General features: G+C 37.5%; 2 protein-coding genes and 1 non-coding gene across 3 annotated transcripts; 2 read left to right on the top strand and 1 right to left on the bottom strand.

The window, feature by feature from the left end:
- Window positions 1-8,191: 8,191 nt before the first annotated feature.
- Window positions 8,192-18,943, bottom strand: NUDT15 (nudix hydrolase 15). The gene is made up of 3 exons (XM_063103344.1): window positions 18,766-18,943; window positions 15,023-15,219; window positions 8,192-9,330 (listed from the first exon to the last, which is right to left on the bottom strand). The coding sequence occupies exons 1-3, from the start codon at window positions 18,921-18,923 to the stop codon at window positions 9,170-9,172; spliced, it is 516 nt and encodes a 171-aa protein (XP_062959414.1). The 5' UTR covers window positions 18,924-18,943; the 3' UTR covers window positions 8,192-9,169.
- A 47,796-nt stretch (window positions 18,944-66,739) lies between these two features.
- Window positions 66,740-121,084, top strand: SUCLA2 (succinate-CoA ligase ADP-forming subunit beta). The gene is made up of 11 exons (XM_063102566.1): window positions 66,740-66,877; window positions 72,458-72,638; window positions 78,582-78,681; window positions 78,844-79,006; window positions 91,562-91,690; window positions 93,987-94,125; window positions 109,205-109,366; window positions 109,462-109,604; window positions 114,825-114,945; window positions 115,407-115,495; window positions 120,302-121,084. Exons 1-11 carry the CDS (start codon window positions 66,788-66,790, stop codon window positions 120,374-120,376), a joined length of 1,392 nt encoding a protein of 463 aa, XP_062958636.1. The 5' UTR covers window positions 66,740-66,787; the 3' UTR covers window positions 120,377-121,084.
- Window positions 89,460-89,563, top strand: LOC134382846 (U6 spliceosomal RNA). The gene has a single exon (XR_010024112.1). It is a non-coding gene; the product is annotated as a U6 spliceosomal RNA (small nuclear RNA).
- Window positions 121,085-143,986: the final 22,902 nt, after the last annotated feature.

Genomic DNA, 143,986 nt, shown 5'->3' with positions numbered 1-143,986 from the left:
GGAGATATGATTCAGCTATGAAAAGGAACGAAGTACTGATACATGCTACAATGTGGATGAACTTTGAAAAAATTAAACTAAGTGAAAGAAGCCAGACACAAAAGGCTGCAGATTGTGTGACTCCATTTATAGAAAATGTACAGAATAGGCAAATTTTTAGACAGAAAGTAGATTAGTGGTTTCCAGGAGATGGGGAGGGTGGCATGGGAGTGACTGCTTCACTGGTATGGATTTCTTTTTGATGTAATAAAAATATTCTGAAATTAAATGGTAGTGCCTGAACAGCTTTCCACGAATATACTAAAAACCACTGAGTTGTACACTTTCAAAGGGTGAATTCTATGTCGTATGAATTATATCTCAGTGAAAAAGTATAATACAAATTTGAAAATTATGTCAATGTAGGGAAACAGCTTTGAAAAATATTTATCTTTCGACTTCTGCAATTTCCCAGAAACACCCTTGTTTCTCAAAAGGAGGTAAAAAAAAAATACCTCCCAAGGGTTGTGACAGAGACCAGAAAGGTATTCACAGACAAATAAATATATATGTGAGTGTTAAAGACATTATGATTAATTAAAGATATATTATAATAAAAAATTTTATAGTCAAACAAGTCTTTCATGGAGTGCAATCCAAAGTTTGCATACATTTTAAAACGAAAGCAAGAAATGTCATCCTTTTGGAGTGCTGCTTTTCCCACACTGAAAAGTTCATTCTTTGCTCCTGGAGCACTTAAAGGAAACATCTGAGACTCACTGCCATTGTACTTTTATCAAAGTGAGCACGCCTGACCCTGTCTTCGATGTTACTGTGTGCAGCAAGTCTGAGAACAGAAAGTCTATCTGAAAGAAAAAAAAGTGTCTAATAATATAGTTCACAGAAAGACTGCCTTTATTGTCTCACAACAAAATCATCCCTAAAGTCAACATTACTCATTCCCCTGTCATCGAAAACACAGTTGCTTCAGATTAATATGGAAATATCCCCAGGCATCTCTTTTAAGTGCTATAAGAATGGACTTTCTAAAAATTTCCTCTGTTCAATCTTTTTCTAACCTGGGTAGGCTTTCTGTACACAGAGTACCGTGCCCCTGTTACTGGGTAACAGCAGGTTTCATTTTGGCCAAACTTATTATACTTGGATTCCATTTAAAGAGTCCAAAGTTTCAAATACTGTGGTTTAGTAGCCGGCAGTTACCTTTAGGACGAGCACACTCCATATGAAGGATGCTAGGGCTGGGCTGGCCGGTCAGCTCAGCTGGTTAGAGCCTGGTACTGATTATACCAAGGGTACCGGTCAGCTGCCAAAAAAATAAATAAAACATGTAAGACTGTGGAAAGCACAATGACCATATTGGTTCAACTTCAGACTGTCTTGAAAGTGGTTCTTCTCAAAACATGGCCACAAGCCACAAGTATCAGAATCACCTGGGTGGTTGTTAGAAGACAGATTCAAGAGCCTGTTTCTTATCAGATGAACAGGAACCTCTGCGTGAGGCCTTAGGTCTTATTGCACATCCACGTTTGAGCACCGGTGTCCAGAGGCCTTTAAGGACCCTTTTTGGTGATGGCCATTCACTATTCAAGAATCTTTGTGTCTCTTCCCTCTAGGGGTTTTCATTTATAAACCAACACAGACAAGGAATACAACAAAGAAACCCAAACAGAAAAAATAGGTAGGACTAATAAACATATAATGTCTTCTAATGAGCATTAATGGAGCAGTGGATTGGAAAAATAAATGGGAACTTTACACATACCTCTAGGAAATCAAATTGCTGCATACATGTTCATTTTGCATTTATATATACAGCTCCAAAACCGCTCATTCCAAATCTTTGGATATAAATCTATTTCAGAATTTGGAATTTTCTTTTTTGTATTTTAGAAGGTTAATAGGATTTATATACCATATGTTATATAATACCCCCAGCAAAGTCTGTAGCAGGACCTCATAAATAAAGCATGTTAAAATTTATTTAGCAAAGATATGTATACTATATGACCCAGACTTTTTACTACTAGGTTTATATCTAACAGAAATAAGTACAAGTGTACCCCCCCAAAAAACCAAAAAACATGTACTCATGCTCACAGAAGCTTTATTTGTAATCACCCCAAACTGGAAACAACCCAAATGAACATTAGCATTAGATTAGATAATTTTGGTAATTTAAAACAATGGAATACTACACACAATGAAAATAAACTACAGCTCCGCTATATGGACAAATATCTCAAAAACAATGTTGATTGAAAGATGCCAGACACGAAAATGCACACTGTATGATTCCACTTTCATTAAATTCAAAAACAGATTAATCTATGAAGAGAGATGGTGGTAACAGTGATTATCTTTGGGAGGGGGCACTTTTGGGGTGCTGGTAAAATGTTCTATTCCTTGATCTAGGTGGTGGTTACATAGGTGTGTTAATTTTGTAATAATTCATTGAGATCCTATGTGCATGCTATGTTTCAATTTTAAAAGTTTTAAAAATGCTGTCATTTTTCTAAATTTGCTATCATATTGTTTCCATAATTTTATCTTTCAAATATATTCAAATACAGTATTTATGGAGCTCCATTAATATGCCAAGGCCTGTGCCAGGCATTAAGGATACCCAAAGAGCCTTATTTAGCACAGCAGACTGCTTAGTAAATACTTACTGGCTACATTGCTTGCCTGTTTTGTTAGATCTTACATAAAACAAACTCTTATGGGGTAGAATTGGCTACTGAACTCCTCGTGTTTCTATCATGGTTCTAACTATAGGTTCTCACAAGTACTGCTCCTGTCTGCTTCCTTTCTAGCCCTTTGGGCCAGTCAACAAGACTCTGCCCCCCCCACCCACCCACTTCACTGGGGATGGTCCATGGAGAAAAATCCATGCACAGTAGCTGGGGTGGGAGGGTAAGATCTCAGGACCTCACAACAGTCCTCTGTTCTGACCTGCTGACCCAGTCCTCTTTCCCTAGTTCCAAACTCCTTGTTCCATCTTCCACCCCTTTAATTACTCACTCTGGTCCTTGCCCAATGTGACATCCTTTATTACTAAACCTGTTGAGACCTATTCTTTCTCCTTCCATTTGAATCCAACTCTTTGGTGGTGACGTGGGCAGGGAGAATGACTAAGGCAATGGGCTGTCATAAGTACTTGTAAAGCCAGTCTACTCAAAAGCTATTAAGAAAATATAAACTCAACCCTATGCTGGCCAACCAAAAAAAAAAAAAAAAAAAAAAAGAAAGAAAGAAAGAAAGAGAAAAGAAAACTTTCCCAGCCCAGGATTCCTTCTGTGTACCAATGCTGATAAGACAGACGTTTTATTTTCACTGATGGCAACCATAGTGGTTATAGAAACAAAATGTAGGTGTGTGCTTTGCAGCTGTCAAACCTGCAGGCTTAATGCATCTCCTTTTGTGGGTAAGGTAAACCTTTTCTCATATAATCTTCAAGTCCACCCAGCTCTTTCCCCAAGGCCATGGCTCCTTTTGGCTGCACTTTCAACTGCACTTCTGATTTACCTCTCTTGTGGTTGCAAGAACATCTTACCTAAGCAGTCCCTGTCTCTGCATCCCAAGTATCTTGCTGATTGAAAATTCTTCTTACTGTATAAGTCAGGTTTATTTAATTCTATTGATTTGGTATATTTTTTTCCCACTAGTAAAACTGAAAAGTATTCTCAAATGTGTATGGCCATATAATTATATGCCTTTTAAAATACAGAACCCATTATAAGGTACATTTCACATACACGTTACTTAATAATTTCCTCTACAACATAATAACTCACCTTCCTCATTATTCCTCACCACTAGTAAACTGGCATTTGGATTTCAGCTTTCCCCCCTAGTTGTGGATTTCGTGCACATCTTTAGCCAAGGCATCTCCTTTGTTCCTATTTCAGACTCTAGGTCCTCCCTACACCTACAGAAACAGCTTTTCTAGGAGCTCCAGTGGCGCAATCGGTTAGCGCGCGGTACTTATACAGAAACAGCTTTTCTTCATGTCCCTGCAAATGGAATGCAGTATTTGCATTTCCTCTGAGTATCCTCAATCGTACTTGTCTCAATCTAGCCCAGGAAAAAAAATAAGGAGAAAGAAATACCAGACAGTAACTTTTTCATTCAACTAGTACATATTAGGCATTTAGTATTAACAGTCACCACTGAGGCTGCTAGGTATGTGATATAAAGACACAGTCTCTAGCCTAAAGGAGCTTACTTTCTACTGTGGGGAAAGCAATCAATAGAACACCAATAAACAGGGCATCAATCAACATGATACTCATTGTGACATGTATATGCCACAATAGACAGGGACTGCAGCCTTATCCTAAGATGAACTGAACCTAAGGCCTCAAATAATCAAAGGCTGTGCTTAGCCACAGGAAACATCCGCGGAGAGTCGCACTTTATCCCTGAGATGTCAACGTTTCCTCTTCATTCACACAAACAGTGTTTATATAAACTACTCAGTATAAATATGCACCTGTTTTCAGCCATTTTAAAGGAAGAGGCTGGTTTGGGGACATTTTACGTGCAGCATCTATTGCTTCACAAATGCATCAGAAATGAGTTCAACCCACTAGAATTCAAATCAAGCTATAAAAAAAAGACAAAAGTGTGACTTTGGAAAAATACAACCGTGTCACATGTCATTTAAGCCTAGAGCCTTACTAATTCAAAAGCCACCTCTGAAGTCAAGATACAGTAGAAATACCATAAGGTGACATATGTCAAAGTCCTCTTGGTTGAGTCCGGGTTTCACAGAGGAAGGAAGCTTGAACTAGGTATGAAAAACTGGGAAAGACATGTTAAAGCAGATGGACGGTGGGGGTTACATTCAGTTCAGAAAGAGCTGCAGGCACAGTGGCAAAGATGTGTGCCCGAGGAAGCACAAAGAAAGACACCTAGAGGATACGGTGTGAGAAAGGGATGAAGATACAATGGTAAAGCTAGTCTAGAGAAATTATGACAGACCTCATATGTCAGGTTCAGGATTTTATCCTCCAGGAGATGGAGAACTTCTAAAGAAGTTCAGGGAGACAAGAGACGTGACCAAATTAGTTTTTGAAAAGTCACTCCAAAAATAAATGTTCAAAATGAACTGGAGAGTTAAGATGGTAAATTTTATGTTATATGTATTTTACTACAATTAAAAAATCCAAATCCAAATCCAAATCCAAATCAATCACTTGATTGGAGAAGTAAAGCTGCAGGGACAGTCTCGGGGAAAGGTGACAAAGACCTGGACCATGAGAGAGGCAGTTGGGACAATGTGATAGGGCATGGATTCAAGAGACATGGAAGAAACAAAATGAACAAGACAGAGCGACTGCTGGATGAGAGGAAGGGGATCAAATCTGAGCAATACAGAAGATGGTGGAGCCATTCCCTGAGAGCAATGCAAGAGGAACTTCAGTTTGGAACCTATCAAACTAGAGAGATGGGGAAAGCCTCATGTAGAGATGCCTGGAGTGTGGCTGGGTCTGCGGCTTAGGGAAAGGTCTGGACTGTAGATAATATTGTTTTGGGAGTCATCAAAGAATAGGTAGAAAGTGAATCCATAAAGAAAAAAAAAAAAAAAGAATAGAGAACAGGAAGTATCAGGTCAAACCAGAGTTTGTGAAAAGTTTTACTTACTTACTGCCTTGTTCCTTTTGCCTGTAAGTTGTTCTGATAAATAACACGAAAAGTTGCATACAAAGCTATTAAGCAATATCATTATGCAAAAAGCCAAGTATTTAAACATTTTTAAACATAAAAATGGGAGAAAATCTGGAATGTGAAGTGTGGTAGATTTAATTTACAGAATACATATTAAGCCTCTGCCATAGTAGCTGGCACACTTAAATGTTTTGGAGTACCTTAGGTACAGACTTACACCTTCAATTTCTTGATGTACATCAAATGAAAGGCATGGTACACACCTCTCAATCAATGCATAGCGTTACCTTTAATTTGCATTTCTTATGAACTATTCAAGTGCAGCACTGACTTCCATATACAATATAGATAATGTGATTACTTAAAAAAAAGGGGAAGCTTCAATATGTGATATTATATCGGAAGATGACTTTGTAAGTCTTCTCCCACACGGATGACTTCCTGACCTTTCTTTCTCCACAATGCCCATTTCTTATGATCCTTGGTGTCTCAAAGGAGAGAATATTTCATCTAAAATTATTCGCTTCGTTTGGAAAGCTGGCAGTCAAGATAATATACAAGTGTCTCTTCCAAGTAGACCTAGGGGAGGCTGAATCCACATCACGTTCCACCGGGATGACTTTTGCTAAGATGTTGCCAGAGCCAGTATAGGAGCACTTGCCTATCTTGGTATAGATGACACATCAGGGCTTGATTTAGCAAATAAAGAGATATTTCAGACCCCCCAGCATTCTGGCAGAGTGAGGTGCACTTCAGGAACTCTAAGTGACATTGAGTTTTATGAGAACGTTGCTAGGAGTCAGCAGTAGTTTTTTCCTATTAAAGGCAATTCTCAAACCATCTAAGAACTAACTTACTTAAGAGTTCTAAATCCTGCTTAATTGACTTAGAAAAATGTTTACTGAGTGACTACTGGATGCCATCTGAGCATATTAGGTGCTGAGGTAAATGCAATCTTCTCCAACAATGGAACTCTTATCTTTTTACTTTTTGTTTGTTTGCAACTGACCAGTATGAGGATCCAAACCCGTGACCTTGTTGGGATAAGGCTGTGCTCTAACTAGCTAAGCCAACCTGCCAGCTCCTACTTTTTCTTATATATAAGAGCCCAGATTAGTTTTTTCTTTCCATTGGAATAAACCTTCGTGTCAAGTTGGTGAGTTAGAAAAGAAAAACCTCACAAACTCCTAATGAGTTTGTCTACTAAAAATTTAAAGTGACAGATATGGTAAAAACAGGTTTGTGACAAGTTTTTAAAGCTATAGAACAACTGTTTGGATAAGTACTAGCATAGAGAGATATCTCAACGCATTCCCAATAAATCAACTATATTCGAGGTAAACTTATGGAAGGGTGCTATGGTTTGAATGTCCCCCCAAGCTCATGTTGGAGCTTAATTCCCAGTATGGTATTTGAAGGGTGGGGTCTTTAAGAAGTGATTGGACCATGATAGCTATGTGTAGGAGTGGATTAATCCGTTCATGGATTAATGGGTGAATGGTTATCATGGGATTGGCACTATGGACTTTAAAAGGACGGCAAGTGAGCATATTGGCATACTGTCACTCAGCCCTCACCATGTGACACCTTGCATTGTCACACGACTTCCCAGCTCCAAAACTGTAAGAAATAAATTCCATTTATTATAAACTACCCAGTTTCAGGTATTCTGTTATCAGCAACAGAAAACAGATTAATACAAAGGGTTTCGTCCATAAGGCTAGACTGCTTTCTTCTTATCTAGCCTCACATGTCTACTACTTAGGAGAAGTCAGGGACAGGGATGAAGTCAACTCAGGAAGGAAGGAAAAGCAATGAGCAAGCAACGGTTGATGCAACAACTGATGTGGAATAATCAAATAGGAAGAGAAACAATTGTGTGAAATTCATCAGTAGCCAAAGTCCAAGTAATATACAATACACTTACACGTGAGCTCCTCAAACATTCTAATAGCAAAAATATGTAAAGATACAGGGCTGGCCGGTTAGCCCAGGTGCTTAGAGTGCAGCCTTATAACACCAAGGTCAGGGTTTGGGATCCCTGCCCCAGCCAGCTGCAAAAAAAAGTAAAGAGACAATTAATAGAAAATGAGATTTATGGATGTAAATTATACAATGTATACATATAATTTTGAAAAAGCAAACAATTAAGAAAATAACTTAAAAGTGATATTCATTCATTGGAAAAAGATTCATTTGTAGCAAGGATTACAATAATACTGGAATCTTTTGAAAGAGTAAAATCCAAATGTAATCAACTCTAAGAGAAATCTAGGAATTCACAGAAGTGGTCTCATAAAGCAAAGGATGTGAGTTTATGGTCTAATCCAGCAGTTCTCAAACTTTTTGGTTTTGAACCTCTTTACACTCCTAAAAATTACTAAAGACAACAAGAGATTTTGATTTTGTAGGGTTTTATCTAGCAATATTTATCATATTAGAAATTAAAACTAAGAAATCTTAAGAATTTTTTATTAATTTATTTACAAATAAAACCCAATACATGTTAATAAATAATTTTTACAAAAAATAACTATTTTCTAAAATAAACTCACATTTGTTAGTAAGAAGAGTAGCATGGTTTTACATTTTTGCAAATCTCTTTAATGTCTGACTTTTTTTTTTCCTTTGGCATCTGGCCAGTACAAGGATCCAAACCCTTGACCCTGGTGTTATAACACCGTGCTCCAACCAACTGAGCTAACCGGCCAGCCTTCAACGTGTGACTTAACAGAAGAAAGCTGGATTCTCATATTTGCTTTTGTATTCAGTCTGCTACATAACATATCAGGTAGCTGCTGTAAAATTCCTCTGTGCACTCATGAAAGAATGAGAACAAAAAAAAAATAAATAATGTCTTAGTCCTATAAAAATACTTTTGACCTTAAGTACCCTAGAAAGGATCTTGAGGACCCTCTAGACCACACTTGGAGAACCACTGCTCTAGTCTAATCTCCTCATTATACATATAAGGACACTGGACCTGAGACAGAGTAAGTGAGAAATCCAGTTACATAGCCTGTCCTGTTCTCTCTAGCTGCAAAGACTGTCATATTACCAAAACATTTTTTTTTTAATTAAAAGAGAAGAGGAAAATCAATAAACATGATAAATTCTGCAAGTCATACTGTATTTGAATTTGAATTACAAAATCTGAATTAGGATCTCTATTTGAATTGAAACACTAAGGTAAATTCTGTCGCACCCTACTCCATGCAAACTGGTAATGACAAACTGCACAGTAAATATCATAGATAAATATGGAAAGCAGATTAACCACAAAATCACTATTTATCATACATTCTGTGTCTAAAATACAATTCAATGACACATATCAAGAAAAATATGTTCAAGTACTGGCTGAAATGGTGGTGGGTATATTAAGAGACTACAAATAATTGGCAATCATATGAAACTTTTTAGATAAAATGGAGTTGATCTGAAATGTAGATACTTTTTATTCCCTAACCAGACTTTATTCTTGTCTTTTTCTAAAAAATCACGGAATCTTCTTGGTCACCTGGAGATGATTTCCTTTGTATCCCACCAGATGGTTTAAATCTTCTTTAAATGGATCATACCCTTGTTCCTTTAAACAACGTAGTGCCCAAAAAAGTTGGTCTAGTGGAGGAAATTCTTCCCAAGGAACCCACTCCCAACCTAAAAAAGAAAGATACCAGATCAATTAATTTAGCTGATAGGAAACAAAGGGTATTTATTTTGGTAAGCTAATCTACATTTAGAAAAAATTAATTGAATTTAAAAGTGATTTGTTATTAATAAACTCCAATAATGATGCTTTGCATCAGTTTGGCTATACAAACATAATTTGCATTTAGAATGAAGGTTTTAAGAAGAGAATTGTATTATTTGAACAAGAAGCCAAGTTTACAAAGGCCACACTATGCTAAAAACCAGATTTAGTATTATTCAATGTCTATTTAAACAGTTGTTGAAAAAATGCAAAGAACTTTATATACTATAGGTTATGCTACATTAAAATAAACCAGTTTTCTCACCTATAAAGTAAGGTAGATTACAAAATTTCTAAGTTATCCTCCATCTCTTAAAAAAGAAATTGAAGCTGTGCAGAGAAAAATTATATTGTACCGTGGTATATTTTAGATAGACAAACACAGAGAAAGCTGATCTTAAAAAAAATCCATTGAAACATGAAAGATTTAACAGTGTCTATCAATTGTAAAAGGCATAAAATCCTAGAAAAGGATTCTAGGTATTGGTATTTTCTTTGATGATTTAATAGTAAATAACATCAAAGAACATATCCTCATGATAGGTGGATATATAAACATTATTAAGATGTACACCCCATGTTCTAAGTAAGTTTCTTTACAATTACATGTTTTTAATCTAGTGTAAGTACTGTTTCTTCCACTAAGTATTTCTCTGCATATAAAATACAGGTCTCATATTTTCATTCTGGGTAGGTAGGAGACAGAGAATACATGAAATTGGAACAGGACATACAGGAAGAGAAGATCAGCAACTGTGACCACACATTAATGAGAGGGACACAGTCAGATGGACAGACAGACACAGAAAATGATCGAGTGCCCAACAGTGTGCTACAAGATGCTGAATTAACCGAGCTTCAAGAGAGCTGCCTGTTAAGAGTTTATCCCCCGTCTCCTAGAAAATGAAGCGTCTGGAAAATGATCTCCTAGAAAATGATCCTCCTAATTATAATTAGATGGTTGAAGAAAGGACGCAGTAAATAGTAAGCTGAAGCCAGCTTATCCAGCTCCAGCCCCTGAGGAACCTGGGACAGAGACTGTGTCTGTACTATAAATAAAACAAGACACGCAAGCCATGGCACCTTGGCCAGGCTGCAGCAGCTTATCAGTGAGGGTTCCAACTGAGAACAAAGTGAAAATGATTCTGGCTATATTTAAAGACTATAGAGAAACATATGTTTCTGATTAAATCTGATTTGATGCAGTAATCTTGCACCTCGTAAAATCATACTGCTTGATTTGAGATTACTAGCAAGGTTCGTGTCAAGGCGTCAACAAAATGAAAGGGACAAGCAAAAAAGTTACATAAATACATCCTAAAAATCTCAAAGCACGTAAAAACTACTCCTAACTACTATATCCTAGGAGGAATAAAACAATACATAAAATTACATAGTAACAAAACCTCTTGATATAGCACTTAATAAAGAATAATCTTTTAGAAGTTATTAAATACTAGGCCACTCTAGACACCATTTATATATGTACGTGATTTTTTTTTTTTTGCTTGTGTGTTCATTCACTTGCTCCCTCCTTCCTTTGGAATATTTTGAACACTGATTATGAACCAGTGTCAGGCATGGGACAAAGATCTATGAGACAAAATAACTGTTCTTTATAGATTCAAAGTTTCATAAAGGAAAAATAATGAGTATGATTTGAAGCTGAGTTGCTGAGTTGAATTTGGGATGCCTTCTGAACATCAAGGGAAGATATCTAAAAAGCAACTGGAAATACAAGCCTGCAGAGCTTGGGAGAGCAAAGCGAGAAGTTAACCATTTGTATCAGGGTTCACCAACTCAAACGCCCTCAGAGGCCAGACTGGGCAAGAGGAGGATGAAAAACTAGAAGGCGCCAGGGGGACAGGCTGGGTGAATGAGACCAGTGAGACAAAGCTATGGGACAGCCAGTGACCTTGGTGTTTTCTCCTCAGCACCTTGTCTACAAATGAATGCTTTCTATATCTGCTTCTTGTGAAAGATACTGACTATAAAAAATGTAACTATTTCATCATATCTGTCTCTTCTAGTCTTGGCTTGTTTTGCCCATAGAAAAGACAAAAATCAGGAAATGTTCAGTCCTTTCAAGTTTTGGGCTCTATTTTATTAAAAAAAATTTTTTTTTTCGGCAGCTGGCTGGTATTCAGGCTCTATTTTAAAATAATAATAACCTGTGCTTATTACCTGAATAAATTACACCTCAAAAGTAATTTAACAAAGAATTCAGTTATATGTAATATATTATGCTTCATAAAGAGAAAAGTTAACCAAGTTCTACAAAAAAAGTAAAAAGCAAATATGCATAATTAAATGTCAATTTAATGTTAAAATCCAAGTAATCAACTGCTCCTCCCCTTGGCTTCAGAATGTGAGGGTGTAGGGAAAATACAGGAAAATAGTCAGGGCCCCCCAGATGTTCAGAATCTTGCCGAGCATTTGATGTAACTTATGCATGTGCGCCCAGGAGTTCCTTGGTTATTGTCTAATTGTGCATGTGTGCCCAGGTGTCCTGGGTTATCAGACTTCAGAATAAAGGACAAGTAGCTCTGATACGCAGTGCTCCCTGCCCCCAGGATGTCCCAGGGGGATCACGGGGAGACTGCTACTGCTGCTGGAGGCCGTTGCTGCTGAGGAAGCTGAGGACTGAGCTCCTGTCGTCTACCAACTGCTCCTGGGATCTATCCCAATTACCTAGGGTGGACCTGTATATAATGGTCTGGTGAGGGGTCTGGTGACCTAGCCTGTGCAATAGGTTTGAAGGGTCTGTGGGCCCTAACCCAGCCATACAATTGGCTATGCTGACAGGAGTCCGACAATTGCACTAACATAGTATAGCAATACAGAAGGTGAGAATTACATGACTATGCCAGTTGTTGGGTTACAGCAATAGCTACGCTAATTGTATGGTTAGGCAATTCATAACTAAAGCCAAAACGTTTCATTATTATAGTTATAAACCCATTGTACAGAGTGGGTCACCAGACCCCTCACATGCCAGGCTGGGTCACAGACCCCCTCACACGCAGGTCCATGCTAGGTAATTGGGAGAGATCATGGGAGCCACTGGCAGATGACACAAACTCAGTCTTCAGCAGTAGCAGCAGTGGCAGTGGCTTCTCAGGGCATCCCGGGGGCCCTGGCAGCAATAACTTGTAGCAACAACCGCCAGCAGCAGTAGCGGCCTCTCCATGCAAAATCCCCCGCCCCCCGGGGGGAGTCCTGTGGACCAGAGCCATTTATCCTTTATACTTAAGTATGATAACCCAGGACACCTGGGCGCACATGCGCAATTATATTAGACAATAACCAAGGAACACCAGGGTGCACGTGCATATTTAAATCAAATGCTCGGCAAGATTCTGAACATCTGAGGGGTCCTGACCATTTTCCTCCATTTTCCCTACAGAGGGCTACTGATTTTTGTTTCCATTACCAATGTCCTGGGCTGTCCCTCTCCTACTCCTCATTTTATCGGGATAATTAGGAATGTGAGAAGTAGAACTGACTTCTAGAGAACTCCACTAACTAACCTGGTACATTTCTTACTGACCTCTCTGCCTTCTGCTTCTTTGGGCATGAATAATTTTAGTTGTACCCTAGGCCAACTGAAGGGCCCTGAAAACTTTTTAGATGTTACTTTGCTAGGAAATTTTAAATGATTTTGAGGGGTTACCTACTTTATAAAAAATCTTATGACTCAACAGGCCTTCAGGTAACCAAGATGCCCTTCTGTTGATTTCTGTTAATCAAATCTATCTGTGAAAAGATGATTTATCCATTCTACAAATGTCACAGACCTCTGCCTATATGTCCCTTTCTCAGAAGCTCTTCCTGAGCACCTATGTGATGCAGTCCCCATGCACTGCTAGCCTAACAATGCTGTTTTTCTTCTTAGTCCTTATCACTACTGTCATAAAATACCTGCCAATTTTGTGCTTCCCCCACTAAAATGTAAAGTCCAGGAGGGCAGGGACTTTGTTCTACACACCATTGTTTCTTCAGTGCCTAGAACAATGTCTGGCACATAGTATCCAATAAGTATTTGTTGAATTAAAAGATTCTTTCATATTAGAGAAGAAATTAAACGTTTAGTGGGGAGGTCACCTACATGAGACAGACACTCACACTTACTTGGTGGTGTCACACCTGGCTGTGGCAATTAGGCATTCATGCTGTGCCACGCTATGCTGTAACCAAGAGCCCCACCCAGCTACAGTGGCACCTTCAGTTTGTCTCACCCTGTGGTTACCACAGACTGCTAAAACAGAATTTTTCAGCATGCTTCTCACCCGCTGTACTTTTCCACCCTGAGACAAAATCATAACCACATAAGATCATAAGATCACTACTTTTGCTCCGTTACAAAAACCCAGAAATGATATAAAATAAAAACAACTGCCCCACTGTGTTGGGGGGCTCAGCCTTTGCAACTTGAGTCCTCTGAGACAAATGCTGGCATTTCAATAAACTCTGTCTTCCTGTTTTAAGCCTTGGTGTTTCCTGCCTCTTTCTGCAAGTTCACAGTAACTCACTGCAACAAGACCACATGGATAAAGTTTCATATGCCAAGGAATATATTCAAAATGTTTGATATTTTTCTCTTTAGTGATTTTTCTCACAAAGTTTTATAAGAATTTGAGTAGAGATGATACGTTAAAGCCCTTACTTAGCATAGAGTAAATAATAACTATCAGTTATTACTAAAGCTTTCAGAGCACTCAATTCAAAACAAAGGGTAACAGACAACTGTTTTGTCTGGATAATTGTTCTCTGTAAAAGGAAGGGATTCCTCTCCTGCCCAGATAAGGAAACTGAGAAAAGCACATGAAATGTTTTCCAAAAAATCACAGCCTGAAATAAAATTAAACCCAAACAATAAAACTAACATTTACTGAGTACTTACTGTGTTCACTAGGTTCTGTATATGTATTAACTCATTTAAACCTTACAACAACCCATCTGAGGTAGTTACTATTATCATAGATGAGAAAAGAGGGCTAGACATGAAATAACTTGCCCAAGGTCACAAAGCTCTAAGTGGAAGAACCAGGACACACGCTCAAGCAGTCTGGTTCCTCAGGATTTAAATATATTTATATACCTATAATATACAGCTATATTTACATATCTTATTTTGTTTGGGCTGCTATAACAGAATACCTTAGACTAGGTGGCTTATAGACAATAGAAATTTATTTCTCACAGCTTTGGAGGCTGAGAAGTCCAAGATCAAGACTCTAGCAGGTGTGCTGTCTGGTGAGGGCCCATTTCCTAGTTTACAGACAACTGACCATCTTATCTCTGTGTCCTCACACAGTGGAGGGAGAGGCAAGGCAGCTCTTTGGGGCCTCTTTTATAAGGGTACTAATCCCATTTGTGAGGGCAGAGCCCGCATGACTTAATAACCTCTCAAAGTCTCCACCTCCTAATTCCTTGGGAGTTAGGCTTTCAACATATCAATTTTACACGGACACGTGCATTTAGAGCATAGCATATGTGAAGAGAACCTAACTCTTCATATGGCAACATAATGTAATACTCCTTTAGACAACATGTTCTCCTCAAAGAAAAATGCATTATTATATATAATTATCTTACTTTCGTTTTTTTCAGGCTCTACATTCTTTGGTTCTGAATCATGAGTCACGTCCACCTCTCCTTTCATTAATATAGTAACGTAATGGTAATTCTCTTTCTCAATAAAAGAATTCACAACCGAGGCAAAGTGAACATTTTTCAGGTGAAGAGCGGCTTCTTCCAAGGTTTCCCTTTGAGCGCATTCTTCCCAGCTCTCACTGGAAAACAGGAACATACCACTGTATTCAATTCCATTTGCATAACTTTTTTTTTTTTTTTTTGCCATGAAATTCTTGGCTAGAAATTTCTAGGGTAAAGCAAAAAGAACTATAATTGGTTCATGCTTTAAAACAATAAAACAACCCCGCTTTTGACTATCTGTACATATTATATGTAGTTTTCTGAAGACCAAAAGGACTTCATATTGAACAAAGAAATTAACACTTGGCTAAGTCTGCAGTAATTCACTGCCTGGAAGCAGTATACAACCAGGAGGCAGTTTAGCATATTACTTAAAAGCACAGGTTTTGGAGTTAACTAGGCCTAGATTTGAGCTTTAAGTCCATCACCTTTTACTTTGGACAAGTAAAAGGAGAATATTGCTTTCTCATGGGGTTGTTGTAAGTGTGTTAAAAAGTACACTATGGGGCCGAGCCCGTGGCGCACTCGGGAGAGTGCAGCGCTGGGAGCGCAGTGACGCTCCGCCGCGGGTTCGGATCCTATATAGGAATGGCCAGTGCACTCACTGGCTGAGTACCGGTCACGAAAAAGACACACACACACACACACACACACACACACACACACACACACACACACACACACACAAAAATGTACACTATGTCTTTTCTGGTACTCTCAGAATTCCAGTTTAAGCCTCAAAATTGAAGACAATAAGCAATAAGACCCTCTAAATTCCAATGAGTACAGCAAAAGAGCAAACAGTTGTCACCTGAGTTCAAGGGTTTGCTAAAGAAGGCAGACTAGTACTTTGACCCTCACCCTACTCAAGCTACATAAGATCTTTGAGAAAGAAGACAGTTGTGAGTTCTCAGCCTAGTAGGAATGTTTCCCTTCTTCCCTATAAGAGGCCGACTGTGCCCCCCAACACAAATGAGGGGTGCTCCAAGAGAATCAGTCATAGAGATTGGGTGTGATTCCCAAGAAGGAGATACTCATGTGTCATTCCGCTGCTAAAGGCATACTGGCTGCAGAAACCCACAGACCCACCCCAGTGCATCAGGGCAGGGGGTTTGGAGGGTAAATCTAAAATGTGTACTCAGAGTTTTGGGATGCACGTGAATATAGAGGCTGATGCTTATTACCACCTTGGGAATTTGGAAGGCAGGAGATTGACTAGAGCAGCCCAGGATGGCTGAGTAAGGGAAAAAGGCAGCTGTGAAAGCATCATTCCCATTGTGTTTCCTCTGAGCCAAGGAGATGCCACCAGAGACTGCTGGGTAATACAATCAGGACCCCAGCAGAAAGAAAATGTAGGGCGGTGTGCTACAGGCAAGAACTGGGTGTGTGTGTCGGGGGGGGGGGGATTGTCACAAAAAGTCACCTATGTCAGGGAACTGCACAGTACAGAAATCTTTGTGGGTCTTCCAAACCACTGAGAAAGAGAGCACACATGCGCGGGGACTGAGACACCAACATGGCACTGAGACACCAGTGCATGGATTACAGCAGCACTTCTCACTCAAAGGGGCGGGTCCTGTCATTCCTGCTTCCCCAACACACTGGACACGGAAGGAAACTTAGAAACAGCAGAGTGAGAAGAGAGGTGGAGAAAGAGCAAGACAGTGGCCCACACCTCCTTTCCCAGCTACGGGAAAGAGATTAGAAACTGGAAGTGAGACTGAAGGTTTAAACGGAACTTTTAAATGCTTGCAAGTGAATCTTAATAACCAAAATATGATTTATTTTTATAACCAAGTGGCAGGAAAACAACAGAATTTGTAGGAAATATCACTGAGGAGCAGAGATGGGAAAAACAAACTATGTTTGAAGATAATGGAAGGAGGAAAAAAAGCCATTTTTTATTTTTTCCCCATCAAATTTAGCCCACTCAGTAGTATACTGCTTATACAAAGATCCAGTGAAAGAATACATGTTAAGAGTTCAGCAAACTATCTAGCACTCAGTAAAAATCACCTTAGGGTTCAGTGTTGGCTATGATCATTCAGTACCTGAGTCAAGACTCCAACACTTTCTGGTGTTATTAAAACAGCTATCTCTAGCCATTGCTTTGGTAATTATACATTCTAACTAGTGCTTAGTTCGTGACCTAAGTTTGGCTAGTTAGTGCCTACCAATAATCAGCAAAGTACAATATGTGTGGCTGTCTGAGCAATTTGGTTCTTAATCTAAAATTTTTACTATTTATTAACTGATAGTTTATCTTAGTTATCTGAAAATGATAAACTTACCAATACTTTTTATAAAAATTCTGAAGACCATCAAAAAAAATTCCACATGCTAAAAGATCATAAGGATTCCATATTTTATAAAGGACAAAGTCTGACTAAAAGGCACTAGGATCAACTCTACTTCTAACTACCACTTTGTAAAAAATAGGTGGGTCAGAAGAACATAGTCATGATGTTAGAAAATTGTCAGGATAAATGACCCATATTCTTCAACAAATATATGGCATGGGGAAAAAAGGAGATGGGGGAGGGTTACTGTTAAATTGAGACACTTAAAAATTTTATCAACCATATGTGAGTGCCCTTTGATTCCGATTGGCACAAAACAGTCAAAAGACATTTTCAAGACAACTGGGGAAAACGGCGCACGGACTGAGTATCAGATGATAGGAACTAATTTTGTTAGGTGTGAAAATGGTACTGTGGTTATGTTTTCTAAAAAAAAAAGTCTGCTAGAGATGCATACTGAACTATTTAGGGATGGTACAAAAGGATGTCGGAGATTTCCTCCAAGATAGTCTTAAAAACCAGGTGCCTGTGTGCTGTGTCTTGGGCGGGGAGAGGGGGCAGTGAAGATGGAGGAAGCCATGTGACGGGTACACGTGGATTCACTACTTTCTCCGCTTTTATGTACGTTTGAAATTTTTTATACCAAAGGAAAAACAAGAGCTGGGTCTGGATGCTTCAGATGCTGTTTATCTGTTGCGAATTTTAGCCTTATTCTCACCTCAGAATCCACTTTTCAGCACTATCCCAGGCTTCCTTCACTCTACAGTTGTGTAAAACTGACTCAAATCATAGAGCGCGAAGGCAAAAAGAAGTCTTAAAGGGCATTTCGTCCAACGTCCCCATTTTAAAGATGAAGAAACTGAGGCCCCGAGACTTTCGCCAGCCTATTTGCTTCGGGTGTAACTAAAATGACGCGGCCACTGGGTACTGAATATTATCTGCACACGGAAACCGTGCAGATGGCTTAACTGACAACACGGGACTGCTCGAGGTTTACAAGCACCCACTTTCCCTCTATAACGTGTAAGCACTAAGAAAACACAGCTCAGAAACCAACTCTCAGTTGCGGCCAAGCGCGGGCGGAGCCGAGTGTACTGAGCTGGGTGGCATTGCCTACTCGGGAGAGAAGAGGTCCTTCCCCACCCAGCACAGCGCCCCCTCCCGGCGGGAGCCTGCAGGGCCCAGCGGCCGAGGAGAGGAACCGAGGCAGCGCGCGAGAAGCGACGCAGCGTCGGCGTGGACGTGCGTATGCACGCAAGGCGTACTGACGTACGGACGCACGCGCGGCACCTCTCTCCCCGTGTTGACCGGTCGGGTGCTCACCCGAACTCCAAGTGGCCCCCAGGAAGTTGGAAACTGCCGGCTCCAAATGACCCTTTCCTCTTGCCGAGGAGGACACAACGAGGATGCCTGGAGCTGGTCACCACTACTCCTACTCCGACCCCGGGCCGCCGCTCCCGCGGCTCCGCGCTGGCGGTCATAGCGCTCGCTGGAGGATGCGCCCGGCCGCAGCGGGAAGTGACGTGGGCCCCGCCCCCGCGGCCACCACCAATCTCTCCCCGGAGCTGGCGCGGGCGCCCGAAATCAAAGGCCTTTGTGCGGGGTGTCTTCCTCATTTAGGGGTTTCAGCTGTGAAGCTTTGTGTTTCCTCTTGAAGACAGCATGCAAAGTTTTGTTTAACTATGTCACTTATTGATGCAACGGATGCACTTTGAGCATTCATCTGTCCACCCCTAGATTCCCCTAAACCATACATTTACCAGCCGCCTGCTTTTATAAACCTCTGTACCATTGCACGTTCTATTCTTTTTACCTTGAGTGAACCCCATCCACCAAAGTGAGCTCATTCTCAATATTGCTCAAGTTAGTATGGGAGCAGGGCAAGGACAGATCGTGTAGAAAAGTCCCAGTATAAATAACTATGTTAAAGATTATTCATAAATCATGGGAGCAAATAAAGACTAATCAATAAATTGTGCTGGGAAGAGTTAGTTACAAACAGTGGAGAAACAGTTCCAGATGTTTGCACACCATGCACATGCACGTGCACACACACAAACCCAGGGGACTCAGAGTTGTAACTAAAACTAAAAACGAATGACGGCCAGCCCGTGGCTCACTTGAGGGAGAGTGTGGTGCTGATAACACTAAGGCCACAGGTTCTGATCCCTATATAGGGATGGCCGGTTAGCTCACTTGTGAGAGGGGTGCTGACAACACCAAGTCAAGGGTTAAGATCCCCTTACCAGTCATCTTTTAAAACAAACACTGGATAGGGAGGAATTAATAAAAAAAAAAGTTAATTTTTACTTCTACCAAAATAATATGTGAACAAAATTAAAGTGAAATGGTACAAAACCTGCAACAAAACCTCCCTACCATCTAGTCCTGCTTCCAGAGACAATCACTTTTAACTCTTTGAACTGTTATTTCTGATATTTGCTCACGTATTTCTAAGTAATATGCTTATTCTTCATGTTATGGTAAATGAAAATTAAGCTTTTTACAGCATCTCTGTTCACCACCAACACATTCACATTCAATAGTGTCCTGTGTATCACAAAGGTACTCTATAATATTTTCCCAAATAAAAATCAGCAACATGTAAAAAGGATTATCACAATGGGGTTAATCTCAAAAAGGCAAGGTTGGCTTAATATTTGAAAACCAATCAATGTAATTCATCACATTTACAGAGAGAAAAAGGAAAGGCATAAAATTATCTTAATAGATGCAGGAAAAAGATTAACAAAATTCAATACTAATTTATGATTTAAAAAAACACAAATCTCTGAGAAAACTAGAAATAAAAGGGAATTTTAACACCCTTATATAAGACATCTAAGAAGGTCTACAGTTAACATTATATTTAACGGTTGTCATACTTGAATTGTGTCCCCCTGCAAATTCATATGTTGAAGTCCTAAATCCCAGTATCTCAGAAGGTGACTGTATTTGGAGATAGGGTCTTTAAAGAGGTAATTAAGTTAAAAAGAGGTCATTAAGGTGGACCTTAATATGACTGGTGTCCTTATAAGAAGAGAGACTAGAACACAGACACAGAGGGAAGACATATGAAGACAGAGAGAAGATGGCCATCTGCATGCTAAAGAGTGAGGCCTCAGAAGAAGAAAATCTTGGATTTGTAAACTCCAAAATTGTGAGAAATTGAATTCCTGGCTTTTCTTTCTTTCTTTTTCTGCAGCTGGCATGGAGATCCAAACCTGTGACCTTGGGGTTATGAGACTACTCTCTAACCAGCTGAACTACCTGGTCAGTACAATTTCTGTTGTTCAAACCACTTAGTCTGTGCTACTTTGTCAGGCTAGCCCTAGCCTTAGTCTTGTTGATTGGCTGGGATATCCATTCTCAGTACTTTTAGTCATCATATTGCTGGAGATTCCAGTTAATGCAGTCAATAAAGTCAAGAAAAATCAATAAAAGGTAGTTAAATTGTAAAGAAAGAAGTAACTGTCTTTTTTTCACAGACAATAAATCCATAAAAAAGCTACTAGAACCAATAAGCGAGTTTAGCGAGGTCGTAGGATTCAAGGTCAATATACAAAATCAGTTATATTTCTATACATTAGCAATTAGCAATCAGAAATCAAAATTAAAAAACAGTACCATTTACAATACCATGGAAGATATAAAATACTTAGGGATAAATTTAGCAAAGTGTGTTGAAAACCTGTACTGAAAACTATAAAACATTGCTGAAGAAAATTAAAGATTAAAAGAAAAGGAGAGAAATGTTAAGATCATGGATCAGAAGACTCATTATTGTTAAGATGTCAATTCTCTCTAAATTGATTTATATAGATTCCATGCAATTCAAGGCAAATACCAGAAGGCTTTATTATTTTTTCAGTAGAAATGTATAGGTTGACTCAAAATTTATATGCAAAGGAAATGCAAAGGTCTAGAATAATAAAAACAGTTTTGAAAAGGAAAAATTTGGAGGATTTACACCACCTGATTTGAAGACTTAGGATCAAGCCACAGTTATCAAAGGAGTGTGATATTGGTAAAAGCATATAGATCAATGGGACAGAATAGAAAAACCAGATATATCATAACATAACATATTTATGGTTAATTGATTTTTGAAAAATGTGCAAAGGTAATGCAATGAAGAAAAGATAGTCTTTTTAACAAATGGTGCTGGAACAATTTGAAATACATATGTTAAAAAAAAAAAGCCTTGATTCATGCTCTGCACCATATATAAAGATTAACTCAAAATTAATTGTGGGCCTAAATAAAAACATCTAAAAGTATAAAACTTCTAGAAGAAAATATAGGAGAAAATCTTTGTATCTTGGGTTAGGTAAAGATTTCTTAGATATGACACCAAAAGCATAATTCATAAAAGAAAAACTCATAATTTGGGCTTTATCAAAAATTTTTTTGAGAGTCTGTTAGGAACTGAATTGTGAACCCCCCATTCATATGTTGAAGCCCTAACCCTTAATATTATGATATTTGGAGATGCGACTTTGGGAGGTAGTTAGGTTTAGATGAGGTTATGAGGCTGGTGTCCTCATGACAGGATTATAAGAAGAGATCAGAGAGCCTGATCATTCTATCTCTGTGTGCCTTGTGAGGACACAGTGAGAAGGCAGCTATCTGCAAGCTGGAAGAAGGCCCTCACTAGGAATTGAATCTGCTGGCACCTTGATCTTAGACTTCCCAGCCTCCAGATCTGTGAGAAATAAATGTTTGTTGGTTAAGCCACCCTATCTATGGTGTTTTGTTATAGTGGCTTCAGCTGACTAAGACACTATTTGAGAAAATGAAAATGAAAAAGCAAGCTACAGCCAGGGAGAAAATATTGCAAAGCACATATCTTATGAAGGACTTGGATCTAGAATATGTTAAGAATCCTCAACAGTCAATAATAAAGCAAACAACCTGAGAAATGGGTAAAGAATTGAATAGACGTTTCACAAAAAGAGGTAAGATAGCAAGTGAACACAAGAAAAGATATTCAACATCATGAGTCATTAGGAAAATGAAAATTTAAACTACACTGAGATATTTCTACACATCTCTTAGAACGAATTAAAAAAAAAAAGAAAAGAAAAGAAAAACTACCCAAACTGGTAATACCTGCTGGTGAGGATACAGAAAAATTAGAACTCTCATAAATCATACAACTACTTTAGAAAACAATTTGCTGTTTCATATAATGCTAAGTATATACTTATAAAACCCAGCAATCTTCCTCCTAGATATTTACTCAAGAGAAATGAAGGCCAATATTCATACAAAGACTTTTTTTTTTTTTTTTTTTTTTGTCTTTTTCGTGACTGGCACTCAGCCATTGAGTGCACCGGCCATTCCTATATAGGATCCGAACCCGCGGCAGGAGCGTCGCCGCGCTCCCAGCGCCGCACTCTCCCGAGTGCGCCACGAGCTCGGCCCCATACAAAGACTTGTATGCCACTGCTGTGGCTTTATTTATAATCATCAAAAACTGTAAACAACTGAAATGATCTTCAGCTGGCGAATGGATTAATTAACAGTGGTTCATTCACATAATGGAAAACTACTCAGCAATATAAAGGAACAAACTTCTGATACACTCAGCAACATGAATGAATCTCAACTGCATCACGCTAAGTGAAAGAAATCAGATAGAAAAAATGTATGATTCCATTTATTTGACATTCTGGAATGGTAAAAACTCTGGACATGGAAAACAAGTTGATGTTTGCCTGAGGCTGAGGATGGGGGAGAGGTTGACTATAGAAGGATACAGGAGATTTTTGGGGGGTGGTGGGATGGTTCTTTATCTTGATTATGCTAGTGGTAACACAACTATATATTTGTCAAAACTTATAGAACTGTGTGCTAAGAGGGGTCAATTTTACCATATGTATATTAGACCTCAATAAATCTGACTTTAAAAAAGCCAGAAAAGAAAAATGCAATGTGGGCTTGCAGAAAGAAAAAGTCAAGATGCAATTCAGCAACGGAAATGGCCAGGGCAATGCAGGGCTAAACTGCTCTACTTAATAGCAACAGCTGTCATCCTTATGGGTGGAGCTGTTACTGGAGATTATATTTCTAGAGAAGCTAGCCTTAGGCTGGGGCCAGTAGGAATCAGGTTTCTCCTGTCATAGGGCCTTAGATAAGCACTTGGAGAGCCTGGGCTCTGGGGTGGTGGTGTTCGTGGTCCTGGGCATGCTTGTTAAGGCAAGTAGGCTGCTCTTAAAACCTAGTAGGAAGTTGGGGGCTAACAGGGGTGGGAAGGTTAGGAGGACAGCCTATGACATTCAGGAGAAGTCACATTTAGTAGTCAGTCTGAAGTTTTCCTTCAGTGCATTGTAATTCCATTTTAGTATCCCAACGCCTTCAGTAACATCTGATTATATTTTACAGCCTAGTCTTACCTATGCTTTGAAGAGTTGGAATGACCTAAGTGTACTCTCGCATAAAGGAATAACAAAAGAGGAGCATCAGTCTAGAGAAGCATTGAAGTCAAGGATGTCTTTGATATCAGTTTCCCAGTACCCAGAACAGTGACTGAAACCTAAGTGCCCTCCCTATAAATGAATACTGGAATGAGAGCTGCTCTCTTCTATATCAGTGTTAACAAAATAGTTTCAATGTATTTAAACAAACTAGAAAACAATTTTTACTGAAAACCTTATGGTGTACATAAAGAGGTGTGATTCGCATGAAGTAAAGAAAAAATGGTTATGAAAGAAAAAAGCATCAAGCTGATGCTTATGAATCGTATGAGAAGTGTAAATCAGCCCACTTAGATATTATTTACTCCAATTAGAGAATCCACATATCAAATTCCCTTCTGCAGGGTTTCCAACCGGTTGAACAGGGTATACCAGTAATTACTACAGTGTTAGAACCTGACAGAGCTTCTCATTGCTACATTTCCTTTTTAGTTTATCCAGATTTCCAGGTGAAGGGTAAGGGACCCAGGCACAGGGGCCCCTCCCCTGCCTGATTCTAGAACTTTACCAGGAGTGCACCCTTCTCTCCTCATCCCCCATTCACAAGAAACATTGTGCTCTCAGCCTGCAGGATGCTGGAATTCCCCTCAAACCACCTATTTTGTCCTGTTCCAGGACATCCTTATTTTAATGACAGGCTATCCGTTTAATTTATTTTCCATACTCTTCTATGTATCTATTATTACTGAGTCAGCTTTTTACTAGAAGGCAGTTTATACTAAGGCTGTGACTATTCCTAGCAATGCATTGTGAAGCAGGCCCTTTATTTTCCTGAGACGTATCTAGCTAACACAGTTAAGTTATAAGATGGAATGACGCGGTTAAGCTATTGCTGCTCAATTCCTCTTTCCTTCACCGATAACTCCTTCTCAGGAGACTGATGTGGAAGAAAAAAGCCACTGTAGCTGGATCCATGCCTTCACCCACCCCTCTGCCCTGGGCAACCCTGTGCTGATTGGATGTGCTGGATTTTTCTCCCACACTCAAGTCTCTAATTTGGACTCATCCAGTTTCTTTTTCTTTTTTCCTCCCAACCTGTTCCTGTGTTTGATATTTGAAGCTGCATGTAACTCAAGAATCCACCTTGTGGTTTTATGTAGTATCTTACAGTATGTATTGTAACCAAATCATAAATTTAACTCACACTGCAATTTAGATGTGCAAAGAAAATGAATTTCTTTCTTTCTTTCCTCTCTTTTTTAAAATAAGAAGTCTGGCCTTTCTCCCAAAACACCTTATCACTGGTTGGGATATGGGTCTGTGTAGAATTAATTAAATTTTTGATATGGTTCAGTTTGGTCTAGTTCGATAATGTAATTAGTTCCTTAAGGGCATATTCAGACTGTCTTTATTTATTTATTTATTTTTATTTTTATTTTTTTTCTTAATTTTATTTTGTCGATATACAATGTGGTTGATTATTGTGGCCCTTTACCAAAACCCCCCCTCCCTCTTCCCTCTCCCCCCTCCCACCCAACAATGTCCTTTCTGTTTGCTTGTCATATCAACTTCAAGGAATTGTAGTTGTTAAATCAACACACAAAAATCAGTAGCATTTCTATTCTCCAATAGTGAACACGCAGAAAGAGAAATCAAGAAAGCCTGCCCATTTACAATAGCCACCAAAAAAATAAAATACTTAGGAATTGAGTTAACCAAGGATGTGAAAAATCTCTATAATGAGAACTACAAACCACTGCTGAGAGAAATTAGAGAGGATACAAGAAGATGGAAAGATATCCCATGCTCTTGGATTGGAAGAATCAACAGAGTGAAAATGTCCATACTACCCAAAGTGATATACAAATTCAGTGCAATCCCCATCAAAATTCCAATGACATTTTTCTCAGAAATGGAAAGAACTACCCAGACATTTATATGGAATAACAAAAGACCATGCATAGCCAAAGCAACGATGAGCAAAAAAACATAAAGCTGGAGGCATAACACTACCTGACTTTAAACTATACTACAAAGCTATAAATAACCAAAACAATATGGTACTGGCATAAAAACAGACACACTGATCACTGGAATAGAATAGAGAATCCAGAAATCAACCCACACACCTACAGCCATCTGGTCTTTGACAAAGGCACCAAGCCTATACACTGGGGAAGAGACTGCCTCTTTAGCAAATGGTGCTGGGAGAACTGTATATCAATATGCAGGAGAATGAAACTAGACCCATACCTTTCACCAGACTGTCTTTATTTAAATGGGCTCTCAGTTTTCTCTTCTTTGGGCTTCTGTACTTAAGATGTCCAGGTTGTATGTATGAGGTTGATGTGTGTGGCTCATGCCACATTGCAACACTTTGAGAAGACAATGTTATTGCATCCATGTGGACTCAGCGTGGTGCCCACAGACAGTCAGGCCAGAGATCTGGAGTCCGCTCACAGGAACCAAGGGTGGCTATAGAGTCCCCCTCTTTATGGCTACCTGACCATACCATGTTACCAAGTTTGTTTTGGTACAAAAGGCTCTTCAAGATGACCTCCTCTCAGAGCCTCAGATGGAAAGCATGACAAGGCTGGAGCAGAACAGAAGACTCCTCCTTTGCTTTGAACATTGTCCTTATTTATCTAATGCAGATTCTTTCACCAGGTGGAAGATCACAGAAAAAAAAAAACAACTGACATTTCATTCGACTCTTTCCTCTCTATTTACTGCTATGCTTAAGGGACAGAAAGCAGAAGGCTGCCATCCTCCATTCTTTAAAATCCATAATTTATGGTCTAGCCCCAGTTTTTAAGGTCTGACTTGCAAGCATATTGCCTTACTTCATAACTCTAATTTGAATGTTAGAAATTGAATATTACATTGGTCTATCTCTTTGCATTCCTTCTATAACAAATGCTAATTTGTCCATCAAAAATGAACGTATTTGACGGATATCAGCCCATGGTAGATTAAAGGCAATAGTAGCCAAATTCTCTGCTACTCCTCTCATTGAGAATTGGAGTTTAATTTCCTTTCTCTTGAATCTAGGCTGCCCAACATGACTTTCTTGACCAATAGAAAGTGACAGACATGATATTATGTGATTTTCGAGGCTAGGACATAAGAATGCTTGCTCTTGTTCCCCTGGCTCTTAGACTACTCACTCTAGAGGAAACCAGGCACCATGTGAAAGGTCTGATTACCCCATAACTACCATGTTGTAAAGGAGGCCCAAGCTAGTCACATAGAGAGGCCATGCAGAGAGAGGGAGAATGATATTCAGCCATCCTCGGCTTTTCCAGCCCAGTAACAAATGAAAATACAGGGCCCCTTGTTTAAAAATTGTCCAGAACTTCAAGATGGCATCAACAGAGAATTAAGCCAGGAAGGGGTCCTTTTATTATTGAGTCAGCACAGGTCACACACCCATGAAGCCAGACCTGCTCCAGATATATAGCCTGTTTGAAGCCATCCCGGCAGTCCTAGCCTCTTGAGCCTCCCCAGTCATTGTAAACCAAGATGAGTTGTCCATGCTGTACTTTTGCTCAAATTCCTGACCCACAGTATCTCTATCTCCCCCCAATTTTAATCTTTAAATGTATTTAATTAATGAAATAAAAGGTATTATGAAACGAGTTTGTAGCTACCATTAAAATCTTAGTCTATGTTACAGTGTTGGAGTTAGTAGGACTGTAGCCATGCTGGGACCTAAAACTGCATGGGCTTTAAGAAAAAAAAAAAAAAAGTTTTATTTTTCTTAGCATGCATTTCTCTGAGTTTCCTCTTTTCCCATGGTTATTTGATACTTTGAACCTTGGTTATGGGGGAAGATGACATAATTTACATAAATGTAAAGTTGTTTTCCTGTCATCCTGGAGCTGTAGACTTGCTACAAGACATGTGCTATCCAGACTCATGTACTGAGAAGCCAAGGAAGACATCTACAAAACTAAGCTGATTCCACCCTGAAGCAAATGAAAATCCTTCAGGACCCTAAGTTAATGTCAAGGATAAGAACAGAAGCCAGAAGGAGCCTTGGCAACAATTTGCACCTGGTCCTTTACAAGTCCCCCTCCCTACTGCTTTTCACTTCCCAGGTTCCATTTGCTCAATCCTCTCTTTAAAAACCCCTCAGTAAATCTGAGTCTTTGAAATGGCTCCAGTCTGGCCGTTCTCCTTCATGTTTACTGGAGAGATGGGTGAGCCTAATGTCTCTCCTCAAGTCACTGGTTTTCCTGTTCCACCAACATTTTACTTTTGAGTTGTTGCTTTTTGTTTGGGGCAAGCAGCCAGCCTTGGATTTGGTAACAAGATTTTGGTGAGCCTTAGCCAGGAGCTGAATGCCCAGGGGTAACAGATTTTGGCGAGTCAAGCAGGCAGCTGGACTTGGGTTTGGTAACAACAATATTGGATGACCCTTGGAAACATTATGCTGAATGAAAGAAGCTAGACACAAAAGACCACATACTGATGATTCCATTTATATGAAATGTCCATAATAGGCAAATTCATAAAGACGTAAAGTAGAATACCAGTTGCCTAGGATCTGGAAGTGGGGTTTGGAGGGAAATAGAAAGTGACTGCTAGTGGGTAATGACTGCTTTCTGGGGTAATGAAAATGTTCTGAAATTTATGGTTGCACCATTCCATGAATGTACTAAAAATCATTAAGCTGTATTCTTTTAATGGGTGAAGTATGTAGTACATGAAGTATATTGCAATAAAGCTGTTATAACATATAAAATATTGTTATAACACCTAAAATATTGTGCTGAGGCATGTAAAGCCTGAGATAACAGAAAAGAACATTACTTTGCTTGCCCGAGACCACGGCCAAACATTTCCTGTTCAGGTCATATGCTCTTGTAGCATCCTTGAATGGCACCCAAGAATCAGTTCTAGTCCACATCCCCTGTAATACCTTCCTGATCTTACTCTCACTCAACACCATGATCAAAGTATGTTCAATTGTATGGACATATCATAATTTGTTTATCTATTCACCAGTTGGTGGACATTTGGGATGTTCCCAGTGGGAATAAAGCTACTATTAGCATTCATGTACATGTCTTTGTATGCTCATGTGTTTTCATTTCTCTTGGGTAATTATCTGGGGGTGGAATTTCTGGGTCATATGGTGAGAGTGTATTAAGTTTATAAAAAACTTCCATACTCATTTCTAAAGTGGCTGTACCATTTTGCATTCTTGCCAGCCATGTATGAAAGTTCCAGTTTGCACTACTTCACTGCCAACGCTTCATATCACCAGTCTTTTTAAATTTTAGTCATTCTAATGTGTGTGTAAGAGTAGCTTATCACTATTTTAACTTGCATTTTCCTAATGACTAATGATGTTGATCATTTTTTTGTGTGTTTTTATTTGCCATTTATTTATATTCTTTGTTAAAGTGCCTTTTCAAACCTTTTGTCCATTGTTAAAATGAGGCTATTTGTCTTATTTTAGAGTTCTTTATATGTTCCAGATACAAGTCCTTATCAGATACGTGTTTTGTAAGTATTCTGTCTCAGTCTCAGTGTGCACCTGCCTTTTCATTTTCTTACTAGTGTCTTTTGAAGAGCACAAGATCAGAGGGCCAGGCATTGGCTCACTGACAAGTTTAGTTTAACCAATATGGCATTTTCCAAAAACATGCATTAATTGCCAAAATTTTAAAATCCAGATTTCTGGCTTCTCTCTAAAAAAGTTAAAAATTGTGCTCATATTGAGGCTTTATTTTTACATGGCAGCTACTTCTGGGCAACATTTGTTTATCCAGGGCAGGCATTGTTTCCACTCACCTGTTTGACTCATTTACATTACCTGCTTGACCTCTGAGTATTTACGTATTTCTCCCTGTACTTGCCATGCTGCAGTCTTCCTCTGACCCCTTAACACATCATCTCTCTATAGATGTATTTAAAATGACAAGTATGAAGAACCTGTAAATATATGGAAACATTAATAAAGAACATGCTAACCAACAGCAATGAAAAGGACCAGAAGGCAAGCAAGCTGTTTGAGCAGGTATCTCAGACCTCCAAGTCACCAGTCTCCCTCCACTGGCTCACATCAGTGGCTTTATGGGGGTCCTGTATGACTAAGTGAAGGGGGAGGAGAAAACCCAAGCTTGGTTTATGAATGGTTTAGGTTGATATATGGGTACAAGCCGATAATGGATGGTGGCAACGTTATGGCCTCACTCAAAGGTGATCCATAAAGACAGTGGTAAGGAAAATCTTCCCAGTGGGCAGAGAGCTTTGGATGGTTTGTCTGGTCATCCGTTTTGTGTGGAAAAGAAGTAGTGCAAACGTAGAATGTAAGGTTAGAATATGTATCAAGATTTATGGGCAGTGGTAAATGGCCTGGCTCGCTGTTCAGGTGCCTAAAAAGAAAAAGACAGAAGGTTGGAGACAAGTAGATCCGAGGTATGTTGGGAGATAATTCTCCAATGACCTATCATGTTTCTTGGGAGAAGAGATTCTGACAGCCCTTGTGAGAGTGGGGGCACCATCCTCCATGACACAGTATACTCATTGAACCAGAAATCTTTATGTGATGCTATGTCCCCAGTAGGAAGTATATACAGGTCCAGAAACCAAGGGCTCCTCTTACTGTCACTGCCATTGACCTATGGGGGACTCTGTCCTTTCTGTCTCTAAAACTCTGGCTCTGCAGGGATGGAACTCCTGATCTCCAAAGGGAGTGTATTCTCACCTAGGGACACAGAAAGAGTTGCAATGAACTATAAAATAAAGCTGCCACTTGGGCACTTTGGTCTCTCTGTGTCTGGGGACCAGTAGGCAAGAAGATGAGTCATCATCTTATCAGGAGTGATTGACTCTGGCAAGCAGAAGGAAGAGGGGCTGATGTTATACAACATGGGCAGGGAGGAACATGTGTAGAACTCCTTTGACCTACGTTTGTGTCTCTTGGTACTCCCTTGTGCACTTGTGAATGGGCAAGTACAGCAACCCCAACCTGAGAAGGGAATGGTAATCAGATGCTCAGACTCCCAAAGAATAAAGGTTTGGCTCACACTCCAGGTAAGCCACCAAGACTACCTCAGGTGATAGCTTAAGGTGAGGAGAATTTAAAATGGATAGTGAGTAAAGGAAATGAGATCTAGTTGTGGTCCTGAGACCAATGACATTGACAGAGGCTGAAGTTCATCATACTACCCTCCTTCTTTTAAGGTTCCCCATAGGAAGAGAGACCCATTAGAGTCCTGGATGAGTTGCTCTCATACTTGTATGAAAAAATGGATCCACACAGAATGAGAGGTAGTCTACAAAAGAGATAGAAATCCCCTTTCAAGAAAGGATTCACTGTAAGGATGCCCCACTTTTGCCATTGGTATTCAGCAAAAAACTGGAAATCCTACCCAGAGCAATTAGGTGAAGAAGTAGTAGTACCAGTAGTACTACTAGTAGTAGTAGTGTTGGTAGTAGTGTTAGTAGTAGTGTTAGTAGTAGTAGTAGTAGTAGTAGTAGTAGTAGTAGTAGTAGAAGTAGAAGAAGAAATAAAGGCATTCAAATTAAAAAGGAAGAAGCAAAATTATCTCTGTTTGCAGATGACATAATCTTATTATAGAAAACCTTAAGAATTTCACAAAAAACCTGTTAGAACTAATAAATGAATTCAGCAAAGTTGCAGATACAAAACTGACATGCAAAAATCAGTTGCATATCTATACAATAATTATGAACAACGTGAAAAGGAAATTAAGAAAACAATTTCACTTGTAATACGATGAAAACCCACAGAATACTTAGGAATTAACTTAACCAAGGAGGGGAAATATTTGTACACTGAAAACTACAAGATGTTACTAAAAACAAATTAAAGAAGGCACAAATAAATGGAAAGACACTCTACGTTCATGGATTGGAAGACTTAATATTGATAAGATGTTGATATTTGCCCAAAGCTATCTACAGATTCAATGCAATCCTTATCAAAATCTCAATGATATTTTTTGCAGAAACAGAAAAATACACCTAAAATTCATACAGAATTTCAAAGGATCCCAAATAGCTAAAACAATCTTGAAAAAGATCAAAGTTAGAGGACCCACTTCCTGATTCCAAAACTTACTACAAAGCTATGGTAACAAAAACAGTGTGATACTGGCAAAAAGACAGACCAATAAAATAGAACAGAGCCACCCCTCCCCCAAATCAAATGATTTTCAGTAAGGGTGCCAAGACCATTCAATGAGGAAAAGGACAGTCTTTTCAACAAGGGTGTTGGGGAAACTAGATATACACATGCAGAAGAATTAAGTTGAACTCTTACTTAACACCATATATAAAACTTAACTCAAAATAGATTAAGACCTAAATGTAAGAACTGAAACTATAAAATTCCTAGAAGAAAACATGAAGGAAAAGCTTCATGGCATCGGATTTGGCAAGATTCCTTGAATATGACACCCAAAGCACAGGCAACAGAAGAAAAAAATAGATAAATTGGACTTCATCATAATTAAAAACTTTGTTCATCAAAGGAAACTATAAACAGAGTAAAAAGGCAACCCGTAGAATAGGATAAAATAGTTGCAAATCATATATTTGAGAAGGTATTAATATCCAGAATATATAAACAATTCCTATAACACAACACAACAGGAAACCAGATTAAAAAATGGACAAAGGACTTGAATAGGCATTTCTTCAAAGAAAATGTGCAAACAGCCAATGAGTACATGAAAAGATGAGATGCTCAGCATCACTAATTATTAGGGAAATACAAATCAAAATTACAATGAGATACCACTTCACACACATTAGAATGGCTATTCTAAAAAAACTCAACAACAATCAGAAAATAACAAGTGGTGGAGAGAATGTGGAGAAATAGAAACCCTTAGGCACTGTTTGTGGGAATGTAAATTGGTTCAGCCACTGCAGAAAACTGTGGTGGTTCCTCAAAAAATTAAACTTAGAATTACCATATAATACAGCAATTACACTTTTGGGCATATACACTGTTGGCATGCAAAAAGCTGTTACCCCAAAATATGGTGCTTTGATGTGCTGGAATAAAGAAGCAGCCTCAAGGTCTCTCTGACCTTTGTCTGCTTCCTGTCTCTTAATTCTCTCTCTCCAAAGCACGGGATGAAGCTCTTTCCTTATCTTACTTAAGTCCAGACCCATGAAAGAAGAGGACACTTACCTCTGATCCTTTCCCTCAGTTTTCATTTTTTTCCTTTGCTGCTTTTTTTGTTTTTGTTTTTGTAAAAATTGTAACATAATTTATTGTACATATCTGTGGGGTACAGAGTTGAATATCATTAACTGTGTAATACAGGATGCTCAAATCAGGATAATTAGTATATTCAACATTATATAATGTAATCATTTGTTGTTGCCCTTTACTTAATTCATGTCACAGGAAGGAAGACTAGAATCTGTCAACACACCTGGGCTAACTTGTCACAGACCATTGTCTTAGCATTTTGGTCTCATTCAGTATTTTGAAGAGAATCATTTATCAGTCATTGTCTGCTCTGTGGGCCACACAGACTTTGTCCCAGGTCATTGTATGTTCTCCAGGCCCATTGCATTCCCCTAACAATCATTTATTTAATCCTATACCCCTATCTCTCCTTTCCCTATGGAGATGGGTGTGAAACTCTGTACCCCAATGGAAAACTGGGACATTACTGTCTTGTGATTGCCCCATGCTTGCCTTCTCCTGGCATATTAAATGATAAAATTTGTTATGTCTTTTCTTCATGTTGACCTAGATTTGTTGCTGACTTTTATTAAGGAACTTTTAGGGATAAGAAGTTTTCCTTTGGCTCCTACAAAATGAAAGAATTAAGGGGCTGGCCCGTGGCTCACTTGGGAGAGTGTGGTGCTGATAACACCAAGGCCACGGGTTCGGATCCCTATATAGGGATGGCCCGTTAGCTCACTGGGTGAGCATGGTGCTGACAACACCAAGTCAAGGGTTAGGATCCCCTTACCGGTCATCTTTAAAAAAAAAAAAAGAAAGAATTAAAAGCAAGGACTGGAACAGATATTTGCCCACCCATGTTAAAAGCAGCATCATTTACAATAGCCAAAAGGTGAAAGCAACCCAAGTGTCCATTGACAGTTTGATAGAAAAACAAAATGTGGAGTTTGTATACAACATATTCAGACTTAAAAAGGAATGAAATTTTGACAGATGCTACAACATGGATGAAATTTGAGAACATTATGCTAAGTGAAATAATCCTGCCACAAAAGGATAAATATTTTATGATTTTCCACTTATAAGGTACCTACAGTAGGCAAATTCACAGAGACAGAAAGCAGAATGGTGATTTCCAAGAGCTAAGGGGAGAGAGGCATGGGGGAGTCTTTAATGAGTACAGAATTAAATTTTGCAATATGAAAAGAGTTCTGGAGGTGGATAGTGGCAATGGTTGGACAACAATGTGAATGTAGTTAATGTCAGAATTTTACACTTTAGAATGAATTCTATGTCATGTAAAATTTGCTACATTAAAAAAATAAGAAAGGATTTATTGCTCAGTTATGAGGGATGTGGTTAGTCAACAGCATCCAGCTGTTAGTTAATTCAGTGTTCCTGTGTATTTGACCTGAGGTCACAATCTTCTCTTGGTGTCACCCAGCCAATGACTGTGGTCATTGTACAAGTTGGTGGTACAAGCCATTTCCAACCAATGTAAAATTCCCTTAATGGAGGGCCGGCCCATGGCTCACTTGGGAGAGTGTGGTGCTAATAACACCAAGTCAAGGGTTAAGACCCTTTGCTGGTCATCTTTAAAAAAAAAAAAAATTCCCCTAATGGGCAGTCTTTGCTCCAGAGCTCCCTATTAAGCTAGCAGTCTTTGTGGCCTCTGGTCAGGTTACGGTTTAATAGTTTCCCTGTCCAATATTTCTTCCTCACTTTTTCTTAACAAATATTACTCTCCAATAAATCTTTTGCAGACTGAACTTCATTTCAACATCTGCTTCCTGAAAAAACCAACCAGCACAATCTCCTTAGAGATCCCCTTCCTTGCTCCCCTTACAACTCAACGTAAACTAGAGCTCTCCTTCTAACACCCTCTTTTTCTTCCATCCTACAAATTTATACTACATAATCATGTAGGTTTTCTTTGTTTGTTTATATATTTATTACTTGTTCTTTCCTCCTAGCCATAATACTGTAAGTTCTTTGATGACAGAGGCTATATTTTTCTTGTTCAATATAGTACTCCTAAACAGAGTAAAGTTTCTGACATATGCTAGGCTAGGCTCCCAGCAAATATTTGTTAAATGCATGTTGCATGAATGAATGGAATGTGTGACTTTTCAAGGTTCCTCTTCCATCCTAGAGAGAAAGTATGGTTTAGTAGAAATAACAAGGGCTTTGGAGCCAATAACCTTATGGCCATCTCAGCTGATCTCTGCTGGTCTCTGCTGGGCTCCCTCATGCATCGGTTGTCAGGTTGTGGGGTAGATGGTGACTGGATGATCTAGGATGGCCTCACTCACTTTCTGATGGGTGGCAGGCTGTTAGGACAATAGAGACAACAGAGCCATGTGTCACTCATTATTCAGAAAGGTAGTGTGGACTTTTTCTCATGGAAGCATGGTTCCAAGAGTAGCCAAAGGGCAAGCTCCAGAGCACAAATACTTTTTAAGCCTTTGCTTGTCCCATGGGTCAGATCAAGTCACATGGCCAACTCAGATTTTAGAGTAGAGAAATAGTCTCTAGTTCTTGATGGGAATATCGGCCATCCTACATTGCAAAGGTCTGAAACCAGGGAGAATTTTGATCATTTTTCCAATCTACCACAGAGACTTTGGGCCAATTAGCCAATCTCAGTTTTCTCTTAGATAAGAATAATGAGTACCTATAATACCTTATGGGGTTATTGAAAGGCTTAAAAGGGATATCATAAGAATAAGATCTAGTGTAGTATATGCCCATAGCAGGCATTTTATAGTAGCTGTCCACTAAACTCCTAAGAATATAAACAGTGATTTTTATCTTCACTGCATTTTTCTAGTGCTTGCCAGTATAGTAAATGATCAGCGAGTCAATGCATTTTGTGATAGATTGTATTATTATTCCCAAATATTCATTGCCCCTTTCCCTATAAAAGGATTTCACATCCCTGCCCATGGCCATGTGACTTGTAGTGCATCATCAGCCTTAGCCACATGACTTCCTTTGACCAATAAAATGAGATTGCATATACCAGTTCTTGGCAGAAGCTTCAAGAGTCTTTGCCGTTTCCCACTATTTCACTTACTATTTAACTCTGACTTGAAAATGGCATGTCCAGATAGAGACTGTTTCTTTAGCCTGGGTCCTAGTATCAGAAGAAATATTGGGTGAAGCCACATGCAACCTGCAGCTCCTAACATGTAACAGAGTGAGAAATAAACTGTTGTTGTAAATCATGGAGATTTTGGGGACTCTTAGTGCAGCATAATCTAGCTAACACAGATTAATACACATTTCTAGTTCTTGGCTATATTGAAATAGAGGATATATCCTTGTAGATACTTTAAATAAAGGAAAATTCAGTTTAATGAAAAAATTTCTCACCTAGTTTCAAACTAGTATCACTCTGAGACTATTTGAAAATAATAGATATTTAGTTATTTCTGCTTTAGTAGCTTGTCACGTTCATTTCCTAAAATGTGTGTCTTTCTCCCACTTTAGGCAGCAAGCTTTCTTGCAGCCCTGAATTTTCCCTTTTATATGCTGTAGATGGTCTTTTGTAATAAGAATCAATATTAAGTCACACAGCTGGTATTTCCCATGTTGTTTGCTTTCCTCACAACTTTCATTTTATTAAATTTACTATGTATTGATTTTTCACAATTACTGAATTACTGCTGAAATTATTAGAGATAATTTCTTTTGAAGCTTTATCATCCCTTTAGCTTGGAGCAATTTTACCCTAAAAATAGCTATTCTGGACTTGTGGGGAATTTAAAAGAGGCATAAATATTTTTCTATAGTTTTTCTAAAAATCGAAGTCATACATGTTTAATATAGAAAATGCAGACGTGAAGATAAGCACAAAGAAGAAAAATGTCTGCCAGCCAGAGATAACTACTGTTAACATTATACTGTATTTTTTTTCCAGTCCTTCTCCTAAGAATATCTTATCTAGCCACTGTGGTTTCTTACATATGAAACAGAATAAAAAATAAACTAAAATTAATTGAGAGCTGAATTTCCACCTCTGAATTCAGGTGAATTTTAAGTTATACCCTCTTGCAACAGGTCTCTCTCTCTCTCTCTTTCTCTCTCTCTTCTATTTCTCCTTCCCTCTCTTTCTCTTCCCTAGTTCAGCTGCTGCTCAGCCTCTGCTGTAGTACTTGATAACTCACCTGGGGAGGGGGCATCCCAGGGTACATGGCATTTCTGAAACAATTACTCTGGAAGTCAAGGAAGAAGGGCACGTTGCAAAGTTTCTCTTGTGGGTATAGACTTTCCATTTACTTCATGCTCTATATCCAACGTATTTCCATTGGTGGAAGTTTAAAGTGTGATTTTTTTTCCACCCATTTCCCATTCATATTAGATTTAGAGCAACAGGAAATTCATTCCCACTTTTAAAAAATATATTTAAAAGACCTGCGTTCTGCTAGGGATCGTATCAGGCCCCAGGGATACAATGGTGAACAAGATACCTCCTCCTTTCCTTAGCTCAGCTTTCAGCCACAACCTCAGAGGCAACTAATCTCAGTTTTCTCTTCAATGAATGAATATTCATTTATTCATTTATTTGTTCTACCATTCCCTTGGCTAATCCATAATCAGCCTTTTCCCTCCATCCCTTCTTTCCTTGTCTTAACTGACATCTGACTTCTTGAGTCAAGGTTCCAGCTAGCCCAGGGGGTGCATGTGACAAATTTGAAAGGCATATATTTTGGGCTGACACAGTCCATAGGGGCACAGTTTAGGGTTCGTTCTTCTTATGTGTCGCTTTCTCTAGGTTAAGAGTTGGCTGTTTATGCTCTTACAGCCCACTTGTCCCAGGACCACATTAGGTTTTGTGTCTGCCTTGCTCTGCACTGCTTCTTCCAGACCATTACTCCCTTACTTTCCCTGCAGAAAAATTTTAAGAAGGGTCATGCCCTTTTGGCCAGCTGTGCTCTCCTGCTGGTCCTTGTCATACGCCCTCCTTCAGGCGACACTCCATGATTCAGTGAAGACTTGGATGCTTGGCTCACAGCCTTCTCTGTCAAGTGTGCCAGCACCCTCCGTGCATACTCGTCTCCAGCAGCCTCCTCTCTACTTCTGCCACCCACTCCCATGGTGATCTTGTCATCACCTGAAACCATCCATCTCCAAAATAACAAATTTAAGCATTTTGATCTGTAACTGTGCCCTCCCCACCCTACAGACCTAGCCAAGTTCCCACACTGGGGAGATGGAACCTCGGTGTTAGCAGGGTGTGGGTTGGGGTCTGGGACCTGTGCTAACGGCTGATGGGGGCTCCTGTTCATCCACTCCCACTGAGCTGTCCTTCAGTCTCCTTGGGACCTCCAGTCTACTGACACCCTCACCTCTTTATGCCTTCCAATCCATCAGGCTTCTCTTCTTGGATGCCATCGTCCTTTATGTCAATAACATTCTTACCAAATACCCTAAACTCGCTTGATCTACTTCCTCCTCACAATTTGGCAAAACCCCAAGCGTGAATGCACACAACGGTATGCTTTCCCTGCCGTTGTCCCTGAGCCTCCAAGCCTGCTGGAGAAAATTACACAACAAGCAGGCTGTTCTCAGTATATATATAGTTACCATCACCAACCTCAGATAGATTCTTTATTTTTTGGGTGGCTGGCCCTTGACCTTGGTGTTACAATTCTGGGCTGTAGCCCTCTTTTTTTAAAAAAATAAATTTTATTGTGTATATTTGAAGTTTACAACATGATGTTATCAGATACATATAGATATATATAGATAGTGCAGTGGTTACTATAGTGATGCAGATTAACATATCTATCATCTCAAATAGATACATTTTTGTGACAAAAGCAGCTAAAATATACTAATTTAACAAAAATCCTTAGTACAATATAATTTTATTAACTTTAGTCTTCATGTTATGCATTAGATCTCTAGATCTGTACCAGCTATTTTATATCCTTTGGCCTACATATCCGCATTTCCTCCTCCCCCCAAACTGTGGTAGCCACTGTGTCATTCTCTATTTCTGTATTTAAGCTCTTTTTTTTTGTAAAAAAATTTCATGTATAAGTGAGATCATGCAATATTTTCCTTTCTGTCTCTGGTTTATTTTACTTAGCATAATGTCCTCCAGGTCTATCCATGTTGTGGCAAGTGGTAGGATCTCCTTTTTTAAGGTTGAATGACATTTTATTTTATATATATATATGCCACAACGAACATGGGGGTGCAGATATTTTTGTGAGGTGGTGATTTCATCTCCTCTGTGTCATATCATATGGTAGTTCCATTGCCAATTTCTTTAAGGACCTCCATACTGTTTTCCATAATGGCTATACCAGTCCACATTCTGATGGGTTCTTAACACAGCCCAACAATCCTGCCACATCCTCTGCTAACTTGCTTTCCTGTATTCTATAATGAAAACTTCAAACCCTCTCCATCCCTTCAAATCTATGACTCTCTCACCTTTCATCTAATTTCTGGTAGCTGTGACTCTTCTCCCTCATAGAAAATTCAAGCCTCTGAACAGGGCCTCATTTAATTTACTGTTAAAAAACCTACCAACTGCCTATTTCTGTGTCTACTCTCTCAATTTTCCCTCTTGTGGCCTTGGAAGAGGTTTTTCTTCTCTCATCTAAGGCTAGTGCCTCCATGAGGGTGGTAGGATTGTTTCTATCCTCTCAAGAAGTGTACTCTATTATTTAATCCTTTTCTGTTCTCTTATTATTATTATTTAGCCTCTCCCGCTCATCTGAATTGTTCCATCAAGTCGTGATCATACTCAGATCTCTTCCATCTAAAAACTAAACACATAAACAAATAAAAACAGAACATAAAAGGAATAAAAACAATCTAGATCAGGATCCTTTTTAACTACTCTTATCGAACTGTGCTCCTCATCTGCAAAACAGACATTTTAGTTTTATTTATTTATTCATCAGTGTGGGTATTTAACTCATGTCTGCCCCCCAAACAGAGTGTAAGCCATGGAGCTATGTTGATTCTTGCTTGCCATTGGGTCCCCAGCTGCCTGGATTCACAGCTCCGAGAACAGAGTTGGCATTCAATCAACAGTTATTTTGTGTTGAATTTCTTCATTCATTCTACACTTAATTTCCTACCAGCTGCCAGGCACTGAATTAAGCACCAAAGATCAAGAGCATAGAACTTGCCTTCGAGGAGCTGAAGTCCAGAGAGGAAAAGAGGTCTGGACTTTTTATTCACACTATGAAAAGTGATTTCAATGTAGTGTGATATGTGCTGAGAAGAGGCACACACAGCACAGCAGCTTCTGCCTCAGCCGGGTTGAGAGTGGGGAGTGATGCGAGGCACGCAGAAGCAGTTGGGAAAGGGGGCCAAGAAGAGTTGTCCCTTGCACTGAGTCCTAAAAGTCAAGCAGGAGACAGTCACTAAGTGAGTGATGGGGAACAGGGGGAACAGCATATATGCTGGCCCAGTGCCTTGACCTTTAACTGCTTCATACTTTTAAATACAAATGGTTCAGTGAGTCTCCAGAGCAGGGAAGGATCGTGCCACTCTTCTGCACATTAGTCAGGGTAACAGCTAAAGTTTTTCAAAGCCTGCAAGGCCACGGGTATAGACTTAGTAATTAATATAACTTCATCTCCTATTACTCCCCCTTACTCATTCCACTCCAAGGACACTGGCCTGTATGTTACTTCTGGAAAACACCAGGCATGTTTCTGCCTCAGCTTTCTGTAATTGCTCTTCCTTCTGCCTAGAATGCTCTTCCTCAATACATTGCCTGATGCACTCTCTCATCTTTCCAAGTCTTTATTCAGATGTCATCTCTGTGAATCTCCTCTGGTCTATCTAAAATCGCATCCTCCAGCCACTGTGGAAACAGTATGGAGGTTCCTCAGAGAACTAAAAATAGATCTACCTTATGACACAGCTATCCCACTACTGGATATATAACCAAAGGAGATGAAATCAATATATCAAAAAGATACCTGCACTCCCATGTTCATCACAGCACTATTCACAATAGCCAAGAGATGGAACAAACCTCAGTGTCCATCAATGGATGAATGGATAAAAAAACTGTGGTATATATACACAATGGAATACTACTCCATTATATATAAATATATATATATACCACTATACAACATATATACTTTACTTATATATCTTGTTTATTATCTGTCTCCTTGCATCAGAATGTAAGCTCTAAGAGATCGGGTATTTTGTCTGTTTTCTTCAGTGGATTATTTGTAAAACTGTTTAAGCCAGGTATATGTTTCATGGTACGATATACATAACACAAAATTTACCATTTTAACCAGTTTTAAGTGCACAATTCGATGGCATTAAGTACATTCACAATGTCGTGCAGTCATCGCCACTAATCATCTGCAGAACTTTTTCATCATTCCAACTGAAACTTCATACCCATTGAAAAAACCCCTCCTCATTGCCCCCTCCCTCAAGTCCCTGGTATCCTTTATTTTACTTTTTGTCTCTATGAATTTGTCTGCTCTAGGTACCTCATATTAGTAGAATCATAAAATATTTGTACTTCTGTATCTGGCTTATTTCACTTAAATAATGTTTTCAAGGTTCATCCATGTTGTAGTATGTATCAAAGTTTCAATCTTTTTAACGGTTGAATGATATTCATTATATGTATGAGGGTATTTCAAAAAGTTAATGGAAAGATTTGTATTATCTTTTAATTCCATTGTCCACCAACCTTTTGAAGCACCCTCATATATACCACATTTTGTTTATCCACTCATTTATTGATGGACATTTGAGTGGTTTCTACCTTTTGACTATTGGGAATAATGCTGCTATGAACATTAGTGTACAAGTATTTTAGTACCTGCTTTCAATTCTTTTGGATATATAACTAAGAGTGGAACTGCTGGATCATATGAGCTTACAGGGGCACGTGTGCACACACACACACATGCATCAAAGTAGCATGACTTTAAGCCAAAATACAAGAAAAGAGAAAAATGAGGTGAGAACACATGGTCAGGAATAGCACTGAAAGTACATTGGCAACAATCATCCATAGCAACAGTGGGCCACAAACTGGGTCCTTGAGCTTTTTTCTAGGCAACTGGTTAGTTACATAATTTGTTGTTAAGATATATAACCAGGACATTGCTCAAGGCCTTTATTCTTGATACTAAGATCAGGTAAGAATTTCTTCCAGAGGTCTTTATAAGGACACTGTGTGACACATTAAAAAACATTTTTTTGGCAGCTAGCCCATATAGGGATTCAAATCCTTGACCTTGGTGTTACCAACACCGTGCTCTAATCAACGGAGCTAATCTGCCAGCCCTTAAAAAGTGTTTTTGACAATACCCTTATGGTAAGCATAGCATTAATATTCCCATAGAGTTTTTTTCTTATAACTCTCAGTTCAAAGGTCAATTCCATTTAAAAAATAGAACAAAAATAAAGTTTGGGGAGTTAGGGAGAATAACACATAAATAATTTAATTACCCAGTCCAATGGGGATATATTTTGTAATCTGGATTAGCAGTTGAACTAAACATAGATCTTTTGATCTATTGTCTGGAACATCATTTATTTCTCTTTTGAGCTTTTGACAAAAATCTGAGAGACAGCAAAATCTGTCCTGGAGAGAAGCTGTTCTTTTTTTAAAAATTAATTAATTAATTAATTATTATTATTATTTTACATTCTAAGATGTTGTTGCAGAGCAGTTGGGGAGTAGAGGGAGAGGGGAAAGGGGAGGGTGATAGGTTTGGAAGAGGAGGAAGGAGGGAGGGGGTCATGGCCAAGACCTGAGGCATTCCCTTCATTTCAGCAGGGGAGCCCAGGGGGCTTCTGGCAGCGATTTGGTTGTAGCTGGGCTAGATGCAGACTTCAGGGGGGCGTGGCTGAGGCCCTTGGGATGTTCCCCATCCTGGGAGCCCTGTTTCTGGCATTTGCTCAGTGGTCATCACTGGGCTTGATTCAGACTTTGGAAGGGCATGGCAGAGGCCCTCAGCCTCCCACCAGCCCTTCTTGGGAAACCAGGGCACTTCCAGTGGTGGCTCAGTGGTTGTTGCTGGGCTGGATGCAGACATTGGGGGCCATGTGGCTGAGGCTCTCGGCCTCTCACTGCCCAGGCTTGGGAGCCCAGGATGCTGAAAGAAGCTATTCTAATGTTGCCAGTTAAGTATCAACTTGATCTGCAGACCTCAAGTAGACTCTCTGTGCCTAAATAGGCCATTTCATCCACATTCTGGAGATGCCTAGTTTTTCCTTACAACACTGTTTCAATCTGCTCTCTAAAATAGAGAAGTGGGAATGTCGTGTCTGAGATAAAAAAATAAAGCTAGGGTCAAAATTCCACAAAGGCCGTTAGTGTTTGTAAGACTGTGTAGGACAGTAGCGAGAAGTGTAGTCACCCCACATGGGCCCCTGGTCTGACCCCTCCATTCCAAAGGTATGCAAAGGAAACATTTAAGTGAACCCAAAGAGTTGTCACCAGACTCAGCCACCCTTTAGTCCATTCCCCACAGTGTGACCAGAGCTACAACTGTAAATGCTGATTACAGAAGCTTCAGAGGTACAGTTGTGTTTCTAAGTATAAAGACCTTCAGTGGTTCCTCAGCATTTAAGACTTCTTCATCTCCCAGCACCCTCCACATCTTTATATCCTTCCCTTAGTAGGACCACTTTAGCTGCTAGGAGCGAGGGTGGAGCAGGGAGGCCAGTTAGGAGGCTGTTGCAATAATTCAGGTGAGCAGTGATGGTGGCTTGGACAACAGTGGCATTAATGTGAGTACTGAAAAGTGGTTGGATTCCAGATAGAAAATCCAGTAGAATTTGGTGATGGATTGGATGTGCAAGAAAGTATGGGATGTGAGCAGCTGGAGAAATACAGTTGATATTTACTTTCAGGAGGAGCAGATTTGAGAAGGAAAATCAGGCTTGGGCATAGTAGGCTTGAAACGCCTATTGGACATGTAAATGGAGATGTTGAATGGGTGGTGAGTAGCTGCTCAATATCTGAGTTTAGATTTCTGGGGGAAGAAAGATCTGAGTTGGGGACATAAATGTGGACATCATGAGCATATGGATGGTATTTAAAACTAAGAAGCTGGACAGGATCACCAAGGGCATGAGTGCATTTAGAAAAGGGAAGTGATCCAAAGATTGAGTTTGGGTTGGAGAGTTGTGGAGAATAAAAGGGAACTAATGAATGGTGAGAAAGGCAGAAGGAAAACCAGGGGAGTGGAGTGTTCCAGAAACCAAGTGCAATAAGTGTTTCAAGGAAACTAATCATTTGTGTTAAATACTGCCAAAAGGTTCAGTACAATGAGGATAGAGAAGTGACCATTCAATTTAACACTGTGGACATCTAAGGTGACCTTGATAAAAGCAGTTCAATGAAATGAAGGGGAGTTGGAAGGATCATACTTGTGGGTATTAGAATCATGAAGAATTATGACTGGATTAGTACCAGAGAGAGAAACAGAGGACCTAAAGTGGAGCTAAAATCTTCAAGGAATGAGGGCATACCAATCAGGGTAAAAGTAAGCAGTTGTAACAAAACCAGTGAAGAGGCTTGCAGAACAAAGAAATTTGTTTCTTTCACATAACAGTCCCACTGTGAAAGATCTGGTTGGTAGGGTAGCTCTGATGCCTGGGGTCTTCTAGGGACACAGTGTGCATACGAGTAGTTGCTCCATCAGCTCCTAGGGTGTCATTGTGGTCTCTCTAGAATAGCACTGAGCAGTCTGCTGCGATGTCCCCTGTTTACTATCCACTGTTTTTACGGTGGCAATGTTTGCTATGTGCTTCACCTGGTTTGGAGAACATCTCCCAAACTTTCAACAACATACCAACACCATTTACGGGCCAGTTCCTGAAATTTCTTATCCTGCCCACTCTGCTAAGTTTCCTGTTAAACTATCACAAGGTGGGGTTGGGGGAGAGAATCAACAGATGACAGGCTACAGACGTATTAAGGAGGAAAGAGAAGCAGATCTTTCTCTATTCCATGGCAGGGTAGAGGAAATGTAGTATTGTGAGAACAATTCTGCACTTGGAATCAGAAAGTCTGGTTTTGAATGCCAGCTCCATTATTTATAAGCAAAACCCATGAGCGAGTTATTTCAGGTAGCTCAAAGAATGTTTCCTTATATGTGTGAAAAATAATACCAGCATTACTTACCATCTTGAGGGACTGTCATGAGAATCAAATGAGGTAGTGCACAAGAAATTATGTTGTAAGTTGCTACAGGAAAACAAATTATTTTTGTTGTTGTTGTTAACAATTATTTATGGCTTTACTAATTTACTTCTTTCTAAAGTGTTTAGTCTAGCAATTCTCAAACTGTGGTCCACAGACCATTGTGGGCCCTGAGACCCTTTGAAAGGGTCTGTGAGGCCAAAATTATTTTTATGATAATACAGAGACATTCTGTTATGTTTGTTTTTACCCTATGTTGATATTTGCACTGATGATCAAAAGCAACGGTGGATAAAACTGCTAGAACTTAGCAAAGATCAAGGGCCTGGCACAAAACCACAGTGATAGTCATTGAATTCTTTACCACAATGCACAAGCAATCAAAAGAAGAAAAAGGATGCTAGTTTTACTGAAGAAGTAAGAATTATTAACTTCATTAAAACTCAACCCATGAGCATACAACCTTTTAATATTCTGTGTGATGAAATGGGAAGTGTTCATTAATGCATGTTTTGCTGTAATGCAACGACAATGGTCGTCTTTAGGAAAAGCAATCATGATGAGCTGCAAGCTGAACTAGCTGTTTTTTTCTCAGAACACCATTTTTGCTTCAAAGGGCTGACAAACTGTGATTTTCAGACTTAGGTATTTGCTAAACACTGTCTCAAAAATGAACCAAGGGAGCCTGTTTCTTCGAGGTAAACTGACACTGCTTGTTACAATTTGGGCTTACAAGTGAAAATTGGAATTTTGGAAAACTTCTTGTTTGCCACCCTGGGCTTGACAGCTTCTCAATATTTAATGGCTTTTCTGATGAGATAAGTTTTGATATTAATAAATGCTGTGGATTGATTGAATTGTGTCCTCCAAAATCCATATGTCAGAAGCTTAATTCCCACTGTAACTGTTGAGGGTGGGAGTCCTATTACGGTAATTGAAAGGTGGTACCTTGAAGAGGTGATTTGATTGTAGGACCATGTTGTAGTGAATGGACTAATAATGGTGGCTTGGGTTGTGATTCTGAAGGCTTTAAAAAGAAGAGCACATGAGAAATTAGTCTCTTTCTACTCCTCCATTTTCTGTCATGTGAGACCCCTGGGTCACTGTCGCCACCTCCAAGACCTAACTAGATGTGTTCCTTGGACTTTGGACTTCCTAACCTCAGAAACGGTAAGCAATAAATTTCATTTTCTTACAAATTACCCAGTTCTATGCATTTTGTTATAAGCAATAGAAACAGACTAATACAATGAATGTCATTTAAAAAATATTTCATAATGGAATGGTGTCACATTGTGATGAGTTACATAACTCAGTGAACCAATGTTTTTTCCAAATGATCAATACATGCTGGTACAAAATCATACAGGGGTAAAGATTCATTCAACATTCAGGATAGACGAGTGTGTTTTAAAGTAACAGAGGATGAGAAGTTCATTAATATGTTTTCAGATTCTACAATGCGGCAAATCTTTAAGAAACTACTACTTATCAAGTTTTGGTATCAAAGGAAAATATCTATAATTATCTAAAAAGGTTAATAAAATATTCCCCTTTTTCCTGACTACATATCTGTACATATTTTCTTTATATACTTCAACCAAAACACATATTGCAACAGACTGAATGCAGAAGATTAAATGCGAATCTAGCTGTCTTCTATTAAGCCAGACATTGAAGGGATTTGCAAAAATATAAAACAATGCCACTCTTCTCACTAATGTTTTTTGTTTTAGAAATAATTATTTTTCATAAAAACATGTTATCTATGTTAACATGTAATGGCTTATTATTGTGAAGTTTTGTTTGTTTGTTTGCTGGCCAGGACAGGGATCAAACCCCAGATGTCGGTGTTATCAGCACCATGCTCTAACCAACTGAGCTAACCGGCCAGCCCCTATCATTAGTTTTAAAGTAAATAAATACATTTTAAATTTTTGACGAAAGTTAAAATTAAGATGGTAAATATTAATAGGTAAAGCTATATACATTTTTTAAAATTATAAGCTTTTTATAATAACCTCTTTATAATAAGTTCTTTGGAGCCTTTAATTATTGTAAGAGTTGTAAAAGGATCTGAAGACCAAAAAATTTGAGAAATTGATGATTTAGGAGCTTTTGCATTTCTATTGTAGATACATACAATGATTGTAACCTTTCCTCATTTTCTATTCTAGATACATATGATGATTTTAACCTTTCCTCATTTGGAATTCTTAATGCTTACCAGGATCCGGGCCAGAGTTGTGGCTTACACCAGCTGGCACTGTTACTATTCATAGAAGATAAATGGACACTGGAGCCTTTTCCTTCACTTTCATATTCCTCGCTGTGAGTGCCAATGAGCCAAGGAGTGAAACAGCTGGTCGACATCAGCCGGTAGCCAAAGGGAAGCCGTCCCCCACTTTAATGAGGTTTATTCCAACCAGCTGGAACTGTCTTAGGAAGACTTTTTTGATAAACTTTCCTAAGTAAAGAAGAATTGAAAGGTTCACTTAGAATAGGATTTAGGTACAGTTTTGATATCCCGCACTCCAGTGAAAGTTAAACCTCATTTGTTCATTTTTAAGAATTGAGTTGTCTTTTTTTATATTTTGCTGCATTAATTGCCTATAATATAAAGCACATTTATAGTTTATTATATAAACGTGTTAGAGTTCTACAGGTCAATCTACACTAATTGAAATCAAATTTATAGTCTGAATAGGTTTATTTTCAAATCTCTACTCATATTAACAGTTCAGTAAACAAATTAATATTTCTTAAGTAAGATACAACTTCAGAAAGAGAGTACAGGCGATGCCTGATTAATTCAGGCACATACTATCCTCTATGGATTTTGTTATAGCAATGATACTTCTGCTTCATTTGATGCGTAAATTCTATAACAATTCCTGACCAATATTTAGGATGGCTATTAACAAATTCTTGAAAAATTTTGCAATGCTTGGATCACACACAAACACTTTGGTTATAATGTGTACATACAAGGTTTTGTAATACCATGATGAAATGTTCTGATATTTATCAGAAATAAGTTTTCAAAGCTTTTGCTTAGATAATTAAAAGACAAGAAATAAAAATAACAAGTTACCTCCACTGATTAGTTCCAAAATAACATTTTTTAAGGCAAAAATTGATATTTACATTCAAACCCACAATCTTAATTATCCATGTGCCTGGCTAACTTGCTAATTATATTTAATTTCATTAATTAATTTGTTCAGTTATTCATTGAATATTTATTAAGTATCTTATTGGGGCTCAGAATACCATACCCCAAAGTATGGTGCTTTGGTATGCTGAGTGCTTTGATCTAAAGGAGAATCAAGGTCTCTCTGACCTTCTCCTGCTCTCCTATCTCTCACTCATCTTTCTCCCCGGCAGCACAAGGCCTTTCTGTGAAGTTTCCTTTTCCGCCTAAAGGTAGATCCTCCAGAAAGGAACTCAATTGTCATGAACCCCCTCCCAGAAATCTCATCAATCAGGGAAGATTAACTTACAGGAGTGGAGATACCATGCCCAGACAGACTTTGTCACAGACTATCACTTATTCTTCTTTTTTATTTTGGTGGCTGGCTGGTATGGGGATCTAAACCTTTGACCTTGATGTTAGCAACACTATGCTCTGAGTGAAATAACCGGCCAGCCATATCACCTATTCTCATCCAAGACAACTTGTATTACCTGGGAAACTTCTTATCTGCATAACAAGACAAACATTTTTTGCAGTTCGTCTCCTTCCCTCATCATAACTGGTGTCACCACCATGCCCTATGGGCCCCAGGCCCCTGTTCTTTTCTGTGGCTCAGGATGCTATGTAAACTTTAGTCATCTGGCCCTTCTTTGAGTCTCATATTTTGTGGGACTCCCATGAACATCATGGAATTAAAATGTTTTTTCTCTTGTGAATCTGTGTATTGTCATTTTATTTCATAGACTCAATTATTAAACCTTCAGAGGGTAGACAGAAAATATTTCTCTCCCCTTCAGACCCAAATATGTGATTGACTGTTAAAGGCCCTAGGGAGATTGATAGAGATTGAATTGTGTCCCCCAAGTTTTATGTATTAGAAGCTTAATCCCCAGTGACTGTGTTAAGAGGGTGGGAAATCCTATCATGGTAATTGAGGGGTGGGGCCTTGGAGAGGTGATTAGATTGTGAGGACCATGCCACAGAGAATGAATTAACCCATTTGATGGTTTAATAGTCATCATGGGTGTGGTTCTGTTGGCTTTAAAAGGAGAGCACACGAGAAGCTCTCTCTCTGCTCTGCCCTCTCACTGTGTGACACAGTGCATTACTGTAGAGTTGCCTCACCAGTCATGTTGCCTGGACTTTGGACTTTGCAGCCTCTAAAACTGTAGATATTAATACTATATATATGTTGTTTCTTATAAATTACCAAGCTTCAGTTATTTTTTTTATAAGCAACAGTGATTAAAAAGCCAAAATCCCTCTGCTCATCTTCTATATTCTAATCATAATCATGTAATTCCTAAGTAGCTTATTTATGTGGAAACTTAGTACCTAGTAAATAATAATAAGAACAATAATAAGTAATATATTTTGAGAGATATGTGCCAGGCACTATTCTAAATGCTAAATATATGTCATGTGTCTCTTAATGACAGGAATATGTTCTGAGAAATGTGTCATTAGGTGATTTCAGCATTATGCAAACATCACAGAGCACACTTACACAAGCCTAGATGGTATAGCCTCCTACACACTTAGGCTATATGGTATAACCTATTGCTCCTAGCTAGCATCACCACAAGAATGTGAGTAATGCACTGTGCTACAACTTTATGATGTCACTAGGTGATAGGAATTTTTCAGCTCTATTATAATCTTATGGGATCACTGTCATATATGTGGTTTGCCATTGACCAAAACGTCATTATGCAGCACATGACTATATTTATTAACTCATTCCATCCTCAAAACAGTCTTGGGAAGTAGGTTATCTTGCAATCATTCTCATGTTACCAATGAAGACACTGAGGCACAGGGAGGTTAAGTAACTTACCTGAGTCACATGGATTTTAAGTGGTAGAGCTTGAATTTTAGCCCAAGGTGTCTGGCTTCAAGCCCATGTTCTTGACTACTACATTACACTGCTTTGGTGAGCACTGAGTGAGTGGATAAATGTCTAGTACAGCCCTGATCTGTGGCTATGAACCAGGTAAACATGGTTTGTATACTTAAACCTGACCAGCCATCTCGCAAATGCACACCCCAGCTAATAAGGGCCTCAGGGTGTCACAGAGACTAGCATCACTGCTAGAGGATGGACAGTATATTTCAATAGACACCATCATGTTTGCATAGCAAGGAGAATTCATTTTCTATACGCAACACCTACCTCCACTTAAATATGCCATTGCCTCTGGACAATGTCTCTGACATATGGGGCTATTTTTTTCTTTGCCAGATCACAGGGCAGGTGTCAAAGAAAAATCAGAGCTAGATGGTAGTTTAAGTGTTGTCAACCTAAAATGAGTGACAGAGAGAGTGATTCTCTAAAGCAAAGAGTTTATTCAGGAATAGGGGAGGATTGCAATCCAGGATATGCATGCTATGATGGGTCATAGGTGCATCCAAGGGGACAGGGGCAAGGGAGAAGCTTTTAAAGGCAAAGAAAAGTCCATACAAGCTATTTTGACACAAAGACCATTGGTTATAGGGGATTTTTCCAGGAGTTGGCATTTGCTCATTGGTGGAGACAGCCATTGTTAGCAAAGTGTCCTTGGACAAGTGGCTTATCTAGAATGCTGCAAGAACTTATCTAGGATACTGCATTTTTGAGGAATTTTTTGTTCCTGTTATAGGTATACATGTGTGAGGGCCCCTCCTTCATGGCCTCCTGGCTCTATTTTGTAAGGCTTTGATATTAGTGACTCCATTTTGACACTGATAACTCTCACAATGGTAAAAACAGATTTTATTCTGTACTATTGCAGTAGAGGAAATCTCAGTATAGAACTGGGCTCGATTCCAAATACAGCATGGGCAAGTGGGAATTTATAGCCAAGAAGCAAGATGAGGGTCAAAGGATAGAAAATTATTAGGAGAAAACATCAGGGATAAGGGTGGATTCTGTCTAACCCAACCTAATAGGATTCTTGCTGAACACAGGCCAGGTGACCAGAGATCACCTGGGGATGGTGGAAGATGAGGAACTCAATTAGATATGGAGGGTGACCAGATGTGGAGAATGGGGTGGGGGTGGGGGAATTCTTGCTAAATTGACTTAGGAGGGTCCTTGCTAAAACTGGATTTTGCAGAAAGTACACAGATGGGCCTAGGAGTTGGTTCAGGAGCCTGACTAAAGTTCGGTCAAGCAAGGAACCTTTGGCACAGGCTAGTCATAAAAAAAATGAATTGTAACATGTAATACTTCAATATAACTTTTCTGAATTTGTTAAACAAATGAGAGCTAGGGGAGTTCAGAGAAAGTCGGATTTGAGAAAACAGTTTTAGTTTGTCCTGTATTGCTTGTTGGGGGGATAAGGAATAATTTATGTGGGTTTATAGAGTGACAGAACTTTAGCGATGGAAGGGACCCCAGAGGATCTCTGCTCCATTCTCTCTTATTACAGAGAAGAATCTGTGGCATCAAGTGGTTATTTGACTGGCCTAAGGTCACATTGCCAGGTAGTGGAAAAACTCTGCTTCCAGCGGGTAAGATTGAGGGGAGGTCCTCCCCTCCCCTGCACCTTAAAAAAGTACATTTGGTCTTTGGAATCCTGGGATAATCTAACAGAAGACAAAGATCAATGTGACACTTGGAGGATTGTATTATTTTCCTACATCTGAAGAACCACATGAGAAATGGCCATTTTGGCGAGATAAGCAGGTCTCAAAACTGTGCATTTTGGACAATGACATTCAGCTCCCAATGAACGCCTTCCCCAACACATCGGCATATACTCTTCTAATTTCAGCCTCTTCCCAATGCCACACCCTCAGTTATATCAGAGCGGTAATGCAGGAAGGACAGTTACCCTTCTTGCTCTTGCAACTTCTTTCCTTTACCCTGTGCATGGTGGCGGGGAGGGGAAGTTAGGGTGGGAAGGTGGAGGAAACGAAGGGCATTCCCCTTCTCTCCTTGGGAACTCTTGGCATTTCCACTCTTCATTAACTCACATTTCTGGTTTTACTAGTTATCTTGCTACTTGGCTGATGTGGTTTGGATATATTTGTCTCCCCAAAACTCATGTTGAAATCAGATCCCAATGTGGCAGTGTTGGGAAGTGGGGCCTAGTGGGAGGTATTTGGGTTATGAATAGATCAATGCCCTCCCTGGGGGGGGGGGGGAAAGGAGGGCGAGTGAGTTCTCCCTATATTAGTTTCCCTGAGAGGGTTGTCAAAAAGAGCCTGGCACCTGGTCCGATGCAGCTATTCCAGAATCTTGAGCCGAATAAACTTTTCATTGTACATTACCCAGTCTCAAGTATTCTGTTATAGCAACACAAAAAGGGGTTAATATATTGAGTTCTATACTACGTCTCTGACCAGGAGAAGGGCAAAGACCAGTAAGACAATAGAAGAGAGATGGAGATAGAGATAGAGATAGAGATAGGTAGAGGTAGAGGTAGAGGTAGAGACAGAGACAGAGACAGAGACAGAGACAGAGACAGAGATAGAGTTAGAGATAGAGATAGCCCCTCAATGTGCTCTCCTTTTAAAGCCCTCAGAACCATACCCACGACCACCATCATTAATCCATTCACTACAGCATGGTCCTACAGTCTAATCACCTCTTCAAGGCTCCACCTTTCAATTACTGTAATAGGATTTCCCACCCACCCTCAATAGTTAACCGAGAGGATTAAGCCTCAGTGAGTGTGGGGGTGGGGGGAGGGGGGCATCCAGTCTACTGTAGTCACTGCCAAATAATTTTACATGTGTTTACTTATTTCATTTGCGTAATGACTTTAGGGTAGGCATTGATATATATCTGTTTTGAAGGCAGAGAAACTGAAGCATGAGAAGTTTAAGAAACTTTACCAAAGGCAGAGAACAAGTAAGTGGTAGAGCCAGGATATGAATCCAGGCAGTCAACTCTAAATCCCACACTCTTATCTCCATGCTCTACTTACTGCATAATTGTGTCTCTTTCCTTATATCACATACGAGTAATTAGTGCATTGATAAGAAGTTCATGTACTAAAAAACAAAGACGTGGTTGATTCCTGATTATACGTATTATTTTGATACTTTTACATTTGTCAACTTGATTTCTTTTCTTTTTCTTTTGAGATAAGGTCAAATTTATGGAAAAGTTGCCATAACGTACAAAGAACTTTTTATTTTGAACCATCCAAGGCAAAGAAAGCTATAGATATGATTTCCAACCACCCCCAAATATTTCAGTATACATTTTCACAAACAAGGACATTCTCTTACATAGCCACAGGTATTAGGGATGAATTATGCCCTCCCAGAATTCATTTGTTGAAGTTTCAACCTACAGTACCTTGGAGATAAAGCCTTTAAAGACACGATTAAATTAAAACAAAACTGTTAGGGTGGGGCCCTAGTCTATATGACTCGTGTTCTTATAAGTAGAGGAAGAGACAACAGGGCTGTGGGTACACAGAGGAGCAACCATGTGAGGACAAAGTAGTGAGAAGGTGGCCATCTACAAGCCGATGAGAGAGGCCTCATAGAGATCCTTCGTTTATGGCCTCATGCAGCAACCCTGCTGGCATCTTTTTTTAAAAGTTTATTTATTTATTAATACTATGTTTTTCACATTCTGCGATGTTGTGGAGCAGTTGTGGGGGAGGGTGAGAGGGGAAAGGGGAAGGAAATATGGTGGGAGAAGGAGAAAGGAGACCAGGGGGCTTCCTGTGGTGGCTTGGTCATTGCTGAGCTGGGTGTAGATGTCAGAGGGGTGTGGCTGAAGCTCTCGCCCCCACACTGCCCAAGCTCGGGAGCCAGGGGAGCTTCCTGCAGCAGCTCAGTGGTCATCACTGGGCTGGTTGGGGGTGTTGGGGGGGCCATGGCTGGGGCCCTTGTTCCCCCACCCTCAGGACTGGTTGCAGGTGTCAGGGAGCATGGCTGAGGCCCCCAGCCCTCCCCCTCCTTGGCTTGGTAGCCCAGGGGACTTCTTGTTTTTCTAGGTTTTATAGGTGTTCTTTGGTGGTGTTAGACCTTTACTAGTTAATATCAAACTTTGTCTCTGATCTGTGGATGTTTTGTTTTTTCTTTCAGTTCTATTTTGGATTATTTACTGTTCCCACTGCTTAAACTCTGCATGGAACTAAAATGTTGTCCTCTGCTTACTTCTAAAATGGGGGAGCTTCCTGTGGGAACCCACACTTGAGCCCTGTAGTTGAGCTAAATTGCTGCTTTGCTCCTGATTCCCTGGGGAAGGCGTTTTGTGCAGCTCAGGTTTTAATTTTTTTCTTATAGGCCCTTCTGGGTGTTGTGAGGTCTGATACACCTGTGTTGTGTGGAAACGCTGGTCTGGGCCTGCGTCTTTTCAGCAAACTGCACCCCCTGCAGTTCTATATTCCTGACCATTCTCCACTAAGTTGTCCTGCACTGATTGGGGGACAGATAGCTGTCCTTGCTGTACCCCAGTGTTTTCCCAGTGGGCCCATCTCTCCCACTACCTGCACTCCAAACACTGCCCACACTCCAAACACTTCCCATGGGACAGGCCATGCACCTGTCCCTTGTGATGACTCACCAGTCTCTGAGTGGCTCCTTGCTCTGATGTGTGTTTACGGGAACCCTATTAGTGGTCTTGATGGCCTGGTGGCCACCAAGACCGTCTTCTCCCCTGCAGCCTCCAAGCAACTTCATCCAAAGGACACACCTGTGGCTTTTGCCAGCTCCTGCTCCATGTGCTCACCAGCTCCAGCCTTGAAGCAGCCAGGGCTCAAAATGGTCGGAGTGGTTTTTTCTTTCTCTCGTCACGGCTTCTCCCGCTTTCATGCACTCTGTAGGACTCTCCTCCTCTTCCTCTGATCCCTAGTGGCCTCAGCTTGGCTGTCATGGCTTTTTAATAGTTGTAAGTTGGTTGATTTGTGGGAGAGAGCGACACTGGGGACGGTCTATTCTGTCATCTTGACTGGAAGCCCCCTGCTGGCATCTTGATCTTGGACTTTCAGCCTACCAAATTGAGAAAACAAATTTCTGTTGTTTAAGCCTCCAGGTCTGTGATATTTTGTTATGGCAGCCCTAGCAAACAAATGCACCAGCACAACCATCTACATCAGGAAATTAACATTTACATGTTATCACCAATCAATTCACATACCCCATTCAAGAGTTCTCAATTGTCCCAACCATGTCCTTCATAGCAAAAGGATCTGATTCAATTATCATGTCTCTCCAGTCAGAACAGTTTCTCAGTTTTTGCTTGACTTCTGTCTGTACCTTTCTCTCTAAAGGTACCACAGTTCAATGACTTGCACCTCTTTTGAAGATAACAGGCTGAACATTTTGCAGAGTGTTCCCCAATCTGTGTCTAACTGATGTTTCCTCATGACTGGGTTGTGTTTATGAATCTTTGGCGGGAATATCACTGAAATGCCATGCTCTTTGCATTGTATCCTATTGAGTGACACATGATTACTTCTTGTCCTGATGTTGGTAGTGTTAATGTTGATCACTTAATTAAGGTGGTATCCACTAGATCTTCTCCCTTCAGTTATTTTTTCCTTCTCTTTATTCAATGAGTAGTTTGTGGGTAGATACATTGAGACCAGGTAAACATCCCACTCCTCATCAAACCACCCACTAGTCTTGGTATCCAGTGATGCTTCCTAATTATTTATTTCTGTGATGATTACTAAATTCCACCATTCCTTTTACATTTATTTGTTGGCATCCTGCTTGCATAAGGAAGAGCTTACTTTTTCCTCCATTTATTTATTCAAGTATCAAATTATATTATTATGGGCTCATGGATTTTTATTTTATTTATTGGTTATAATGCAATAAAACTGTTTAAAAATTATATTAAATTAAACTTTTGAGGTACCTGATGATTCACATGCAGTTAGTACTGAAAGATGCCTTGTACTCTTTGCCCAATTTCCAACAATGGTGACATCACAACCAGGATATTGACACAGACTAGGTATAAAACATTTCCATCACTACAAGGATCCCTCACATTGCCCTTTTATAGCCATATCCACTTCTCTCCTACCCCACCTCCTCACTCTGGCAACCACTCACTGTTTTAGATTTTGTCATTTCAAGAACGATATATAAATGGAATCACAATTTTTAGCCGTCTGGGATTGGCTTTTGCTATTGTTTGAATGTGTCCCCCAAAGTTCATGGGTTGGAAATGTAATTCCCAATGCAGCAGTGTTGAGAGGTGGGATTAGGTCATGAGGGCTTTGCCCTCCTGAATGGATTAATGCTGTTATCACGAGAATGGGTTATTTATTGTGGGAGTGGGTTCTTGACCAAAGGATGAGTTTGGTTCTCTTTCTTGCACACGCACCCTCTTGTGGCTCCCATATGGGATGATGTAGCAAGAAGGCCCCTCACCAGATGCCAGCACCTTGATCTTAGACTTCCTAGTCTCCAGAACAGTGAGAAATAATTTTTTTAAAAAATAAATTATCCGTCTGTGGTATTCTGTTATAGGAGTAAAAAAACGGACTAAGGCAGCTTTTTAAACTCAGTATAATTCTGAGTGTATTAATAGTTTGTATCTTTTCACTGTTAAGTAGTATTCTCCCATATGAATGTATCACCATTTGTTTAGCCATTCATCCACTGAAGGACATCTGATTGTTTCCAGTTTTTGACTATGATAAACAAAGCTGCTATAAAAGTTGGTGTACAGGTTTTTGTGTAAACTCTGGGATAAATGCCCAGGAGTGCAATTGCTAGGTCATATGGTAGTTGCATGTTTAATTTCTCTAAGAAATTGCCAAACTCTTTCCCAGAGTGGCTGTACCATTTTACATTTCCACCAGCAATGCAGGAGTGACCCACATCCTTGTTAGCATTTGTATCAGGCTACTTTTAATTTTATCAAATCTTATAGGTGTGTCGTGATACCTCATTGTTGTTTTAATTTGTTTTCCCTAATGATGCCGAATATCTTTTTATGTGTTTATTTGCCATCTGTATGTTCTTTTTAGTGAAATGTCTGTTCATGTCTTTCACCTATTTTCTAATTTGACCATTTGCTTTTTTACTGTTGTGTTTGAGAATACTCTATATATTCTGGATGTTATCCCTTTGCTGAATATGTGGTTTGCAGGTATTTTTCCTTAGTGTGTAGCTTATCTTCTTATCCTTTTAACAGGATTTTTTGCAGAGCCAAAGCTTTTAATCTTGATGAGATCCAAATGATCAATTTTTATTTTATGGATAATGCTTTTGGTGTCAATTCTAAGAACTGTTTGCCTAGTTTTAGATACTGAAGATTTTCCCCCATGTTTTTTTCTGAAACTTTAGTTTTATGTTTCACATTTAAGTACGTAAACCACTTTGGGTTAATTTTTTTGTGTGTGAGACTTTGGTCAAGGTTGTTTTTGTTTGTCTGTTTGTTTGCCTTTCGATGTCCAAGTTCTCTAGCATCATTTGTTTAAAAGACTAAATTTCCACTGTTGAATTGCTTTTCCACCTTTGTCAAAAATCAGCTGAGAATATTCTTATTTCCATCAATCTATGTATGTCTCTCTCCACCAATACTACAAACTGTTTCCTCTCACTTTATTCTGTTCTAAAATTGTTTTAGCTATTCTAATTTCTTTGCCTATCCATACAAATTTTAGAATACTATCATATATATCTGCAAACAACTTGCTTGGATTTTGATAGAAGATATGTTAAATCTATATGTGAGTTTGGGAATAGTTGACATGTTTACTATAGTGAGTCTTTCAATCAATGAACTGGTATATCTCTCCACTTACCGTCTTTGATTTCTTTCATCAGTATTGTGCGGTTTTCAGCACACAGGTACTGTATGTGTTTTATTAGATTTACACCAAAGTATTTCATTTTTCTGAGCAATTGTACGTGGTATTGTATTTTTAATTTGTGTCCATATGTTCATTGCTAGTACATAGAAATACAACTAATTTTTGCATAATTATCTTGTATCCTGGGACCTTGCTGAATTCACTTATTAATTCAGAGCTTTTTGGTAGAATCCTTGGGATTTTTTATGTGGGCAGTTGTGTCACCTGTCTGTCTGGTTTTTAGTTGCTTTTCTTGTCTATTGCATTGACCAGAACTTCCAGCAGTATGTTGGATAAAAGTGGTGAGAGTGAATATCCCTCCCTTGTTCCCAATCTTAGGGAGAAAGCATTCAGTCTTTCACCAGTAAGCATAATGTTAACTGTAGGTTTCTTTATGTGCTCTTTATCACTTTGAGGAAGTTCCCCTCTGTCCCTATCTATCTGAGATATTTGATCATCAATGAGTGTTGAAATATGAAAAATGTGTCTTCTGCTTTGATTGATATAATTATGTGATTCTTCTTCTTTATCCTGTTAATATGGTTATGTATTTCAAATATTAAAGCAGACTTACATCTTTAAAATAAACCCCACTTAGTCATGTTGTATGATTCTTTTTACATATTACTAAATTACATTTGCTAATATATTTTGTTATAGCTTTTTTGGGCATTTAGATATTGTTTTTTATCTTTTTTTTTACTGTAGTTTTATGGTTTGGTATCAGAGTAATACTAGCTTTGTAAAATTAATTAGGAAGTATTCCTTTCTTTTCTTTCTTCTGTAAAAAATTTGTATGGAATTGGCGTTAATTCTTATTTAAATGCTTAATAGAATTCTCCAGTGAAACCATCTGGGCTTGGATATATCTTTTTTGGGAGTTTAAAATTACACAAATAATTTCCTTAATGGTTGTAGAACTATTCAAATTATCTTTTACAGATTAGGTGAGTTGCAGTAATTTGTGCTTTCTGGGAAAGCAGTCGATTTAGTTGAAGTTCTCAAATTTGTGTGTGTGTGTACTGTAATTTGTGGTGTTTCCTTACTCTTATTTATTTATTTGGCAGCTGGCCAATATGGGGGTCCACTTCCTTGACCTTGGTGTTACAACACCAAGCTCTAACTGAGCTAACTGGCCAGCCCTCTTTATTTTCCTTTTGATATCTGCAGGGTCTGCAACAATATCTGCAGATATATTCCTCACTTCAGTAATTTGTCTTCTTTCTCTTTTTTTCTTTGTCAGTCTTGGTAGAGATGTCCTAATTTTATTGATCTTTGCAAGGAAACAGTTCCTCATTTCTTTAATTTTCTCTATTGTTTCACTGTTTTCAATTTCATTTATTTCTATTTTTATCTTTATCTGCTTCCTTCTGCTTGCTTTGGGTTTATTTTGCTCTTCCTTTTCTAAGTTCATGAGATGGGAACTTAGATTATTTAAAATTTTTTCATGTTTCTAATGTAAGCATTTGTACTATTAATTTCCCTCACAGCACTACTTTAGCTATATCCTATGAATCTGGCCCTCACATCATGGGCACAGGGGGGTGACAATCAGCTTTGTATCTCATGAATATTCATAACCAATAAAAAAAATTCCCTCATAGCACTACTTTAGCTATGTTCCAGAAATTTTGAAATGTTATATTTTCACTTTTATCAGTTCAATGTACTTTAAAAAGAATTTCTCTTGAAAGTTTCTCTTTGACCCATGGGTTATTCAGAAGTGTGTTTTATAGTTTCCAAGTGTTTGGAGATTCTTTTGTTATCTTTCTGTTATTGTTTTCTAGTTTGATTCCATTGTAGTCAGAGAACATACTCGGTATAATTTCAATTTTTTCACATTTGTTGAGTTTTATTTTTTTGCCAGGATATGATCTATCTTGGTATATGTTCCATTTGAAATTAATATATATTCTGCTGCTGTTGGGTGGAGTGCTAAATGAATGTTGATTAGAGGCTGTTGGTTGATGATGTTGTTAGAGTTCTTTTACATCCTTGCTGGCTTTTTGTTTAGTTTTTTGTCAATTATTGAGAGATTAGTATTGATGTCTACAACTATAATTGTTGGTTTGTCTATTCTTTCACTTTTATAATTTTTTTTTTTTTTAAAGATGACTGGTAAGGGGATCTTAACCCTTGACATGGTATTGTCAGCACCATGCTCTCCCAAGTGAGCTAATTGGCCATCCCTATATAGGGATCCGAATCCGTGGCCTTGGTGTTATCAGCACCACACTCTCCCAAGTGAGCCATGGGCTGGCCCTCACTTTTCTAATTTTTTGTTTTACATGTTTTGCTATCTATTGTTTGGTTCATACACATTTAGAATTTCTATGTCTTGGTGGATTGATGCTTTTATCATTATATAATGTCCCTCTCAGTCTCTGGTAATTTTATTTGCTGTAAATTACTTTTTCTGATACTTAATGTAGGCACTTCTGCTTTCTTTTGATTAATATTTGCATAACGTACACTCTTTATCTTTTTACTTTCAACCTGCCTACATCATTATATTTGAAGTGAGTTTCTTGTAGACAGCATATAGTTGGATCATGTGTTTTCAATTAACCCTGTCAATCTCTGTATTTTAGTCGTTGTATTTAGACCATTTATATTTAATGCAATTATTGATATACTAGGATTTAAGTCTGTCATTTTATTTTTTGATTTCTGTATGTTCTCTGTGTTTTTTTTCCTTCTCTGTTTTCTTTTTCTTTTCTTTCTGTAGGTTATTTGAACATCTTTTCAGAATTTCATTTTGATTTATTTATAGCATTTTAAAGTATATCTGTCTTTATAGCTCTTTAAGTGGTTGCTCTAGGTATTATATTATACACACCTCACTTGTCACAGACTACTGGTTTTTTTTCAGGTTGTGTGAAATATAGAAACCTTATGTTCCTTTATGTCCCTTTACTCTTCTTTGTTTATAATATAATTGTCTTAAATATTTTATCTGTACACTTGGACCTATATTTGGACAGTGTTATAATTTTGCTTTAACCACCAAACAATTTAGAAAACTCAAGACAAAAAAGAAAGCCTGTTGTATTTACTCATATTTTTGCTTATCATTTGTTTTTTTTCTACCTGTTGTTCCAAGGTTTCTTCTTTGATCTTTTTCCTTCTGTTTGTAGAACTTCCTTCAGACCTTCTTTTAGGGTAGGTCTCCTGGTGGCAAGTTCTCTCCATTTTCCTTCATTTGAAAATATCTTTATTTTCCTTCATTCCTGAAAGATTTTTTCACAAGGTATAGGATTCTGGGTTGATAGTCCTTTTCTTTCTGCACTTAAAAACTATTGTGTCCTTTCCTACCGGCTTCAAAGATCACTGATAGAAATATGCTGTCATTTAAACAGTTTTTCTCCCACAGGTAAGGGTCATTTTGCTCTGGCTGCTGTCATGATTTTTCTCTTTGTCTTAGTTTTCAGAAATTTAATTATCATGTGTACTGTGTTGATTTCTTGGGTTTATTCTGTTTGGAGTTTCTCAATTTTTTTAATCTGTAGGTTTAATCTCTTGCCAAATTTGGGAATTTTTCTGCCATTATTTCTTTGAGTACATTTTTGGTACTACCCTATTTCTTCTCTCCTTCTGGGATTTTGATGATGTAAATATTCAAAAAAGATTGAATATTTATGTCATCAAAATCCTACCGGTTCCTGAGTTTCTCTCTCTTTATTATTATTGTTTTTTTGGTGGCTGGCTAGTATGGGGATTTGAACCCTTGACCTTGGTGTTACCAATACCACACTCTAAACAACTGAGCTAACCACCTGGCTCATCTTAGGTTCTTTTTATTTATTTATTTATTTATTTCAGTTTATTTCCTCTCTATTGCTCAAATTGAGTAATTTCTATTGTTCTATCTTCCAGTTCATTGATTCTTTGCTGTGTTTTCATTCTACTGTTGAGTTCATCACTGAGCTTCTTATTTCAGTTATTGCATTTTTCATTTCTAAAATTTCTATTTGGTTCTTCTTTATGTTTTTGCTGAGGCTTTCAATTTTTCCATCTGCTTTAATTATGCTTATAATTTCCCATTAAAGAATTTTTATCATGGCTGCTTTAAAATCTATGTCAGATAATTCTAAGATCTGCCTCATTTCAATGTTGGCATCTGTTGATTGTCTTGTTCATTCAGCTTGAGATCTTTCTAGTTCTTGGTATGATGAGTGATTTTCTGTTCAAATCTGACATTTTTGTTTTATGGTACGAGATACTGGATCTTATGTAGACCTTCTGTTTTATCTGGCTTCTTCTGACACTGCTCCAGCAAGAAAAGGCAGAAATGCTGCTAGGAAGTGCCAGGTAGAGGTAGAAGTCCAGATTCACCCTTGGCCTTTATTCACCCCCAAGCTGTGTGTGTGTCTCCACATTACTTCTGTGTGAGGGTGGGAGTTCCACTGTCCACTGACACCACAGTGGGGGTGATTTTGCTATTGCTCCACTATGGTGAAAATCTAGGCCTCCTCTGACACCCCCCCAGCAGGGAAGGGGAGAAGTGCCTTATTACTGATGGGTTGGAACAGAAGTGCAGGCTCTCCCTGTGGTCTCCAATGACACCACAGAAGGAGGGGGACTCATTATCAGTTCCTTACCAGGCTCATTATCCTTACTGACTAGTAAGGATAAGATTCTAAGTGTCCTTCTCTGACACTATTTTTAGTGGGATGTTGGAGTACCTTGTTACAGCCTTGTGGGGGTGGAATTCTTAGCTTCCCACTTGGACTTTGCTGGCAATGAGTAGCAGTGGGGGCTATAGTTTATCTGTGGTGTTTGGCCAGAACAGAGCAGTTATTTTCTGAAAGTTTTCTGTTTTGCTAGGCTGCACTTTTCCTAGTCCTTCAGCTAAAGAGAGCAGGCTTTCTTGGGAGTTCCTTTTGGTCAGCACTTGATGGTATTTCCAGTTTGCTGGCTTCCTCAGCACCACATTGGGATATACAAGGCAAAAGAAAATCCAGGGAACTCACCACAATGCTGTTCCTTGGTTTCAGAGGTCCCTAGCTGGTCTGCTTTCTTCCCTCTTTCTATCAGAATCTTCTTACGTTCATTTTATATGTAATGCTCAGAGTTTTTAATTATACTAAGCAATGGGAATAGGAAAAAGTACATCTACTCCATATTTCCCACTATTATTTATTTTGTTGCTCAAATTTTCTCATAATTGGCCAATGGGAGCCTCTTAAAGCTATCTTCTCTGTGCTTTTGACATGTCCCTATCATTTTTTGAGCACATGCTTACATGTTGGCTCAACAAACTATTCCAGGCTTACCTTGTACTTTTCCTGACCAATCCTTAATCAGCCATTTCCCCAAGTAGATATCTTTTAGAAGATATCTCCAATATCTTTTAGTGGAGAATGGTAATTAGAATGCAAGATCTGGGCATTATGTGTGCTTATTGTTATTGGTGGTTTCTGCTGTTAGGTCTTTTCAGTGGACAGAGCACACAAACACATTTTTTTGTTTTAATTTTTTTTTCATTGTACATGCTTATGGAGTACCGTTTGTTGTTTCAATACATGCATATATTGAATAATGATCTAATCAGATGTAGTTAGCATATCTATCACCTAAACATTTATCATTTCTTTGTGATTATAACATTCAAGATCCTCTTTTCTGGCTACCTTGAAATATACAATACAGTATTATTAGCTATTGTCACACTAGGGCACAAGAAGTTAACCTTCCTAAGTAACTTTGTAACTTTGTACCGTCTACCAACTTTTCCCCTGCCCCCTGTCCCTTCCTTTCCTTGCCTCTGGTAACCACTACTCTACTCTCTATTTCCCTCTTTTTTTTTCTCTTCTCTTTTTACTTTTCTTAATTGATGAATTATAATTGTATATATTTATGGAGTACAATGAGATATTTGGGTACATTCATACTGTATGCAACGATCACATCAGGGTGCTTAGTATATCCATCACTTCAAACGTTTGTCACTTCTTTGTGTTAGGAACATTCAACATCATCTTGATGAGCTATTCAAAGATACACAATACTTCATTGTTAACTGTAGTCTCCCTATATTACTGTAGAAAACTAGATCCCATTCTTACTATCTCTCTAATATTTTGTATTCACTGACCACCCTCTCCTCATTTCCCCTCTCTCCTTCCCCCAACAAATCTCTAGTAACCACTATTCCACTATCTCCTTCTTTGAGATCAGCTTTTTTAGCTTCTAAATATGAATGAGAACATGTGGTATTTCTCTCTCTGTGCCTGGTTTATTTAATTTTCTCTAAGCTCATCCATGTTGTGGCAAAAGGCAGAATTTCATTACTTTTCATGGCTGAGTAATATTCCATTGTGTATATATACCATCTTTTCTTTATCCAATCATCTGTGGAAGGACATTTAGGTTGATTACAACTCTTGGGTATTGTCAAAAGAGCCATGATAAACATGGAAGTGCAGGTGTCCCTTTGACTTGTTGATTTCCATTCTTTTGGGTATATACCCAGGATTGTATGGTAGTTCTATCTGTAGTTGTTTGAGAAATTTCAAACAACTGTTTGTAGTGACTGTACTGTTTTCTGTAGTGACTGTATTAATATGCATTCCCACCAACAGTGTTTGAGTTCTCCTTTCTCCACATCCTTGTCGGCATTTGTTATTTTCTGTCTTTTTGATACCAGCCACCATTCCCACTTTTACTCTCCTGGAGTAAAGGAATTACATTGTACTAGGACAACAGTTCTTTCTTTCCCTTCTTCCTCACATATTACTCCTCCTCAGAACCTCAGTATCTATCCTGCATATCACATTCTGCTATCTTTTACTGCGCCCTACTAGTTTCCAAGGTCCTTGTAAAGACTGCAAAAGTTTCTGCTGTGAAAAAAGTAGTTTCTGGGTAAAGCAATTTCACTTTTTAAGGCTGATTGCCTCAAGACAGAAGGTTAGCAGGTAGGAGACCCATTATCACTTTACCTTACTAAATTCTTTTAATGAAGTATCAAGAGGTATGGAGCTCTGAAACAATCTGGGAGAGCCTAGGGAGGAGTGAGCTTTTGTCCCTTTCTTTAAAGGCTTCCAAAGGAGCCAGGACTCAGGGATCTGCCCTTTCTTTCTATCACTGGTGCTCCTATTCCATATTTCTGTGGCTGCTGCTGTGTTTTTAAAACCAGTACAACAATGGACATAGCAGTAGAGATGTTTTCTTTAATGGATCACCTGTGACCAAGGACTTGAAGAGTGTGAATGAAAGATAACCCAATTAAGCTCCTAAGAGGGCTTTAGTCTTACATCTTATTCTAGTACATTGACTTATTCTGGGATTATCCACATGTCCTTTAAATACCTGGTCTTGGGCTCAGACGGTGGGTTGTTCATGGTAGCTCAACTACTGTCTTTATTATCGGTTAAAAAAGAGAGCTGGCTTGACAATCAATATATCCTGTTCATATCTGACAGGATATGTGATCCTAAACCAAACCGGTAGGTCTGGCCTCTGCTTTTTAGCCAGATCTTATCTGATAGGCTATGATGGGCAGTAGGAGGGCGGAGCAAGAGACATCTGAACTACTGATGTCAGTTTCCCTTTCTCTCTGTTTCTAACTGCACAGAATATTTATTAGTGATGAAAGGACCCTTGAGGTCAGTCTTCCACTAGTGCTAATGGAACTATAAAGTCCAGATAGGTCCTGCCTTTAAGTACCTCAAGAACTCACAGATTTTGGGAACTGCAAAAAGCCCCTTCCCATTCCCTAAATCGATAGGATGCTTTTCCTAGATTCACTTTTCCTTTACACAGTGCTGTTCCCTGGATCGTGCCACTGTGCATCAGAAATAGGTGCCAGGGCCTGGCTAATGCTGGTCGGCCACGCCCACCTATTCCTAGGTTAAGATCCTGCTCGCTGAAATCACTTCCACACGTTTAAAAGCTTGATGCTCAGAGCAGAACAGGCGCCCAGTCATTTGTCCAGCGGTCAATTCTATTACGGGACACTCGTCATCTCAGGATTTTTAATGCTCACTGTATGCATCCGATTCACGTAGAGAGCTCTAAGAAATACGGACGTTCTGACTCCACCCCTGAGACGGGGCCTGGGTACAGTATTTTAAAAAAGCTTCCCTGGTGTTTCCAGTGTGCCATCAGCTTTGGTAATTAGCGGTCGACCGTCCTCTCTTTGGGCGTTGGAAGTGCTGTTTTACTCGCTGTTGTATCCTAAGGTACAATGCAGTGTTTGGCACAAAGCTGACGCTGAATAATCATTTCCTGAATTAACCGCATTTTACAGATGAGGCAACCGTGGCTCGGAGAAGTTCAAGATCACACAGGTGGAGGCGCTGGTCGTCTTTTCGATGCAATTCGCTAGAAGCGTTCAGGTTGTCTTCTGGCAGCAGGTCGGATGTTGAGTCTGCAGCGCCCAGTTCCAAAGGTCAGAGTTTGCTCTGTGCCCGCCAACTCTAGCTTTGAGTCAGGTGGGCAGTTCCCGCTTTTGCCCTCCAGGGAGTCCGACCGGCGGCGGCAGAGTTAACCCCAGGCCCCGCCCCCGACGGGTGGGGCGAGGGGCAGCGAGCGCGTCCAGAGCAGCTGAGCCGCCGGCCGCGTCGGGTTTCTGCGCCTGCGCGCGGCGCCGAGGGGACGGGGTCGGCCTCAGACATGGCGGCCTCCGCGTTGTACAGTCGGCTGCTAGTCGCGGCCACCCTTAGGAGCCACCGGCCCCGGACTGCCCTGCGGGCCGCCGCCCAGGTATTGCCGTCTAGCCCGCTCTCACCTCGAGGGTCGGCAGAAGGAAGGGCGAGGTGGGAGAACTGGTTTTTGTGGGCGAGGTGTGAGGGGACTCGCGGCCCGGCTCGGGGTCACTTGACTGGCAGTGACATTTTCCGGGTGGCCTGCGGGGCCCGCGGCCAGCTTGCCTTGGAGCGCTGCCTGCCGGGACCGCGAGCGGGCCCATACTTGCGCCGTTCTGCTCGGCCCTCGGTCTGCGGGGAGGCCCGGTCGCGGCTGCCCTCTTCAGACCCTGCGGGGAGCGGGTGGGCTCTAGGTGGACGTGAGGGGGTCAGGACAGTTGGTGCTGCCAGTCGCGCGTCCGGCACAGTGGGCCGAGGCTTGCGCGGCCCCTCTTTGGGCAGGGGAAATGCCCTTCAAATGTACGTTTGTGTTCCTGGGGAGCTGTCATAGGCGGGAATGATTTCAGGTCTGACTCGCCTTTTCTGGGGCGAGGCGGGGAGGTTTCCACCCTCTCCCAGGTAGTTGTGTTGTGTCCTGCTTGTTAATAGTGGGGATAAGGTGATGTTTTTCAGCGAACCGTTTGGGGAAGTAAGAAAATCATCTTTGTTTGGATCATTTCATTTCTGGATAGGCGATAACCAGTTTTGCTTTTGTTTATTACATGTAATCAGTCTTCCATTAGGCTTTTCAGCAACACAGTGAGGGAATCATTAATAGGCACATCAGTAATGGAGATACTGTGGCTAAGAGAGCAAGTAATTTGGGCTAGGTCAGGTCAGGTCAGAGCTGACGTTTAATTACAGCACTGTTCTCTTCCAAAGCCTGTGTGCTTGAGTCTGCTCTACGACTTGAAGAACATAAGAATTGGCCTGTTCTTTCCAAAGTTGATACCAAGAAACTGGAAGGGCGTCATTTGCCTCCTAGGTCAGTTCCTGAGTTGTAGGTTATTTTCCGAAGTAACTCCTCAGTCATGCCATATATGAATTGATTTAGGCATTTTTTTCTTTTTCTTTTTTTAAAGCTATTCATACTTTCAGCCTAGGGGTAGTGAGTTTCATGAGTTTGCTTCCTTATGGGAGAAGTTACTTTTTGGCCTTGAACGTTATGAGTCTTAAAGGGTGCTGTCTAGTTTTTAGAAAATGAGGATTTGGTGAATAAATATGTTTTCATTCTAATCATAATCTTTATTTATCCTTTTGGAAATTCCGTGAAAAGCCTTTGTTTCTCCATATGGAAATGCCTAATAGATTGTCTTTATAACAACTTCTCCCCTCTTCCACCTTGGCATTAAGAATTAAAGCTTTAGAGTTTGGAAGGACCTTAGTCTAACCCCTCACTTTTGAAGATGAGGACGCAGAGGTGCAGAGTCGTACGTAGGAAGCTTGTCAAGGTCACACATTGAAGTTAGCAAATTCTCTTCAAGACTACATTTAGTTCTCTTACTCGCTTCCAATTTCGTGGTGTCTTCTGTTACTGTAGCTTTGATGAAAACAGTTTAGGTTATGAGTAGATTAAATAATTAAGATATTTTCTTGGTTGTTGCAAATCACATTCCTCAGTGACTACATTTTTCCACTTTTGAATAACTATTATTTAAACTAGGTGTATGGTTGGGTGGGTGGAGGTGGTAAGATTTGGCTAGGAATTGGTAGCCGGTTGGCAGTAGGAATCATCTAAGTGACAGTATCAAGATAAATACTTAAATGTGGGAGTCCTTATAATTGTGCAGGAATTTGTATTACCAGCATAATTCAAAGCTGATATTTTAAGTTACAACTTCTAGTGGTGCGAGGAAAGAATTATCAAAGTGCTAAAGTAGCATAAAAGCTGTCAGCAATCCCTTATGAGTATTAATTCACTGTAAGTAGAGACATTGGAAAGAAACCATAAAAATATACGTAAGAGTTTTGCATCATGGGTTTATCGTCAACTATATTTTTTTCATCGTACATCCTTATGGGTTACAGTTTGTTGTTCCCGATACATGCATATATTATGTAATGATCCAGTCAGAATAGTTAGCATATCTATCATCAAAACATTTATCATTTCTTTGTAGTTATAACATTCAAGATTATCTTTTCTGGCTATCTTGAAATATACAATACAATGTTATTAGCTATTGTTACCCTAGAGTACCAGAATTTATTTTTCCTATTTAACTGTAACTTTGTAAATTTGTACTGTTCTCCCATCCTGTTCCTGTCCTTACCTTTCCTTGCATCTTATAACCACTATTCTACTCTCTATATCTTTCTCTCTTTTTAAAAAAATTTATATTTTCAACTTTTTTGAAAAATCCCAAACTGATAAAAATGTTCTAATAATAGTACAACGAGCACCTGTATTACCTTCACCTAAATTTAACATTTTGCCACATTTGCTTTATCTTAAAAAAATTATATGCATATGCACATATACATTTGAATGTATGTATTGAAATCACACACATTTATTTTTGCTGAACCATTTGAGAGTGAGTTGAAGGCATTGTGGCACTTCACCCCTAGATATTTCAGCGTATGTCTTTAAGAATAGGATATTCTCCAAAATAACCACAATATTATTATGTCATATTTAGGATATCTAACACTGATATAAAATGGATATCTAATATATAGTTCAGATTCAAATTTCCCCGGTCATCTTCAAAGTGTCCTTTTTCATTGTTAGGTTTTTTTTAAAAGAATGGAATTGGGCCTCTATAGTATTTTTTCTGATCCATCCAGCTAATTAGGATTCACCTAGTGACTGATATGCTATTGACCTAGTGCTCACATATGTATTGCAGTTGTTTATTACATGTCTGTGAACTCTGTGGCTGTGACCAAGTTCGCTTTATTCTTTTAGTGTCCCTTGCATACTGTTTAGTGTATGACTATGTTTGCCAGGCTTATGCTAGGTAGTTTCCCTCCTTTTTATTATTTTGAGATGTAATTTAAGTACAGTAAAGTGCACAACTTAAGTGGATAGCTAGATTAATTTTTATGTATGTATATACCTGTGTAATCACCATCCAGATCAAGATATGCAATTTTCAGCTCTCAGAAGTTTCCCATGTCTTTATTGATATTCCCTGTTAGAAGGTAACCACTAGTTCTGATTTCTATCACCATAGGATAATTTTGACTGGTTTTGAACTATATAAAAAGAAATCATATAAGTATGTATTGTTGTGTCTGGCTTCTTTCCTTCGACATTATGTTTGTGAGATTAATCCATTCATGTGTGAGCAATAGTTTTTTTGTTTGTTTGTTCGTTTTTTGTTTTTTATTGCTCTGTAGTATCCTATTATATGAACATACCACAATTTATCCATTCTCCTGTTGATATGCAGTTGGGTCATTTCCATTTTTTGTCTGTTATGAATAAGCCGGCTATGGACATTCTTATGTATGCCTTCTTGTAAGGATTCATTTTTGTTGATATATACCCAGGAATGGGATATGGTAGGTGTATACCAAACAGTTTGGGAGGTTTGCTGGCTTTCAATATTGAAGTGACACTAAGTCAAGGAATTGATCTCCCCAGGTGAGATGTTATCTAGGATTTTAGCTTACTACATCAATCAGAAATAAGTTGCTATTATATTTGATTGACTTGTTAGACTAGTAGTTCTCAAACTGTAAGGTCCTTGAGAATTAACTGAGTGACTTGTTACAAATGCAGATTTCATTGGTCCCAGTCCAGAGACTGAATTTGTAGATGAGAATAGGGCCCAGGAATCTGCCTTTTTAGAAGAATACCAGGTAATTTTGATGCAAAAGCTCATTAACCCACTTTAAGGAACAAATCATTTATATAGGACCCCTTTAAACTCAATTCTTACATTATGTGTTTCATATAAACCATGTTTCACTATACTGCATTCTGTGTGCAGATAATAGATAATGCTAAAGTGTGTAATTCCAATGCAGTTTTCCAAGACTTTCATAGCACTTAATTTGTTCTTCATATTGTCTTGTAAACTTGATAGGATTGAGGAGTTTGAAAAAGGGAGGCAGGCATTTCTACATGTTATGATGGATTGTGACAAGGCTCTGACTTTAGTGGTGGAGGCTTTGGGATCAGTAGATGCTAGAGATTTTACTGAATATGCACCCTTTTTAAATTCTTCTCATTGTTGTGGCCCTGCTGAAGGAAGCTAAAAGGCAGCCCTATACTCTTTTCTTTTTCAACAATGAGTTATAAGCTGGCAGAGGTATATCTTATTTCTGTTTCTTATTTATTTCTTTTAGAAAGAGTAATTCTGACTCAGCTCTACTCAGGGACATTTTAGTTTTCTGTTCTACTGTATAAAATAGCAATCTCATCCTTTTCTATCTTTTACTGTTTCTTACCATCATCTGGAATGTTATGTTTACTTATTGTCTTTCCCCCACTTCTGTTCCCATACAAATGCATACTAGAATGTGAGCTTTAGGTGGTAGGGTTATTTTGTTGGGCTCACTGCCATATTTCCAGTGCCTAGCTGCTCAATAAATATTTGATTGATTGAATGAATGTTCTATATAGATTGGAAAGAAGAGTTTGTAGTTGGCAGTGGTTTCTTGGAAGCTTTTGCAGTCCAGTTGTGAAGGACAAGCCCTTGGACTGGGTTTGTAAAGGAGGTACCAGTTAAGGGAATCATTTAGAAGGAATGTATTAAAAATGATGTTGCAAGTCAGTTCTCTGAGATGAGATTTGCAGACTGTGATATGGAGAGTTATGTGGAAGAAATTTACTGGAAAGTGATCTCTGGGTCAATGCCTGTGAGAGTGAGGAAGAGTGAATGGAGTGGAGGCAGGAAAATTGAGTGGAGGCAAAAGACCTGTGATGTGGTTGCAACAGAGACTTGCAATTTGAATGAGATCTGGAACTAGGATGGCCCTTCTGAATTGTCCTAAATTGGAGTGAGGTGCCAAGTCTTTATATCCCTTCACCTATCCCCACTGACCAGTCATTTGGGTGCAGGCTGCCAACAGGAAGGTGGTGTGACTTTGGGCAAGGAGGCTCCAGTAAGGGAACTCAGCTGAGAGCCGTCGGCAGCTAGCACTACCAGCAGCTGGGGCTGTGAATGCCTTGGTCCTGAAGAAGGGATCTGGGCACCACACTGCAACATTCACTACAGATGAAGCCAGGGTTTTGAGTCTTGAGTGTATGAAAGAGTACCTAAATCATTTGATTATCACATATCTAATGACAGGCGATTTGTTAGGTACTGGAAGAATAGTAGAGATGAGAAGGTTGGGAAGGATTTTTGGCGGGGAAGATGAGATTGGTTTTAAATCTGCTGAATTTGGCATTAAAGTAGAAATGGCCTGTGAGTCATTGGAGATATGGTAGTAGAGCTCAAATGTAAGATAAGGGCTAGAGATGATTAGGAAATAGTTAAAACTACAACAGTAACATTTGATATTTAGCTAGTAAATTAGCTTTTAGTTTTATGCTGTAATTCAGGTACTCTGAATATTACACTTTGATGATTTAACAGAACAGTTTTGTTATAGTTTTGAAGAACCAAGTACTCTATATAAACAAAGTATTTTGAGAAGGTGTTTTTAACAGGAATAACTGGCAAGGCACTGTCATATATAAATATGTCCCCGATTTCTCTAGGTTCTGGGAAGTTCTGGATTGTTTAATAGCCACGGACTCCAAGTACAGCAACAACAGCAAAGGAATCTCTCACTGCATGAATACATGAGTATGGACTTGTTGCAAGAAGCTGGCGTCTCTATTCCCAAAGGATACGTGGCAAGGTCACCAGATGAAGCTTATGCAATTGCCAAAAAATTAGGTACTAAATTAAGAAAAACTTATGCCACTTTGACTTGGGAGCTCTGATAAGATGTGAACTTTACTTTTGGTTTGATGACAACTTTTAGCTTTTTTTTTTTGTTTTTTTTTGTTTTTGGAGGCACCTGACCAGCACAGCAATTAAACCCTGGACCCCCAGTATTATCAGTACCACCTTCTAACCAACTGAGCTAAGTGGCCAGCCCTAGCTGTTATTTTTTCAAAAATAAATTTTATTTGCTTAAATGAGAAGGCAGAACTTGATGATTATTGAAATTCTAAAGTTTTTAATGAGTTGATTATGAGCTCCCATAGTGCTAGTGACTTAGGGATTACTTATATTGCCATTAGGAAGCTGAAGTCCTGTTTTTAGTTGGAATATAATTATGAGGAAGGAAATTCTATTTACTACTATGTAGTTTAAAGGATGGTGGTTGTGATGATTCTTCAGGGACATGGTGAAGGAAAATCTTAACACTTTATATGGTTGTAAAGAGAAATCCAATCGTTCTCCCCCTCTTTTTTTTTTCTTGACATGAAAAATATGGAACCAAAGAGGAAAGAAAAGAAGTTGTGCACTAGAATGTAAGCTCCATGAGAGCAGGGTTTGTCTTATTTATTCACTGAAATATCCCAAAATCTAAGAGTGCCTGACACTTAGGTAATAAATATTAATATTTGTTAAATGAAGTAAGTAGTTGCCCATGTTTATTGGTAGATTATTTTATTGATAGCAGAAGCCTTAATCGTTTTTATTAATTTGAATTTATATTAATCTCTTAATTAAAAAAATAATTTTTGATTTTAGAAAATATGTGTACATTTTTAAAGATTTAACCTGAGAACATAATAATGAGATAATGTACTAGCTATACAGTGGATTTTCTTTTTAGCAGTATTTTAAATCTCACCAATTTTACATAGATCAGCACAATTAATCCTCTCTTGTATGTACTTTTGATTAGTATGGCTTTACATATACTTTGAAGACTTTGCTTTTATTAGTTTTTCAAGAACGATATGGCATGTTCAAAAAATGTTTAAATTTTAAAAGTTTTTATCTTGTGTTTTACTTAGATGTTTCTAGAATGGATCGTTTTTCTTTTGGAAGTAAGGTTATGTACAATTTCAGAAAATTGTCATATAAGCTATATTTTTGAATGAGATGGCCGTGATTTTCTTGACTGGAAGCATGGTTTTTCGTTTATAGATTTTTTTTGTTTTTGTTGTTAATCAAAAAAAATTATTTTTATTCACATTCTTTTTATTCAGCAAATGCCTTATGTAAGTTCATACTAATTTCAGTGAAATTTTTGTTAATTAATGGTGACCTGTAGTTTGAATTTGTGCATGGTTAATGTTAAAAGGGCTTGATATATATGTAATGAAGTTAGTGGAAATTTTCTTTTCCCTGTTTTGAAATTATTATAGTTGGTTTTCTTCAACTAGTTTTTCATATATTTTTTCATTTAATCAAGTTTTATGTTTTGTCAGGAAACATAATTTGTGTAGAAACTTTTTCATAAAATGAATGAAATTTATTCTGATGCCAATCTCTTTTGATTTCTTCACTCCCTATAAAAACCTTTAATGTAATGATTTTTAGGAACAGAAGAAAGAACAGTTGATATATGCAGGATAAAACTATGCGAATTTCTGGCAAGTTCTCTGGGACCAGGGCTTACAAGTAGTAAGGAGCAGGTAGGCTGATTTTGAGCCCCTTGGAAAAGAGGATATCTTGTTCATCCAGAAAGTGTGTTCTTGTCAAAGAATACTGCAAGTTATGAGTGTAGTTTAGAAGTGGGATTAGTAAGTAAAAAGTACCTTTAAATCTAGAGGAGCAGAGATGCTAATTTAAAAAAAAATATGTAGTAACTACAGTGAAGACTTCGAGGGCAATTTTGTGTTTTTGGTGATCATTAGTATCCAGAGATACTGATTATGAGATCTAATTACACAAAGTGTGGTATGAAGTGCTTTCGAAATACACCTGCTAGCAATTCCCAGTACTGATTTTTGACTGCTTCAGGGTGCTTCTTGCTTCTTGAGTTACTGCAAAATTCACAAGATGCTAATTCCCATTTCTTAAAAATTCTTACCGCTCTGCTAACCAAATGATATGGTAGGATGTAAATGTATTACAGGGGTGCCAAACTATTGCTTACCCTTCGTCCTGTGGGTGGCAGGAAAAGCTGAATTAGCATGGGATCTGGGGCCACTGACCCCTACAGCTGGTGACTCCTCCTGAAATAGCCCTGACCTCTTTCCCCAGTATTCCCTACAGATGCTATCATTTTTTATGTGTGTTATAATGTGAAAAAAAGTTGTGGAGTATTGTCCAGGAGGCAAGTGTTACCTGTTGCAGATAATTGAGGTTAGTAATGAAAGAATGGTTGGAAAGAAATCTAATTCTATTATTTTTAAAGACTGTGTGGGTCTGCAAAATGATGGTTGATGAGCTTGAAAATCTTGGAGAAGTTTCTGGAATGGATAATCAAAGGGACGATTAAGCACAGAGAAATGAAGTAGTTATAATTTGGGGTCAGTTCTCAGTGCAAATTACCATCTCTTTCTTACAGTTACTAGTTCAAGAGAGTACAAGTGTGCTTCAAAAAGTTCATGGAAAAATAGAATTAAAAGATAATACTAGGGGCTGGCTGGTTAGCCCAGTTGGTTAGAGCATGGTGTTGATAATACCAAGGTCAAGGGTTCAGATCCCTCTACCAGCCAGTTGCCAAAAAAAGAGACAATATGAATCTTTCCATGAACTTTTCAAAGTACCCTTACATGATTTCAGTAAAACACTTGGCAGTTTTTATGATTTACGTATTGACTGTAGAAAGATAGTTTGGATTCTAGTGTAATTAAGGTGAACTCCCTATCTGCTTAAATAAACGTATGCAAAGGATGCTGATTAATGAGTGTCAGTCTGGAGGGAGATTTCTAATGGTGTCCAACAGGACTTTTCTTTCTTTTTTCTTTTTAATATTTTATTAGTTAGTTGAATATAAACAAGGAATACTTAAATCATTCGTGAGGGATAATGGATATATTTTAAAGACAATGTTGGGATCCAAAAACGATCTTGTCTAGCCAAAGAAAGTGTCAAATCTAATCAGACTGTAAGCTCTATGGTCTATAGGTCTCTTTTGCTCATTGTTATATCTATAGCTCCAGCACAGTGTCTGGTGTATAGATGAATCTATTAAATGAGTTAATGGAATTGAATAAAATATTTGTTTCAATCAGTTGTTCTCAGACTTATCTTTTAATCCTTCTCCCCTTCTTGATAGTTGATGATACTTATATTCCTAAAGAAAGGAAATTGACACTTTGGGGAAAGAGCCTTCTTTTTTTTTTTTGGTGGCTGGCTGATATGGGATCTGAACCCTTGACCTTAGTGTTACAACACCACATTCTAACCAACTGAGCTAACTGGCCAGAGGAAGAGACTTCTGTCTTGTAAAATGTTTTTGGAAAAAGAGCTTTATTATTACTCTTTCTTAATAAGTCACTATGTTAAGTTCCTAGTTTAATGAATAGGAATGGTTGAATTTAGCCCAGAAAAGCACCAGTTTAACTCTTGACTGTTTTTAACATTACATTTGCAGTGCTTGTATTATAGTTATCTTCTTTGGATATAATTGAATATTTCTAAAGTACTAGAAAAACAAGACTTGGCCGGTAACCAGAAACAGAATAGATAGTGGCTGATTCTTTTAGTCTGGGAATGAACTTTCAAATTTGCCATAGTCTCTCAGACTACCTGTTGTCTTCTCAATAGGAAAGTTATTATTGATTTTAAGGAAATGTCTAAGTTGTCTCTAATCTTCACCTAATATTAGTTGTGGTACACTTGTGAATGGTGTAGACTGGCAAATTGAAAAGGGTCTATCTTGTCTAAACAAGACACTTCTAATTAGCTCTCGTCATAGAACTGTGAGCCCAATATTTACAGTTCTGAGTTTTTTCAGGAGCAGCGGAAAATCTAGATTTAATAAGAATTCTGTCCTTTTTAAAATGTTCCTTTTTTCAATATTGAGCCAAATAATGGGCTAGGAACCCTCCCAGGAGCTTATAAACATCAATGAATACAAGAAAAATGTTGTCTTCCTGGAGCCTATATTCTAGTGGGGAAGAAAAAAACCAAATGATTATACGTGAGATAATTATATATTATGTCAGAAGGTGATGAATTCAATGGGGAAAAAATGTACAACAGGGAAGGGGGATTGGTTACAGGTAGACAGGGTGTAATATTAAGTAGGGTGGTTTAAAGAGAAACTTGGTGGGGGTGAGGGCCTTTCCGAAGTGGATACCTGGATGAAGAGATTCCAGCCACATCCCGAAGGCAGGAATGTGTCCAGGGGCAGTGAGGAGACTAGTGTAGCTGAAGTGGAGTGGGCAATGAGGAGGGCATAGGAAGTAAGAGTTAGTATTATTTTGGGCCTTGTAGGCCATTGTAAGGACTTTGGCTTTTAGTCTGAATGAAATGGGCATTCAGTACAAGGTTTTAATTAGAGGAGTGATATGCTCACTTTGGCTGCTGCATTGAGAGAATTCCGTGGGGGACAAGGGTAATCTCGGTGATAGGTAATGATGGCAGGGACCACGGTCCAAACTGGAGGTGATAGGAGTGGTCAAGATTCCGGAAAAATTTTGAAGATAGAACCAGTGTGATTTTCTGACTGAATGGATGTAGGGTATGAGAGAGCAGTTTTTAAAAAAAAGATGACCTTGACTGACTCATAGGATCAATCTCCTAACTTAAGTGGTAAGCATTTATGATGTAGGCTAATTTACAACATTCATTTTATAAACATTCTTTTGTGATAATAGTTTAAGTGTAGACTTTAGGTTGTTTCTTATTTGTTGGATCACAGACTGCATTTGTTACCTCATTATTTGGTTGTTCCTCTGATTAGGTGGGAGTCCCCTCTCATTTTGCTTGGTCTGTGGATTAGGCAATGGCTTTTCCCCATTGTAAGCCTGTTCAGATACATGTTTATGGAGTAGTTATTATGCCCCAGAGACTGCTTTGTGCTTGGGATATAATAAATAAGACAAGGCCCTTAACTGTGACGTCAGAGGTTAATTATTTTGTTGTAATTGGTGCTGTATTAACAGAATGGGGAAAATGCTATGAGAAGCAAAATGAGGAAGCTCTGAAATTCTGCCTTTCTGGGAGACAGAATGCCTTTTGAAGATGTATTGCCTTGATCATGAACGATGAGAAGAATCTAGGCTACACAGCCAGTTTGCTGGTTTTCTACAGCAAATTAGAAAGGGGAGGAAAAGAGATAGTGGTCAGTCTACCTGTTAAAGAAGAAAAATTTAGACTGCTTATTTAAAAGATATGCATAAGACTTATAAACATAGTATCCTGGAATCTGTTTATACACATACCTTAATAACCCCTGATAATACTCCTTAGTACTGCTCAATGATGTATATTAACAGGACTTTCTGTTAGTGGGATACATAAGTCATATCAATGCTGGTATTGGTAGTATCTCCCAAGCCAAGTCATGTTCCTGCTCCAAGTAGCATTTATAATTCAAGTTTTCACAGGATAGCAAGTTTACATGCGAATAGAGAGGGAGGGAAGTGTGAGGAAGACATTTGAGTCTCAATTTTGTACATTAAATACCTTCCAAAGTGCTCAATATTTAAAGTGTCAAGGAGTAGTTAAATTATTTTCAGTATACTTTAAGAAATGGATTAATATGAGTGGCTAATTTTTTTAAGTTCTGGATCTTAGGTGATGAATGTTCTATTGTTTTAATTGAGAAAATCTCATACATGGAATGCTGTATTTTTTCACATTGTGAATAAAACGAGACTTTATTTAATAACACTTCTTAGTGTGTATGCTAAATAACAAAATATTGTGTATTGCATGCTGCTCCATGTTTCATGTCTAATAGAAATGTTTTTCTTCTAGGTTCAAAAGATGTTGTGATAAAGGCACAGGTTTTAGCTGGTGGTAGAGGAAAAGGGACATTTGAAAGTGGCCTCAAAGGAGGAGTGAAGATAGTTTTCTCGTAAGTCATTTTTTTTAAAGAAAAATCATCATTATTAAAGATTTATTGAATTGATGAAAATACTGAGATTTAATATTGGAAGAGGTAAGATTTTGGCTGTCATGTGGATTTGTTTTTCTTAATTGGAGGAGAGAAGAATTTGAGTTCTTTTTATTATTTTAGTCCAGAAGAAGCAAAAGCTGTTTCCTCACAAATGATTGGGAAAAAGTTGTTTACCAAGCAAACGGGAGAAAAGGGCAGAATATGCAATCAAGTATTGGTCTGTGAGCGAAAATATCCCAGGAGAGAATACTACTTTGCAATAACAATGGAAAGGTCATTTCAAGTGAGTAATTGTAGATATGATACAATTTAAGAATTTATGACATTCAGTTTCAAAAGTTGGTTATTATTTCTATTTATAAGGGAAAGATTAAAAAAGTATGATCCATAATCTGTTTGTATATATCATGAACACAATATTTCTGTCATTTTTTTAAAAACAGCATGATTAATGCCGTAAAATTTGAATCATAATATTGTGATTAAAAAGCTATAGGAAAAACCTTGCTGTAATAAATATCAGAGGATTTCCGAATTGTTAATTCACTAGGAGCAGCTTAAATCATCTTGATCATCTCTAGATTCCATAGACTGAGAAGATAATTTTAGCATAGTAAAATATTCTAAGGGAATTTATTTCCATTGCTTCATCTTTTTCTTTTTCAACCTCATGGTATTTTTTATACTTTGGGTTTTATTTCGCTACATGATTTGGTACTTGGTATGTTGAAGGATAACATTAGATAGCAAACAATATGGTTTTAAGGAGAAGGACGCTAGCCCTACTCTCCTCTCTTTATGGGACCTAAAATGCTAGCATGGAACATAAGGCATCAGGTAAAGAGAAAATTCTTTTTAGACCTGTTGCTTAGAGAGAGCACTGATAATCATTTTATACTAATTATCTTGCTTTTTGAGTGTATTAGTTACATTTAGAAACTGAGTCTGTGTCAACGAGCTTGGTTTTTGAAGCAAGCTGGGTGCATATTTGGAAGCCGTGGTAAGGATTTGATGTAGAATATTATTGTATAGAATTTAGAGTAACAAAAATTTTAAGAGTCATGAAAACAATTTTCTTATATAGAACAACTTTTTAAAAAAATAACAATTTTCTGTATTGTGATTTTTTCTTTGCAATTAAATTTTCTAGTAATGTTTGAGTGATATAAAGTGTCTTTTGCAGCTTTTAATTTTTATAAGAAAGTATTTCTTAAGGTATAACACTAGGTGGTAGTAAAAGCCCACTCAAAATATAAAATAAAAAGCATTGTTATTAAGTGATATCTTTACCTCTATAGAGTTTTCTCTGTTATAGAATTTAGTTTTTAAAATTATTTTAGAAATCTCATGATGATAACATTACATATTATACAAATTTGCAGAAATTGCATTTTTACACATTTATTTATTTTCACTACATTTTCTTTTCCTTTTTGTTGACGTTATATATCAGCATCTATCATTTTGTTAGTTATGTTTTTACTTTTTGTTGTAAACAGAAACAAGGTGTAAGTGCTTTGACAAATTAAGATAGGAGTCCCATCCAGAGTAACTCATTTTGATTTTAGTAAATGTACCAAACTGAATCTTGTTATTGAACATATGTTAAAGCATTAGTAAAGAGGATCAAATTTTGAGTTCATTTCAAGAGTTTGAATTTACAGAGAACTATTTGAGTCTTACTGAGGAAAAAATTTTTATTTCAATTCAAAAATAGTACGTGGTTGTAATAATTTAGACTGAAAGTACTATAATACTAGTAAAGCCATTTGGCCAATGACATAACATTCTTTGACGTTATCACATTAACCAATGTAGAGTTGGTTGGTGTTACTTTTTGGGGTATAGCTCACTTTTTTGGGGGGAATTCCTGTGGACATATCTGTGTTAAACAACGAAAATCAGTCAACTACTTAAACTAAAAATAAAAGAGCATTTTTGATTGAATTAAAGCCTTATGCGTAGGAATTAGCTGATCATTAAATATTGTTTTTGTTACTTGTCTGTTTTTAGGAGAGAGATCATAGGCCCTACTGGTCTTCTTTAGTACTTATCACATCAAGATATATGGTCACATATCTATCGTAGGGTTGGTGTGCCAAAAAATCAATTTAAGTGCCTAATCTGTGTTTGGCACTTTTGTTAAATCAGATTTCTTAAAATTTGCCTAGTGCCTGTTGGGTACTTTTAGGCTGAGATAAATCTAATTTAGCAAATCACATTTACTACTTTAATTTATTTTTCTAGTAAAACATTGCAATCTGCTGAAAGTGAATGGTACATTTAACTGTGTCAATTTTTTTTTTGTTGTTGTTGTATAGTTCATTATATTTACATTATAACAATGTAATATTGGGTTTATAACATTTACTGGTGTGATATGTATAACAATATAATAAGGAGAAAAGGAAATAGGAGTAACATTTCTGTATCTCAGTAGAATTGTTAGAATAAATTTGCAGCTGATTCTGATAAATTAAGTTGTATATGGTAAGACTTAAAGCAACCACTAAGGAGTAACTAAAAACATATAATGAAAGAAATCATTAAAGAAATAAAAGGGCTACATTAGAAAATATCACTTAATACAAATAAAACTGTAAAAGAGGAATATAAGAACAAAAAAAATGAGGCATATACAAAACAAACAGTAAAATGGCAGACATAAATCCAACTGTATCAACAATAACATTAAATGTTATTATTATTATTATTATTTTGGTCCAGAATGTATTTATTTATTTTTATTTTATTTTATTTTTTAAAATTTATTTTATTTATTGAATCAAAATCGATTATACATATTTTTGGGGTTGAACATTGAGATATGTTGATTAAATCAATATTACTGGCATATATATTATTACAAATCGTAATTATTCTTTATGCCCCTTGTCCAATCTCTCCCCTTCCCCCATTCTCTCCCCCTCCCCCTTCTAATTGCCCTAGTTTTCTTCTCTCCTTCTGAAAGAATAATTGTTACTCTGTTAATTTGTTGCTTAGATGATCTGTCCAATGCTGAGGGCTGTGATCAGGTCCCCCAATATTATCATAAAGCAGATGCTTCTTCTGTCACTGAAATGGGTTTTGTGGAAAGAGACATCCTTTTCTTTTCTTTGTCTCTGCTGGTGACTCTTCTTGTGTGAATGCACTCCAGTGGTTGGCGGACGATCTGCGTGGTGGCTGTGGCATCTATCTGCTTTTGTGGCAGCTGTGGTTATTGTGGTGGCTGTGGTGGGCCATCCACATGGAGGTTCTGTTTTTGGTATGCTCCTTGGCACTGGCAGTATGCCTGATTCTGGGGTGTATCTGGTCCCCTTCTCCATGCCTCTGGTCCCTGGGCAGGCCCCAAGGCACTGGTGCCATGTGCCTGGTTGTGGGAGTGGTGGCCAGTCCCCTTCTCCATGCCTCGGGTCACTGGGTGAGACCCAAGGAGCTGGCTTGGTGTGCCTGGTTGTAGGAGAGCGATCCGGTCCCCTTCTGCATGCCCTTGGTCCCTGGGTGGGCTCCGAGGTGCTGGCATGTTGTGCCTGGTTGTGGGAGGGTGGTCCAGTCCCCTTTTCCGTGCCTCAGGTCGCCAGGCTGGCCCCGAGGCACTGGGGCAGTTTTCCTGGAAGTGGGCATGGGGTCTGGTCCCTGGATCCAAGCCTCCAGTTCCCAGGCAGGCCCCAAGGTGCTGGTGGTGTGCCTGGGCTGGAACTAATTTTTTGTCCTTTGCTTCTTCTTTTTTTTTTTTTTTAAAGATGACCGGTAAGGGGATCTTAACCCTTGACTTGGTGTTGTCAGCACCACACTCACCCAGTGAGCAACCGGCCATCCCTATATGGGATCCGAACCTGTGGCCTTGGTGTTATCAGCACCACACTCTCCCGAGTGAGCCACAGGCCAGCCCTGTTCTTTGCTTCTAACACGGGGCCTCTTCCTGTGGGAACTAGTACTTGAGCTGTGTGGTTAAATTGGTACTTTGCAGCTGTTTCCCTAGGGAAGGCTTTTTGTGCAGCTCAGGGCTTAATGGTCAATCTTATAGGTACTTCCTGCTCTCCAGAGACCCCATCGATCTGTGTTCTGTAGAATCTCTGATCTGGGCCTGAGTTTTTTCATTAAACTGTACCCCATGCAATTCTGCATTCCTGACCATTCTCCTCTGAGTGGTCCTATGCTGATTGGGGGGCAGGTCGGCTGTCCTTGCTGAGTCCCAGTATTCTCCCGGTGTTCCCATCTCACCCACTGCCCATGCTCCAAACACTTGCAGTGGGACGGGCCCCGTGCTGGTCCCTTGCTATGACTCACCAGCCTCTGAATGCCTCCCTTTTTTCAGCTGTTCTGGCTCCTCGCTCCTGTGTGGGTCCATGGGAACCCTTTTAGTGGTTGTGCTTTCCTGGGGCCACCAAGACCCTCTTCTCCCCTTCCACCTCCATGTAACTCCATCTGAACGGCACAGCTGTGGCTTCTGCCGGCTTCTACTCCATGTGTTCAGCAGCTCAAGCCTTAAAGCAGCCGTGGCCCAAAAGGCTGAGAGCAGCTTTTTCTTTCTCTCATCATAGTTTCTCCCACCTTCATGAACTCTGTAGGTCTCTCCTCCTCTTCGCCTGAGCTCCAGCGGCCCCAGCTTGGCTGATGTTACATTTTTATAGTTGTAAATTTGGTTGATTTGTGGGAGAGAGTGATGCTGGGAACCGTCTATTCTGCCATCTTCCCTAACTGTGTCAATTTTTGACTTTGTCTGAAATAGATATAAAATGTGCTGCAAGAATTCCAAAAACAGATCTTTGTTATATTAAGTGGCTGCTTTGTCATAAACTTTTAAATTTAAACCAATTTTAAGGCAAAATTTTTTGCAAAACCAACAAGAGAAGAGGAATTTAGGTTAAAAAAGTGAAAATAGTATTAGTAATTTATTTGAAATTATAGCTATTTGCTAGAGAATAAATTATTTTGAAAGTTTACCACTGAGATTTAAAAGTTAATCCAAATAATTTGAATAAGAAATAGCTATTCATTCTGCAGTGATGACCAAATGTAAAACTAGTTATTGTTTTAACTGACCCATGCAAGTTGGCTCTTCTCTAATTGGTTGTGGAATTAGTATAATAGAGGCTCTTTACTTCCTTTTCTGTGTAATTATATCATATGTATTTTTTCCCCAACTTTCAGCTTACCTGTTGGAGACTTAGTTATTACTTTAGTGAGACTATAATATTAACTCTCCCAACCCTCCCAGTAGTGTTGCCTTCTCTGTGGCTCTTCATTTCTTTTTTCAGTTAATATAAAAAGAAAAGGAAAGTAAAACTAAAATAAGATGTTAAAAATTTTTAGAAGTTTGTTGGTTTCTGCTTCTTCTGTTAAATAAAATTATGTTTCGTGTTTATCTGTGGATTTAACTTATATATATTCCACTTCAATAGTGTGGCCATAATGGCACAGGCTCTTATTAAATCTGAGTTTTTTCCTGCTCTTTAGACCTTTGTAAAAGCTTATGATTATGAACTGCCTTACTGGAGAAGAAATTAATACTCTTTCATTTGAAATTTGTAGAGGAACTTAAAATTAGACTATAATTTCTAACATTTCTCTTTACTTAGACTTGCTAGTATTCTCTCCTATAGTCTCAGAAGGTTTAATGATTTTTTTTTATTAAAAAAAACTTATTTTTGTATTGAAATGATTTCTAACACCAAGTACCTGGAATCAGGTCAAACTTCAGAGGTTAAGGGCACAGTCCTATGTATGAGTGCCCTCACCTCAACCACCAACCTCAAGTTTGGGAGTTCCCAGGTTACCCTCACTTCTGACCAGCTGGCTACAAATTTAGGGGTTCCCACTGCCCCTTCAGGTTTGATGATTCCGTAGGACAGTTCACAGAACTCAGGAAAATGCTGTGCTTATGATTACGATTTTATTATAGCCAGAAGATAAAAACCAGAACCAGCCAAATGGACAGACATAGGGGCAAGGTCTGTGAGAGTCCATTGTTCTCAGGGTTGTGTTAACTTCTTGGCATCTTGATGTGTGATGATATGCAGAATATTGCCAACCAGAAGCTCATTAAGAGTTAAAAAAATTTTTTTTATTGTAGTCAAAATACATAACAAAATTTACTGTAAAATTCATTTTTGATTGTACGGCACAATTAGTGTTAACTATATTCACATTTTCTGCAACAGATCTCTAGAACTTTTTTATCTTGCAAAACTGAAATTGTATAACTATTGAACAACTTCCCTTCTTCCCCTCCCCTCCAGCTCCTGGTAACTATCATTCTGCTTTCTGTTTCTAACAGTTTGATGATTTTATATACCTCATATAAGTGGGATCATACAGTATTTGTCTTTTTATGACTGGCTTGTTTCACTTAGCATAATGTCCGCAATGTTCATTCATGATGTAGCGTATGACAGGATTTCCTTTTTTAAGGCTGAGTAATATTCCTGTGTGTGTGTGTGTGTGTGTGTGTGTGTGTGTGTGTATACAAATCCATATATGTATATATACAGGACTTTTTTTTATCTGTTCATCTTTTGATGCACGCTCAGGTAACTTCTACCTCTTGGCTTTTGTGAATAATGCTGTAATGAACAAGGTGTGCAAATATCACTTTGAGGTCCTATTTTCAATTCTTTTGGATATATACTGTGGTATTGCTGGATCATATGGCAATTCTACTTTTAATTTTTTGAGGAAGCTCAATAGTGTTTTTCATAGTGACTGTACCATTTTACATTTCAACCAGCAGTGCACAAGGGTTTCAATTTCTCCACATCCTCATCAACACTTTTTTTTTTTTGATAATGGCCATCCTAAAGGCTGTGAGGTGATATCTAATTGTGGTTTTGATTTGTGTATCCCTGATGATTAGTGATATTGAGTATCTTTTCATGTGCTTATTGGCCATTTGTATATCTTCTTTGGAGAAATGCCTATTCATGTCCTTTGCTCATTAATTGTTTGGGATTTTTTTTTTCCCTAATTGAGCTGGAGAAGTTCTTTGTATATTCTGGGTATTAACTCCCTATCAGATATTTGGTTTGCAGATATTTTCTCCCATTCTGTAGTTTGCCCTTTCACGTTGTTGATCATTTACTTTGCTGTGTAAAAACTGTGCAAAAGTTTTTAAGTTTGATGTAGTTCCATTTGTTTATTTTTCCTTTTGTTGCTTGTATTTTTGATCCATATGCAAGAAATCATTGCCAAATCCAGTGTCATGATCTTTTACCCTATGCTTTCTTCTAGGAGTTTTATAGTTTTGAGTTTTATGTGTAGGTCTTTAATCCATTTTGGGTTAATTTTTGTATGTGGTGTAAAGTAAGCGTTCAACTTCATTCTTTTGCATGTGGATATCCATTTTTCCCAGCACCATTTGTTGAAGAGGCTATCCTTTTCCCATTGTGTAGCCTTGGCACCTTTGTTAACATCATTTAACTATATATGTGAGGGATTTGAGTTCTCTATTGTATTCCATTGGTCTGTATGTCTGTCTTTATGCTGGTATCATGCTGTTTTGATTACTGTAGCTTTGTAATATGTTTAGAAACCAGGAAATGTGAGACCTCCAGCTTTTTTTTCTCAAGATTGTTTTGGCTATTCTGGGTGCTTTGAGATTATATATGAATTTTATGGGTTTTTTTCTAATAATTCTGCAAAAAATGCCATTGGGATGTAGATAGGGATTGCATTGAATCTGTCGATTGCTTACTGTAGAATACAAATTTTAACAATATTAAGTCTTCCAGTCCATGAGCACAGGATGCGTTTCCACTTGTTTGTGTCTTCTTTAATTTCTTTCAGCCATGTTTTGTAGTTTTCAGTGCATAAGTATTTTGACTCATTGGTTAAGTTTATTTTATTTTATTGTAAATGAGATTGTTTCCTTAATTTTCTTTTCAGATTGTTTATTGTTGGTGTTTTGAAATGCAACTGATTTTTGTTTGTACATTTTGTATCCTGCAACCTTGTTGAACTTGCTTATTAGTTCTAATAGTTTTTTTTCTGTGGAATCTTTAGGGTTTTCTACATACAAGGTCATCTCATCTGCAAACACAGATAATTTTACTTTTTCCTTTCCTCTCTGGATGTGTTTATTTCTTTTTCTTGCCTGATTGCTCTGACTGGGACTTCTAGTGCTATGTTGAATAGAAGTGGCAAGAGTGGGCATCCTTGCTTTGTTTCTGATGTTAGAGAAAAAGCTTTCATTTTTTTAATAGTATGATGTTGGCCGTGGGCTTTTCATATATGGCCTTTAATATGTTGAAGTAAATTTTAGTTTGTTGAGTGTTTTTTATCACGAAAGGGTGTTAAATTTTGTCAAATACCTTTTCCACGTCAATGGAGATGATTGTTGCTTTTGTCCTTCATTCCGTTAATGTGGTATATTACATTGATTAATCTTCGTATGTTGAATCATGCTTGCATTCCAGAAGTTAATTACACATGGTCATGGTATATATTTCTTTTAATGTTTTGTTGAACTTGGTTTGCTAGTATTCCGTTAAGGATTTTTGCATCAGTATTCTTCAGGGATGATTGGCCCATGGTTTTCTTGTATGAAGGTACTTCAAAAAGTTACTACCTTTGTCTGATTTTGGTATCAAGGAAATCCTGACTTCGTAAAATGAGTTTGAAAGTTTTCCACCTGCTCAGTTTTTCGAAGAGTTTGAGAAGGATTGGTTTTAATTTTTCTTTAAATGTTTGGTTGAATTCTCCAGTGAAGCCATCTGGTGCTGTGCTTTTCTTTCCTGGGAGGTTTTTGATTACTGATTCAGGTTCATTACTATTTATAGGTCTGCTCAGATTTTTTTTTTATCCCTTCATCATTCAGTCTTGGTAGGTTGTATGTTTCTGGGAATTTATTCATTTCGTCTAGGTTGTCCAATTTGTTGGCATATAATTGTTCATATTATAGTCAGCCCTCCATATCCATGGTTTCTGCATCTGCAGATTTAACCAACCGCGGGTCAAAAATATTTGGAAAAAAAGCAATACATGAAATAAAGTAAAAACTATACAGTATAACAGCTGTTTACATAGTGCTTACATTATAGTAGTTATTATAAGTAATCTAGACATGATTTAAAGTTTATGGGAGGATGTGTGTAGTTTATATGTGTATTAGTCCGTTTTGAGTTGCTGTAACAGAACTACCTGAAACTGGGTAATCTATAAAGAAGAGAGGGTTATTTGGCTTACGATTCTGGGACAGCTGCATCTGGCATGGGCCTCAGACTCTTTGTACTCATGGCAGAAAGTGGCAGGCAGCCGGTGGGTACAAGCAGATCACATGGCGAGAGGAAGCAAGAGAGAGAAGCAAGAGAGAGAGACAAGGTGCCAGAGTCTTTTTAAGCAACAAGCTCTTGCGGGAAATAATAGAGGGAGAACTCACTCATTAATTCCCCCCCCCAGGAGAGCATTAATCCATTCATGAGGGATCCGCCCAGATGACTCAATCAGTTTCCAACACTGCCACATTGGAGATCAAATTTCCACATGAGTTTTGGAGGGTACAACACATCCAAACTCCATCAATATGCAAATACTACACTGTTTTATATAAGGGACTTGAGCATCTGTGGATTTTGGTATATGCAGGGGGACCTGGAACCAATCCCCCTTGGATACTGAGAGATGACAATAGTTTGTTAGGATCCTTCTATTTCTGTGGCATCAGTTGTAATGTCTCTCTTCCATTTCCGATTTTTGTTATTTGAGTCTTTGTTGATCTTTTGAAAGAGCCAACTCTTCATTTTGTTGATATTTTTCTATTCTCTGTTTCTGTTATTTGTGATCTAATCTTTATGATCTTCCTTCTCCTAACTTTGGGTTTAGTTGTTATTTTTCTAGTTCCTTGTGGTAGAAATAAAACTTCATGAGGTAGGTGCTTTTTCTCAATTGCAGTGAGATGTGCCAACTTCTGTCTGGAGTGTTACAAGTTTTTTGGCTGCCATAAGCTTCTGTGTTCTCTTATTTTCAATGGCTGCAGGCGTCTGTGGTATGCTGGTTCCCTATAAGCACTTGGTGAGACAGAAACAAGTCCCTTGGACAGCCTTCAAAAAGCTGGAATGTTGTACATACGTTTCACTCTTCTCTTTCCCTGCCAAAGGAGAAGCCTCATGTTTTCTTCTTAATCCCAAACTGTGTCAGTTTGGTGTGGGGAGAGGTGCTAATGTGGATGAAATGAAATGGCTTTTCTTAATGGTTTCAATACAGGTGTTCTTGTGTTTGAGCTTGCCTGGGGTACTGCGACTCCCTAATTGGTTTCTGGCATTGTCATAAGGGCTTTTTGGTCCATGTATTGTTGTTAAGTTGGTGTTTTTGTCAGAGAGCAAGGTCCTGTGTTTCCTGTTTTGCTGCCTTGCTGCTGTTGGTGTCCAGAGTTTTCATTGGGGTTTTATGATGTAGGCATGATTGACTGAATTGTCTAAGCAGTTGACTCAATCTTCAGGCCCCTTCCCACTCTACAGGGTGGACTGATATCACATCTCAAAACCCCAGCCCTCTAATCACATGATTAGTCTCTTTCTGACATGGTCATTGCACACCTGAGTCATCTCCTTAGCATAAACTATCTAGGAGCCCACCGTAAGTCTTCTTGTTGGCATAAACTGTCCAGTGTCGTTGGAGGGTTTGGAAGTTATTTCCCAGATCAGCCAAATTCTTTATTACACTTGTATATTGAAATCTCATCACATGGTACAAATTTTTTTCTCCCTAAATAACAGTTAATTCTCTTAAAAAGTAATAGAGTGCTTGCTTCGGTAGCACATATACTAAAATTAGAATAATATAGAGATTGGTATGGCCCCTGTGCTAGGATTACATGTGAATTCATGAAGCATTCCATATTTACCCATTATAGGAAACAGTATGGAGGTTTTTCAAACAACTACAGATAGAACTACCATAAGATCCAGCTGTCCCACTACTGGGTTTATACCCAAAGGAATGGAAATCATCATGTCGAAGGGATACCTGCACTCCCATGTTGATCGCAGCAGCTTTATTTACAATGGCCAAGATACGGAACCAGCCTAGATGCCCATCGATAGACAATTGGATAAGGCAAATGTGGTATATATACATAATGGATTGCTACTCAGCCATAAAAAAGAATGAAATTCTGCCATTTGCAGCAACATGGATGAGCTTGAAGAAAATTACAAGTGAAATAAGCCAGGCACAGAAAGAGACATACCACATTTTCTCACTTATAAGTGGGAGCTAAAAAATAAAAAAGAAAGAAAGTAAGAAGCAACAATCATAATACATTGAAGTTTCAGAAGGAGAGAACAGAATCGTGGTTACTAGAGGTGGGAAAGGGGGAGATGGAAGAGGTATAATGGGAAATTGGTTAATGGACACAAAACAGCTAGTTAGGAAAAATAAGTTCTATTGATGTACAGTGAACTAGGCATCTGTAATTAATGTTAATTTACTACATGTTATCACATGGCTAGAAGAAAGGAGATTTGAATGTCTTCAACACAAAGAAATGATTATGTTATGTTATGATAAATATGCTAATCTGATTTGATCATCACATATTGTACACAGATATTGATATTCAACTTTATACCCCACAATATGTATAATCAATTACATTCCAATAAAAAAAAATAAAACTAGTAAATGGGATTTTTTTTTAAATCGGTTGTTTTTTGTTTTTCTTTGGTTATTGCCAAAGACAATAGATTGTTTTTTGATTTTCTTTGATTATTGCCAAAAAAAGTTGCCAAATATTTGAAGGACTATTCTGTTCTCCAAATAGTAATGAATGCAACATTATTCCTTTGAATAATACCTTAAATGAGCATATTTCTGAAACACTATATGCTTGGATAAAAAAGTGAAATTAATGTTTAGATTTTTTAAATGATAGTCATATTCTTTTTTTCTGAGTGTAAGAATACTTTTAGCTTGTTCATTGTAAACATGTTTTTGGAAAATAGTCACAAAAGTCTTATCTTTTAATGTTTTATTTTCTATCTTTTTTTTTGTGTGTCACTTTAGGTTAAAAAAATAACACAGTTGAGAATACAGTCTAGGGTTTTGTATCATTTGTTTTCTGCAAATCGCCTCATATATATAACCTACTATACACTGCATAACCCACTATAGATCATTATTTTCCTGATCTATGTATGTTATTAAGTAATCTAATAATGTGGTTTTACCATTTCCCCGTTTTTGCTTGTTAAGATATTTCCTGTTTTATGCATAAATTGGCAAATCTGTTAGATAATTTGGTTTAAGATTTCTTGATTGATTTTTAGAGGACTTAAGTTATCAATTTAATTGTTAGTATTTACATCTTACCTTCTTACATTTTTCATAATAGCCAGTGCTATTTTTTCAAGGTAGTGAGCTTTCTTTTTTATTGACTTGCCATAGGGCTAGAGCTTGTAAAATCTGGGATTTTTTCCTTAGACTTTCCCTTTCAAATATTAATAATCTGTTCTCATGATTTTCTAATATTTATGCTGTAGCAATACTTTAATGACACTTTCAGTTCTTACAAAAAATGAATAGGTTGTATTTTATTTATATATATATGGGTTTATATTTGCTTACTTTGGTATAAATTTTTGTGTTTATTTTTTATCTTTTTCCCTTGCTAGAAAGCCATCATTTTTCTCTTCTTTTTAACTTGTTTTCCATTGTTTTAAATTGAACATTTATAAGGAGGCACTGTGCTGGAGATAGGAGGATAAATTCATAAGGACATTTTAAAATAGGGGTGGGGAGTAATAGATGCTTAATTCTGATATTATGCACAGACATGTTTTAAAATTTTATTGGTGAGTCTAAAATAAAATCTAGATGTTTTGTCTGTTTCCTCTCTTTCTAGGGTCCTGTGTTAATAGGAAGTTCACAAGGTGGTGTCAACATTGAAGATGTTGCTGCTGAGACTCCCGATGCAATAGTCAAAGAACCTATTGATATTGTAGAAGGCATCAGAAAGGAACAAGCTGTTCGGGTATGTTGTATTCTGAAAAATTTCCAGTTGGTGATTAGAAAATTATAATACTGAAAGATAGTTAACTTTTTGTGTAAGTGAAGTGATTGTCCAAACTTTAAAAAATTTTTGAGTGTCAAGGCAAGTTAATATCTTGTTTAGGATTGCAATTTTTGGAAGTAACTACAATATTTTCTTCATATCTTTCATAAATATTTCAGTATATATTTTTAAAACATAGATTTTTTTTTTAAAACAGCCACTATACAATTACCATATCTAGTAAAATTAGTAATTCCTTAATATCATCAGTCATTCAAATTTCTCTAATTGTCTCAAATTGTTTTTTCTTTTGCTATTTGTTTGAGTTAGGATCCATGTAAAGTCCTTCATTGCTAGTGGTTAATATGTCTCATAGGTCTTTTTCTAACTTATAGGTTTTTCTTTTCTTGCTTTCTCCATCTTTTCTTATTTCTTTTTCAATTTATTTGTTGAAGAAACTGGGGTGATTATCATTCATTGTTTCTCATAGTCAGGATTTTGCATCCCTATGGTGTCATTTAAAATGGTCCTTTGCCTCCTGTGTTTCCTCTAAATTGTATGGAATGGTAGGGACACTGTCTTACACATCTCTATGATAGATCAGTGATTTTGCCTTTTGGGGATTTATGTACACTTATAAGAATCCACTGAGTGCTGTTGTCTTTCTTTTAATGTCTGCACATACACAGTAAATTTTGCCTACAATTTTGCTGGTTCTCTGTACTGTCTTTGTTTGCTTCTTCTGCCCCCCCACCCCCCAAAGGAGTTTAATACTATGGCTTATGTGAGTTGCTTGATAATATTTGTAATGCTGCTATTGAATTAAATTATTTGGTTTGTATATAAAAGTAAGTGACTTATCCTAAAAGAAAATTTTAAATATTAAACTTTGAGTGAAATTAAAAATGTGTTCATGAGAAAACTATGTCAGAATAAACTTATGGTATTAAAGTAGTATAAGAACAAGAATTTTGACTGGCACAAAAGTTTAAAGGAGATAGAGAAATTTCCCTGACGAATAGGGAAACAAATAATTTAGGCAAGTAAGTGGTATAAATGGCTAAAAGGGATAGAGATTTGATTCATTAGGAAGTTATGTGAAAGTGATGACTGGAGAGTGAAATTTAGATGAGGAAGAAAATACTTAATTTACGAGAATACTTGAGGGAATAATCTAAGATTATAGCGTTTTGAGTGAAAAGAAATGGTGCCTAGTACCATTTGGCTAATGAATGTCATACTGGATTGATTAGAATTATGTTCTAATTCTCAATGTTTAAGCCTAAAAGTAGTGAATTGTGACCTAGTGAAAATCTTTCGTAATGGTACTGTATTTTTTATTATTTTTTATTTGAAATAGGTCTTAACCAAAACTTACAGTCTTTAGCTTGATTATTCACTTTATTTATTGGCATCTGACGCTTTGCAAAAATCATATTCACGCTCAAACAGTTTAGGATTTTATATTTTTGAAAATCAATAAAATTTGTTACAGCCTTAGATAGCAGCACTGTTAGAATAAACATATAAACATGTATCCTCTGTACCAGTGGTTCAAAATTATCTATGGAACTTTAAAAATGATAGATGCTTGGTACTTGTAGAACTTGTGAACCAGAATTTCTGGGTTGGGACCTTGATACTGTATTGTTTAAAAAGCTCTACAGGTATCTCTAATTAGGAATCTGCTGAAGGATATAAACTCCTCTACTAGAGTAGAAGCTTAAATGCCTGTATCTTTTGGGCCTGGCACAGTGCCTGGATATTTTAGGTATCAGTAGATTTTTGAATGAATGTGATAATACTTGTCTCACTTGGTAGACACTCTTCATAAATTACCTAAAAGGTAAAAGAGGGTGATTAAATATTTTGGCCACTGTTTGGACCATTGAAATTGTCAATTCACCTTTTATTTATAGTTTTAATAAAATGTAAGCCTCTTCTTTCAGTTTAGATTGGTCATAAGGCTTAGAGGCAGTATGGAGGCTATGGAATAAACACTGGAACTGGAATCTAGGTGAATGGCAAGTCACTTGACCTCTCTGAACCTCTTTCTGGTCTGCAAAATGGGCATAATACCTGCCCTGTGAGGATTTTGAGTAAAAAGTTTTGTTTAACCATTTAGTAATAGTAGCTGCTATTTCAATGATTGATGTTTGACTACAAATGACTGATGCTTATTTAAATGATAAACTATAAGGTTATTATTTACAATAATTTAATATTGTTTGGACATATGCAAACTACCTATACTAAAAAGACAAATTGCTTTCAGCTTGCACAGAAGATGGGGTTTCCGCCTAATATTGTGGATTCTGCTGCAGAAAACATGGTCAAGCTTTATGACCTGTTTTTGAAATATGATGCAACTATGGTAGAAATAAATCCAATGGTAGAAGATTCAGATGGAGCTGGTAAGGTATCTTCTTTTATCAAACATTGATTATGCATTTATCTATCATATATTTACTGAGGAAGTTGAACTCATTCTTATGTTGAAGTTTATTTTATAATAAATAGAATTAATGTGAACAAATGTTAAACAGACCTATTAAGGCAAGCACTTTATATATATATTTATGTATACAAAGAGGTATGTATACATTTATGTATACAAAGAGGTATTAGAGCTACACTGTCCAATAAGGTGGCCATCAGCCACATGTGGCTATTTAAATTAAAATTAATTAAAATTATGTAAAATTTAAAAATTTAGTTCCTCTGTCAGGCTAGTCACATTTCAAGTGCTCAGTAGTCATATGTGGTTATCATATTGGATAGCACACATATAGAACATTTCCATCATTGCAGAAGGTTCTGTTGGGCAGTGCTGGGTTAGAGTATCCAGAGTGGTGGTGAGTAAATAGCTGTATTTTTGGGAAATTAGCCATCTGGGACTTCGTGACTTTCAGGCTTTAGAAACATGATGGATCTTTATTGTGTGAAGGGTATAGTCATATGATAGAGTCATTTTAGTATTTTTAGCCACTGGAGAGATAAGAAAATTAGCTTGTCACTTTGACAGCTCTCCTTTTGCATATGCTTAAAAGGTAAATCAGATTTACATCATTATGCCTTCCATGTATAGTTTTTTTTTTTTTTTTTAATATAAGTTGCTTTATTCTAGTCTAAATTTTTCTTGGTATTTTACATTAACTGCTTCTAGTGCTGTAATTTATTTGATTTTGTTTCAAGTCTCTAGACAGTTTTTTTTTGTTTGTTTTTCTTTTTTTGGTGGCTGGCTGGTATGGGGATCTGAACCCTTAACCTTGGTGTTGTAACACTGTGCTCTAACCAACTGAACTAACTGGCCAGCCCTCTCTGGACAAATCTAATCTTAAGCATTTGTAGATTGTTTTTCACTTTTATACTTCTAATTAGTTATATTCTTTATCATATAGATCAATTTTTGGTTGGCCATTTATATAGTAGTGTAAATAATGAGTAAATTTTCCTGTGATAAAAGAGATAGTTTATAAAACTAAAAATAATTAATTTTTTTGAAGAGTGAGGGCTGATGGATATTTTAAAAATGAAGTGGTCAGTGAAAAATTATCTGTATAAAATGTACTTCTTATATTATTTTCCTGATTATGTAACTTAGGAGAGAACAATTAGCATTGAAAGCAAGATCCCTGAATTCCTTTGTTGTGAAATTCAACAACTGTATTCTGTTGCTAAGGAAATATCTGGTCTCTTAATAACTAAATTTTTTTGTATTCAGGTTTTCTTTTCTTAGTATGCATTTATATATGTTTTGAAGTATTTTATTTTCCTGATTAAGGGCATTGTATATTTACTACAGAAAATTTGCAAAGTGCCGAGAAATATAGGTAGAAAGGAAAAAAGAAATCCTGTAAGCCCAATACGCAGTGCCCTTTTAATGTTTCAGATAGTTCATTTCACCCTTTCGTGTATTTGGGATCATACTGTCTATTCAGTTTGTATCTTTCTCTTTTTAAACTTAAAATTATATAATAAAATTTTTTCATGTTAAATATTTTTTAAAGACAATTTTTAAAACCCATATTTTATTTTATATAAGTCTTTGACTGCAAATCTGATTATACTTCAGATTTTTAGAAGATTTTAGATTTTTAGAAGTAGGATTTTGGGTCAAAGTAATAATATTTTTAATATATGTTTTGATTATTAGGTCAGGATAGTAACATTTTGAGATACATTTTGCCAGGTAGCTTTCTAGAAAAGTTGTTCTGATATGTATTCAAAGTGTCCATTTCATTAAATGGTCTATTTAATAAGTAATAAATATGAATATATGCATATGTATGTGTCTGTGCTATTTCTGTGTGATCATTGTTCTTGTGATTTGATTCTCTAAAATCAGTAATAATAATAATAATAATAATAAAAAAAAGTCCATCTCATTGCATACTTTGCCAGAAGTCAGTGTTATATTCGGTTTAACTGTTATCAAACTGATAATGAGGAAATAGTGTCTTGTTTCATTCTTTGATTCTTTGATTAATAGTGATGTTGAGGATTTTTCATGTTTATTATACATGTTTTCCTTCTATGGGGAATTTTCTGTTGATGTCTTTTGCTACCCCTGTTAACTTCCTGTGGCTGCTGTAACAAATTACTATATATGTAGATGACATAAAACAATAGAAATTCTCTCAGAGTTCTGGAGGTCAGAAGTTTAAAATCAGTATCTTATGAGTTCATGGTGTCAGTAGGGCTCCACTCTCTCTGGAAGCTGAGGGAAGAATCTGTTCCTTTGCCTCTTCCAGCTTCTGGTGGCATTCCTTGGCTTGTGGGCACCTCTTTCCAATCTCTGCCTCTGTGGTCAATTTCCTCTTCCTCTTCTATGTAAATCTAGTCTCCCTCTGCCTCTCTCTTACAAAGACATTTGTGATGTCATTTAGGGCCCATCGAGATAATCCATCTCAAAATTCTTATTAATCACATTTGCAAAATTTTTACTGTGTAAAGTAACATTCACAGGTTCTGTGGATTAAGACCTGTTATGTTTGGGTGGTCATTATTCAGCCTACTATAGTACCCAAAAGAGGATCATGAGTAGCTTTTCTTATCAATTTTATGAGGTCTTGGTTTATTTTTTGAATGTTAATTTATTTACATGGTTCAAAAATCAAAACAATATACAGTGTTGCAGTTTTGCTTTCCGTGGTTCCAGGTACCTGCAGTTTCAGTTACCATGGTAACCAAGGTCCGAAAATATTAAATGGAAAATTCCAGAAATAATTCATATGCTATGAATTGCGTGCTGTTCTGGAGCATGACGAAATCTCGCACCATCCCGTTCTGTCCCTTCCAGGATGTGAATTCTTTGTCCAGCGTATCCATGCTGTATACACTACCCACCTATTAGTCACATAGTAGCCCTCTTGGCTATCAGATCAACTGCGTGGTATTGCAGTGCTTGTTGTTCAAGTAACCTTTATTTTACTGAATGGCTGCAAAGTGCAAGAGTAGTAATGCTGGTGATCTGGATGTGCCAAAGAGAAGTTGTAAAGTGCTTCCTTTAAGTGGAAAGGTGAAAGTTCTCAACTTCATAAGGAACGAAAAAAAATGTGTTGATGTTTCTAACATCTGTGGTAAGTCAAATCTTCTGTCTGTGGAATTGTGAAGAAGGAAAAAGAAATTTGTACATAGTATATATACTGTTTAGTATTATTCGTGGTTTCTGTTTTGGAATGTCTCCTCCGTAGATAAGGAGGAACTACTGTGACAAAGTATATTTCTACCAATCTTATTTATTTACTCTGAAATTTTGCTTTCTCCCCGTTTTCATCTATCCCCATTTCCTCTCTTCTGATTTTTTGGTTTCTTGTTTGTTTTTTTCTCCCCCCCAGTGTTTATTTTGCACGTAAAAACAAATAAAATGTTCTTTACCTCTTTACAGAAGAGATTGCATACTATATATGAGTATATTTTGCATCTTGCTTTATTCACCTAATAATACTCTCCATGTATATTGGCTCTTTATATATTAAGAATGTTAATCTGTCTGATATTTGATGTGAATATTTTTCTGAGTTTGTCTTCTGTTGTTTAATTTTGTTTTATTTTTTGGGACATATTGAAGCATTTTATTTTTGCATGTAGTCAAATTTCATTTTGACTTCCATTACTGTTAAGCTGAGAGATTTTTTTTCCCCATCCCAAGATCAGTAAATATTCATGTTAAATGTGTTCTATTTTTTTTATTGTTTCATTGTTTTAAAAATTTTTAAGTCTTTAATCAATCCAGATTTTACTTTACTTGTTTTTTCCAGTTTTTCTGGTATCATTAAATAAGGTGTCCTTTTCCTGTAGGTTTTTGGTATCCTCTCCCATCATATTAGAGTATCTGATTACATAGATTTGATTATTCTTTTTTGTATCAATAGTTTACTTCTTTATAGGGAAATCCTGCCATTTGGGATAATGTGGATGAACCTGGAGGACGTTATATTAAGTGAAATAAGTCAGACACAGAAAGACAAATACTGCGTGGAATCTAAAAATGTGGAACTCATAGGAACAGAGTAGAAGGGTGATTACTAGCATCAGGAGGGTGGGGGAAATTGGAAGATATTGGTCAAAGAGAACAGACTTTCAGTTATGAGATGAATAAGTTTGGAGACCTAATGTGCAGTATGGTAACTATAGTTAATAATAATGTACACTTGAAATTTGATAAGAGATTAGATCTTAAGTATTTTCACACACAAAAAGTAACTGTGAGGTGACGGGTATATTAACTCGCTTGATTTTGGTAGTCATTTCACAATATATGCATATATCAAAATATCATGTTGTACACCTTAGATATGCACAGTTTTTGTCAATTATACCTCAGTAAAGTTGGAAAAGATAAGCAGAAAAACCCCGAATCTAAAAAACAACAAAAAAAAACCCTTTAAAGAGAAGCAGTTCTTACCTATTTATTCTTTTAAACTTGTGCTACTTAACTCTTTGTGGGTCTTAACTCTTTTGAGAAATGCAGTGACAAGTGCATGGAAGCTAGTAACCCTCACCCAGGGCAGGTGCATAAGTGCTGTCATGAGAGCACATGCACATCACAAACTCCTTGAATCCTCAGTCCTGCTGTTGGTACTTGGATATCAAATTACTAACTCCTATTGCTAGATAACCTTTAAAATCCTTTTGTTAGATTTCAAAACAAATTATGCTGAAGTTTTATTAGAATTGCTTTAATTGTATGTTAGTTGAGAAAAATTAACATCTTCATGGTAGTCAATTTTTCCAACTAGAAACATTATTTTTCCATTTGTATAAGCATTTAATTATATGTTTTTAAATAAGACTCCTCAGTCTCCTTATTTAGGTATTATATTTCTTAGATTTATTTGTAGAGATATGTGAGGGTACTTCAAAAAGTTCATGGAAAGATTTGTGTTATCTTTTTTTTTTTTTTGACCGGTAAGGGGATTGCATCCCTTGGCACGGTGTTGTCCTGCCCCACGTTCAGCCAGTGAGCGCACCGGCCATCCCTATATAGGATCCGAACCTGCGGCCTCTGTGCTCCCAGCACCGCACTCTCCCGAGTGAGCCACGGGCCAGCCCAGTGTTATCTTTTAATACTATTTTTCCACAAACTTTGAAGTACCCTCATATATTTGGTTGCTATTGGGATCTTTTCTGCCATTATATTTTCTTTCTACTAATTTCTAGTATAGAGAGACTGTTGATTTTGTTTATTTGTAGATTTAATTCTATTGCTATATTTATTTTCCTTAGTCTTTAAAAGATATCTCTACTGCATTTCACCTTGCTGCCCATGTTTTGGTTTGTGTTCATTTTCTTCTTTCACAATTTGAATTTTCCCTCACAAAAGAGGCATTCTGAGTATACTTTGGTTTCCTATAGTAAATTTTTTCCAAAAGTGTATATAATTTCCCCTGGCTATTTAACAAAAACACAGTAATTGCTGTATGGCAGGCACTGTTGGAAGCACTTTGCAAATATGAACCCCTTTGTTTCATTTATAACAGTCCTGTGAGGGAGGTACTACTTCTATTCTTATTTTATAGATTGGGAAACCGAATTATGAAGAGATTAGGTGACTTGCCCAGGGACACTTGTCTAGTGGTGGAGATGGGCTGTGAACCCAAAAGCAGTCAACTGCAGAACTTGGTGCTCTTAGCTATAACACAGTTTTATGTCAGGGATGTTTTTGGTAGGGAGTACTATATTGGTGGTGGTGTAATAGGGTGAGATTAGAGGTGCAGGTAATCTTTTAGAAAGCTATAGCGGTAGTCCAAGCAGAAGGTAACAAAGACAGTGGGAATGGAAAAGAGAAGGCTTTATTTTACAGGTGAGTACATACTAAGGCTCTGTTAGCAAATCTACATTTTCACTGTACTTATGTATTTTCAATGGAAACTTTAAACCAATATGGAGTGTAAATTGTAAACATCTATGGAGTGATAGGTTTTGTTCATAAGGTACATATTTCATTTCAAAAATAAGTATTAAAAAATATAGGTATTTGTCTCCTTTTGTACTAAATTGCCATATAACAAAATAGAATATAAATTTGGGAAAATTTCTATAGTATTCTTTAAAATACTAGTCTAAGGACATTTTGAATATGTAAATTTGGAATTATTTCTTTTGTGCAGTTTTTTTAGGAGCATATCTACTACATAGAATGAAGTATGTCTCTTAATTCGTTCTGGTTTAATGGTTTGAATAACTTCAAGATGAATGCTTATAGATTCTATTTCCCAATAATGCTCTGAAAACATAGGATAATATAAAAATAAGTCAGAATAGAATTCCTTAAATAGCTTATCATACCATTGCTATCATTTGGGATCTCTGAGGGGTCTCCCAGTGATTACTCCTCTTCCCTGCAAAGGTTCTAATCAAGGTGGATCTGGCAACTAAATTACAGAATTAGACAGACTTAATCTACCTACTCAAATGCTAAAGTAACAGGGTAGTCCTTTCAGGGGCAGAAGCTGCCCAGGAATAGCAGTTGGAAATATTTAATTTGCTTCCTCTCCTCTGAGAGGAAGTGAGTGTAAAGAGGTGGTGAGAGGCCAGATGTTATACTTAGTGAATCCTTTCAGTGTGAAAGGTAGCATCAGGAGTGGGGAAGATTTGATCACCTCAACATTCGTTAGTGTTTTCTTGAACCATCAAGCCTGTGATGGGTCAGGGTGGACGTGGAGCTCTCAAGGGAGGAGATGTAGCTGTCTGTTTGAGTAGTCCTGCCCTGATTTTGAGGCTACTATTCCAATCCCAACCATTATTCCTTTGGCTAGTCTCCAAGAAGTGCCTGTAGGTAGCTTAGATTTTTGCTCCCAGAAGTTTTATTATTAAAAAAATTTTCTTTCTTTTGTTTTATCTTTTTTTTGGTGGCTGGTGGTACAGGAAACCAAACCCTTGACCTTGGCCATGCTCTAACCAACTGAGCTAAATGGGCAGCCCCTTCTTTAATTTTGTAGTTTTAATTTTACAGGGAAATTGAACAGACAATACAGATAGTTTCAGTACCCTCCCCACTCACATCACAATTTCTCCTTTTACTGACATGTTACATTAGTGTGGTATGTTTGTTATAAATATGAATCAGTATTGATGTATTATTGTCAATTTAATTTTATATTAGGGTTCCCTCTTTGTATTGTATAATTCTATGAGTTTCGCCTAATGCATAATATCATGTATTAACCATTACAGTATGATACAGAATAGTTTTGTTGCCATAAAAATCCTCTCTGCTCTGCCTATTCTTCCCTCTGGCCCCCACCCCCATATCCTGAAATCCTGACAGCCATGGATTTTTTTTTTTTTTTTTTTTTTTATTACTTCAAACATTTTTCATTTCTTTGTGTTGGAAACATTCAAAATCCTCTCTTGTAGCTAATTGAAATTATAGTAAATGGTTAATTACAGTCACCCTACAGTGCTATAGAACACTGGATGTTATCCTCCTATCTAGCTGTACTTTTATATCTATGAACCAAAAGTTTCTAAAATGAGTCAAAATAGTATACTGATATGAGCTGTAAGAAAGTGTCATGCTGAATTCTGAAAATTCATTCTTTTCTATTTCTTTTTTTCTTTTTTTTTTTTAAAAGATGACCAGTAAGGGGATCTTAACCCTTGACTTGGTGTTGTCAGCACCACGCTCACCCAGTGAGCAACCAGCCATCCCTATATGGGATCCGAACCCGCGGCCTTGGTGTTATCAGCACCACGAGTGAGCCATGGGCCGGCCCCATACTTTTCTATTTCTGACACTAGATTATGCCCTGTCATGTCTAATGGAATATCAGAGGTGCTGCAGTGAGATTGAATTATATCATTAAGATACTCTAATAGTAAACTGTATAAAGACAGTCTTGGAATTTAACGTCCAAATATGATAAAGTCCAAAGGACCTTGAGAACTGAATTCCCATGTCAAATTCTCTTCTTTGAGTTAGAGGTACAAAGAAATTAATGTTCTTTCTAATTTCTTGTTTAATTGAATATTAGCTAGAGGGGTTATGAATTCTAGGTAGAGTTGGGATTCTTACAGCTGTGGCAGTTTGGACCGTCTCTCATTGGAATGGGTAGAGTTTCTTCATGGCCTCAGAAATTATATTGTTTGAATTTCAAGTCTCTTATGTGCTTCACTTTTAAAGGAATATGAAATGTTAATATATACAAGTTTAACACAGCTTTGGCTCCTCAGTTACCAGATTTGGAAAAAAAAAAAAAAAGCAAAACCCTCTCCCCAAGGAAAAAAAATGGCCTAGCCATTTCTGTCACTAAGAACAATTATTCCAGGCACAGTTATGTTCCCAGAACCCTGTACTTAGTTTTATCAAAGATTATGGCAGAAACTTAGTGGTGTCTTAGTGAAGGAGGGTAAACAGATACTAGTCTCACCAGCATAGCAGTTGTACTGATTATTTTACCTGTGGATTTAAACTTAGTTGGGAGAAATCTTGAGCAAGAAATTAATTTTGGCACTGTGCGTTTGTGATTTCTACAGGGGAATAAAACTACCGATAATCTCCCCTGTTGAGCACTTTGATTTTGGCAACTCAATATGAACTGAGTATGGACTATGTCTACCCATACTTGCTTGTGAGCAGGTGTTGTCAGTGGCTGTTCCTACTGCCTGTTGTGGAGTTTCTGCCTCCTAGGGATTTTCCATTGGAGAATCACCCTCACTGAACCTACCATGATCCTCTGGGGTCCTTATGAGGCCTCTGGAGTATGGACTAATGCCTTTTGCTAGGTGCTCATCGTGAGCAAGACTCATCAAAAGTGCTCAGTTGTTTCTTAGTTAATGTATAACTTAAATGTAACTATCTAATAATTGACTAAATGTAACTATCCAAAAATAGATCATTATGCTATTCATATGGGAAATAAAAGGATAAGAATTGCCAATATTTTTTCTTCTATTCAACAGCATTAATTTAATATGATAGGTGATTTGCTGAACTAAATCATTGCTTACTTAAAAAAAAATCACTGCTTACTATGAATATGATACTATGTGGCTTTTCCCTTACTCTTGTCTTTTGATACAGAAATGAAATGGTATAAGGAACTCCCATATTTACTTTGCTCAGCATTGCCAGTTGTTTACATTTTGCTGTATTTGTTTTATTCTCTTTCTGCATGCTCTTTGTGTGCATTCACATGTGTGTGTATATAAACATATTTTTTTGGAACCATTTGAGAGTAAGCAAGAGACTTTGTTCTCCTTTGCCCCTAAATATTTCAGTGTCTGAAAACAAGAACATTCTCTTATATAACCTGAGTACATTTATCAAAATCAGGAGATTTAATATTGATAAAATATTATTATTTAATCCACAATCCATCAGTACATATTCAAATGTAGACAGGTATTCCAGTAATGTTCTTTATACCTTTTCCCCCAGACCGGGATCCTAGTCCAGGATTACAGAATAAATTTAGTTCTCACATTCTTTTATCTGGAACTGTTCCTCAAGTTTACTTTGTTTCTTGACCTTGACTTTTTTTTTTTTTTTAAGAGAAGGAGCCATATGTTTTGGTGTCCAGCCTAAGGCTCTGGGGGGGAAGGTAAGCGCACACAGCCCAGCAGGCACCGAGGTGAGCTGAGACTTACACAGCACTAGGGGCTTAGTCTACAGCCACGGAAAGCTAGAACAGGAGCCAAGGTGGTGTAATATAGATTTTGTAGAATGCTCTTCAGTTTGTGTTTCTCTGTCTGACTTTTCCTCCTTGTATTTTTGTTCTTCGTAGTACATATCAGTAGATACATTATGTTGGTTTGTTTTAGTATTGATAATGTTAACTTGGATCACTCGGTTAAGGTAGCGTCCACCAGATTTCTCCACTGTATAATCATTATTTTTACCATTATAAATATTAGGAAATTTGTAAGAAAATATTTTGAGACTGTGTTCCTCATCAAAACTTTACTTATTAATTTTGGTAGCTCATGACTTTCTAACTCCATCATTCCCTCTGTATTTACTAGTTGGCATTGTATTGTAATGAATAGCTTTCCTTTCTTCCCCATTGTTTATTCATTTATTTGTTTGTATCAGAATGGACTCTTTGATTCTCATTTTAGTCAGTGAATTATGATCTGTTTTTATCATTATTTTGTTACTCAGAGTGTCCCAGATTTGACCAGTAGAGGCCCCTTTCAAGATGGCTCCTGGGCCTCTTTTTTTTTTTTTTTTTAAACTTTTAATTTTGAAATAAATATATGGTTGACTCTTTAACAACATGGGTTTGAACTGCAAGAGTCCACTTATACATGGATTTTTTAAAAATAAATATGTAAATGTATTTTTTCTGCCTTATGATTTTCTTAATAATGTTTTCTCTAGTTTACTTTATTGTAGGAATACAGTGTATAATACCTACAATATACAAAATATGTATTAATCGACTATTTATATTATCAGTAAGGCTTCTGGTCAGCAGTAGTATATTATTATTTAAGTGTTTGGGGAGTCAAAAGCTACACATGGATTTTTGACTGGGAGGTGGGTTGGCACTCCTAACTCCCATGATGTTCAGGGATCAAGTTATAGGAAGTTGCAAAAGTAGTACAGAGTCTTGTGTTCCCTTCACCCAGTGGTGATATCTCATATAGTTGTATATATCCAAATGGTTAATTGACTTTGTTATATTACTGTTAACCAGACTAAATACATTATTCAGTTTTCACCATTTTTTTAAGCTTGCCTTTATTTGTGTGTGTGTATGTATGTATAATTTTATTTAATTTTATGCCATTCTTAGATGTGTGTAATCACCACGACAATCAAGATACAGAACTGTTTCATTACCACAAAAGAGTTCTCTTGTGTACCTCTTTGTATTCATGTCCTCCACCCTATTCTTTCCTAATCCAACTCTGTGCCCTGGAAATCACTAATCTGTTCTTCGTCCTCTATAGTTTTGTCATTTTTGGGAATGTTATATAAGTGCAGTTATACAATATGTAACCTTTTGAGACTGACTTTTTACTACACATAGTATCTTCGAGGTCCATTCAGGTTGTTGCGTGTAATGATAGTTTATTTCCTTTTATTGTTGAGTAGTATTCCAATGTATAGATTTACCTGAATTTCTTCAGACATTCACCTCTTGAAGGATATTTGGGTTTCTAGTATTTTGCTATTACTAATAAGCTGCTATGAACATTTTTGTGTTTTGAGTGACCATAAGTTCTCCCTTTTTTTTTTTTTTTGATATGCTATTATTCTTTGAGTACTTTTTAACTTTTTTTGCTACAAGACGTTCCAGGATTATCTTTTTCTTTCCTTCTCACAGTACAGGAATCAGCCTTTTCTCCAAAGGGTCCTGGTTCTTTTTTGTGGAAAATGTATTTAGGCACCAAGATATGCATACTAACTATGCTTATTGCTATTAGCGTGTCATTGCTTCTAGGGTTTTTCAGCAAATAAACCAAAAAGCGTGTGTGTGAGTGTGCGCATGTGTGCATGTGTTGTGTACATAAAAATACATATATGTTTACGTCTATATTTTAAAACATCACCTAACTTATACTGATACCTCTAATTCCACTACAGTTTCTTAAGGTTCATTCTAGTTATACCATTTTCTATCTTTGTAATTCTCTTATCCAACATTTAGAAACTTGGCTTTTACTATCTTCAATATACAGTCATGTACTGCATAATGACGTTTAGGTCAATGACAGACCACACATATGACAGTGGTCCCATAAGATAGAAGCTGAAAAATTCCTATTGCCTAGCGGTGTTGTAGCCATCATAAAGTTGTAGTGCAGTGCATTACTTGTGTGTTTGTGGTGATGCTGGTGTAAGTAAACCTACTGTGCTGCCAGTTATATAGAAGTATAGCACATACAATTATGTACTGTACATAATACTTGATAATGACTGTTATTGGTTTATATATTTACTATACTATACTTTTTATTGCTATTTTACAGTGTACTTATAAAAAAAAGTTAACTGTAAAACAGCCTCAGGCAGGTCCTTCAGGAAGTATTCCAGAAGAAGGCACTGTTATCACAGGAGATGTCAGCTCCTTGTGTGTTATTGCCCCTGGAGTCCTTCTAGTGTGACAAGATGTAGAGGTGGAAGTCAGTGATATTGATGATTCTGACCCTGTGTGGGCCTAGAGTAATGTATATGTTTGTGTCTTAGTTTTTTGGTTTTTTCCCCTAGTCCTTTTGGTCACCTAGAGTGTGTCTTAGTTTTTAACAAAAAATGTTTAGAAAGTGAAAAAATAAATAAAAATTAAAGATTTTAAAAATAGAAAAAAGCTTATAGAATAAGAATATAAAGAAAGAAAATATTTTTGTATAGCTGTACAATGGTTTTGTGTAGCTAATTGTTATTACAAAAGAGTAAAAAAGTTAAAAAAATTAAAAAGCTTATAAAGCAAAAAAGTATAGTAAGCTAAGGTTAATTAATGAAGAAAGAAAAATATTTTTTTATAAATGTAGTGTAGCCTAGGTGTACAGTGTTGATAAAGTCTGCAGTAGTGTACAGTGAGTGATGTCCTAGCCCTTCACATTTACTCACCACTCACTCGCTGACACACCCAGAGCAACTTCTAGTCTTGCAAGCTCCATTCTTGGTAAGTGCCCTGTATAGGAGTACCATTTAAAAAAAATCTTTTATTTTATTTTAAATTTATTTTTTGCAGCTGGCTGGTACAGGGATTTAACACTGGACCTTGGTGTTATCAGCACCACACTCTAACCAACTGAGCTAACTGGTCTAAAAATCTTTTATACTATACTTTTGCTGTACATTTTCTATGTTTATACTTACCAAATACTAACCACTGTGTTATAGTTGCCTACGGTATTCAGTACACTAACATGCTGTACAAGTTTGTAGTGTAGGAACAATAGGCTGTATAACACATAGCCTAAATGTGTAGAAGGCAATACCATCTAGGTGTGTGTAAGAATACTCTATGATGTTCGCACAGTGAAGAAATTGCCCAACCATGCATATCTCAGATCATATTCTTGTTGTTACATGATGCGTGACTGTATTTATTCATTTGCTCATATATTTCTGGTGTTCTTTCCTACCTGTATGTAGATCAAGGTTTCCCAACCTTGGCACTATTGACATTTTGGGGTGGGTAATTTTTTTATTATGAAAGGCTGTCATGTGCATTGTAGTATATTTAACAGGATATTTACCTAGTAGCATTTAGATGCCAGTAGTAACCCCCAGTTGTGACAACCAAAAAAGCTTCCAGACATTGCCAGATGTCCGTTGTGGGATAAAACTGCCCTGGATGAGAATCACTGCAATAGATCCAAGTTTTTACATTATATTCCTCGCGCCTGAAGAACTTCCTGTGGCATTTCTCTTAGTGTAGGTATGCTAGTGATGAATTTTGTTTACATTTGTCTGAAAATGTCATTATTTTTTCTTCCTTTTGAATTATGTTTTCACTAGATAAGGAATTCTGGCTTGATATATTTTTCTTTCATATATATGTATATATATTTTATCTCATCCTTCTTCCCTTTTCCTTTGAGTTTCACATTTTAGACTTCTTGATATTGTCCAACAGGTCACTGAGTTGCAGTTTTTTTCCTTCTTCAGATTGGATAACTTCTATTTATCTATCTTCAGGTTCACAGACCCATCACCAATTGACTGTTAAGCCCATTCAGTGAATTTTCACTTCAGATATTGTACTTTTTCTAGATTTTGCATTTGGTTCCTTTTTATAGTTTTATTTTCTCCCGAGATGACCTATCTTTTCATTTATCATGACCATATTTTCCCTTAGATCCTTAAGTGTATTTACAATAGTTGTTTCACAGTCCTCTGATGATTCTAAATATGGTCATCTTGGGTTTGGTTTCACTTGACTGCTTTCTCTCTTTGCTAGTGGTCACATTTCCCTGCTTCTTCACAGATCTAGTAATTTTTAATTGTATACTGTACTTTTTGGGAGATATGGTATAAGGTCTCTGAATTCTATTATCTTCCTGCAAAAGAATATCGATTTTTGCTGTTATTGGTAATTAACTTAGCTGGACTCCAAACTTTGTCTCCTGTATTGGGCAGCAGCTGAAACTGCTTACTTCCTTCAGCTTTCTTTCTGTTCAAGAACTGCCAGGAAAGTGTTGAGTTAGATTGGAGTGAGGAAGGGATAGGGTACTGAAAGATGAAGTCAGAGAAGTGACCTGCGTAAGAGCCATTTTGGTAGAGTGCTGAAGGTAAAAGCCTGATTGGAGTGGTTGTAAGAGAATGGCAGGAGAAATTTGGCACAAAGTGTTGGCAATTAATAAGTATTTTGGGCTTTATGGCCCACAGGTAGTCATGGGTGCTGCTGTTTTTCTTCTTATTATTGTTCTCCTTTTTTATTTTTCCCTCTTCTCTCTTCTTCATAATCTTTAAAAATGGAAAACCTATTCTTAGCTCACAGGCCACATAAAAACAGACACAGGCCAACTCTGGCCCATGGGCCATAGTTGGCTGATCCCTCTTTTAAACAGACAAGTCTTTCAAAGAGTTTTGCTATGTAGGAAGTGAAGAGTAAGGAGGAGGTGGGAGTTAAAAGGATTTTTTTTCTTTTTATTGAGATGGGCGAAATAACAGTAATTTTTGCAAATCCACCATTGGATTTAGCCAATAGAAAAGTGGGGGAGGGGGGTGGTATTTATTTTGTAGGAAAGATAGAATTGCTGGGACAGTGTCCTTGAGTAAGATGAGAGGGGATGGGATCTGGGTCTCAAGTGAAGGGGTTAGCTAGGAGCAGTTAATTCTTGGTGATATTTTGAACATTTTAAAGTTTTTTCTTCCTTCTTCCTTTTCTAGTGCCTAGGATGGATATAGAACCAGTAACTTTGATGGGTTAGTTTTAATTCTCAAGTATTATTCTTAAAGAAACAGTTTGAGTTCATTGTGAACATAATTGAAATACTTTCAGTAAGTAACAAAATAAAGAACCTTTAATTATTAGTTTATTGTGTTTTTCTTGAAATTGAGATCACTTTCTGTTTTTCCTTCCAAAGTGCTGTGTATGGATGCAAAGATCAATTTTGATTCTAATTCAGCCTATCGTCAAAAGAAAATCTTTGACCTGCAGGACTGGAGCCAGGAAGATGAAAGGGACAAAGACGCAGCTAAGGCAGATCTCAACTACATTGGCCTTGATGGAAATATAGGCTGTCTAGGTATCACGTACTTTATGTTAGAGTTGGATTTGCTAAGCTTAATTTATTTTCTCTGTGTTTGTTGCTTTATATGGATCATTTTTCCCTCTTGTTAGTAAATGGTGCTGGTTTGGCTATGGCCACAATGGATATAATAAAACTTCATGGAGGAACTCCAGCCAACTTTCTTGATGTTGGTGGTGGTGCCACAGTCCATCAAGTAACAGAAGCATTTAAACTTATCACTTCAGATAAAAAGGTAAGGGCTTATGTTGTAGAATTTGAATGGTGAGAAGCAACTTGATTAATTAGCAGATGGTGGTCATGCTAGTTGAGCATTAAAATTCAAAAGATCTCAGTAGTTTGGAAAGAGGAGTTGAAATCAATGCAATAAAGTTAACTAGAGAAAAAGAGACAGTTTCACAATGGGAAACTGTCTCTTTTTCTCTAGTTAACTTTGTGATTTAGAAAACAAGATGAAGAAATATTAGATGCTGTGGTGATGATCATCTGGCATGGGAGCCATTCAGATATGGAAAAAATTCCTGGAGATGTTACTTGACCACGGAAGCCCAGGAATCAGGAGAACATATAGAGCTACAAAGAAGAAAATAAAAAATTACCTTTAATTCTATCCAGAGATAACTTTTATTACTATTAATTTCATCAGTTTTCTTCAAAACTTGTTAATGTGTATATATTTCACACACATTACATATATCTTTTTAGAAACAGTTTTATTAAGATTTAACTCACCATATAGTCCACTCATTCATATATATACATATATATCTTAATATATGTATTTTGAAGTTTTTTTTTTTTGCTAACATATTTTGAACACTTTTTGCAATTCACTAAGGTATCTTCTAAAACAATCATTTTAATGTTTGTATAATCTGTCATATAGATATACCTGTATTAGTCTATTTGTGTTGCTTATAACAGAATATCCAAAACTGGGTAATTTATAAAGGAACAAAATTTATTTCTTATGGTTTTGAGGCTTGGAAGTTCAAGGTCCAGGGAACACACCTGGTGAGGACTGTCTTCCTGGTGGGGTGACTATAGCATCCTGTGGCCACCAGAGTGTCATATGGTGAGAATGGGCTGAGCAAGAGCAAAAGAGCTAATCTCATTTGCTCTCCTTATAAAGTCATCAGAACTACACCCATGACAATCCATTAAACCATCAGCCCATTACTCCATGAATGGGTCAGTCCATTCAGAAGGGCACAGTCCTTGTGATCCAATCACCTCTTACAGGCCCCACCTCTCAAATACCATAATTGGATTTCCCACCCTCTTAGCATTGTTACAATAGGAGTCAAGCTTCAATGAGTTTTGGGGGACATTCAATCGACAACAATGTTATAATTTAGAACTATGCATTTATAAATGATTATCAAAATACAAGGGATGTGAAGTATCGTAATCCAAAAGACATACATATTATTAATCACCAGATATTTGTTAAGGAGTGGCCAGCGTGGGTTTTGTAAGGTTTATAGAAAAATAAGATAATAGCCTCCATGAAACAAGTTTTATTGAATTTAGACTTAGAATTCCTCATTGGTAGGGATCATATCTTACTCATTTTTGCCTCTCCTAGTGGCTGGTATAATGCTCAGTGCATGCATAGGTCATTAATAAATGTTTATTACTGATAAATATTATTGATAAGTATTTATTACTGATGATGTTGACAATGTACATTTTTATTTGTGGTGTTAGACTCTAGAATTATTTAAAAAAAATAAATTTCACTGCCTTTCCTTTTGAGCTTCTATAGATTTTGAGCCTCTTATTTGCCATATTCATTATTTTTACAGAGGATTTAAGAGGCTGGCCAGTTAGCTCAGCTGGTGAGAGCACAGCCTTAAAACATCAAGGTCACAAGTTTGGATCCCTATACCAGCCAGCTGCCCAAAAGAAACAAAAAGAATACAGAGGATTTAACTAAAATGAGGAATAAAATGTGTTTTATTTCCCTTGTTAAATAATTATTCAAAAAGAGTAAACAAGTTTTATTGAAACTATATTTCTATAGCTTCTTTGGCATAAACTCTAGAAGAGAGTATTAAAGATTGAATCTAAGTATCTAACTGTTGAGTAACTTACTAAGGTGAATTAGAAATCTAGTTATTTATTTTCTTAAGCATGGCTTTAAAGGGCCCAGGTGCAAGAATGGAGAAAAGTGTATAGAGAGTTCCAGCATTGGGGACTGACGTGATGGACATTACAGTTGGAAATAGAACATGAACCCAGAGTGACTATGTGGATAGCATTGAAGTAGTTGTATACTTAGTTATGTCTCTTTGGGTTTAATTATTTCTCTTTGTGTTGGACACTGTGCTTGAACTTGGGAATACATGGGCCTTTCTTCCTTAAGATATTTATGATATGACTGAGGTGATAACCAGAGCATAGTGCTGTGGAGGAACAGAAGACAGAGCAGATAGCTGGGTGGCCTTCACTGAATGAATGGTACCTTGAGCTGTCTTGAAAATTAAATGAATTAAACAAAGGAACGAAAATATACAAAGGCAAGTCCAAAGAGGGCCTCTGTGTTCATGGAACGGTAAAATGCTTATGTGTAAGAATATAGCATTATTGAGGTGAGTGTTAAAAGAGAATGTTGACAAATTGAGACCACATTGTGAAGATCCCTGTTACTATAGTTAGGAGTTTGGATTTTAACCTCCCCCCCCCAGCATGTACATAATACTTATATTTATCCCCTGCCTGTTTGTTTATTTTTAATTTTTTTTTTAAAGAAGGTAACTCTGCTAGTAGAGGGTGAAATGAAGAGTAGGGAGACGCTGACAGGAGAGATCAATTTGGTTGTTATGCTTGCTTATCCAAAAAGATGAAGAGGTCTCTGACAAATGCAGTATCAGTAAGAATTAAGCAAAGAATCCTAATTTAGAGGCGTTTCTGAGATAGAGTTATTAAATCCATTTTTACTCTTTTGTGGGGCATGGATTAGGGTTGGTTAACATCACAACGTTTGGCTGGGGAGAATCATTGGATGGTGATGCCTTTCATGCTGTCAGAGGCGAAGGAGAGGATGGGTATTTCTGAATGAATGTGTTAGGTTTGGGTTGTGGTGACTATCTAGTAGACAGTTGGTTGTAATGATGTTATACTTCCTGTAATGGTTGGAGGTACATTTGAGAGTCCTCAGCATTTTGAGAAGAGTGAGAATTCCATCTTCAGAATTGGTGAGATGATCTGTGCAAGTGCGATGAGGAAGACAAGAGTGGAACCTGTCCCCTCAGTACTGAAGGGTTGAATAGAGAAGGAAGACCCAATGAAAGAGAGAGAGAGACAAACTGGCAGATGTGGGAGCAGATCAGGAGAAAGTGATGACATTGAAGTTCAGAGTGAAGAGTTTTAAGAAGCAAGGCAATGGACGACAACCCAAGTCAAATGCTCTAGGAGCGATCAAGCTGCATAAGGACTGAAAGAGATGATTGGAAACCGTGATAAGAATAGTAGAGTCAGGAACCAGATTGTAAGGGATTGAATTGTCATTGGGAATTGAGGGAGTAGAGACATGAGGGGAAATTACTCTTTCAGGGTATTTTTTTATGAAGACATAAGTGTGCTGTTTTATAAGTGTGCTGTTTTATAAATGTGCTGTTTTATATGAAGGTCAGTAGGGTTAAGAAGAACTTCTTGGTCTGTGTTTGCTTGCTTGTTTGTTGAGAAGACCAAGAAGAAAGACTATTTCTATCTGGAGGAAGAGATTTGAATTTAAGAAGAGAGTGAGAATAGCTAAAGGGATGAAGACCTGGAACAGATAAAATACGGTAATAAGGTTGAGATACAGTATGTTAATTAGGGGGAGAGGTTGGCTTTGGAGAGAAGGTTACACTTTTCTTCAGGTGTTACTGGAGAAAGGCAGATGATATGCTAAAAGTTAGCACGTTTGAGTGGGACAGGAAGCTTAGGAAGAGAGTTAAAAGTATTAGGCAAACTGTTAAGGAGAGGATTGCTGATGAATCATCGTACTGTTTTCAGGTTAAGCTAGTGTTTCCATTCTCTTACTTTTTTGCTCTTCCTTAAAGTTGGAATAGATAAACTATGGCTGGAATCATTCAAAGATGCATTGTTTGAACTGGGATGGCAGAGGAATGGATATGACAGAATTGAGCAGGCAGGTGACAGTGTTGTTGAATTGCCCAGCCCATAGATTCCATGTAGTGAAGAAAATCAGATTGGCTGAGAGCCAATAGACTTTGCGATTTGAAAGAGGTTGAGAGACTAGAGGCTTTTAAGAGGAAAAGATTGGGTTTGGTGGAGTTAGAGGTGAAAGGCATTAGGGATGAAAGGGAGGAGATTGAGCAGAGAGTGGGATTTAACATTTGATCGTTTGGAGGCATTCATTCCAGTCAAGCCCGGGATTGTCCTTGGTAGTAATTAATTGAAGTAGACTGGAGGTAAAGTAGCTTGGTAGAGATCCAATGACTTTAAGGCTAGAGTGTTAGTTGATACCTGTGATGAATATTGAAGCTATCCACAGTAAGATGGGAGGGAGATAGTTAAGAGAAGTAACAAAGTCCACTATGAGTTCTAGTCCATTATGAATTCCAGAGCTTCATTTCTTGAAGGTCTAGAAATAACTGTGGCAAAGATAAGGAATGCATGGCATAGCTCATTTTTCATTTTCACCTCATGTTATTCACAGAAAATATTTCAGTGGGTTCTTGGAGGTAGAAGGAGAGGGTTGCTTGGCCCAGAGGCTCCAGCTGTCCCAGAACCTTCCTTGCTGCTCTGAAGGTTGAGGGAAACTTTATTTTGTTGTATCTATAACTTGTTTGGTGTATCTATAACTTGTTTGTATTTCACTGAAGTGCTGGTGTAGCTGAATGAAGTAAACCTCTTAAAAAAAAAGTGATTTTTTGGAAAGGATAGAACAACATTGATTCAGAATGGTAAGTGTGATGGTGAAGGAATGCTTTGACCCAAACAGGCCCTGAGGTTTGAATATGAAGTTTAGCCAGGAGTGGGCATACAGAAGTTGAGTGATTCTGAGGGCCTTGTTTGTGTGAATACTTGGTTGCACTGATGGGGTAAATGAAGAAATGATAGGTAATGAACACTTAATTGGAGATCTCGGCATGAGACATTGTCTTATAATATGGTTTGGGGGTAGTCATAATGATAAATGGCTATGTTTAATAGGAAAAAAGTAAATGGAATTAGGAGGTCTTTTTCATACTCTATATGGCAGAGAAGAAAATATGAGCCAGGTGCTGAAATTTCCCAAGGAGGTGGAAATAAGTTCTGGTGAACAGTAGACTGTATAAACTTCAAAAATGAGAGCTAGCAGTGGGCATGGTGGTTTGGTCTGAAAATGTTTCCATGGAATCCATTATTACCATAAAGCACAGATACTAGTGTTTTCTTGGAAGGGAGGGAGAAATACTCATCTCTTTTAAATTTTAATCTACCAAACACACTTTATTCACAGGTACTGGCTATTCTGGTCAACATTTTTGGAGGAATCATGCGATGTGATGTAATTGCACAGGGTATAGTAATGGCCGTAAAAGATTTGGAAATTAAAATACCTGTGGTGGTACGGTTACAAGGTGAGTGTAAAAGATATTTTGCAATTGTTCCTAATTACTTAAAAGTTCATAATTCTAAAGAGTTCAATTTATTTAAAATAGAGTTTTCTAATAGCTATGTCTTTTAAATGAAAGCACTGTATAATATGAAATTTATAAACTGTGGTTTTTAGAAAGTTTGTAACATTGGGCCAAAAATGCTAATAGTTTTGCTCAGTATAATTTGTTTCATTTTTTATTTGTTGTGATTTTTCATGAATTCTGACTTGCCTGAATTACCATGGATATGGTAAGGCAAAATATTTTAAGAGATAACCCTGGGCTTTTACAATACTTTCTTTGGTTTGGAAGCATTTATGTTAAATGATGAAAGTACTCCTATGTTGAAATTTCATACTTATAGCATGTTGTTGCAAACATTTTAAATGCTTTTGCTTATATATTTAAAATATATTTATTTATATTTGCATAAACCATTTCAGGTACACGAGTTGATGATGCTAAGGCACTGATAGCAGACAGTGGACTTAAAATTCTCGCTTGTGATGACTTGGATGAAGCTGCTAGAATGGTAAATGGGCTCTGTTAATCTAAGGACAAATGTGCAGTGTGTGAAGGATTTGTAAACACTTAGATTCTAAAACGAACCAGCTAATTATTAATTTTGCTAATAATTAGTGCTTCAGTGAAATAGTATGAGTATAATGAATTGTTACACACAAAAAAAATTATTTATGACACTTGTTAAAGAATGGTAAAGCAGGGCCGGCCACGTGGCACACTCGGGAGAGTGCTGCGCTGGTAGTGCCGAGGCTGCAGGTTCGGTTCCTATATAGGGATGGCTGGTGCGCTTACTGGCTGAGCATGGTGCATACGACATCGAGCCGAGGGTTGCGATCTCCGTACCGGTCACAAACAAACAAACAAACAAAAAAACCCAAACAAACAAACAAAATGAATGGTAAATCAGACTTCATTCAGGGGGACTATTGTGATTGGTACAGAGACTACCAAGATGGAATTTTGCAGTAGAAGAGAAAGATTGGGCTTGACTCTGAATACAACAAGGAAAAGTGGGAATTTATAGTCAAGGAGTGGGTTGGGGTCAGTGGATAGAAAATTGCTAAGAGGAAACATCATGGGTAAGGGGTATTCTGGCTAAACAGACTTAAGCATAATTCTTGCTAAAATTGGACATTGCAGAGACAAACAGGAAGTTCAAAAGTCAGGGGCTAGTTGAAAAGAGAGTTCAGAGGAACCTGATGAAAGTTTGATCAAGGAGAGAATCTTCTTCAGAACATCTTAACTGTGAACCATCTTAAACAATGATCAGCTCATGCCCAATCTTGTCTTATCTGTGTTCTTATCTTTTTTCTCCCTCACCTGTGATTATTTTGAAGCAAATCTCAGGTATTATATCATTTCATACATTTAATTATGTATGTGTAAGGATAAAAGTATTGATAATAATGTAAAGGAATTACTATTAATTTGGTGGGGTAGTGGTATTATGGTTGTGTTTTATAAAAAAGAAGGTAGTCAGTGTTGAAATTTTCCTGATTCTCTCTTATTATTTGTCTAGGTTCTTTGTTAGAATTAGGATCAAAACAAGTCTCTGCATTGCAGTTGGTTAATATGTCATCAAGTTTCTTTATCTTTTGGTTCCCTGTCTCTGCCCCTGCCCCTTTTTTAAAATTCTTTTTTGCAGTTAAAAAAATCCAGGTCGGTAGTCCTGTAGAGTTTCCTATAATCTGGGTTTTAATGATTGCATCCTTGGGGTGTCATTAATCTAGCATGTTCCTCTGCCCCCTATATTTCCTGAAAGCTGATAGTTTAATCTATAGGCTTGACCATATTCATATTTGAGTTTGGGGAGCCGGGAACAAGAATATTTTATAGTCGGTGTTGTCTTATTCCATAAGGAGGTATATAATATCAGATTATTTCACTTCTTGTGGTATTAGCAGCCACTGATGATCATAGCTTAGATCCAGTATTGTGTTAATAGTTGCAAAGTGGTTATAGTTTAATTCTGTCATTTTTCATTTATTATATGGAATACTTCTTTCCAAAAAGCAAAACATCCCTGTATCAACTATTTGTGACTATGAAGTACATTTCTCTTAGGAAAAGCAGGATAATTTGATTCTTTGCTTTTATTGACCTGTTTTCAAAATAACAAATTTGTTCTATTGTGTCCTTGAGTAGAAAAAACAAACTCAGTTTCTCTCACTATACTCTCAAAACACTACATGGGTGAGGGAGAAAGTAGGTAAGAATACAGATAAAACAATTTGGGTATAAGCTGATCATTGTATGGGGACTTCTCCCCACCAGCAAGTAAGCAATCAATTCTGTGGTGAACACCAGCTGGGTGTCCTCTAATTCAGTTCAGTTAGGACACTGTCCACCTGGATATAGCACAGATATAGATCACACAGATCGAGGACTCAGTCCCACAAGACTGAGCCCTACTTCCGAAGCTGGTTGAAAGCCCATTATTTTGCCTGTGCTTCTGACCCATCAGCTATAAATTGGGGTTCCCACAGGCCCCTCCTTGGGTTTGATTAATTTGCTAGAGTGGCTCATAGAACTCAGAGAAACACTTACTACATTTACAGGTTTATTACAAAGGATATATATATGTATTTTTTTCTGACTGGTAAGGGGGGTCGTAACCCTCAGCACCGTGTTGTCTGCACCATGCTCAAGCCAGTGAGTGCACCGGCCATCCCTATATAGGATCCGAACCCGTGGCCTCAGGGCTACCAGCGCCACACTCTCCGGAGTGAGCCATGGGGCCGGCTCCTACAAAGCATGTTTTAAAGGATACAAATAAACAGTCAGATGAAAAGATACCTAGAGTGAGGTTTGGAAGGGTCCCGAGCACAGGAGCTTCTGTCCCTGTGGAGTTGAGGTGTCCCTCCCTCCCAACACATGAATGTGTTCTTTTTCACCTTCCTGGAAGCTTCCATGTGCTCAGCTATCCACAAGCTCATCAAACCAGTTCTTTTGGGTTTTTATGGAAGCTTCAATATGTAGGCATGCTTGATTAAGTCACTGGCCAGTGGTGGCCAACTTAACCTTCAGCCACTCTCCCTTTCCTGGATGTTGCGGGGTGTGGGACTGAAAGTCCCACCCCTCTAATCCTGCTTTGGTCAGCCCTCATCCTGAAGCTACCTAGGGACTGCCAGCCATCAGTCACCTCAGCATAGTAAACTTATCACTTGGAAGATTCCAAGGATTTTAGGAGTCTTATGCCAGGAAATAGGGACAAAGACTAAATATATATTTCTTATTATCACAGTCCTATAAGTGATTCAGGCTTTTTTGTTTTCATTCTTTGTATTTTGTTTCTTTATTTTTGTTTTCGGGTGTTGGTGGTGTGTATGGGTCCGTGTGTGTATGTGCGTACTCTGCTGGTATTCTATTTTAAACTTGTGGGTTTAAATATATTTGATGTGGCTCAGTCCATTTAAGTTACTTGTATTGATTCAGATTGTCCCATATTTGGTCAGTGGGAACCTCTTCAAGTTGACTCCTAAGTCCTTCTGACATGCTCTCTGGTATGCTTTCTGGTGTAATGAGATGTGAAGGCTTATTTTTGTATTCTTGCCTCAGATCTGGAATGAGCCAAGTGGTATTTAGAAACCACAATTTTGGCTTTATGAATACTCATGGATACTAGGTTGGTTATTGTTTCTGGGATTCTTAAGTGGCAAGTCTAAGAACACATATATTTTTTAAGAGATAAATATATGAGTTCATACTGCTATTTCCAATACAAATTCAGGAGTACAGGTTTTTTATCAGATATTTGTTTCTTCTTTCTGCCATGCCATACTATCATAATTATTCGTTTACTTTGTCCCTCAATACAGACTTGAGAGTTTTACAATGAGAATACCGACAATTTGATGACTGAAAGCAGTTTAAGAATTGTATCTGCAGTTCTTTCTGTTCTTTAGGGTTATTTCTGACAATATATTGGATTTTAAAATGCATGTGACATAGTTCTTTATGTCTTTTGTCCCAGCTCAATATAGTTAGTTTCATTTTTTTAAGGGGTTGCTCAGGTTTGCTGAGTTAATGTGATATCATTTCACAAGTATAATAAAGATCTTATGTCCTTTTTTGGGAAAGTACCTACTAACAAAATTTAACTATAGGTTAGAGATGGAGGAATTTATATTCAATCCCAAGTTAAAATTAAATATTTTGAGCAAGGGAATGGTATGGAGAAAGTGTTTTAGAAAGCCTGTGATGACTTTGACATGTGGGATAAATTGGAGAAGGGAAAAGATGAGGGATAGTAAGAGTCCATTTAATGCAATAATTAGATATGAAGTAAGATGAAGGTAATGGATAGGTTATAACTTGTTTCTGAAAATATGCTTTTTTGCCGTGAAAGCATAAATTAAATGCTTGGTGTACATGGAAAGGAAGGAGAAGAATCAATAGGATCTTGATTAAATAGACCATGAGAGACAAAAGCGAGCAGTTGATTTAAGTTGTGACTGCAGTATATTTTACTGACTGGGAGATTATGGGAGTCATAACAATAATATTAAATATGATGATGATATTAGCAACTGCTACCATTTATTATTTACTGTGCATGCAACTTTAAGCTCTTTTCTTCAAGGATTTGCTCATTTAATATGAGTTTGGTTATAAAATGACCATTTCATAGAAGAAGAAACAGGCTAGATAACTTACTTATTCAAGGTCATATGTCATAAGCATCAGATTGGGGATTTGAGTTCAAGATGCCTAAATACGAAGCCATTTCTTAACTACTCTACTGGTGAAGGGAAAAGCTGAATTTGTTTTTTGGTTTTAGACATGTCTAATTTGTATGATATTTTGTATGGTAACAGGTGGATATTCTCAGACAGATTGTTGAGGGCATTGGAATTCAGGTTGGCAATTGTTAACTTACTGACAGAAAGTAGAATTATTAACTCCTAGACCCAAACTCCTGTCCCCCAATGTTTTAAGTTAAGATGATATACTTATTTCAAAATAAACTTTTATTTGAATGTGCTTTGAATTGTGGGGTATTCAACAGTGACACTGTTTCTGTCTGTAAGATAAATAAAATTTAGATAATAAGATATATATATATATATTAATCAGAAAGTATGAATATTTAAGTGACGTGTGGGTTATAAAGAGTGTCAGACTTGCCTATCCTTTGAGGGTGTCAGGTACTTGTGAAAATGCACAAATGTAAAGTGATTTATAACAATGTCAGAATAGCCCAGATGTTTTAAATGGAAAACATTGAATGTGCATTAATTTTGCAGTGACCTAAAGTTCTGAATTTACCTTTTTGTGAAAACAGATACAAAGATGCATTGTTCTTTCCTTTCAGGTTGTAAAACTCTCTGAAATAGTGACGTTAGCCAAGCAAGCCCACGTGGATGTGAAATTTCAGTTGCCAATCTGATCTGAGAACCCAGTGGATGGCTGAAGGTGTTAAATGTGCTATAATTGTTAAGAATACTGTATTCTGTGTAATTGTTCTTTTTGTTTTTAGTGTGTGGAGATTGTAGTTGCCATCTAGGCACACAAATTTTTAAAAGCATTTGATCTGCATTTAATTCTACTGTTCAGAATGGACTGTTTGTATAAAGAATGTATATGCAGATATCTAGTTTATTTTGTTGCAGCTGTCTTTTTTCCTTCTCCTACAGAATATCACTTGCAATATGCCTGTTTATTATTACTGGATACAAAGTTCCTCATTGATAAGAGTCCTATAGATAAAATAAATATGAAGATAAAGCTTTATTCTTTAGTGTTAAAAATATATTATATCTAATAACTAGCCTCATTAGTAGAGCAGTGTATTAAAACAATGTTTTATATAAGACGTGTTTATCTCCAGCACCAAATGCATAATAATGTATCAGTCACTATTTATAAGCAGAACTTTCAAACACTCCTTTGAATATTATTGTAAGTATTTCAGTGGAGTAACTTGTTAATTATTTGAATGTTGTTTTAATCATAACAGAACAATGATAACGGCAAGTCTTAATGATTCTTTGGTATTAAGAAAAAGCTGTAGGTTTGTATCAAATAAAGGCATATTTACTAAGGACTTGGTAGACAAAATTAAGAATGTCAATTTAATAAAAATCTCCCAATGTGATTTGGATTAATGTTTTTTTTGAAGTAAACCCAGTGGAAGGTGATGTGTCCATCATTGCTATAAATAGGTATAAGGAACCAATTTGTAGATCATATACCTGGGTGTGACAATACATATTATAAAGCTACCTTTAGATAGTTTACTGGAACTCTGCTGTTTATGTGTGTGCCATCCAGTACATCCTCCAAAGAAAACACATTGTCCTTTGTGTCCATATATGTGTGTGTATAATATATGTATATACATATATCAACCTTTTGTTCATTGCATAATAAAAATGTTGATATTTAACTAATACCATGGAAGGAAATATTGACCAAGCAGATTATTTAACCATATTGGTGAATTTGAGAACTTCTACCTATTTCGATCTTAAAGTGTGATCAGATGTATATACTGTGAGAGGCATAGTAATTATGAGGACAGATTTTGAAAGTACACTATGTTGAGTCTTGACTCCACTACTTCCTAGGTATATGAGTTTGGTCAAGTGTTTTAATATTCATATACCTTAGTTTCCTTAGCTCCTTTCTCATTAGTGGAATTATTTAGTGGGGGAAGAGAGAGAGAGCGAGAGGGAGGGAGGGAGAGAGCAAGAACACACGAGAGAATTTATATATAGAAAACATGAAATATATACTTGGGCCAAATATATATTTAGTAGTTGATATATATATATATATATATCAGAATATTGATGTTATAAACCATTTAAAATTGTGATAAAGTTATAATTAAAAGTCCAATCTTTTAGCTTTTAGTTTTTAAAAATTCATTCCAAAGAATGCCAGCAAGTGATTAGCCCAGAAAAGATTGACATTTGTATTAGTTGGGGTCTAGTCAGAAAGTAAAAACAGTGCTTGGTATTTCAGAGAGGATATAATATAGACTATTGGTAATGCTAGTGTTTTAGTTCTTTATTCTTGCATAACAGATTACCCACAAACAGTGATTTTCAAACAGCATTATCTCATAGTTTCTGTGGGTCAGAAATTTGGGAGCAGTTAGCTGGGGGTGGTTCTGGTGCTGCAGTCATTCAAAGGTGTCGCTGAGCCTCGAGGACCCACTCCCAAGATGGCTCACTCACATGGATGTTGGCCAGCGATCTCAGTTTTTCACTGTGTGGGCCTATCCACAAGGCTGCTTGAATTCCTTGTGACATTGCAGCTGCCCCCCGCCCCCCCAGCATGTGATCCAAGGGAAGCAGGAGGAAGCCACTGTGCCTTTTGTATTTTAATCTCATTGTCACTTCTGCTACACACTTTATTAAAAATGAATCTCTAAATCCAGCCCACAAGGGGAGGAAAATTAAGCTCCACTTCTTGAAGGCAAAAGTATCAAAGGATTTGTTAACGTGTTTCAAGACCATCACAACTCATGTGGGGAGGCCGAAAGACCAAACAATAGATGCTGAGTTGGTGATTAGTAACTGCTAGGACTGAGGAAGTAACCCAGATTTAGGAGCTTGGAAGGCTTCTGGATGCTTGGACTGCTGACAGAAGAGTGCCTTGTCTCAAACCCTGCTACTTAAGTGGTGAACATGGGACAACTATAAGAACACAGTATTATAGAGGGCAAGGAAAGAGTTTCAAGGAAGGAGTGATCAATAGTGTCAAATACAGCTAAATCAAATAAGATGAGGACTAAAAAGTATTCAGTGGAATTGAAACAGAGTGTAACTAATCTTGGTACCAAACGATTATACTAAAATAAATGATGGGGGAAGTCAGATTGTTGTCCTGGAGAATGGAGAGTTGAAACAACTAGCTGGTAGCTACTTATACACCCTCCCACCTCATCCCCTAAACACACATACATCCTTGAATATTCTTTTTGCTGGGCTGATTCTTTCTTGTAGTCATACCTGCTTTCTATGAAACAAGCCTACCATGACATTTGAATTCTCTAAGTTACAGTTGAGTAGCTCCATACAGACTACTGCAGATTTTACAGAGAATATAGCCACTTTTGACTGTTATGTCAACTTTACAGTTGCAAAGCCTACTATACTAAGTGCTTGATAGTGGAACTTTGTAGCAGATGCACATGTTAAAAGGGAAAACAAGCAAAAACAAAAAAAAGAAACCAACCCTCCCAACTCTACCAGGACATTGAAGCTGTTACTGTTTTGGCAAGTTGTCTCTGTCTGGCAAAGAATTCTACTTAAAGAAATTTCAAAATCATGGGTGTAAATGTTAGTGTCCTGTAATAGAGGGCTGTAATCAGAATCATGTTCTTTTGTCCTGTTGAAATGTAAAGGGGCGAGAAAAGTCCTGTGGTAAGATCAATTTTCAGACTTCTGTAATTTAATGTTTAGGGGTAAAAAACTGAAATAAGATTTAGAGGTTTGCAATACAGAATGAAGAAAGTAAAAGATTGGCAAATCAATTTTTATTTAAATTTAAAGTTTGGTTTAAAATGAAGAGGTGAAAGTGAAGGGACAAGAATAATGTTGATGTAAGGTTGGTGTCCAAAGTAACAGCCTGAACAGGGGAAAACTGGGAAATGAAGGAGTGTCTGTGATGACACAAAAGAGATGAGGTGATAAAGCCATGTGTCTTTGAACGCCAGGGTTGGACCCATGGTGGATGTTCTTGGGACTGAGGCGGTGGCAGTCTTCATTCTTATTCTCATGTAGCTCTATCAGCTTCCTCTTCCAGTCTGAAGAAATCCAAGGGCCTTTGTTATCCATGACTTTGCCTCCCAGGAAGTAAGACTGTGGAGAGCTTTTTGTTTCTTCACTTTTTTCTTCACAAGTAACCAGCTTCTATTTCTCCTTTCTTTTAATCTTGTGTGTACATTCTTGTTGCCCTGTGTCTTGCCTCCCTTTCATGGTTAGTGGGATGGAGCCCTGTCGTGCATGACTATCTCCACTTGACATTCTCACTGGTGCAGTCAGCTGGAAACTCTTATTCACTAAGCAGCCCATGAGACTGGAAAATTAGACTGGAAATGAGACTGGAAGGGCTGACTTTCCCAGCATCCAGTCAGGCAGCTGCCTGTAGGCGTTTGATTTGCCCTACACGTCACCTCCACTGTCTGTCATTCCATCATTGCAGTCTTCACTCCTCAGGTTCCTTATGTGGAGAAGCAAACACGTGAGGACTCCTGGACTTCATCTTACCCTCTCTGTAGTAGGCAGAATAATGGCCCCTTCACAGATTTATTCACACCCTAACCCCCCAAACCTGTGTTATATGTTACTTTACATGGTAAAGGGATTTTGCAGATGTGTAATTAAGGCTCTGGGCCTTAAAATAGGGAGATTATCCTGGATTTCCCTGTAAACCCAGTCTAATCACATGAGCCCTTAAAAGCAGAGGGCATTCTCCAGCTGGAGGCAAGGGGGATGTGGCAGAAGGGGCAGTTAGAGGGACTCCAGGCATGAGAAGAATTCGATGATCCATCGCTCCCTCTGAGATGTTGGGGCTCATGTGCAAGGACTAGACGGAGACCTTTAGCTGAGTGTGGTCCTCAGCTGACAGCAAGGAAATGGGGGTGTCAGTCCTACAAAATGAGGAACTGGATTTTGTTAACAATCGGAAGGCATTGTGGAAGCTAGCCTTCAGGTGACAGCTAGCTGACACTTTGATTTTGGTTTTGTGAGACTGTGAACAGAGAAACCAGCTAAACACATCCAGACTTCTGGCCTGCAGACCTGTGAGATAATAAATTTGTGTTGTTTTAAGCTGCAAAGTTGCTGGTAATTTATTATGCAGCAATAGGAAACCTATGCTGCTGTACGTAAGTTATATGAGAAAGCTCTTCTCAAACTAGGAGAAAAGACCATTTTAAAAAAAATTAGGCTCATTTTTTAAAAATTGGAAATTAAACATTCTTCATCTTTTAGGAACTGATTTTTTTTATAAAATATAATAAAAACAATTACTAGAAAAGTGAAAATTTAAAAAGCACGTAAAATATAAACCCCAATTCTTTCTTATTTTTGATTCAACAGCATAAAATTGCTCTTTCAAATTGCTATAGAAGTTTCTAAATGCTTACTCTTAAATATCTCTTTATCTCATGCAGATCTGTGAGTTGTTTGTGGATCAGCATCAGTCCACAGATCACATTTTGAGTATGACTGAAAAAACCTATCACATCCAATTTGTGAGAACATAGGCACACAAATTGGAAATAGGCTGTAAACAAATATCTAGGGATGAGAGGTTCAGCATTGAACAGTTTGTTGTCAACATCATTATACACACAGCTATGTAAATCTGTTAAGCAACTGTCATTAATTAAAAAGCTACATGACTGTTGTGTGCCCTAGGGTCTAGTCGATGCTAAAGTAGTAACATGGAAATCAATAATCTTAGCAAGTTGGGAGAGGCATTGGAAGAGGCAGGGTGGCCTGAGCTTCCTGGTCTGGTTTGTTTATTGCTAACTGAGCACTAACATCTGTTAATGTCTTTGGTGGGAGTTGATTGACCACCAGTCAAGACCTTGCAGTCAAGCAATCGAGGGTGACAGTTCCAGAGTGGTGGTGTGAGCATGTAATAAGAAGGAAGCTGGAGAAAAGCCTTGACTACTTCATGATTATTTCTATGATTAATTCTAAAAGCAGAGAAGCATCTTTGTATTTTGTTTTCAATATACGTATTTGATGAAACTAGTATTATTTTAGAAAAAGAGACATTTGTCTTAGTAAAAATGGTACTAATTGTAGAAATAAAAAAACTCCCCAAACTAGAATGATACAAAAAAGTTTGAAAACAAGTAAAACTCACCTGCAATACTAGAACCCAGAAATAACTACTATTAAAAGGTCGGTAAACATTCTTCTGATCTTGACTACATATGGGCATATGTGCACAGACATATGAATACACTTTACATAAATAGGGCCATATTATACATAATGTTATATAACCTGCTTTTCTTCAGTAAAAGATTTAGGCATTTTCTCAAGGCATCATATATAGGTTTACATAATTTTTAATAGCTGTACACACAAAAGAATGTATGCATTATAGTTTACTTAACTCAATCTTGAATTTATTAAAATTTGGTTTGTACATTTTTAACATTATAAATAATAGAGGTGAATACTCTGTTGCATATGTCTTTCAGCAGGTGGGTGATTTCTCAGGGTAAAAACTGATTAGTAGAATAGCCAACTACACTTAACATTTTCTTGGCTGTTGATCAACTGCCTTCCAGAAAGTCTGTATTGGTTGCTCTCCCGCTCTTAGTGCATAAAGGTATATCCATACCTTTGACAATACTGCTCTGCTAATTCTGATGGACATTAGGTTGGTTCCATATCTTGGCTATTGTAAACAGAGTTACAATGAACATGGAAGTGCAGGTATCCCTTCGACATGATTTCCATTCCTCTGGATATATACCCAGAAGAGGGATTGCTGGATCATATGGAAAATCAATCTGTAGTTGTCTGAGAAAACTCCATACTGTTTTCCATAGTGGTTGCACTAATTTACAGTCCCACCAACAGTGTAGGAGTGTTCCCTTCTCTCCACACTCTCATCAGCATTAGTTGTTCTCCATCTTTTCGATTATAGCCAGTCTAACTGGGGAGAAGTGATATCTCAATGTGGTTTTAATTTGCATTTCCCTGATGACTAGTGATGTTGAGCACAGGCTATTTTTCTATTGACTATTCATCCTTACTAATAACTTTTTTATGTTTGAGATTAAGCATTTGTCTATCACATGCTTACATATGTTTTGTCATAGGTCTTTTTAATATAATCAGATGTCCAGTTTTTGTGATTTCTGGTTTTTATGATATACTTTGAAAGGCTTAATATGTTTTGGCATAACGTCTGAACTTGAACTATGGATGCAGATTCCCCTCCCCGCCAAAAGGCTAGTCAGTTTCCCAGACACCATTTACTTACTATTTCATCCATTCCCCACAAGTTTTGAAATGCCATCTTTATCATATACTAACTTCCCATATATTCTTGGGTATATATGAAACTCACATTTAACTTTTACATAGGGTAGGATAGGTGATGAATTGAAACCATGACAGAAGGTGGCAGAGACAAAGCAGTGTTTTCTCCTTCTGTCATTTAGCTATCAAAGTTATCCCTGTTTTGTTTTGTGAAAAATTGAACCTTCCACTTTCCAAATTTTCAAATTTCAATTGAATGACTGAGATTCTAACTAGAAAAAAAATAAGCTATACTATTTGACAGCAGATGTATAAGACTGTGTGGACTGATAAAGAAGAATTAGAAACATTGATTTGACCAGTGAATTACTATTTTGTGACTCTTTTGAATGGAGCCAGCATTGATTTGGTCTTTTTATCAAAAGCTTTTGTTTTCTCTGGAATGGATACTAAAGAGGGAAAAAGCTAAAGGAGCAGTTTTAAGTTTTAAAGTAAGTTTTAAGCAAATTGGTCATGGCTTTCTTAAAAATTGTGATTCACTGGGTATGGACCATTTTTCAGCTTGTGAAAGCCTTTTCATTATGGGTCAACTTTAAAAGAAGACGGTAGATTTTATTTACCCAGGCAGTTGTTTCTCATGTGTTTGGTACTATAAGTCAGTGTGAAACATTCAGCCTTTGTTGACTCTTACAGAGACCACTGAACACATGTGGAGCTATTTCTGACTCCTCTCCCAGCATTCTTGGCTCCTTTCCATGGTGTTCTCCTCTGTGGTTTAGGATCTGCCCTTTGATACCTGTTCTGGTGTACTTGACTGTGTGCTGAGACCAGTTGCTTCACTGAGCATTAATACTACAACAAGCAAAGGTTATTTTTTGTGGTACAGTACTGGCCTAGTGCCCGTTTGGTAGAGGTGTCACTGCTGAGAAAGCAGAGTAGTAAGGGTTTTAAAAAAATCCACCCACCATTTTACATTGTCACTGCAATGCCAAATGGTTTAACTTCTGTTATTGTCATTCAGCCTGCTTACTTGAGCAGGGTTTAGCAAGCCAGTCATTTGGGGGACTTGAGAGTGAAACACCATGTGAAAGAAGTCCATTGTTTTGAAATTTTCTTAGTGAGAAAAAGACTGTGGAGAAAAGGGAACCCTAGTACATTGTTGGTGGGAATGTAGATTACTACAACCATTATAGAAAACAGTATGGAGGTTCCTAAAGAAATTAAAAAGAGAACTACTATTGTCCCAGCAATCCTCTTCTGGGTATATACTCAAAGTAGATGATATCACCATGTTGTAAAGATACCTGCACTCCTATGTTCATTACAACATTATTCACAATAGCCAAGATATGGATACAACCTAAATGCCCATTAACAGATGAATGGATAAAGAAAATGTGGTGTATATAGACACACATACATACATATGCATGCAATGGACTGTTATTCAGCCTTAGAAAAGTAGATCCTGCCATTTGCCACAACATGGATGGACCTGAAAGACATGCTAAATGAAATGTCAGGCACAGACAGAAAAATATTGCATGATCTCACTTATACATGGATTTATTTTTTATTTTTTATTTTTTTTAAAGAGCTCAAATACACAGAGGTAGAGAATGAAACAATGGTTACCACAGGTTGGGGACTGGGGAGAGGAAATGGGGAGATGCAGGTCAAAGGGTACAAAATAGCAGATATGTAGGATGAACGAGCCTAGAGATCTAATGTACAACACGAGGACTAAAGTTAATAAGATTGTATTAGGGATTTTTGTTAAAAGTAGATTTTAGCTGTTCTTGTCACAAAAAAAGTAACTATGTGAGATGACAGATATGCTAATCTGCTTCACTATCGTAACCATTGCACTTTCTATATGTATCTGTGTATCTGTATGTATTCCACAACATCATGTTATAAACCTCAAATGTATACAATAGAACTTGTTAAAAAAAGAAAAAGGCTAATTGAAGAAGGCTGTTTCTGAGGTGAGGAAGTTACATTAAAAACAACAAAGGACCCATTGTCTCTCAGTTTAATATAATCAGACATCTAGAATATTATTGGAAAATGGGTTACCCAGTGTCAAGAATTTTAAGGAGCCAACAGCAGTTAAACATTGGACTAGAAATTACCATGTATTTGGTTTGCTTAAACAGTAAATAGTAAACAGACCGTAGGGCAAGGCCTATGTAAGGTATAAGCAGTGTTTGCATCAGTTGATGAGCTATACTATATTCACGTGCTTTCTATTCACAGAAATATATGTGGCAGGACAAAAAGTCTCTACTTAATGCCCACTTTTGGCTTTGCAGTTGCGAAGGAAACAAATATTAGGTCTTTTCTATAGTCTCAGCCGACATAGTCCAGTGGTTCCAAGATTTCAGTGTACATAGAAAGTCTTCTGGATGCCAGCAGTTTCCTAGACTCATACCTAGAGATTCTGATTCAGCTGGCCTGACAACATGTGTATTCAATAAACTCCTTAGGCGATTCTAATGTGTGTGATCCTTTGAAAAGCACCAGATTGGGGAAGAGGGTAGTAGAAAATAAACTGATACTGTTTTATACACCTGCTATGTATCAGACATGGTCATGCCAGGATACCTCATTTCTGTGATTCCCTTCCAAACCTCAAACACTGTGCCCAGCTGCCCTAGACATAGTATTTCTCTGTGTGTGAGAACCCATACTTAGTGAATGGTTCCTTAGGTTTGAAGTTCTTACTATTTTTGAGAATGCAGATACCCAGGAAAAGAGATCATTTTATGCCTTAACACAATGCTGTTCAAAGTATCAGTCTCTGAAGCGATTTGTTCTTGATTTGCAACCAGGTAAGGATCTTTTGCCAGGATATAAATCGTCATTAAGCACACTGTTTAGTTTATCTGATACATGTTTTTATTTTGGTAGCAAGACTTCCAGTGAAGGAAGCTTTAGTGTTTTCATTTATGTTCTGATATGAATTCTTATATTGCCAGGAATCACACTTTTAGTAGCACTGCCTTAACATTTGAGCCTTAGAAGGTACAAACAGAGCACCTTTGCGTGGAGGGATGTCTCCATGACCCTGGGTGGGAAAGATCCAGAAAGACAACATCGGAGCCACCGGAACACCAACCCTGTTCACCAGGCCCGGCTTGTATAAAAGCTGCCAAAATTCATGCTCCTAGTTTGACTCAGTTTCTTTTCTCTGCCTAGCCTACCTTCCAGAGGAAGTGTCAGTGAAAAGAAAAACTCAGTTATATTGCCCAGGGAAGAGAATTAATTTTGTTAATCTGTAGCCTCTGGATTGACTGTGAAGTCTGTTTGAAGATGAGACTGCAGGCCAATAAAATATTTTCCTCAAAGAACTTGAAGCTGAGTCTTTCTGGGGATTCTCATGAGCACTTTTAAACATCAATTTAAAAGAAATATCCTGATATTACTATTTCATCTACCATTACTTTATGTAGATTAAATTGTTTCATTTCTTAAAGTGTTCAGTCTAAATGGGAAGACTTGATAATAAACAAACAACTAAAAGGATTGCTAAGGTTTCTTCTAGTGAGTCTGTGACTGTAGAATTCTTTCAAGTACACAGTTATTTCAGGGATCTATTTCCAGTATTCGGTTCATTCAACAAACATTAATTGAGCATGTTCTATGTGCTACACAATGTACCAGGGGCACATTGGTAAATGGTGATGAATGAGAGATATGAACCCTCATGGTGTTTATAATGCAGTGGGGGAGATAAATATTAAGCTTTTAAAACTAAGCATGTGAATAAATATGTAACTATGAATTGTGAACCTAATGAGAAAAGAAATAGCAGGTAGTTTAATAATTGTCAGATAAAATTTTCAGTTCAATTGAATTCAGCAAATGGTTTTTGAACATCTACTTTGTACCAGGCACTGTGCTTAGTATTAGAGAGAGAGGAATGAGTAGAAGAACATTCCTGTCCTCAGATCCACTTAGAACTGTACCTGATAATACCCACAACCCTCTCCTCAACTCCCATTTGATTTTGCAGGTTGATTTGTATAGCTTTGGCTATTTTACCTGTGTTCATCCCACACTCCTCGTGTATGACAGTGAGGAAGGCTTCACTGTTTGAAGACCACCCTTGTGTATTTGTGAATTTGACTAAAAGAAAATCTTTAAATGATTCTCATCTTTGAGGCCCCCAACCAAGCTGCTGAACTGACACAGACTCAGCAGAACTGAGAATTACCGTGAACATCTGTCATAAAATTGTAGTCTTACATTCAAAGTGATCACAGGATTTGCTCATTTCTGTATTCATCATATCTGGGTGCCTTCTATGTACCAGAGACTGTTGTAGGTACAGGATTACATCAGTGAACAAAACAGACACATGTCCCTGCCTTCATGGAGCTTGTGTTCTGACTCAGCATCTAAGCAGCTCCTGGCAGTTGATCATTCCTTTCATCTTATTATTTTTATTAACGTATAAGAAAACAAAATTTATTTCTTACAGTTTTGGAGGCTGGGAAGGGCAAGGTCCAGAGAGCGCACCTGGTAAGGGTCTATTTTCTGGTGGAGACTCTACAGATTTCCATGGTGATGTGGGGTATCACCTGGTGAGAATGCCAAGAGCGCTCCAACATGCTCATTTGCTCTTCTTATAAAGCCGCCAGAAAAACTCCCTGGTAAACGTTAACCCATTAACCCATTATTCCATTAATGGACTAATCCATTCATGAGGGTGCATTCCTCATGATTCAATCACCTTTTGAAGGCCCCACCTTTCAACACTGCCATAATCTGATTTCCCACCTTCTCAATACTATTACAATGGAATTCAAGCCAGTGAGTTTTGGGTGGACATTTAATCCACGGCAGCCTGTATATCCATATTTAGACATGATTCCTTGCTTATCATTGACCTGCTCTAAACTCCTTTTTTAAAAATATAGATTCCAGCCCCTAGGACCTTTTTCCTGAAAGATAGCTTCTTAAGTACCTAGGATCTCAGTGTGAAAGAGCTTTTCAGATTCTTTCCTCACTGATTATGGTCAGGAGGAAACTACAGGATGTCTTGGAGCAGAGGGTTTAGAAAATAGAGGCAAAAATAACCTCTCTCTTATGTTTAACCAACATTGGCCCTTTTTAAACCTTTATTTTTATCTAAGTAATATATGCTGATTTAAAATGTTATAGTGCTGTGGTCTAAAAGGTTTATACTACAAAAAAAGCAAGACTCCTGTCTTCTTGTTCTCCCTTCATCTCCACACTTGCTGTATCTCACTGCCAAATTTTTAACTATTTCTTCTGACATTTATTTCCATATTGCTAAATCACGTGCATGCATTATTGTCTTTTTATTCTTTATAATTAACATATTGCTATCTTAATAGTAGATGAGGAGTCAATTTGTTTACAGGTCACTTCCCCTCCTCTATTCTACCAATAGAGTTATATCACAATTTAAAGTTTGCATCATTATGATTATGCAAATATTGCTCACCACCGAGCCAAGAAGTATACTGTGATTTTATTTTTTTTCTTGTACAATTTCTGTTTTTTTCCAGGGGTTGATGATAACCTAATTCACGTTTTTCTTTTTTCTTTTTTTTCATGTGTTTCTTTAAATAGTTTATTTGAAACTGTGACCAAATCTTCCTATACAATCCCACAGATTTCTCAAATGTTCTTAGTACAATTGTCCTCATGGTCACATAAGCAGAGCATTCAGATTGTCTCTCAGTTTTGTTATTGTTGTTTTGTTCTGTTTGGGTTTGGGTTCCCCTTCCCCCCCCACCCCCGAAATCTTCTTCCTGGTGTCCTCTGACCTGCTCCAATTTGAACTGTTTGCTTTCTGGGCTTGATACACAGCTGTCATTTTGTAAATTACTGCCAACTCTCTCCTGCATTGGACCCCTGTTTCCCAAATCCCTTTCTTTGTTTGTATCCTTGTTTTGGTTGAGTATCACCTCCTGAATAAGGGTGCATGGTAGGTAACATTTTTGAGACTTTGCATATCTGAAAAATTTTTTTGTTTCATATTTTTTTCTTGAAATATTATTGATTATACATATTTGTGGGGTACAGAGTTGACTATCAATACTTGTGTACAACATGTGATGATAAAATCAGGATAATTACCATATTCATCATTACGAAATGTATTATTCTTTGTGTCCATTAGCCAATTACTTAATTTTTTTTTTTTTTTATTGAAACATGACTGTACATATCTGTGGGGTATGGAGTGGAATATCAGTACCTGTGTGCCATACGTGATGCTCAAATAAGAATAATTACTATATTAAATCCATTTTTTGTGGCCCTTTACCAGTTTCTCACTAACCCCCTCTCCCTCCCCCTTTCCTAACTCTGGTGGCCTCAGTTCTGTTCTCTCCTTTTGAAAGTTCAATGAGTTATTGTGGTTGTTGTATCTTTCCTTTTTAATTTATTTGTTTATTTCATTAGCTCCCACTTATGAGTGAGAACATGTGGTGTTTCTCTTTTTGTGCCTAGCTTATTTCCCTTAACATAATTTTCTTTAAGTTCTTCCATGTTGCTGCAAGAGGCAGAATTGCATTCCTTTTTATGGCAGAGTAATATTCCATTTTGTACCACATTTTTCCTTATCCGGTCATCTGTTGATGGACATTTAGGTTGGCTCCAACTCTGGGCTATTGTAAGTAGAGCTGTAATAACCATGGGAGTGAAGGTATCTCTTTGACATGATGATTTCCATTCCTTTGGGTATATACCCAGTGGTGGAATTGTTGGATTGTATGGAAGTTCTATCCATAGTTGTTTGAGGAAACTCCATACCATTTTCCGTAATGGCTGCACCAATTTACAGTCCCACTAACGGTGTAGTAGGGTTACCCTTTCTCCATATCCTCGTCAGCATTTGTTACTCTCTGTCTTTTTGATACTGGCCAGTCTAACTGGGGTGAGATGATATCTCAGATTTGCATTTCCCTGATGCTTAGTGATGTTCAGCATTTTTTCATGTGTCTGTCGTCTATTTTTTATGTCTTCTTTTGAGAAATGCCTATTTAGCTCCTTTGCCATTTTTTAGTTAGATTACTTGTTTTTTACTAAGTTGCTTGAGTTCCTTGTATATTCTCAGTATTGATCCTTTGTTGGATGCAATAGTGGCAAATATTTTCTCCCACTCTGTAGGTTGTCTTCTTGCTCTGTTAGTTGTTTCTTTTGCTGTACAGAGCTTTTTAGTTTGATATAATCCCATTTGTTTATTTTTTCTTTTGTTACCTGTGCTTTGGGGGTCGCAGCTATGTTAATCAAAGATACTGAACTGTAGTTTTCTTTTTTCTTTTTTTTTTTCTTTTACTTTTTATTGTAACATAGTTGATTGTACATATCTGTGGGGTATAGAGTCCTATTTGCCCAGTCTTTTTTCCTGAGGTATTTCCCCTATGTTTTCTTTTGGCAGTTTTATAGTTTCAGGTCTTATGTTTAATTATTTAATCCATTTTCAGTTGATTTTGGTATATGGCAAAAGGTACTGGTCTAGTTTCATTCTTCTACATATGGATGTCCAGTTTTCCCAGCACCATTTATTGAACAGGCAGTCTTTTCCTCAATGGATGTTCTTGGTGACTAGATGTATGTTCTTGGTGATTAATTTTTTCCTCAATGTATGTTCTAGGTTTTTGGGTTGATTTCTGAGTGCTTTGTTTTATTCCATTGGTCTGAGTGTATGTTTTTATGCCAGTACCATGCTGTTTTGGTTAATATAGCTTTGTAGTATAATTTGAAGTCAGGTAATATTAGGCCTCTGGCTTTATATTTTTTGCTCAGGATTTTGTGGGTAGTTCAGGGTCTTTTGTTGTTCTATATAAATGTTAGGATTGTTTTTTCTATTTCTGTGAAGAATGTCATTGATATTTTGATGGGGATTGTATTGAACCTGTAGCTCGCTTTGGGTAATATGGGCATTTTCACAATGTTAATTCTTCCAATCCAAGAGCATGAAATGTCTTTCTATCTTTTTGTATCACTTTTAATTTCTTTCAGCAGTGGTGTGTAGTTCTCATTGTAGAGATCTTTCACCTTCTTGGTTAAATTGATTCCTATGTATTTTATTTTTTGATGACTGTTGTAAATGGGCTAGCTTTCTTGATTTTCTGCTAGTTTGTTGTTGGAGTACAAAAATGTGATTGATTGTTGCATGTTGATTTTGTATCCTGCATCTTTACTAAAATCGTTTATCAACTCTGAGAGTTTTTTGGTCAAGTCTTTAGGTTTTCCTATACATAGGATCATGTCATTTGCAAACAGGGACAATTTGACTTTGCCTTTTCCAATCTGGATGCCCTTTATTTCTTTATCTTGCCTGATAGCTCTGGCTAGTACTTTCAATATTATGTTAAACAGTAGTGGTGAGAGTGGGCATCCTTATCTTGTTACCATTCTCAAGGGACAAGCTTTCAGCTTTTCCTCATTCAGGACGATATTGGCAGTGGGTTTGTCATATATGGCTTTTATTGCATTAAGATAATTTCCTTCCCTATCTAATTTTCTGAGAATCTTTATCATGAAAGGATGTTGAATTTTGTCAAATGCTTTTTCTACATCTGTTGAGATAATCATATTGTTTTTGTCCATTTTATTGATGTGGTGTTTCACACTTATTAACTTGCATATGTTGAACCATCCTTTCATCCCTGGGATGAATCCCACTTGATCATGGTATATAATTTTTTTGATGTGTTGCTGTATTCTATTTGCTAATATTTTATTGAAGATTTTTGCATCTATGTTTGTCAAAGATATTGGTCTATAGTTATCTTTTTTTGTCATTTGTTTGTCTGTTTTTGATATCAGAGTGATGCTGACCTCATAGGATGAGTTTGGGAGAATAGCCTGTTTCAATTTTTTGGAGTAGTTTGAAGAGAATTGTTATTAATTCCTCTTTAAAGTTTGGCAAAATTCATCAGTAGCCATCCAGTCCTGGGCTTTTCTTCATTAGGAGACTGCTGATTACTGCTTCAATCTCATTGCTTGTTATAGGTCTGGTCACGTTTTCTATGTCTTCTTGGTTCAATCCTGGTAGTTTGTACATGTCCAAAAATCTATCCATTTCCTCCAGGTTTTCAAATATGTTGGCATATAGTTGTTTATAATAGTCTCTAATAATTCTTTGTATTTCTGTGGTACGGGTTGTAATATTTCCTTTTTCATTTCTGATTTTTGTTATTTGGGTCTTCTCTCTTTTTTTTAGTTAGCCTAGATAAATTATCTATTTTGTTTATCTTCTCAAAAAACTAACCTTTTGTTTCATTGATCTTTCATTTCTTTTTTGGGTCTCTATTTCTTTTAGGTCTGCCCTGATCTTAATTATTTCTTTCTGTCTACTAATTTTAGGATTAGATTGTTCTTGTTGGGTATAGCATTAGGTTGTGTATTTGAAATCTTTCTGTCCTTTTGACATAAGTATTTATTCTGATAAAATTCTCTCTTAGCATGGCTTTTGCAGTATCCCACAGGTTTTGGTATGATGAGTCCTTATTTTCATTAGTTTTAAGACATTTTTTGATTGCCTATTTTATATCTCCTTGGACTTATAGGTCATTCAGGAGCATGCTGTTTAATTTCCATGTATTTGTATAGTTTTCAGCATTTCACTTGTTGCTGATTTCTAGTTTTAATCTGTTGTGGTCTGAAAAGATACTTGAAATGATTTCAGTTTTTAAAATTTGTTGAGACTTGATTTGTGACCTAATATGTGGTCTATCCTGGAGAATGTTCCATGTGCTGATGAGAAGAATGTATATTCTGTAGTTGTTGGGTGAAATGTTCTGTAGATGTCTGCCAAGTCCAATTGGTTTAAGGTGTATTTTAAATCCTGTGTTTCTCTGTTGATTATTTGCATAGATGATCTGTCCAATGCTGAGAGAGGTGTGTTCAGGTCCCCAACTATTATTGCATTGGAGTCTCTCTCTTTCTTTAGGCCTAATAGTGTTTGCTTTACACATCTGGGTACTCCAGTGTTGGCTGCATATATGTTTATGATTGTTATGTCTTCTTGCTGGATAGATCCTTTTATGATTATATAATGGCTTTCTTTGTCTCTTTTTATGGTTTTTAGTTTAAAGTCTATTTTATCTGATATAAGAATACCTATTTCTGCTTGTTTTTAGTTTCCATTTGCATGATATATCTTTTCCCATCCCTTCACTATTAGTCTGTGTGAGTCTTCACAGGTGAAGTGAGTCTCTTGAAGGCAGCATATAGTTAGATCTAGTTTTTTATTTCAATCAGTCGAACTGTGTGTTTTGAGTGAGGAATTTAATCCATTTACATTTAATGTTGTTATTAAAAGGTATTTTCTTACTCCTGGCATTTATCAATTTTCATTTGGATATTTCAAATATCTTTTGTTCCTTTGTTCCCCTTTTATTGCCTCTCTTCAGTGTTTGTTGTTTTTTTTGAGGTGGTAAAATATACTTTCTTTCTCTTTCTCATTCGCATTTTTGTCCTACCAGTGGGTTTTGTTCTTTCTTGTGGATTCATGGTTGTGATTATTGCTTTTCAGGTTCCAGATGCAGGACTCTCTTGAGGGTTTTGTGCAGGGCTGGTTGTGTGGTGGTGAACTCCCATAGTTTTTGTTTGTCTGGGGAATACACTATTTCTCCCTCATTTCAGAAGGATAGCCTTGCTAGACATAGTATTCTTGGATGACAGTTTTTTCTTTTGCTATTTTGAACATATCATCTCTTTCTCTTCTGGTTTATAGAGTTTCTGTTGAACAGTCTGCTGTTAGGGTGATGGGGACTCCCTTATAGGTGACTTGCACTTAGATTCCTTGCTGAGGTTAGTGACACTGTGTTGGTTTGTTGGGAGCATGGGTAGGCTCTTGAGTTCTTGGGGGAAGTGCCTGGTTGCTTTGTCACTCTTTGGCTAGTGTGGGAGACATTGGTTGGGCTTGTTGGCACCCTGGCTAGTTTCCCGTGTCCCTCATGGGTGCACTGGGGGTATATTGGAGCTCCTTAGTTTGAATGGGTTACCCTTGGTGGGGTTTCTCTTTCCTCTTTCCTCCAGGCAGAGACTCCTTCTTGGTCCTTGCTTCCCCTGGTTGGAGGATGGCCTCATGTTGATTGAAACCTTACTCTTTTTAGTTTTCTGGTTTTTGTACTCCTGAGGGATTCTGCACGTGTCTCTTCCCAGAACAAGGCAGTCATGTGGGCTGCGCATGTACCTTCCACCCCCACAAGTACTACCACGTGCGGCAGTGTAATTACCCTCAAGGGTTGGGCCACTGGGTCATGGATCTGTGCTTGTTCACGTCTTTTCCCATGCTCTGCTTGTGACTCTCATTTGTCAATGCAGTTGAGTAATCTGTGGGCTGCTTGCACGGCAATGGTGACTGCTGCTGTGGCAGCAAGCCGCCCTGTGATGTAAGTGGCTGTGGTGTCACATTTGTGGCAGTGGTTTCTGCAGCAGTGGAAGGAACTGTCTGCTGATGCTGTTTAGGTCCCTGGGTGCACTTCCTGCCTCCTGCCAGTCTGACAGAGGTCTTCCCGTGGCTGTTGAGGTCCCATGTGTGCTTCCTGCCTTCTGCCTGCCTGGTGAAGGGCTGCCTGTGGATGTTCATTCTTTCATGCTAAGCATTTTCACTGTCAGGCAGTTCATTCCCTTCCTGAGAGTCACCTCATTTTCTGACAGCTCTCAACACTGGAAAGATCCTTATTACGTTGATCCTACATCTGTTTACCCATAGTTTTTACCTTCTGCTCTGACTGAGGTTCTATCTTTGAACCGTTCTGGATATAGCTAATCCCTCTTTCCTATGTCAGCTCTCCAAATATTTGAAAACTACTTGTGTTCCTTTTAAGGCTCCTCATTTTGTTATGTAATGCATAGGAATACATGTAGATAAATGAGTACATGAATATAATTTAGTAATGTAAAGCAATTGCACCTTGATTTTCCTTGTTGGGTGTATTTGTCTTTTAGTTCTCAGAATCCTTGAAGTTCAGGCACATTAACCATCTCTCCACTCATGGTTGAAATAAAAACCTACCCTTTCTCACCCAGAGTCAAAGGCAGGAGCTGAGGGCAGCAACCACCACCTGTAAGTAGGCAAGCAGCACACTGAAAACACCACTTCTGTGCAGGTGGCCCACAACAGTTACTGCCACAGCCACGGCTGCCTCAAAAGCAGCTTGTCACCACAGGAGTAGCAGCAGTTATCCTTACAGGTGGCCTGCCAGACATTCAACTGAGTTGACACAAGAAGAGTCAACAGTGGAGACTGGATAAAGAAGAGGAAGTCTCTCTCCTCAAAGCCCACTCCAGAGTAATAGAAGGAGCAACTGCTCTTCCAGATGACCAGACATCAATGTAGATATAATAGACATAAAGAAATAATTCAGATCAGAGCAGAACTAAATCATATAGTGACCCAAAAAACACATAAAAGATCAATGAAACAAAAAGTTGGTTCTTTGAAAAGATAAACAAAATAGACAAACTGTTAGCTAGACTAACATATTCACTGAAATAATAGCAAAAAACTTCCCAGGTATAAGGAGAGTTATGGACCTTCAGATCCAGGAGTCTCAAAGATCCCCAGACAGATTCAACACAAAAAGATCCTCTCCAATACACATTACAGTCAAATTGGCAAAGCTCAAAGACAAAGAGAGAATCTTAAAATCAGCAAAAATGTCAAGTCACCTATAACGGAGTCCCTATCAGACTAACAGCAGACTTCTACATAGAAACTCTACAGTCCAGAAGAAAATGGGATGATATGTTCAAAATAGTAAAAGAAAAAAACTGTCAGTGAAGAATACTACACCCATCAAGGCTATCCTTTAAAAATGAGGGAGAAATAGTGTATTTTCCAGACAAATAAAAACTATGGGTGTTCACCACCACACAACCAGCCCTGCAAGAAATCCTCAAGGGAGTCCTGTATCTGGAATCTGAAAAATGATAATCACTACCATGGATCCACAAGAAAGAACAAAACCCAGTGGTACACAAAAATGCAGATGAGAAAGAGAAAGAAACTAAATCTTACCACCACACACACACACACACCACACACACACACACACGCAGTGACAATGAAACAATAGCAAACAATCTCTCAGTCTCTTTGGAAAATGATAGGGAAACAATTCATTTTTCTATAACTAGTATGTAAAAGGGATGAATCAAGCATTTATCCTATCTTTCCTGTATGAATTGTTCCTCAGGGTAACCATCAATAGCTGAGGAGGGAACATTTCTGTCTGTTGAATTATCCCAGTTAGTAAATAAAGAGGGAATAAAATAATTAGAATATAGTATTTTGCAAATGCCTATTGAAATAATGGCTCTAGCAAATGATCATCAATGTCCGCTAAAGGCACAGAGAGATGATCAGGCATAATGGGCCTCCTGCATTGAGAAGACATACTGCTGAAGCCAAATCTAACCTGAGACCAAGCCTCAGGATCCAGCAACCTATCATTAGGAAATGCAGGCCTCAGCAGAACATGTTAAATGACGCTACTGGGATGGAGCCAGCGAATCCAGACCCTGGGAAACTTAATGGGGTAAAGGGGAAAAAATTAGTTGAAGGGGGAACTTACAGATTAAAAGAAATTTAAGAGACAGCTGACAGCCACCAATGCAACAAGAAGAACTTGTTTGGATCCTGATCAAACAAATCAGTTGTAAGAAAGAAGGAGGGAGGGGGAGAGAATTGGAGACATTTAAGCATGTTTAATGTTTGACTATATTAAGGAATTACTTATTTTTAAAATGTGAAAAAAAATTTTGCTCAATGAAGTAAGCAAAACACATTTTTAATCAATTTAAAAAATAGGAACTTTCAACAGAGAAATAAAAAATATAAAAAAGTAGGTGTAATTTTCTATAACTGAAAATAAAATATACAAAATAAAAAATTTAACAATAAGCTTAGCAAGATAAAAATGACAAAGTCAATGAAAGATAATTCTTTATGCATCAAATTATATTCTTAAAAATGATTTCCATGCTGAAATTAATGAAATCTGAAGTGACCAAGGTGATGAGTAACCTGAACTCAATCTTTTATAACACTAATCATATTTAAGCAAATAACAATAGTGGCATTCTTTTTTTGTAAGGAGAATAAGGTATAAATCGATGCATTACACAAAACAATACAAAAAAGAATGAAATTCTGCCATTTGCAGCAACATGGATGGGCTTTGAGAAAATTATGTTAAGTGAAATAAGCCAGGCACAGAAAGAGAAATACCACATGTCCTCACTCATAAGTGGGAGCTAAGAAGAAAGGAAGGAAGGAAGGAAGGAAGGAAGGCAGGAAAGAAAGAAAGAAAGAAAGAAAGAAAGAAAGAAAGAAAGAAAGAAAGAAAGAAAGAAAGAAAGAAAGAAAGACCACAACAATAAGTTGAATGTTCAGAAGGGGAGAACGAATCTACGGTTACTAAAGGTGGGAAAGGTGGAGGGAAAGGGGGCTAAGAAGAAACTAGGTAAGGGGCACAACGAATAATTACTATTTGTAATAATAAATATGCTAATAATAATGATATTATCATTGCATATTGTTTGCAAATAATGACTGTACCCCTGAAATATGTATGATCAATTGTGTTTCAATTAAAAAAAAACAAACCACAAGCCTATCCTTTCAAGTGCGTAGTCATTTGGTGCTCACAATCGTGGGTGGTTGTTGTTATTATCCCCATTTAACAGATGAGGAAACTGAGATGCAAAGGTTTAGTAACTTTACCAAGGCTTCAGTGCTGTAAACTGAACTGGGCCTCTGCCTTTAAATTCCATGTTTTTCGGCTGTTCGATATATAGGATCATGTCATCTGCAAACAGGGACAGTTTGACTTCATCTTTTCCAATCTGGATGCCCTTTATTTCCTTCTCTTCTCTGATTGCTCTGGCTAGTACTTCCAACACTATGTTGAATAGGAGTGGTGAGAGTGGGCATCCTTGTCTAGTGCCTGTTCTTAAAGGAAAAGCTTTCAGCTTTTCCCCATTCAGGATGATATTGGCAGTGGGTTTGGCATATATGGCTTTAATTATGTTGAGATACTTTCCCTCTATACCTAACTTATAGAGGGTCTTTGTCATGAATGAGTGCTGAACTTTATCAAATGCTTTTTCAGCATCTATAGAGATGATCATATGGTCCTTGTGTTTGAGTTTATTAATATGGTGTATCACATTTATTGATTTGCGTATGTTGAACCAACCTTGCATCCCTGGGATGAATCCCACTTGATCGTGATGAATAATTTTTCGTATGTGTTGCTGTATTCTGTTTGCTAGTATTTTAGTGAGGATTTTTGCATCTATATTCATCAAGGATATCGGCCTGTAGTTTTCTTTTTTGGTTATATCTTTACCTGGTTTTGGTATCAGGATGATGTTTGCTTCATAGAATGAGTTTGGGAGATTTGCGTCCGTTTCAATCTTTTGGAATAGTTTGTAAAGAATCGGTGTCAATTCCTCTTTGAATGTTTGGTAAAATTCTGCTGTGAATCCATCTGGTCCTGGGCTTTTCTTTGTTGGGAGCCTTCTGATAACAGCTTCAATCTCCTTTATTGTTATTGGTCTGTTCAAATTTTCTACGTCTTCACGGTTCAGTTTTGGGAGCTTGTGTGTGTCCAGAAATTTATCCATTTCCTCCAGATTTTCAAATTTGTTGGCGTATAGTTGTTTATAGTAGTCTCGAATGATTCCAAACTGTTGGAATTGATAAATGATTTCAGCACAGTAGCAGGATACAAAATCAACACACAAAAATCAGTAGCATTTCTTTTCTCCAATAGTGAACATGCAGAAGGAGAAATCAAGAAAGCCTGTCCATTTACAATAGCCACCAAAAAAATAAAATACTTAGGAATTGAGTTAACCAAGGAGGTGAAAAATCTCTATAACGAGAACTACAAACCACTGCTGAGAGAAATTAGAGAGGATATAAGAAGATGGAAAGATATTCCATGCTCTTGGATTGGAAGAATCAACATAGTGAAAATGTCCATACTACCCAAAGTGATATACAAATTCAATGCAATCCCCATCAAAATTCCAAAGACATTTTTCTCAGAAATGGAAAAAACTATTCAGACATTTATATGGAACAATAAAAGACCACGAATAGCCAAAGCAATGCTGAGCAAAAAAAATAAAGCTGGAGGCATAACACTACCTGACTTTAAGCTATACTACAAAGCTATAATAACCAAAACAGTATGGTACTGGCATAAAAACAGACACACTGACCAATGGAATAGAATAGAGAATCCAGAAATCAACCCTCACACTTACTGTCATCTGATCTTTGACAAAGGCACCAAGCCTATTCACTGGGGAAGGGACTGCCTCTTCAGCAAGTGGTGCTGGGATAACTGGATATCGTTATGCAGGAGAATGAAACTAGATCCATACCTCTCACCATATACTAAAATCAACTCAAAATGGATTAAGGATTTAAATATACACCCTGAGACAATAAAACTTCTTAAAGAAAACATAGGGGAAACACTTCAGGAAATAGGACTGGGCACAGACTTCATGAATACGACACCAAAAGCACGGGCAACCAAAGGAAAAATAAACAAATGGGATTATATCAAACTAAAAAGCTTCTGCACAGCAAAAGAAACAATTAACAGAGTTAAAAGACAACCAACAGAGTGGGAGAAAATATTTGCAAAATATACATCTGACAAAGGATTAATATCCAGAATATATAAGGAACTCAAACAACTTTACAAGAAGAAAACAAGCAACCCAATTAAAAAATGGGCAAAAGAGCTAAGTAGGCATTTCTCTAAGGAAGAAATCCAAATGGCCAACAGACATATGAAAAAATGCTCAACATCACTCAGCATCCGGGAAATGCAAATCAAAACCACATTGAGATACCATCTAACCCCAGTTAGGATGGCTAAAATCCAAAAGACTATGAACGATAAATGCTGGCGAGGCTGCGGAGAAAAAGGAACTCTCATACATTGTTGGTGGGACTGCAAAATGGTGCAGCCTCTATGGAAAATGGTATGGAGGTTCCTTAAACAATT

This window comes from Cynocephalus volans, chromosome 7 (genome assembly GCF_027409185.1).
Source record: "Cynocephalus volans isolate mCynVol1 chromosome 7, mCynVol1.pri, whole genome shotgun sequence".
NCBI classification, from domain to species: domain Eukaryota; kingdom Metazoa; phylum Chordata; class Mammalia; order Dermoptera; family Cynocephalidae; genus Cynocephalus; species Cynocephalus volans.
Note: the sequence above shows the minus strand (reverse complement) of the source record. Positions and strands in the feature narration are given on the sequence as shown.

What these genes read in the sequence shown, in the direction of transcription:
- NUDT15 (XM_063103344.1), bottom strand. Translation starts at nt 18,923, where the DNA reads ATGACCGCCAGCGCGGAGCCGCGGGAGCGGCGGCCCGGGGTCGGAGTA. An exon ending in GGGGGCCACTTGGAGTTCGG is followed by an intron (nt 15,220 to 18,765) that starts GTGAGCACCCGA and finishes CCTGTTTTCCAG; the next exon opens with TGAGAGCTGGGAAGAATGCG. An exon ending in AGAGCCTGAAAAAAACGAAA is followed by an intron (nt 9,331 to 15,022) that starts GTAAGATAATTA and finishes TTTCTTTTTTAG; the next exon opens with GTTGGGAGTGGGTTCCTTGG.
- SUCLA2 (XM_063102566.1), top strand. Translation starts at nt 66,788, where the DNA reads ATGGCGGCCTCCGCGTTGTACAGTCGGCTGCTAGTCGCGGCCACCCTT. An exon ending in CCCTGCGGGCCGCCGCCCAG is followed by an intron (nt 66,878 to 72,457) that starts GTATTGCCGTCT and finishes CGATTTCTCTAG; the next exon opens with GTTCTGGGAAGTTCTGGATT. An exon ending in GGAGTGAAGATAGTTTTCTC is followed by an intron (nt 78,682 to 78,843) that starts GTAAGTCATTTT and finishes TTATTATTTTAG; the next exon opens with TCCAGAAGAAGCAAAAGCTG.